The sequence below is a fragment of the Lipophrys pholis genome (genome assembly GCF_963383615.2).
Source record: "Lipophrys pholis genome assembly, chromosome: 10".
NCBI lineage: Eukaryota > Metazoa > Chordata > Actinopteri > Blenniiformes > Blenniidae > Lipophrys > Lipophrys pholis.
The window spans coordinates 4,712,470-4,856,648 of NC_137640.1; the positions used below are offsets into that span (position 1 = coordinate 4,712,470).

At 39.6% G+C, this 144,179-nt stretch overlaps 1 protein-coding gene across 1 annotated transcript; it reads right to left on the reverse strand.

Annotated features, from left to right (window-relative positions):
• Positions 1–39,803: 39,803 nt before the first annotated feature.
• LOC308116170 (BMP/retinoic acid-inducible neural-specific protein 3-like) lies at positions 39,804–112,630 on the reverse strand. Its single transcript, XM_080474194.1, has 8 exons — positions 112,020–112,630; positions 111,414–111,721; positions 85,133–85,323; positions 81,807–81,991; positions 55,024–55,129; positions 54,352–54,588; positions 48,833–49,055; positions 39,804–41,754 (listed from the first exon to the last, which is right to left on the reverse strand). The coding sequence occupies exons 2-8, from the start codon at positions 111,665–111,667 to the stop codon at positions 40,638–40,640; spliced, it is 2,313 nt and encodes a 770-aa protein (XP_080330320.1). The 5' UTR covers positions 111,668–111,721; positions 112,020–112,630; the 3' UTR covers positions 39,804–40,637.
• Positions 112,631–144,179: the final 31,549 nt, after the last annotated feature.

Here is a 144,179-nt window from a genome sequence, read left to right on the forward strand (position 1 = left end):
TTGATTGAAACATGGTCAGATTGCAGTGACTATGGAGTTCTACTATTGAAGTGGACACAAACATGACTCCAAGAGAATGGTAATATTATTCCATAATGAAACAAACATGTTTTTTCAACAAATTTGTTTCATTAACATGGAAAATGTACCTATTCTTTTGGGGTAAATCAGGTAAAAGATTGTACTTTCAAAGTCCATCAGAAATACTTAAGAAATATGCAATTGAGGTAATAAGGGTATGAGTAGAAGAAGTATGCATATCAACATTTCTGCATTTTACCCATTTCCTACTCAGCAGAGACTTAATTTGCTCAGGAACCCACCTTGTTAACTTATCACCTGTGGAATTCAAACCTTCAAAACTCCAATCACCAGCTTGTTTCTCTAATCTCCTGGTCGCCACTGAATCACAAGGCTACATCACTTTAAATCAACTGTTCTTTGTGATGACATTCGCACTTGGATATAGGGCTGAATAGTCGTAGAATTTCAATCGCATGCAGGATTATTCATACAGTACAGTGTCCGTTCCAATACAGCCATCGCCAGGAATTTTACATTCACATATAAAACTATGAAAAAAGCCCAAGATTTATACTTTTACAAGCACAAGCTGAAAGACGTTTCCACTCATTGTTTTGATTTGGTCAAAACAAGCCAGCAAATGGTAGCATTCAGGGTATTTGCAACTCGGCATGTTTATGACATTAACACAGAGACACATGTTTGGAAATTCTTACATACTTATGTTAATGTCTCCTGTCGCGTTATACAGTGTGCCCCATAAAGTGTGCATGGTTCTCTGTAAATTAAGAGAAATCATAAATATTCAGTGTCATCTTGTCGGAACAAATGCTAAACAAAAACACTTTAAGTCACCACAGCAGGATGTAAATCCTCCCTCCCTAAAGTATTCATTTAAAGACTCATAAATTGTGCATTTAGTCAGACGAAAGCAGCCAGCCAGTCGATCATGCTGTGAGTTGTGGTAGGGGGTGAAGGCAGCGCAGTGACAGCTTGTCGTTGTTTTTTTGTTCTTTTTTTTTTTCCCTCCCTAATTGTGGTTTACTAACTGATATGTAGAAAAGGCGTCTCATGCTCAGCCTTGCCTTTGTTTTTCAAAGAGGTAAAGCCGAGTCGTGACTGTAGCTCTATAAATCAATTCATGCCAGTGAAAAGCTGTTCAAAGTCTCGTAATGGGGGGAAAAAAAGACACAAGTGGTTTTAAAGCAACACAATGTTAAAAGCTGCGTGGAAAAAAAAAAGAAAAAGAAAAAAGTAAGGCTTTGCTAAAAGTAACCTTTGGGTTCTCAACTTTGCAATTAAACACTGAAAGGAATGAGCGTTAAGATGTGTGCTCTGGAGACATGATGCACATAACTCATGTGTTTACATACCCAAGTTTCCATCGTTCTTAACAACTAACAAGAAGGTTTTAAAAAGGTGGGTTGTTTCGGTGCTGAGAGGTTTTAGACCTGCGTGAGTCCCCCTCAGGCAAAATAGGGGGAAAAAAACGAAAGAAAGAAGAAAAAAAGCTTTCATATGATCATAGCTTTTTAAGAAACTGTCAAGTTTCTGATAAATAATCAGACAGATTTAACAGGTATTTGAATAAGAAGCAAAGCACTGCCGTGACAGACGCCTGTAACACCCCCCCCCCCGCACACTTAAATTGTTTACAATGAAAAATGGTAAGGGTTGATTCGTGGGTGTTTATATAGGAACACGTTCCCATTTTAATGAGGTTTATATTGAACCTTCATGTGAAGGAGGAACAGAGAAGGAAGCGGGGCTGAGCCATGGGCTTGATTTCTTTTTGTCATCTCCTCCTCTCTGATCTCTGATCTCTGATTTCAGTTTCTCTGTGCCTCTGCAGGTTTCCACCTTGCGTTTCTTCTCAGGGCTTTTGCAGCCACAGTAACAAGACTGAAGGGTGACGAGACAAATAAAATAATTGCAGCTTTTAACTTATTTGCTATAAAATAAAAAATAAAAAAAACCTTGAGACAACTCACTGGAGGTATGATTGGAATAGCTTGTTTCCAAAGACTCACACTTGAAGAACGTTTTTTTTCTTCGAATGTGAAGGTGAAAAAGGGGGGGGGGGGGGGGTATTCTTCAAATGCTGTTGCTGAATGTGTCAGTATTTGAAAGTCAGCACAGCAGTACTTGCTCGCGGAGAGAAATAATTGGCTGCATTGTGTGAAGGCATACATGTCAGTCTTCCTTGGTGCAGCTATGAATGTGACAACGCCGATGAATTGTGCATTTTTACAGTTCTGCCCGTTTCCATGTCGGCTCAGGTGTACGTCCAATAAATATCGCTAAATGAAAACCCACAATCAAAGACATACTGTGTTCTACATGGTTCCATGGTGCAGCTTAACAACTTTTAATCAGTGTTTCTCTTTGTTTCATTTTTTTTTCCGCACAACAACTAATGGCTGCTCGGTGTTGTGATTCGTACTTCTGCCAATAACATGTTAATTACCGTGATTTAATACCTCAGAGAGAGCATCAAAGGACAGTGCTAGATGAGTACCTAAGATGGAAAATGACAGGTTTCAGTATTTTCATCCCAGTTGGCAAATCAACTCGCTTCCTCTGAAGTTGCTTCATGCCTCCATTGTGAATCTCAGTTTAGGGGAGAAAAGAAGACGAATGGCTAAAATGATTCCTTAATGCAAAGCAGAACTGAGAGTGTAGGCGGGTATGTATGAAACCAAGTAAATTTAAGCATTATATATAACATTCTGGTTCTTTTTTCTTTTTTTCTTTTGTGCTTTAAAAGAGACAAAAGACAAATTCTTTGTGAAGCAGACATTAGATGTTATAAATCAGGCTTTTTTTTTTAACTTAAAGAATTATATATTATATATCAATTTATTCTACCATAAAAGAAATAAGTAAAATAAACCATTAATAAGCCTTCTCCTTCCTCCTTATAAATTATCAGTGGATACATTTTTTTTTTTCCCACCTTCACCTTAATAATACAAATTACAATAACAGGGGGTATTGAAGCATAAATGAAGATATGGCCCAATGCATTTTCACTGAAGGCAGAATATATTATTTCTCCAACATCGCTCTCATCGTTCCTCTGTGACACTTTTTCACCTAAAAGTGCCCGGTGGCTTTCCACAGCTTGTCATATTGTCATATATGGAAAGTACCCACAGCAGCAGCAGGACAGGAAGACACTAATAAGGTGACAAAATACAGAGCCAAGCATTTTCTAGGGGGAAAAATGCTGCCACCATGATTTCATATGGAAAAGAAAATTAATGTGCTGCGCTACTCCAATCCTGAATCTTATCTGTTCCCTCAGAATTTTTCAACAACTATTGCCACCAAAATTGTTGGATTCCTGCGAAGCTTTTAAGAAAAAAAAAACAAAAAAAAAAAAACTTGGTGTGATATGCTGTCTATTTGCAACTAGTGCAAAAATGATTGAGAAAAAACGCTGGTGCAATAATATTAATCTTTTCTTTAACCGATGAGAAGTTTCTTTCTAAAATGGAGAATTTAAAATGCTCGGCTAAACACAAAAGTAAACAGAAAACATAATGTGACATAAGTGTAAAAGCAAGCTTTAAAGTCGAATTTTTCTCAGCCGATGCTCAAGCTGAAGTCATAAATGGAATTTTTTAATTGCTGCATTGTGATGGTTGATGTCAATTAAGAATCCCGGAGGGAGTCAGTTGTTTTGAAACACGTAAATGACGGGAAGGGGATCGAAGTTTTGATCCTTTTTTTAAACGTGTGTGTGCGTGTGTGTTTGTTGTCATGATTTGCTGCATGGCGCTAATGAACCTGGTTTTGCTCACGGCTCTCGCCTTTGCAAGAGAGTCATTTCTAAGATCCAGTGGACATGATTCCGTTTTCAAGTGAAAATGCAAAACCGTCGCTGTGTTTTGGCCGTCTGTTTACAGGATTCCGGTGCTCGGGGTCACTGAAAATGCAACTTTTTGAAAATGCTCCGATACTGCGTATGTGCACAATGGCGAGCAGTTGGACAATAACAACAATGTTTGCCTCCAAAAGTGTCATGGCTGCCAGTCCATATTCTCCTGGGACTTGGTACTTTTAAAGGTTGAGAGTCACTGTAATAACAATCCAACTTCTGTCCATACAAATGCCTGCGCACTCCCATTGGTAATGTTTATAGCGTATTTGATGTATGGTTTACGAGAAAGACTTGTGGCCCTCCCTGAATGGTAAATGGTCTTCACTTATAGTGCTTTCCAACTGTGTGAGCAGACCCAAAGCACTTTACACTGTTAATCACATTTACCCATTCACACAAGAATGGAGGCGGTGTTCCAATGGGAGCAATTTGGGGTTCAGTGTCTTGCCCAACGGCACTTTGGCAGGTGGAGATGACAATTGAACCTGCAACCTTCCAATTGGGAGACGACCATTCTACCGACCAAGCCATGCCGCTCCGTCACCTTTGTGTGAGAACTACTTCGTTTTCAGCGTTTCTGCCGTTGCCACGTAAACGGACATTGTTTTCAAAAACCTGTGTAAATGCGTAACTTTTCTGACATGACAAAGTAAAAACTTTATATTTTCACAGGAGACATTTCTGTGTTAATGGGTCCTTAAACTGCACGACATCCTCAGTGCGTCACAGACTTCAACCTGCAACTGCGACTGTGATTCACAGCGGTCGCGGCCTGTCCACGGAGAACAAAGTGCTGCCGGTCACTGTGTGATTCAGAGGCGCCTGAATCCAGCGGTAGTTCTATACTTAGGAGAGGCTGAAGGGAGAAGTTCTGTGAAGGCGATCTGAAACACCTGCGCAGACTACTGCACTATCCATTAGATATAAACTAGTCTCAGATGGCCTATTCTCAATTGGACAAGATCATTAGTTTTGCTTGAGCCCCTAACACTACATAGACTTTACCGTTATCTCACAAGGGACTCCCACCTGCAGTCCTCCGCCTCACATGTTCCTCCCCGAGCCTCCTTTGCTATTCATATCCCTTATCCCGATGATCCTCCATCATCCTTTTACCTCCTGTACGGACCTCTTTATTTCCATTGTACACTCTGCCTCCTCTCTTCACAATGCCACTGATTTATCTTTTAATTCCCTAATTCTTAGTTTTGTTTCCCTTCCCCTCCGACCATCAATTTCTCCACCAACCCGATTTTTCTTCCTCTCATCCTGCATTCACTCTGTCCATTTGTTCCACGCTCTATCATCTCTACCTCCCCTGCTTGTTTCCCCCTTCTTCCTCCATGCTCCTTTTCTAACACATCCACTATTTTCTTCTGTCCTCTCCGCCTTGCTAAACAGAGTCCCACATTATCCCCCTCCTCGCTCCTATCAGGGGTAGCTAGCCTGTCAGCCCCAAGCCTTAGTTAATCACTCAGGCAGTCGGGCTGCTTGCCGCTCCCTCCCTGGACACTAATAGCAAGACAAGCAGGGAGGGAGAACAGGCAAGGGGGGTGGGGGTGATGGTGGACTCATTAGCAATACAGGTATTTAAGGAAATGGTCCATTTCAAATCAAAAGATAATTTGTCTCTTGTTCACACAAAACGTTTTTTTTTGTGTGTGTGTGTGTGTGTGTGTGAGACAAGCTGATGTTGTATTGGATAACTTACAAATGTGAAGTAGGGAGGTTGCGCTCCATGAGATGCTGAGGCTGGCTGTTGACATTATCAATTTGAGGCCTGATAAATACTTCCTGTGTTTGGATGGCATATTTTATCCCCAAAAGAGAGGCTGGCTTTGCAACCCGAAGGTGTTTTTTATGCTGACTTCATGTTGCTGCCGCGCCGATGGGGCAGAACTCGATAAAGTTGAAATATGACCTCCATTTGCACGATGACATTGCTTCAAAAAAAAAAAAAAAGAGGGGGGGGGAGGTTGCTGTGAGGTGATCAATGCTTATCAGAAAATTGCACCTTTTTTTTGTTGGTTTCCATAGCCAATCAATATGAGTGGAAATAAAAGAAAAAAGGAAATGTGCTGGAAAGAAAAAACTGTACCTAACAGAGGAATTTAACAAAGAGGTGAATGGCAGTGTGTTTAATTCTGTTAATATTTAAAGTTTGTCCCCATATAAATCCTGACAAAGAAATCACAAATGTTATTTTGGTAAAACAAGTGGAATTCAATGAAAATATCCACTTGTTTAATTTTAAATGTTCAAGATTTTTGTTTTTATTCTGCAAGTGACTTCTGCTGCCTTGCAAGGGAAACAAGGCTCCTGTATTTCATTGTATTTATTTTGATGGCTGAGCCAGGTGGAAAGCCATGTTTGAACTGCATGACTCTGGCCCATTTTCAATACAACAATGGTCAATAGAAATTGAGAATAAACCCTCAGTAGACTGACTTTATTCAGAATTAAGATTTGTAAAGTATTCACAAAAGTTCACTTAATTGTGTGTATTGACAAAGGGGTGATTACTTCAATAATCAGGGCACTAAAAGTTGGATTTTCTTGCATTTTCCAAATAAAAGATTTAATTTTGCAGCAGAATCCTGAAGCAAAAAAAAAAAGAAGAACATTTTGTAGAAAAGTGGTAGCTGTGGGCTTTTACTTCAACGCCCCCGCCTGCTAAGGGCACGCAGCGATTTCCCAGTTTTGCAGTTATAAAGACCGGAGTTGATTTGAAGTTTATCTACTGTTCTGTGTTTTACTGTCTAATAAGGCCTCAAGCTCATAGTGCATAGCTTTAGTTCATCTCTTGAAAAGAAAGGTTCTTTTGACGCAACACAAATATATTATGGGAGTGTGAAAAGTGAGCTTTTTTTTGTTTTTATAGCAGTTTTATGTCTGATTAGAAATAAATTGAATTATTGACTCATAGAATCATGTCTGTTGTTTGTGTGTAATACGTGTAGGGAGGCATTGTGCTCCAGAACAGAGGGCTTCCAATGTTCATGATCTGCAGTCCCCCAAAGCACTGGTGCCTGAAGAACTTCTTAAAGGAACAGGCTCAACGTGCAGCTGTCAGAAGATGGAGAGAGCGGGGTGTCAGCCCGGTGCACGGTGTTCTGTTTTAGCTCCTGTCTATGCAGCATCAGACTGGTGACCTTACGATGACGTTCGAAAAACAGCTGACTTGATAAAAAATCTTGGGAGACGGAGTGAATCTCGATGACATTGTAATGGACACTCTTAAGCACAAGTGATGCAGCAATAAGAATAGAGAAACATAGACTTCTTAGCTGTTGTTTAAGTTATTTTGTTGGGTTGAAAACTCAAAACCTTCGATACACTTTGGTTGTTCGTTCACACAACAACGGTGCTCGAAACTACTGAAAACTCTGTCTCTATTGTTATGGTATTGTTATGGTGTGGTCTCGTTTCAAAAATAAACACCGCCCACTAGTGGCCCCACTTGGTAACAACAATTTTTTCCACGTTTTTACTGTTTCTGTGTACATGGACATTGTTTTGTAATTGTTTGTGAAATGAAAATGTAAAATTGATGTACTTGGAACATTGTCGTGTAAATGAGGCCTTTGTGTATACAAATAATTAAATATAGAAAATAGTATCTCACCACTTTGTATCTCTAGTCAAAGGCACTGAGGAAATGTAATGCATTTTGGTCTTTTAACCATTATACTGTTTTTTCTATGCATGTTCTGACATATCTGTGTTATGGCTTTTGCATTAAAGTTGTAGGATTTACTTTCCCCTCATATTTGTTTTTGCATTTGTTTTATGGGCTTTTGTTTTAGTGTAATGCCTTTTGAAATCTGGTCAACGTCTATTATTAGGTCAATTATGTTCCTTATTACTTTAGTACATTTATAAGTATTTTCTTTTTTCTTTGGTCACTGTCAGAAATGTCATGAAACATGGTGACATTTCATACGAAGACGGGAGAATCCAGCCGAAACATGTCAAAGGTGTGTTGCAAAAGCCTACACACGGGAAGAGAAGAGAAGACTTCATACGTCTGTATAATTGCTGCAGGTTGGCATATTTTCCTGAGCCACCATTGATCTAAATGAGAGTCTCACAGACCGAGTACTAAAAATATATACGAGGTACTCCTTTAACTTTGCATCAATTGTACATACATATATGTAAAAGTACTGTTGTATTTAAGCAAATGAAAAAAGTTCTCTTCTTCACAACCTTTTACTTTAAAACAGGCATATCATGAAGATATCACTTTAATTGGTTATCCATGTATAATGTAGTATTTGGCTTGCCTCCTGACTTGTGGACGTTGACAATATGAAACAAAACAATTATTATATATAAGCTGCTTTATTAGAAATGCATGTTGCTTTTTACATAGTTGTAAAATAAACCTGCCCGCCTGTTACGTAAGAGTTGTGACACTTCAAATAGCAAACTACATTCCTGATGAGTATCTCTTGTCACAGGCCAGAAGAAAATGTTCCGTCTTTGTCATTTTCCTGCAAACAGCAAGTCCAGAGCAAATAAATAACTGCTGACAAGTAACTTCCAGCCTCCGAGAGAAAGTGTGTCACTCTTGTAGCACTAAAAGCAAAAACCTGTAAATGCATGTAGTACAGTTCTTATTGAAAGGTAATGATACAGTTTATGGAGGTGGACTTTAGCACAATTGCTAATGGTAACTGTCTCATAAGAAATATGTCATGAAAATGTCAATTAATAATCCATATAGGTTTAAAACTATTTCACATCCACAGTTTTTCCTCATCTTTTTGTGTAGTTTGTTCCTTAGCTACTAAATTAGATGTCTCATCCAGCTGCATGTTGTGTTTCAGCATGTGGTGAAAATAATTAGTATTTTCATTTGTAAATAGCATTTTGTGTATAACCGTCAAACATGTACATTTAAACTGTTGTCTGTTGGTCCAGCTGCCATTTTTAATAATGGATACAAATTGGTTGACATGAGAATCATGATTCTTTCCTTGCATTGAAAAGTGCTCAGAAGTAAGTAGAGTGCTATTTCACATGTGAGGAGAAATAAGCTGAAATGAGTTAAAAAAAAAAAAAAAAAAAAAAAAGAGGGTTTGTTTTGACAGGGTGAAATTATTCTCAGAGCATTTCTCTTTTTTCATGGTGACAACCAAACGCTTTGTTTATCAAACTGTGCTTCTTTCTGAAAATTTGTAATTGAAAATATCCTATGTGAATTTTTATTTAAAATTGTGTTTAATCAAATTTTCTTTTAATGATATTTTTGTGGTCGACAGAGACTTATTATACATTTAATCTTATTTTAGTTTATTAATTTGTTGTTACTTTATCTTTAAGTTTTTTTATTCATTAGTTTATTATTGTTTTTAGAAATAATCCCTTTTTTTATCTTATGTCATTTAATCATTTTTTCCATGTCTTATTTCTTCAACAATATTAGGTGTGCATACGTCCACACACGATTGGATGCATTTATAATATGTATCTGTGTGCCATGAAAATGTTCCATTTAACTGTCCAAAATCTGCCATTCAAATAAAGCTTCATTGACTGTTGCCATGTGTACTCTTCAAATTCATCCATTATCAATTAACAAGGGATGACTGGGGGAAGAAAAGAAAAAAAGAAGACAGTGCAGTAGGTGCGTAGGAAGTGGACCTGTCACAATGTTGACATTCCCGCTATTAGAGGAACATTCTCAGGTGCAGTGGCTGGCAGTCTCCAGTGTTTACCAGGGAGCATCATTAGCCTGGCATCTCACAGCCTTAAAATGTCATACATCCACAGTAATGAACTGTGAGAGCACGCACTATTCCCAAACTTCCCCACTGCAGCACCCACATTAATCCAGACGCTCAAACTCGGCAACACGAGTCCCTCCACTCATTAACAGTGGCAGATATCAAGATAGGAATAATGAGGAAGTGCCCGCAAGTCAGGACATATATTAAAGAAATGGAAAGTGCAGGAGAAAGAGAGCGAGCGAGATGGAAAGGGGGAGAGTAAATCCTGTCATAAATGGGAAAATACCCGGGAGAAACGGCCCCGGCGTGGATGACAAACAGCATGCATTCATATTGTTTGGAGAACGGTGACAGCCTCCTCTTCTGGTGCCGGAGCCAGAATCACAGGAATGTACGGCTCGCGTGTAGTAAAACAAAATGCACTCCGTACTGAGCCGCTGCTTGTGAGGAGTGTTCATAACATCCAAATCAACATGCTGCAGCATTTCATGCAGTTGTTTTACAGCAAGAAGGTGGAAAAAAAACATAAAACGATGTTTGGCTCAGCCTTGGCCACTGCTTATCAAAATTCAGTAGCACTGAATTTTCAGCGTTTTCTTACGGCAGTTATAGTTTTTTTCCGCTGCTAACAGTATATTGTGGTGCATGCTGTCACATAAAGCTCATTGCTGAGGACCACATGATAATCATAATGAAACTGGCATCAAGCTGCTTGTGCAATTTAATTGGCAATTTACTGGAAAATGTATAGCTTACATGTATAACTCTATTTTTACTATAAGAGATCAATCTGGCTGCCAATATGAATTCCGAGCTATAGAAAATTTATTGACTCCATAATTAACTCTAAACTTGAAAGTGTCATTTAGTTGCACGGATCAGTTCCAATTACATGTCCATGCATCCATCAATAAAATAAGATAATTTTAACAGGAAGTCTGGCATAAGCATGCTTTTTCACATACATTTTTTCCAATAGAGATCATTATCTTTGGTTATGCCTTTTTAGATTATATTTATTTGTTTATTTATCTATTTATTACAAATATGAAAGCCAGGGTCAATATGTCTTCCAAAGACTGCTTACTTAAGTTTTACAGTTTCAAGGACGTTTAAATCCCAGTTGGACCGAGGACAATGTGATTAAAGTTTCCTCCATGTCAGTGTCACCGAGTTAAAGCAACACAAATCGTATTCATATATTGTAAAACACGCATCTAGAAATGACAAAGTAAAGGTTTTTTGAGGGGTTTTTTGCACGACATTGGTACAGCATGATGTATTTAGTCAGTAGTGATATGGGTTTTCCTCTAAATAAATGATGTACTTTTATATGTGAGTTACTGTTATATTAATAATTAAAAGGGACATTTCTTTCATCAGAGCAACTGGATCCATATACAAGCCTCAGGTTTGGTCTCATCAACACTGAGTTTTTTTTTTTTCCCCTTTGCAGTTCCTGAATGTTTGCAGTTGGTATAAATAGGTCAGGGAAGGAAACTAGTTTTGTGACTAATTTAGTTTAGTGTAGCTTCATCAGTTCTTGCAATGTGCCTTTAAGAAATAACTGTCATTAGAAGGGCAGTTATAATAACCAAAGCAGGGGGCAGCTTTTTTACACTGAAGTCTATATTTTGTTCGATTTTCTTTCTTCTACTTTTCTGGAGTGATTTAATTGTTAAAACCATCAGCGTTCCAGACTGAGACATTCAGGGCAGCCAGCTACGGATATATTATCAGTCTTATATTTGTGGCTTATTTTTCCAACTCCAGTTGTTTTGCCAAGTTCTGCATCACAGCGGCACAGTTCTCAGACAGAAGGAGCATACCAGACTGACTAATCCGGTCAAAAGTCAGGTGGGCATAATGAATGGTGACTTTCTGATCATACCAGGGGGATGAAAATGGAGCTCCAGGTGTCGCTGATTTTGTTCACAAGCTGTTCAAAGGCCTCAGAAAAGTGCATTAGGAGGGCAGCAAGGACGAAGGTCTTCTGGGACGAGCAGGAGAAGTCGGAGGTGGTTCGTCTTATTTTCAGAATAATATGGAGGTTTTCAACGTGGGTATTGATTTTGAAAGTGTTCAGCAAACGTGATTATGACCAACTGACTGAAGAAGAAGATTACAATAAACAGAGCAGATATTTTAGAAAAGATTTTTAGCTTTTGCCTCTATTCAGGGGATATGTGTTGATGCACGTTTTAATTTCTTGTTTGAGTATGATCTCCAGCGCAATCTTACGTGACTCGTCAAATTTCAATGACGTGAAGAAATAAAACGAGACACTTTCAGACCTTTGGCAAAAAGTTTGTTCATTTGAAGAAGAAAAAAAAAAAAGAAAAAGTTAAAGAAATTCAAATTGAAACTGAATGTTCAAGGTTTCATCTTCAATTTTGAAATATTTTAAAACACTGTATTAAAAAATAAATAAATAAATAAGTGATTGAAAAGTTTTTTCAACTTCAGAATAATTTGAATTCACCTCTGGAATTTAAAAAAAAAAAAACTTTAGGTGGTTTTTTTAATGTTTTCAGATTTATGTTTTTCACTGTCAAATCCTGTTTTCGGGTTTTAAATTAATTAATTTATTTTTACCTTTAAAACTGTCTTTCACTTTCAGATTGTACTTTTTTTTTTCAGGTTCAAACTTTGGCCCCATTCCTGCATGGGGGGGGGGGGGGGGGGGGGGGGGGGGGTCAACTGAGAAGGGCTGGGATTGTGAGTGAAAACGAGGCAAAGAAGGCTGAGGACCTTCCCTAATTATGTTCCCTTCAGGAACAGGGGGTACTTTGAAAGATATATAACCAACACTCTCTACACACTGTATTCACCTGATAGCTGTAGATACAGTTATGCTGAGGACACAGTTCACTTTTACAAGCTATTTTTGGAAAATTCTTAGCAATTATCAATCTCTAAAAAATGTAGAGTATTCCAGATTATTACATTTAACACCCATACTTAGAGAAACCATGTTTCCCGTTTCCACATAAGACTTCGGAGGCAGGACAGTGTCACAACAGGTTCCAAAGGTGTCCTCCTCCTTGGAGCAACCTGCAGGCATGCAGGTAGGAAATCATCCTAATGTAAAGTAAAGTATCTTCAGTATCGTAATGCAACTAGAGCTACACCTAAAAATGTCCCCCTGAATGTTACCCTATTTTTTTTTTTACATACATTTATTTTTATTTTGAATAAAGTGTTTTAAATTTTTTAAAATTCCGTATCAAATCTTGAAGATTCAGTTTAAAAATAAATTTTTTCAGTCACTTTTTTTTTTTTTTTTAAATGAACAAACCCTTTTGGTCTGGATTTAGTTCCATATATTTTGACCATAATCTGTCTGACTTGAACAAATCTTTTATGTTACACAGGCTATCACAAAAAAATAAATACTTAGCAATGCATCACGTGAACTCAAAAAAGTTGGTTCGGGTACCTTGTTAGCTGAACTTAGTCTTTGATGATCTCCCTGCAGAATTCCTTTACAAGACTATCAGCGAGCTGACCAAGACAAATTGCCAGTGTTTTGGGTGGAAAGTTGATAAACACGAATCTCTTCTATTTTTTATTTATTTTATTTTTTTAAGAAGTTTTCCACCACTCTGCCACAGTGTTTTATGTACACAGATCAGCATTTGCAAAGCGTAATTTTGCTTCAGCAGCTCACATGTCTTTGTAAATCTGTGCTTCTGATGCATCCTCTAAATTACATTTTGTGCTCCCAGTAAGATTTATGGTTGCACGGTCAATAAAGACCGTTTCCACAAAAAAAAAAAAAAACGTTTCAGGGACTTCCTTTCGTGCATGATGCTGCTGTGGTGTGCAAAGACATTTTTATTTTTTTTTCCTGATTCTCTATATATCACAGCAAGTGAAGTGTAGGAAAGCTATTACTCAACAGGACCTGTGACAAAACGAAAGAGCTCCACTCAGGTATTTCAATGCATGAGTGAGCTCAGATGTGCACCGCAGCTGAGGATGATCATTCCCACCAAACAAAATTTATTTGGTAATAGGGGATGATTTACTGTGCGTTTTTAGTGTGACAGGATCTCTGAAACTGAGATGATATTTTATTCTGTGGATCAGCTGTGACCATTGGTATGAATGTGCACATGAATATGCGAATGTAAGTAACAGTTTAAAGTGCTTTGAGACTGTTGAACGAGGGATTTATATGCCACATTATGAAGTTACATTAAAAGTACAGTTCAAAACACGCACGGATAATGCACACAGATGAGAAGACAACATCATTTTTTTAAGTTTATTCATAATTATGTAATAAAAATGGGAGCAAAAAACAAGGTGTGTGTGAAATCTCTGCAATGGTTTTGCTGTAAGTATAATATGATGGATCGGGGGCGAGGGGGCAGTAGTAAATACTGGAAACGCAACAAATTTACAACATTGGCAAAAAGGCGAAGCAATAAATGGAAATCATTTCATAACCTCTGTGTTTGGAGCCATGTGCATGCCCTCCATTGACAAAAAATTACTGTTTCATAAACACCTTAAGATCCCTATTTGCTGTAAGTCTTGTGAGTTTGTGATTCACAGTAACTTTGTTTTTTATTAATGCTGATAACAGCAGAGGCAAGTAAAAAGCCAGCACTGGTAGAGATATTTGTTTATTGGCTTTTGTATTTTAATAGGATTTGTTGAGACCCAAACAAATATGCAAATAATCCATGATATTCTTTCAAGCACTGTGTGATTTGTTTACAATGAATCCGGTGCTTGATAAATGTTGTCGTATCAGAAATGGCCGCCAGTCTGAAAATCTTTGCGAATCGGTCTGTTGATGAGGAAACTGAGGATTACTGACAAAATGGTCATACAAGTGGATGCCTTTGTGATTTATGATCAAAAAACTGAAAATGTGCAAAGTTGGATTCTCATATGGAAAAAATAGTATTAATGCTTTTACTTCATCATTACAAAATAAGACCACTTTAGGTTTTTCAGAGCGGGATGTCATCCTTCAAAGTCTACAATAAAAAATAAAGAAAAGTAATTGGAAAGCATTCACGGGTGTTATGAGTGCTGCAGTGGGGGAAAAAAATGTATTTAATGCAATGCAGATTTGGCGTATTTTCCCATTTACAATACATGGTGATGTCTGTCATTTTTATCATAAGTACACATAATTCTAAATAATCCAGATAATCACAGTGTATGATTTTTAAATAATTGATCTGCATTTTATTGAATGAAATACATATAGCAGTCATGCGTTTTTGATATGTTGATGTCTTGTCCATTGTTGGCCACATAGAAGTCTTTAATGGTCATTACTCTCTCCGTTATGGTCAAGTCCATTGCTCCAAAAGGGCATTCAATTTCAAGCATTCGCCCAGTTGTTACATACTATGACATCTGTTGTTGCACCAAGAAACTCCAGCTTTATTGTAGCATCAGGTCATTATCACGTATTTACCGATCAGGATATTCCTCTTGATCGTGTTTTGGGATAGTATGTTGACTGTACAAACTGCTCTGTGACCTTCTGCCTTTTCATTATCATCCTAAAGTTGAAGGCTGTTAGTCTCCCCTCTCGCTCTTTATGCCATCTGTCACAGGCAGCCTGTGCCTTTTTTCTCAACCTGAAGCTTCCTGCCTTCCTCCAGGCTGAGGCCGTGGTTTCTTTGTAGTGTTGGTGCTGTGCGTATGTCTGGAGAGAGGCGCCTCAGAACAGGATCAAGGATGCTGGTTTGTTTAAAAGGGGAAGCTAAAGGAAGAGAGAATAAAGTCATGAGTAAAAATATGACAAAATATTTGTCAGCAATGACATAAGAGAGCGAGTGCTATATTAGGGTTTTTTGACTCTGGTGTGCTGCATCTTGTTTTTGGTCAAGTTCCAATGTCCCTTCATTTAAACCTAAATTTGTATTTGGTGTTGGAGAGACTGAAGGATACACCGGCTGGTAGGGATGCAGAAGTTGATGCATTGAGAAAAAATAGATTTCCAAATAGACTTGACACCAGAAATCATGCAACACGGCAAAATCAAAAACAATTTCCAGCATTGCACCGGATTTAGTTATGACCAATTTGACAACCTAAGCACTTTGTTTACAGTGCAAAGCATTGACATATTGCCACAGACTAGCATCCTAGTGATAAATCACTGGATGGACAGAAATATCAGTGAAATGCCACTGGCACCTATTCTTAGTAATAATTAAGTTGCTTCAAAACTTTCACCTGAAGGATCTGGCCTTCAGATTTCAGATAACTGAACACACTGTAAGCACTCTATTCAGCTCGTGGATTGACTTTTTGTTTGGTGAACTTGGGGAACTCCCTGCATGGCCACATAGAGATGTCATAATCTCTCAAATGCCAGATGAATACAAATGTCCTTAGAACTATGGCAATACTTGAATGCACCAAACTTAAGATTTAAACACAAACATTCTCAAATTACAAGTCAACCAATACATAAAAATCCCTGATTTCTTGTGAGCCACATGCTGCTATTCTGTTTACATCAACTCTGTTCACTGGATCCTTGTCTGGTAAAGAAATTGCGCAAAAAAACAACTTTCTTTGGTTGAAGGCACTGCTAGAACATGACTACCTGCGTAAGGGAGATGGTTTGATAGTTTGCAAGGAGGATCTATTTGAAAAAGGAGTTGGAGGAGATTGGCCTCAAAGTAAATATTGCCCTTTTTGCTCAGTCCAACAGATAAATGACAGCCGCAGATGTCACAACTGAAAATATAGCTGCTCACTGGGTTCAAGTGGAGAGGGCGGTCGCCAAAATAAAGAATTTCAAAACTGTATCTGGCAGAATTTCCAATGTCAGGTAAACAAACAATCAGATTTTGGCACGTCGTAAACATGCTGACCAATTTCCAGCCCAGTGTACTGTAGGGCGATCCTCTCTAGTGGAAAATATTTCACAGATGTGACATTTTATTTTTTAACTGCTGTTACCTTTATTTTGTAAATGTACATGAGAAATGTTTGTGCAGACGTAAAATAAAATGATCTCTACTTAAGTGTCATGGCCATTTCTATGCATCTTAAGAAATATGAGTACAGTGTTTTTGTTTTACATTATTTACCTGGTAGCGTAAACCACATCCAGTCAGATATTTTCCTTCACCATTACTATAGCAGCAGCCTGATTCACCAAGTAGTTTATTGGTGTCCCTGTCATGTTTTTTTTATTTTTATTACTTGATAGGTTTCTGCTCTCACACCTGACTCCGTCCTGAAGCAATAAGCAAAATTGAATGGTAATGTGTAATACATAACATGACTCCCAGCCAGAAATCAATGATTCAGTCACAATGCTTAGCTTACCTGTTAGGAGTATAGGAACAGATTACTTGCTTTCTTTTCCTATTGATTTTGGCTTTTTGTACAACAACAAAGGTGATTGGTTGGCTCTCTATCTGCTTGCCTCTTGGTCTGTGCTGCTGCTGGAGTGATCATGAGAAAGATAAGGAATCAACCCAGAACGAGGGCAGGGTTCACCCTGGACAGGTCGCCAGTCTGTCACAGGGCAAACACACATAGACAAACAACCACTCACATTCACACCTCAGGGCAATTTAGCATCACCAATTGACCTCACATGCTTGTTTCAGGAAGAAGCTGGAGGGCCCTAAGGCGAGAGCGCGAACCACTGTGACACCCTGTGGCCCTCATGCAACACAGTGCAAATTATTTAAAAATCAGTGTGATTTTCTGGATATTTATTTTTTTGGTGTCTCTACGTTCCTACGATAAAAAAAAATTATCGGTCTCTTTTTTTCTATATCCATTAACCTCAAATGCAAGTTTTGGACTATGGGTGGAAACCGGAGTGTAGGTTTACAAATAAAATAATGACGCCTTACCTGCTTCTGAAACCCCCACACTGTGCAACCTCTAGCCTGGTGGCCGCCCCTGCGTCAGTTGCTTCACAAATAACACCCTGGTTAAATTAATTTGCAAAGATAAATTGCTTGTTTGAAGTGGTGATGTGCCATGGGAGTACTCAGCTACTGGCCCATTGTCAGGTGGAATCACCTCCTGCTCCCTTTGACCCTAACTTTTAGAAAGCCTACGTAGAACAAGGAAGGTTGATGGACTGGTACCATTTGTTTTTGTACAAAGTATACTCGGGTCTCAGTTGATGCAGTCGAATTGATGGTGAATGGCACAAACTACTTATGCAGACCTTTTTTTTTTATCCAATCTAGACTCCAATCAGTTTATCACCAGTCTGCTCCTCACACTGACAACTTGTTTTCTTATCTCGCCAACACTCAATCTCCTGTGTCTCATGTGGCTGGGGCAAATAGACTAACACTAATTTGCATCCAGACAGCACTCGTCAGTTAGCTCATTTTGATCAACAAGGGGGATTATTGTGATTTGGAGAAGCAAGGCTTCAAGTAAAAAAATTAAACATTGTGCAAGGTGCTGTTTTTCTAGTAATTTCAGAAATACGTGCGCGACTTTGTCATGTCGTTTTTGTACTTTTGCTCCGACACTGAGCGAATCAGTTTATGTGAACTAAGTGCTCTTGTTGGGTGATTTTACCGAAAATGATGAGCAGACTTTTGGAGTATCACAGACTCTATTGCGCTCTCTTGTTTTCTTCCAATAAGATTGCTTGGTTGCCTTTAGTAGTGTGTTTTAGCTGTTGTGAGGTAAAAAAATAAATGACTAGACAGCGCATTGATTGAGAGAAAGCAGGAAACAGGTTTTCTCTTCTTTTCAGAAAGGTGATTACTGATTCAGTCTAGCTGTGAGAAGAAATTGTTTTTGCCACATTTTTTTACATTCTGGCGTTTGCAGACGGAAAGTACAAATTAAAAGAAAATTGAAAATGTTCAAAAGAAAACGTAATTTTTCACAAAGACATCTTTTAAAATGTCATCAAACACTTCACTGTAGACGACTCAAACATGAGAAGTTATTACTTATTTTTATTTGGGCGTTTTTTTGTTTTTTTTAAATGAATCCTTGTTGTTCTCTGGAGTTCCAGTGTGAAACCAGGGTGAAGATACCCTAATCACAAATATGATCCAAATGACCTTTGTGATTAATAATTTTTCCTGAATACCCCATAAGATTGAGGACATATTTAGCGTTTCGGCAGACTACATATTACTATGCATCTACAATAAGATAAATCACGTAGTCACCGTTGGAAAATGTCCCTTTTCGAGCTTTGGCTTTGCTAAGAATTCTGATTTTATGTCACTTTTTAAATTACTATATGTTGAAATGGTAGAGAGGACATATTCTGGAAATGCAATCTGGAAAAACCGTCCAACCATCTTCCAGGATAAAAGACAAAGCCTACTTGACCTGATTCAGTTTGATACCCTTTACCTGAATGGATGAGAACATGCATAGGCAATATCCGAGGTCACATTCAGTTTTATTATACATATCATTTGGTCTTTGTTTGGAAAAGTCAGGAAGGCCAATTTCCTTCACTCTCCTCCACCTTCTCTTTTTATAACACTTTCTAATAATAATTTTCTGACCCATTTAACTGCCCATTGCGCTAACCTTGAAGACCCTGCCTGTGAGGACTGTTCTGGGTCTTGAGCTTGACTGTGTGGAGGAGTGATTCATTCATCAATGCTTCTCTGCTGTTGATGGTTCTTTTGTCACTTGTGCTGAACATTTTACACCTCTGTTTCCTGTTTCATGCCTCCGAATTCTTTCTCCATCGATGCTGTTCACTCTGCAGGTATTTCTCCCTTCTTTCTGGATCTGCATTTATGTGCACCCGATGCGTTCACTGAATTGTTTGGGGTTTTTTTGCTGTTAGTGCATCATGAAATCTGATGTTGGATCTTTAAACTACAGCATATTGTATTTTGATTTGTCAGACACACAAATAGCAACATGGTCATCATTAGTATTAACATGCGCGTGAGATAATGTTGAAAAAGCACGATACTTTAAATAGTTGTCTACCTTTGAGTGTGACAAGTTTCTGAAATGGCCAGTGTTAAAAGGTAATTTTGACAATACTTTTCTATATTTATTCATGTGATTGTCTTGAGTTTTTATGCTTGACTATGATGATAGATTGCACAAAATATATTAAAAGAAGCAAGTGACATAACCGTTTCTGGTGTGATTTTGTTCATAAGGCCTTATTATCACATTCTATTGTAACCTGCACCCCATTGGCTTCCTTTTCTAGCAGACATGGTGAGGGTTGGGTTTTCCTTTCATTACATGCAATGGACATGTCATACTGGGAAAGTTCTTTGCAAGGACCAGAGACAGTGAAAATGAGAAATTATCAAATTAATTATTGGTTGGTCCTGGCTGATTTTTCAAGATGTGCTGCCTTTTTAGTAACGTGGAGTTTTATGATTCAGCTCTGCTTGGAGAAGGATGTAGGTGTAGGTGTAGGAAGTAACAATCACTGGGTGAAGTGAGGGTTTCATTAGTAGTTCTTAAGCTTACAATAATCAAACAAGAGACCCAAGACACAATAATACAACCAAGGATACGACAAAGGAGGGCCAAACAGGTAATGCCCAATACTAACTGTACAATACTAACTGTTTAATATAACAAAAAGGCAGCTTCTCCTCTAGAAGGCTGTTTACTAAAGGTTCTAATGACACAAATCGGCTCTACCCAAGTGGCATAATGGAAACAAACAAAAACACAATTAACTCAAAACAAAACAGCTGGTACCTTCACCAAACCGTTGGACTAAGGTTCAGTTTAAGTTCAAGTTTAACTAAAACTCACACACTCAAAGATCGGAGTGGAGCAGAGTTCAAAAGATCCCTTTAACTAGTCCAAACCCACACCAACGTTTTCTTGAGGCAGACTGAACAGACACCTCCTGCCTCAGCCGACATGAGGAGTCTGCTGGAGCTGTTTAAATAGTCTCAGCTGGTGGGCGGAGCTGAGCCAATCGACAGTCATCCTCCAATCAGAGTGCTCCACATCAGGACAGGAGGAGGAGGAAGTCGGTGAGGAGACCTCCTGTCAAACAGCACACACACAAAGAGGCGGACGCGAGGTCATACAGCCTGTGGGCTGTAACATGAGAAAAGAAAATCATCATCACTATTATGTGTCCGCCCCAGACCTCTCTGACTCCCGATGCGTCATCTATTTCACAGACTCTTTTTTTTCTCTTCCTGTTGACGCTGCTGCTATTTTGCGTTATATCCCGCACTGGACACTCTAATTGTGTCTGGTTGCTGTGCTGTTCTGGACAGATACACCGTCATAGTTATTTTCACTTAATGACCGATCGGCATCAGAGATAGGAAAATATTTCCATCCAGAGTACAAATTACCAAGTACCTCACAAAGTACACTCCGCACAGTGATAATAACCCATCTGCTTTTTCCTTTTCGCTGTATTTTGATCTCTTGAGTTTGTTTCACTGACTAGACTCGCTGACCCTACTACCCCTGGAACAGGAGGGATCTTTAAAGCTCGTTTTTCCTCACAAAATCAAAAATAAACACACCCACAATAGATATTCGTATCAATCTGCCATCTGCTGGTGGAAAGTGAGAAAAAGAGGCTCTTTTATTCAGCAATGTTACTTGTCGCAATTTTGTTGGTTTAGAGGAATAAGTGCGGACTGGACGGTGTGTTATATTTTTTATTTATTTATTTTTGCCAAATTTGTGATTTGTCTCGTTGTTTTCTTGTGATTTTCATCGACAGGTTGTTGAAGCGTAGCCAAGGTCAGGAGGTTAAACTGACGGCGGTGGCGGTGGGGCCGGGGGGAGAATTGGCAGATGATGTCCTTCTGGCACTGTCACGAGGGCCTCCAGCATGCAATGGAACAGTTCCAGGTTGTAAGTAGTCGGGAAGCAGATCAACATCTTGTAGTCCACGGTTCTCAGTTAAAAACAAAAGATAGCTTGAACTCTCAACAGCTGGAGAAGTTCTTGTGTCTTTAGGGTTTTTTATTTACGAGTGATGGTCAGCGGTAGTTGTACCAGCTTGTTGCCATGAAGAGGTGGGCTGAACTGCAAAGCAAAACCTTATATTCACGGCTTAGTCAACATCCCTAATCTCACCTATAATCATAAACCTTAGGTGGCAGGTCTTTTTCTTCGAGATATAGAGAGGAGCCCGTTTGTTCGAGAGAGTTGAGCTGCTATTCTTCTACATACAGATGAGCCAGTTCAGGAGGTGCTGGCATTTGATTTAAATGCCATTTTGTCACCAACTGGGAGAAAGCTGGAGAGATTACATCTTTCAGTCGGTCTGGGACCAGAAGTGGGTCTCCTCGGAAGAGCTGGAGAAAGTTGCAAGAATGTGGATTTCTGGGTCTTTTCGCTCTGCCACTGTGAGCCCATGTGGACAAAATGGTGAAGAAGATAGATGAATTAAACATCTGTTGTGGATTTGAATTTTTTTTTCATTTCACCTTTATTTAGTCATGAGAACCACATTGAGATTAATAATCTCTTTTACGAGTGTGTCCTGGCAGCAGTACATAAAACAAATTTACACTGTCAAAAAAATACTAAAACGTAAACGTTGAGGGTGACTAAATCAGAAATATTATTTTTAACACTGACAAAATAAAAATTTGTTTGGTATGAAAACTATATTGATTGTTTATTTGGGGTTTTCACTTTCAAACACACTTCCGATATTAGGGTACATCCACATGACAAAAAAACGATCTTTGTCCTCCCTGGCCTTCTCCCAAAAAACTTCCGTCCACACCTCACTATGAACACGGCTCAACACGAGGCTTCAGGGCATGTAGTACACAGGCCAGGCCTTTACGGGCGCTGTGATTCACCAAACAACAAAAACGCAGAAGAAGACAGACCACATAGAAATTTAGAAGTAGACCCCTGCACACAAACACATAAACCACTATAAAACACTCTAGTTTTATAGGTCTATGGCCCCGCTCCGCCCGCTTCTGCAGCTCGACCGGAGCTTGTAGTGTGTTTAGGTTAACCGGTGCCCTGGTGTGGACGGCCCCTTAGACACAAGGTTTTTGAACTTTTTGACTACAAAAATGTACCTGTACTACAATAACTAACAAAATAATAAATGGTTATAATTGTTAAATGTTTTCTTTTATTTGAAAATGTTGAGAATAAACTTGGTTTGAAGGGAATCCTTGCATGCATCTGAAGTAAATCATTATTTTACACTCGTCCACTGAGCAACAGGCAGTAACTTTATATTTTTAAAGCTACATTTTGAGCCTCTATTTAGGGTTTTAATTCTCTTTTAAAAATAAGTCGGACTGTTTATAAATACCGCAAACATATTTTAGAAACTACAGAATAAATTACTTCATTCTAACCATACAATATTTTTGATTGATTGTACTTTAATAGGCTTACACCGGCTGGCAGAAGGTCAGTCATGACACATTTTTGTTTGTTTGTAATAATAATAATAACCAAAACAACAATAATAATAATAATAATAATAATAATAATAATAATAATAATAATAATAATAATAATAATAATAATAATAAATAGTCATTATCTACTTTTAAATATATTTTGGAGAGAACATTTTTTGGTGTGTAAAACCTTACAGCCAAATGGACATCGAAACAGTTTTTGTGTGGCTTGTACAGCTTGCTGCAGAAAATTGCTGTAAATTGTATTGCGCTGCAATTCTATACCTATATTCCAAATTGTTCTGTTATTTATCTTCACATCTCTCTCTCAGGTATTCTGTTATCCAGGAGGTCAGGAACCGATTTACTCCCATCTCCTCTAACTTGTCTCTTAGGGGCTGGAGAGTGGATAGTATTGAACACACTGGAAGAGTCAAAAAAAGAGGCTCCTCACACAACCTGGCTCCTCCAGGAAGGTGGACAACCGATGCAGCATTTAATTTCCCGTCTCTTTGTTAGAAACAAGAACATTTCAATCCCTTCATAAACACACTTTGCCTGGTCATGTTTCTTCTTGTACTGTTGTGTTCTAGACTGAGGACGAACGAAAATTATTTTTTGTTTTCCTTTGAATAATCTGATCTATACTGAGTTGACCAGCTTTGATTGCTACTTGGCCTGTAGTTGCGTTTGCAGATCCACACACGGGGTGGCAGTGGGCAGGTGCAGGAAAAGGCCCCGGTAATTGGCTGGCGAGCGTGGCCAGGCCTCCAGTGGGGCTGGGCTGTGACTCCTGAGGAAGACACACAAAATGAGCTACTGCATCAAAAATTGAGGTTGGCAACCTCCATGCACGTCTGGGCGATTTTTCAAATGAGCATTTCTCGGCCCCCAGAGGAAACCGCGGTGCTCCTGCTATCATAAGCAATTGGAATAGAAATGGACACAAAATGCTTTTTTTTTTTCTTGGCATGCATAAGTAGGTTGGGCAAAAGGGCAAGCTGTGATGTTGAAAGAATAGTGGATAAAGAGAGTCGGAACAAAAAGAGACATGTGTTTTATTTCCTATGAAGAAATGAGGTTTACGTATTTTTGTGGGTGTAGCTTTCCTTTAAAGCCTCATATTTTCTTTTCTCATCTATAAAGAATGAAAACAGATCAGAGAAATGGGCTTTGAGTCCCAATAAAACTATAAGGGCTGTGTAGGGCATTCTCTGCCACCGACAGAGCTTTGAAAGCCCAGAGCAGAAATAGCTCAGTTTTTCAACATCAGTCGCTTTAAGCCTCTTTTAAAAGTTTGATCTGAAATGTTTCTTGGGAAATGTGTGTTATTGCTTTTCTTTAATTCAAAGTAGTGATAACAACACATGGGTCTGCAATGTTCTTCAGGTGATTATGTAAAGACTGATTGAAGTGGCAGTCTAACTTAACACAATGAAGATTAAAAAAAAAAAGAATATATTTCAGGTTGGATTTGGACTGGGATTTGATTTAATCCCTTAAGAGTGGGTTTGTTTTAGCAGCTAAGGAGCCTTGAGAGAACCAGACTGTCATCCAACACAAAATCCAAAACAGTCAGATGATGAAAGACAGTCAGGAGAGTGTTTGGGAATTAATAACAAAGTTCAAAGCAAATCAATACCAGCATCCGAGAAATGCTGTTTGTGGTCAGCCGAATTGCATCAGCAAAAGCAAGTTAAAGGAAAAATCTCTCATGCATGTCAAATCTGCTCACTGTGGGTGGACCAGTATTAATATTTTCTGTCAGCGGAAAAAAAATATTCCTACAAAGATTAAACCTCTCGCAGAGCTTTGTCTGCCTGGATTCCTCCATTGTCACCTCTATCCTTCCTCTAAACTCATTTTATCTAAATCAAGTCAGAGAAGCTGGCACCCAATCCAGCAAATGTTATGCAAAAAGGAGGGCAAACTTTGAGCAGGTCACCTTTCCGTCACAGGGCCAAATGCAGTCACACACCTAAGGACAGTTTCGAGTCACCACTTACTTCAACAAGTATATCTTTGAGTTGTAGGCAGAAATGGAAGTACCTGAAGAAAGTGTACATATATACGTCCTGAAAATATTCAAAGTGAACATGAAGAAGCCAAAGAAAAGAAATAGGCAAAACAAATTTTTATAGATTTTAGTTGTAAAGTTTACCGTCATCCCTTTAGCTGTCTGGAACGATAGAGCCGTATCAGTATTATAGTCCTGGCAGGGCAACTTAAGCCCCGTTTCCACAGTGCCCCTTGGTGCCGGTACGGGTCAGGTCGGAACCGGTTGTTGTGCGTTTCCACTGACTCAGAACCGTTACCAACCGGTACCATTGGTAAACATTTCTCGCTACCCCATCCACTTGGGGTACCAGGCACAATGTGCCGGATATGAGGGGGAGGAGCTTCAACACTGCCGTCTGCTCATTGGTCCATGACAACCGCTGTTCTCTCCCAGCAAGCAGCCATTTCCAATCAGTTGTCCGCAGCAATCAGGAAACTTTTTTGAAAATGTCCTCCCAGTATGGCGTCACATCCTGCATGATTACGCAACCGTTCATAACCCCGCCTGCATTTCAAACCGTTCCCCGTGTAATGGAAACGCGGCACTGATACGGGTCTGGTTACGTATAGTCAACCCCCACCTGACCGGCACCGGTACCAAGGGGCACTGTGGAAACGGGGCTTTATGCAAAACAGGTCAAAGGATAGGAACCAAAAGAAGAGTGATCCCCTCCAGGTTGGGGGTTGGGTGATGTGATGAAAACCTATTCCTTGTAAAACTCGAGTATTACAGAAACCAAAACTAGCATAGCCACTGTGCCCGACTGTGAGGAAGCACAGGTGCAAGGTATTAATTGGAATCAGAATAGAAAATAATTTATTAATCTCTGGAGGAAATCGTTACATGGCGTATCTTCTTACAAAGCGTATCTCGTAACATAGCTCCGTGTAGAATGAACTAATGAATAGGATAGAAGTTGAGGTAAGGTGATCAATATCCCAGAATAATTTGTTATCCAAGGACTTAACACAGGGATGTCAAACATAAAGCCCATTGGTCAAAACCAGCCCAAAAGCTGGTTTAATCTGGCTCGACAAACCACCAAGCAAATTGCTAAAATGTCAACGAAAACATAGACTTAAAAAAAAAAAGAATGTTAAGAGAGGTGGACACAACACAACACTGACACCCGTGAAAGTCATGAAACTACCTTGTTTCTAACAACGTAGCTGCAAAGCTATGCTGTCAGGGTAAGTTTCTAAAAACACATAATGCAACACCTATAGGAGTTTTTTTGTGTTTGTTTTGTTGGGGGGGGGGGGGGGGTCATTGTATATTGCTATAATGCACTAGGATGTTTAATTAAAATAAATTTTGTGTTGAGATTGTGGTAATATTTGGGAATAGTTTTTGGATTTGTCAAAAAATTGACATTTTCATCACATGTACTCTGTGCCAAAACAAAAGACAAATTTAAACGTTTAAATTTAAAGATTATTCCACGATTTTACCAGTCCGGCCAACCCAAGCTAAAGCATGGCTGTATGTGGCCCCTGAATTAAAATGTGTTTCACACCACTGATTTAACAGGACATGGACAGCTGAAACTGGGGCTCGAACAACCAAACTAAACACTGTTAGGCGACATCTCAGCCACAACAGGAAGTCTGTGTCATTTGATCATAACACTCTGCTAACTATAGTAACCTCACGAGGGAGTTATATCGTTGCCTCAAAGCAGTTTGCTCACGCTTGAATGTGCATCCTTGATATTTTAAGCGAACTCATCAATATTGTTGCCACAGTTTTCCAGAGGGAAATGAATTCATTGATTTTTATACATAATTGTCCAAGTCTATTGAAAACCACTGAACCTGAATATTTATTATTCAGCATATACACGAGGTGAAATGGGATTTTATATGTCCCAATTTATATTTGAGAATGTCACTTGAAGGGTGGAAGGTGTTGTCTCATTGCTATAGTGATTATGATGGGGACAATGTAGATCAGTTGATGAGACAGAGAGAGAGAAAATATTTCCTCAATGGTTACATGTCAGGAGGTTTGTTTTTCATATGACAGTGAACACAGGCAATGTAAGCAAAGGTGTAAAATGTTTTGAAGTAATGTACCTAACCCGGAGTACAATCAACTAATGATGACGTGGTAACTATTGTTGTAATGATGTAGTGATGTAGTTACCTGACTTACCTAGTTAGCATCGATGCGAGCTAAGTCAGTTCAGCAAACAAATACAGCGTTGGCGAAGGTCCTGCGCTCTACCGAGTGTAGTTCTAGTTTATAAATGTATTAATCGATATCATATTATCTTTGGGTGCCGTTTTGTTAAAACCGACAAAGTAACTCAAAAGAGGACTATGAAATCTAAAATTACGAAAGTGATTTAAGATGTGAGATTGCAACGCTTTCTGATGCAATAGTAGCGTGAACCCTCTGTTTTAGGGAAGCCTGGCATCCCTCAAACGTTCACATTATCTTCAGAAATGTATTTCCAGGGTGTAAGTGATGAGCTAGCTTTGGCTGATGTTTGTTAAAAGGGTCACAATGTCTTCAATCTCCTTTTCTCGATAGGCAAAGTGCACGTTCAATCGAGATTTAATCTGGTGACCGACTTGGCCGGCCCGAGACCTTCCTGTTTCTGTCACTGATAAAAGCTTTGGTTGCATGAACTATGTGCTTGTAGGTCATTGTATTGTTGCAGGAGGAAAGTCAGGCAAAGAGATTGGAGAAGTGGGCTTGTTTGTTTTGTGCTTTATTTTCACCCCTCTCTTTCTCTCTGATGAGGTATTTTTCAGGAGTAGGTTCTCAGGTTTTCATGTTTGTGTGTGCCTTCTGGGTCCAATCGCAATCTGAACAGATGAAAAGACTGAAATGAAGGCTAAACGCCCACTACCTTATTATGTGTTCAGTCATTAACTTCACACAGTTGAAAGCAGGGATAGACAAGACGGCTCAGTAATTTCTGTATAGTGATGAAGTGCCTGCACATCACACAACCATTATAGAAAGGTTATGATTGCGAGTAATGTGCTGGTATCCGATTACTTTTACAGAACCAATAACATCGTTACAATTACTGAAGTTCAAGTGTTCCAGTTACTTCTTTTGTCACAAGTGGAAACATAAAAAGAGCTTCGGCACTGCCCACTGTCAGCTCAAGCAGTAGTATTTTCCAAAACTGTTTTCTTAAGAGAAAAGCAGCCGTTAATATTTCAACAAACTTGAGTTTTCTGGGGTAGGAGTGCCTCATTAATCCTGAGCTGACTCTCTTGTGTTGACAGCAACAAGACAGATATCTCACTGTACCGCACATTAGCTAAATGTGTTTTTCAGCATTCACTTGACTGAACTACAGTTTAAATAAAACTTCTGTCGTTCAAGTAAATGTCACACCTTGGAAAAGGGTTATAATAAAGGTTATAATTTCAATTATATCCCTTTTCCAAGGTATGACATTTACTGGTTAAAGTTTAACCAATGTCTAGACTAACCGGGAGCCTATCCCCGCTGACTTTAGGTGATGGCTGTGTCCACTATGGACAGGTTACCAGTCAGTCTCAGTGTCGACACACAGAAACAGACATCCACCTACACTCACATTGACCACTAGGTTGCAGTAGCGAAGCAGGTCCGCTATCGTATCATCCGATCTTGTTGTTAAATTAGCCGCCATCACCTGCAGACGAGCAGCTACTAACAGTGCATCACCACGCACCTGCCCATGGGCCAATCAGTGAAGCTCATTTCAGTGACGACACCAAGACCAGCACTGGAAACTCCGCTTGCCCTTGGGCGTTCCGTCAATAACACATCAAAATTTGATTGGCTGATGATACTGTCACTCAACATTTTAACCCAATAGCAGCGTCCAGCTTCGATCAGAGGTGAGCAATGCAGTTACTGCTGGCCCGAGCAGAGGAAAGGAGCTGTGATGCGTTTAGAGGGCATTGGAGTTTTGAGCTCCATAAAATATAACCAGTCGTTTTCTGGATAAAGTTGCATGCTGAACAAGCAGCCTGATTGATTCCAGACACAGATTTCAGAATCACTTTTTAATTATAAAAAAAAAAAAGAAAAATCATTTTTGACAGGTCTAGCAGGGCGAGCCCTGCAGCCCCTGACTGCACACCACTGCGAGGTTGTTATTGGACAGTGTGAAGAAACTGGTATAGCCTGGGCAAACACACATGCACAGGGAGAATATTAAAACACAGACCCTCCCCCGATCAGTCTCAAACCACGGATATTCTCACTATTGCAGGTATAGGGTAAAACTAACCTGTCTCACGATGGCCGAGGGGGCCAATATATTTATAGGACCAGTGAAACTCGCACAACTAGGAGAAGGTGCTTTATTTCCATATGTGGACTGAAACTATGGAACAGTCCGAGTGTGGACCTCAAGAGATGTCCAAACATAAAACAGTTCAATAAAAGATAAAAAGAGAGGATTTTTTAATGATATAAAGATGGAGTGTGAGGATGCCTACATGCTGTGTATTTCAACACGTGTGGATACATTTCTATGCATATGCATTATATATATTTATCATTTATGTATGTATGATTTGATATGGTAAGACAACTTTATTATATTTATTCCATAAAACATATCTTTGATGATTTTTCTGTTTTAAATATGTAATTTATTGATACCTTTGCATCAGATAATTTGTGTTAATATAATAGTTCTAATATATTTGAATGATTTGAATATTAAATAAGTGTAAGCTATGGAAAATTATATATTATTTATGGAAAAGGGGTGAGACTTAATAAGTTATAGTTCTCCCCACTCATTTTCGGACATGCTATCTGCTGTAATTATCCACTGATTGTGAAGTGAAATATCTTTGGTTATCTGGTGCGCACTGTGGACCTGATATTGATTTTGAGCATGTCTGAAATAAAATATGAAATGAAATGAAATGAAATGAAAATACCACCATGTTGCCAATAACTTATATAAATAAAAACATTAGTTGTAGTTTATAATAATTCTCAGTAATAACAGAAAACGACTCAGTTACTTTAGTCACAATTCTTACAAATCTCACAATTTTACCTCCATAATAGAGCACACTGGAGAAATATGCTCTTCGCTTGCAATCCAGGCAAAGTGTCTGGGGACACAACCACTCAGTCTAAAAGGACACAAGACACTGTAAGATCATTGTGTAGATAGCTGATTAATACAAAAAGAAAACCGCACACACACACACACACACACACACACACACACACACACACACACACACACACACACACACACACACACACACACACACACACACACACACACACACACACACGCACACACACACACACGCACACAAAACAAACAAAATGCAACGCTAAGGTGTCTCACACTGGGTACAAGCGGCGAACAGATGAAAAGCTTAACCTTCCAAAGTTGCGAAAAGGCAAGTTGGGTGGTTCAGGCATCTGATTAGGATGCCCCCTGGTCGGAGGAGACCTTAAGGTCGGCTCAGACCTCGCTCGAGAGATTACACCCCTCAGTTGGTTTGAGATCGGCTGGGGGTCCCTCCCCAAAGAGCTGCAGGAAGCCACAGTGGACTCGTGAGCTTCTTTACCTTCCATATTGCCTCTGCAATCCCATCTGGACTAGGCTGGAAATAAGATATGTTTCTGATTGGACATAATTTACAGTGTAAACATTTCTTTTCACTATATAACAGAATATGACATATTTCATAGCTTCCGTCCTGTTTTACTATCACACAATTTCCCATTGAATTCTATTATACCTTATTTTGGTAGAATATAAACAGGTTAATATTAAGTGACTGTATAATTGGTTGGATTTACAGCATTAGTTGGCTGAATGCCACAACTTTCTAGATGTGGCGGTAATATATTCACTTTCAACCCAGTCTTGTATAACCTTATTGGATTTTGATAACCCACCTCAATCCGAGCCCACTGGAGTGGAGGTTCAGCTCCTGACACTGCAGGAGGTCATATGCTGAAGCTGAAGTTTAAATGTTTCTACTCCATTATCCCAGATTTTCTGGTCAATTCCAAGCTGTGCCCATATATCTGATGATTTGCGTGAAAAATGCTCACTTCAGATCCAGCTTGCATGTCACGCCTGAACAAAACTTGGCAGAGTTGATTGAGGAACACATTTGCATTTGGCCGACCAAATCACTATTTTTATAGACCTCTTTTGCAATTACATATTCTCAGTGTTAATGTTACTTTCAAATGGAATTAGTTCTTTATGTGCTCCGATGCTTGTAGTCCATTAATTTAGTTTTATTGCTGCTAAATTAGATTCACTTACTCCCTCTGGCAAGAAAGCATAATGTGCATAAAAATAACTTATACCGCTAAACATTTGTTCTCAAAATATTCGTATGGAGTGCTCTGTAGGAAGGCCGCATGAATGTCAATAACCTTCAGAAACTCCTTCATGGTTATCATGACATGAACTGAATTGCTCTTGGTCTGTCTTTAATTTGAGTTCCTCTAAAAGTCCCAGGCTGCCTCTGCCAGGCGGGGACATCAAGCCTCACCACTACTGCTTCAAGCTTCTGAGGGAGCGTTCTCTCTGAGGATGTGGCATTGAGTTAATGATAATATTGTCACCTTCACCCACCACACTCCGCGCAGGCTCTGCTCTTTCTCTTTTATGCTTTAACATTATGCTTTAGTGCCACTATTAAGGTGTTATGAGTTTGCTGGAGTGTTTTCTTTCTGCTGGGGAAGGAGCTGTGACTCCTAGGGTCACTTTGGGAATTGTGTCTGATTGCACTTTGGGTGGTGAACGATGAAGAACATTTTCAAAGACCCATACACATTGTTCCGCAACTGGTACTACGCAGAGGAGAAGTCACACCAAAGAAAAGTGGCACATACTGATTGTGGAGATATAGTTACTCTAAACTTGCAGATTATCTGTTTCCCGAGGAGAGAACGTTGCAAGACCATCATGCAAAAAAAAGAAGCATAAATTAACACACACGACAAAAGATCTTTAAAATCTCTAATTGATGCTTAATGTCAATAATAGTCTGACATTATTTATGCGGGCTATAGCTAACAGCCTTTTTTACCCCGAATATAACCAAACTGGCTTTGCTTTCTGCTGATAAGAACCAGACATCTCTGCATTTTATCCAAGTAAGAATCTCCCAGCTCACATCAGCCAGCAGGGGCACACCGCAGACACATTGCCAGTCCATTAAAGGGCGAACACAGAAGACAAATAATCACTCATGCACACATTCACGCCTTGGGGCAATTTAAAGAAAGCAATCAACCTAACGCACACATCTTTAGACTGTGGGAGGAAACCTGAGTATGAGTAGAAAATCGATAATGGTACACACACACACACGCACGCACGCACGCACGCACGCACGCACACACACACACACACACTCACACACAGAAATACACAAAACTGTTATTTATTGTGGTACAAGAACTTAATCAGTTTCATGTTTTTCTGTTAAGTGTAACAAACCAAACTGCTTATTTTGTTCTATCACACTTCCTGATTGACCTCCCTGTTCACCAGTGGTATGACAAACCAAATCTTTGTGACACTAATCAGGGTGACAAATAATCCATTTAAAGCTACATGTGTGTGTGTAAATATATAAAAAAAAACCTGTAGCTGTCCTGGCGAATGCTGTTTAACCGCATTTCCATTAAAGTTGAAAGTAAAGTTTGTTTGTCTTATTTTTAACTTCAGCTGCTGCAGATAGCTTGTGGCAGAAGTCACCAGTTAACAGGGGCACCAGTGAAACCGAAACACTGGACAGTGAAGCATGATCACAACAATCCGCATTTTGGAATATTATTGATAAATACTGAAATTATATTCTATTTAATTCATTATTTGAGCTCATTTCCAATGCATGTTCGCTCCCCATCATATCGGGGGTGATTACTTGTGCACTCCATTGACTTCGCCCACGCCGTGGTGGGACTATATTGTAATGGAAACGCCCGAGGCAAGTCGAGTAGGGCCGAGTAAGTACTAGTGGAAAAGCGTCTTAAGTGTAGGAGCACCTGGCATCCCGAGAGCATCAGAGCAGAGCATTGTGTTGCGTCCTGCACCCCCACTGCCGCTGTGTCTGTCTGCAGGTGGGCCGGCTGGTGGGTTTATCTTCCTGGGATTGTTCTGCGGCGGCCGATGAATCGATGAGCGTCCTCGCGCATTATCGAGTTTGCTTGGTTTTTATTCGTGCAAAGCTTTTGTAGCTCAAACCCTGAAAGTTCAAATGGAATTAGAAATGTGTTAGCTCTAACATTTTGTTCATAATAAAGTTCTCGAGTGCTCGCATACAGCTCCTTTGCTTGAGATATCACAAGTTTAATGTTTTCATTAACACCTGGATTAGTACCTGTGTTGCGAATTCGAAATATGTCACACTGCTTTTGCACTTTGACTTTGTTTTTCATTTGTCAATTTTCCAATTCACGATATTCAATTCCCGTTTGCTCTCTTGCTTCTACTCACACTGGTGTTTTTTTTTACCCCACACTGAAACTACATTTTGACGATGAGCCAAATAAAACTTTGCCGTCTTTCGGAAAGTGGAAAAGCTAAAAAAAAAAAAGCAAAAAAAAAAAAAGGAAAAACCCTATCAAACAGACATTACTTTTGATTGTTTTAATGCATGGATAACTTCAAGCGCCCAAAATTATGCAGAGGAATAATGACAAAAGCAAAATTCCAGACACTCTGGTGCATGAGGGGGCTTACAATATGTTCCATTAAATGTTGGAAGCTGGAAATCCCCTGCTGGTTTAGTGTAATTACAGTTTTACTATGTTAGAGAGGTTTAACATAGGGAAAGGCTGTGTGATTGACACATTTATAAGTAAGAGGATTGATTTAACTGGTAAAATTTTGGTTTTCTAGGCAGTCGTCACTGCACGTCAGCGATTGAGGAAGATCATAGTTTTACCACGTCCAGCCCATTACGTCAACTTTCAACCCAACTTTTTACTAATTTACTTTTCATCCTTTTTGGCAGTGTCAGTGATATTAGTTACAACTTTTTGCCATTTATTCTATAACACTCTGTCTTGCCTGTTTTTGTCTTAATTACTCACTCTGCTCTTTCATGTTGTTATTTAGTCTCACTATGTTACCGAATGGTTCTGATTGGCTTCCTGGGCTTTTGACTTTTTCTATTGGATATGATATCCTCTTGCTGGTGTATTTTACAATCCCTCCTGTAATTGAATTGCTGAGGCAATAAACAAAATAAAATCCTCAAGAAAAATCTGTAAAACTGCAGTAATATGTGCTGTTGGAAGACACAGAAATACAAGCTTTATTACAAGTTTCTGTCATGGATATTTCATTAGTGTAATTAGTGTAAAAGTGTAGTGAATACCCATAACAAAGACAACAATATAGATTATATTTCAATATAAGAACAAAATATTTGGTTGCATGAATACAATTTTGGTAACTGAAACAAACCAAAGAGTTCTAATGTTGAAAGTCAGTAGAAGCTCCAACCGTCATGTAATGAAGACACACAAACGCAGTGTGGATAACTAATTGGATAAAATGTGTTTACACTTGTCAAAGTTGAAATACATAAAAATGTCCCATCTTGTGTGTATAATTGCCATACAAGCTTCAGTTGAAAAAAAAAGGTTTGGAATTTTAGATTATTTTTTTTCATACGTCATATTGTCTGGGCCAAATGAGTTTTAATTGAGAAGTGAGAGATCTAAAGCCCCCTTTCTATATATAATTTCCACATACGTAGGTACCTATTGTATGTCTTTTAAAGCCCCGTTTAAAGAACTCTGTTTTCAAGTGAAAACGAGAAACTTTCTTTGCATTTGCGATGTCTGTTTACATGACAACGTTGCTCGAAGACAACGAAAATTGAACTTTGCGAAAATGCTCCAACTCCTTCTTCAAGTACACGGTGAAAAACGCAACTTTTTTAAAAACGTTACTACTATACTACTGGGCATGCGCACCATGGTTGTAGTAAATAGTTCCAGTCCGTAGCCTCCTTGGACTTGGTAATTTTATAGCTGAGAGTCGCCGTAATAAATCCAACTCGGTCGTCTGTCCATACGATTGTCCATGTACTCACCATTGTCAATGTTTTTAGTAGGTTTTTTTTTTTTTTTATTTGAAAGAAAACAAAAAAGCATTATCAGTGCTCTTGCTGTTTGCAAAGTGTTCTGACCACCCTTGTGTATTTATGATTGTCTATTTTGTTTACTATTTTGTAATCGACCCCGGTGTTTGTTGACGTCTGCCTGATTTTAAACAATTGGAATTTAATACATTTCTCATCTCTGTAAGGCGCTGGAGATTATCTCTGCACTGACATGCTGTGATACTCCAAAATCAAACTTTTTGATTTGATTAATTTGGATATTTTGAAAACCGAGGTTATTTTGTGACAGATCAAACAAGCTATAAATAATTCTGAGCATGTTATCTTTTTTTTCTTTAAGCTGTCTTGTACCTTCATGTGTGGTTAGTTACAACTTACTTGGACTACTTGTGAATCAGAAACCACACACTTGATCCATCCTATCGCTACTCTGCCAGGAGGGATCCATTTGCATTTCTCAAACATTTCTCTGGCGTCATAACTTTTGATGGGGAATACTCTGGGCGATTTGAGTCTGTGAACCCGCAATTTTCGCACTGACTGCTTTCATCATATGAAACGGTTAAAACATCAGAGAGGTGGAGGAGAATAGCTGTGTGTAGTGCAGACGGCGCGGCATACTACACCCAGCACAAAGCACCTCGAGGACTCGGGAGTGTGATGCTTTTATTTCATGGCTTGGAGTAAGACATAAACCCTTGCAAATTACAGCAGACTACAAAACCAGTGAGAGGAGCACCTGAAATAGTGGGCTTTGATGCCGTATCTTCCCCTGCGCCTAAAGCAACCATCCATCAGCACACATCTGAAGCTCAGAGGAGATCTGAAACCAAGAGATTTCCTTCCGATTACAATGGAGCTTTATATAGATTGGTGCATATCGTGAAAAATCTGAAAAACCAGAAAAACTTCATACACGCGGGTATGAAATCATACACAGATCTTTACATCATTTTAAAAAGAAATACTCACATTGGTTTAGCAAGTCCTCAAATAAATGGTTGAATTCATTCACAGTATATACCAATCATCCATAGCATAATGACCGCCAACACAATGTGTAAATCAACATTGCTTACCTGATAAGGCATGGCCTCCAGCAGTTTGACAACTTTCTTATCTTAAATCTCGTGAGTTGCAAAATAAGGCCTCAATGGGACCACATGCATCAATGAGCATTAGCTGCCCATGACAAACTCATCTAAATTAATCATACTTTATTATTCCCCTTGGGGAAAATCCCCTTTTTCCACATAGACAATCCTATTTCTAGGATGGTGCGGCTACATTACGGTGCTGCAGGGAACTGATGGGTGTTGAGGGTCTTGCTGATATGTCAGCTGTGGGATTTGAACCTGCAAGCTGCCGATACCAAGTCCGCATTTCTAACCTATTAAGATATTGAAACACCCGTAGTCTGGACAAACCTGACAAGAGCTGCAGTTGTGGAGATGGTCTGATTAAGTCCTCATGCCATCTCAATTCGGTGCTTGTCAAACTCACTTAAATCTTTCCGCTTGGCCTTTCTTAATGCTGCTCGCACGTCATCTTGGAGGACAGAATGTTCCCTTGCTGCATAATGTTTTCCACCCACAGACAGACGCAATAACAATAGCATAAGAAGTTATTCACTTGTACTGTCAGTGGTCATATTGTTCTGGGTTGTTGTTGTATATGAGCAACCTTTAGTCAAGCAGCATTATTGTACTTCAAGAGAAAATAGTTTATAGTTTCAACAGCCCTTTTCATTGGACATCTGTTCCATTTGCATTGACTTGCTCATATTTCTTTGCAGTATGTTGTGTTTTTGCTTGATTTATCTGTTTAGGTCATTAAGATCTGTATATTATAAACATCTAACAGCACAAATAACAGGTTGCAGAGCATGCGAAATTCACAGGCTGGAACGGTGATTCAGACATGAGCCGTTTCCTCAGCAACCCTGTCTTGTGTATAAATTATTTTTTTAAGTAATAATTCTTTTTGAGCAGCTATTCCGAGGGTTACTTTGCAGCTAGAATTATGTTGATCTGCAGTATTGTTTGAAGTAAAGTAAGCGCCATGTTCATTCAGGGCACAAAACTGAGTGAGGAGGTTGGTATGACCACATAAGATTTCTCGTGAAATCCAGATTTGAGCTTCATTTTGTGTATTTGCTGAATAAATGCCCTAAGGATAGTACTTGGTGATCTCTATACAGTTTACTTGGGTCAAGTTAAAGTCAGTAAAACTCCATATTAATGATACCAGCGTGGTTCATAAACTTCAGCATTTAAATTGGAACTGCATCGGGTGATAATGTTAATGATCCGGCTCCTCTGTTCAAGTGGCAAAAGCAATGGGGAAATTAAAAAAAGACATATTAACGATCATTACGGTATGTTCGAATGGAATGTATTTTTTTCTTCCATTTTCAGTCAGAAACATTTATTATTTGTTTAGATTAAATTTTTTTTTAACTACCACTGCGTCCTGTCTCTTCCTGAGGCAGATTTCCATATAGAACAGGGTTAGGGTTAATACCTAATAGTTACCATAAAGTACTATGACTAAAAAACAAAACAAACCTGAATAAACATTAAAATTTTTATTTTACCTAATATTACTACTGCCTCATTCCTATGCAGTTTTGATCACGGTATTGGTACAGCACATTTTCATGAATTAGGCTTAACAGCAAGCTGGAGCAGGTGTAAACGGCACTCAAGAAGCGCAGTCTTGCATCAGTCATACTTTAATCATGTTTAGCATGTAGCACCGCTGGTGTGTGAGCCCAGAAACTCCTTAGCATGTAGCATGTAGCTCAGAGTTACGTGCTCAGCGACATCGGGGCTAACTGCAAGTGCAAATGTCTTTGGTGATTAAGTTGCTGGTTTGTACGAACTATCTTGTCCTCCTCTTGATATTTTAGCAGAACCCTAATACTCGTCGGGTTGTATCGGGGATCTTTTACCAGTACGAGTACGAGTACCCCACGCAGTATCAAAGCTCATATCTAGTACTGGCATCGGCATGTCCCTAAATGATTTATTTTATTTATCTTGTACAATCTGTGACGTCTTATAACAAATTACTTCGTCAACCCCTTCCAAAACCAAGTGTGGATCCCTCCTTACAATCCTATTCTTTCTCTCTTTCCATCCCCACACCGGAACAACGGGAGCAGCAGATAAAATCTCCACCTCTGAGTCTGATTCTGCAGATTTCTTCCTAAAGGGAGTTTTTCTTTCCACCATCTCCTGCACTGGCTCGTGTGGAGTTGTTGGGTTTTTCTCCGTAAAAGTTCCTTGAAATGACTGTTGTGTTCGGCGTGATATAAATATATTTTTCATTGAACTTAAGATAGTTTTATTCAGGTGATGACATCACCATATTTTACCCAGTTGCTGACCTTTTGCTCTTTTTTTTTGGTTTTCAGGTTGTTAATGCTAAATTGTTAAAATTATTTTTTTCATTTTATTTTACTCCATTATGTATTTGCATAATTATTATTTTTAAATCTGTACTGTAAACAGTGTTGGGAGTAACCCTTTATGAAGGGAATCATTAGTATAACAACAGCTTTTTAAGCGTTAACAACTGATTCGTTGTCAGCTCTGAGTCAGGTAGAACCCGCCGTGGAGCTACGATCTCTCTGTCCAGCCTCCTGTGCTTGGCTGTTTACTGGATGAGGTACACTTCATTACTCCTGAACTAACTCACGTCACCTGACAGCACCATGAAAGATGCCCGGCTGTAAGGAGCATTAACATTCGCCTGTATGTAAAGTAGCTGTGATGTATTTGTGGCCCTAAATAAATGTTAGCTTACCTTTATAAGAGCTGTGTGCTGCTGTCTGCACAACGGTCGTTTATCTCACCTGCTTTATTGCCGCTTCTTCTTCTTGTCATTAGTTCATAAATCTGTTTACATTAAGACCAGGCTACTCCCCCCCCCTGCGTTTTAGAACTAGTGATTGACTGAAAGTAAGCCTGAATGGACTTCCAACAAACTAATGTGACTTTCAGTTTAAATTAACGAGTGAATCACTCATCAGAATGACGCCACACAGAACTGACAGCTCAGCTAATGCACAGCTACATTACAATAATACATCTCTGTGACCATTATTAATAAAGCCCTAATTGAAGAAAATGCAGAATTTAATGTTCCATGTCATTAGTTGCATTTTATTTTCAGAAGCCAGTGGAGCTGGCAAGTAACAGAGTAGATTTTTAAAGGTATGTGTATTTTAACTATATTTAGCATTTGCTTCATTGGTAACTTTTATATTTTAACAAAGTTATATGTGCTTTTTTGTAATTCCATTTAAAAAGTCATTTCTTTCTACATTGACAGGTGATGATTCAGTTCCAGTGAAAGGAAGGCTGTGATTGAACAGATCAAGTTCAAGAGTGATAAATGTTCTTTCAGAAGGAAAGTTTTAATTAAAATTTAGTGTTATGCATTTTAGGTTCTATTTCTATTTAATTAAAGAGCTTGAGTACCTTTGCTCACTTGGTAACTTGTTAGCAACGTTTTAGATAATCAAGTGGGAGCTAATGAAGTGCTGATTTTCAGTTAAATTACACTCTATGTGGTATTTTTACCTTTGAAACAAGTCTTTTCCATCATTTTCCCGATGGAAATGAAGGCATATCATACAAGTGAACCATCTATAGACCACACATAAAAATTTATTTTATTTAGTGTATTAACAAATTGTATTATACATTTTATAGACAGTGTTTTTGTAACTTCCGTTTCACAAACAACAGCATTATAAAAATAAAAGCACATGTAACATAAATTGTGACTCGGTACATTTTTTTTTTCCTCAGCAAATCTGGAGTAATACAGCATCTATTTAATCACTTTGTTCACACCTTTTACTGTTTTTATTACAAAATCTTATAGCAGAGCTTAAAAAATGAGTGTTTTTTAGAGCCGCATGGAAAAAGCTAAAAACTATGAGTTGCCTGACGTGCCCCAGGTTGGAAGGGAGAGCCATGATATCAAAGCAAATACTCGTGTTTATTTCTGCACCTGAAAATAAACGTGATGAGAAAACTACAAACAGAACAACATGCTGGTGTCGAAATGTTTCTGACATGAATATGTCGCTCGGGTAATACTGCTTCAGCGAAAGCTTTTGTTTATGCGTGTGGGTGATTCAGTTTTGTGCAATCTACAAACGTCAGCACATCGGCAACATATCGGTCACGGCAGAGTTATAAATTCGTATTCTTAACTTTGAAACATTATCGTTTTCATCGGGGGGGGGGGGGGGGGGGTAAAAGCAGTGAGGCAAGTATGGTGAAATCCTCCTTAAACCTATGATGTTGTACAAATTTATAGGAAAAGCTGACATGAGATTCTCAAATACACTCTGGAGGTCCATGACGACAATGAAAATGTCCCCCAAATGTCCCCTGTACGACTTCAGAATTGCTCTTAACTATCATCAGGCCCGTGTGATAACTGCTCCTCCATCTGTTCACCTGGCCACCTGCCCACTTATTAGCTACATAATTTGGTTGTTTCATATTCCATCGAGTTGGGCTGCTTGGCACTGAAAGTCTGCAGCGCTGCCTGGATCCTGGCAACGTCTGTGGTGGACAGCTTAAGCCTGTGCCGCAGCAGGCAGGAAAAGAGATCCAGAGGCTGAGCTCCGGGCGGCGAGAGCCTGTTGACCCGATCCCGGATCTCCAGCAGCTGGAGCAGCGCCGAGTCCTGCGATCCCTGAGTGTATGGGTAGTCCAGCTGCAAAATCAAGTCCTGGATCGCTTCCGGGTCAAAGTGCATACTATAGCCATACACCTGGATGCTGTTGATCTTCATGTAGCCCAGATTTCGCCCCGGTTCCAGGTACTCCAAGGGTTCGTAATATACAGTTCCATTTCCGGTACTCGAGGGGCCCCTGATCCGGCTCCGTAGGTAAAAGTGAACCGTCTCAAAAAAAGTTTTCCACTTGTTGCCCAAAGTCAAAGTCCAGTTGTAACAGTCATAAGGAAGGTCTAATTTAGTCCTTTCCCAGTCTGGGTAGTTGGTCTGGTCAATGGGCATGATCCAACTTTCTGAGTGACTTCCTCCAAATGGATTGATATAGACAGACAGCAAGGGGTCCAGAGTGCTGTTCTTAGTAAGGCAGATCTGTAGAGACATGCCCAGAAGCATGTGGACATGGTTTGACTTGTATTTATTACTTTTCAGCGTCAGCAGCATCCTCTTCCTCCATGACGGGTCGAACCAATTATTCAGCCGGACGTCGTTGCTGACGAAGATCCCGTGGATGCTGATGCGGTTGTCACGTTTCTGCAGGAGGTAGCGCAGCTCCATGTCCTGCAGGTCCGTCTCGAAGCCGATGTAGTGGTCAGTGGAGTCTGGCACTTCGTTGCGGCACACGCCCTGACTCAGCATGTAACCCTGGTTGCAGGTGGCGCAACGGGAGCGGTTCTCATAGGAGCAGGAGGCGCAGGAGGTACCCTCCCCCACTGCGCAGGGGATGACACCCTGGCAAGGGGGGTGCTCGTAGGGACAGGAGCAGCTCCGGGTCTCCTCCAGGTATGAGCCGATGTGGTTGTTTTCACTACAGTACATGATGGAGAGGATGTAATTCAACCAGTAGCTCAGGGGTCTGCAACAGAGAGAGAACAGTACGTACAATTTACTGCAGGTATATATAAAACTACAATTAAAAACAAAAAAAACATATGGAAATATCTGAAAAGAATTTAGGTTTGGTTGGGAGAGGAAGTGGTTTTCTTACAAGCTTAAGAGACACTTAAGTGAGCACTTGAAAACACAAAGCCCTTCTCTTTATTTTTCCATTGTTGTTCGTGTGAGTGTGTGTGTGTGTGTGGGGGGGGGGGGGGGGGGGGGGTTCTTAAAAAATTTGTCTATTTATCTTTTAATTATTTTTTAATGTGTGAAATATATATTATATTATTGTTTTATTAGCAACAACAACAACATAATTAATGTTATTATTAATAATTTCTGAGCTGCTTGAGTATCCCCTTTCAGGATGAATATATTCTATTCTAATTTATTAGTTCAGTATCATGTGACTCAACGTATTTAGGACAGCACATTTTTTAAAAGTATTTTTTTCAATTCAAATTTCTTTCTTACAATTTGTGGTTATCAACAGTTACACTTTGTTCTTTAGTTTTTGTTTGCTTCAAAGGGAAGCTGAAAAGAGAGCTAGCGAGAAAAAAAAAAAACCTGCCATGTTGATAAGGACTCTGCCTTCGGCGTGCACCACCAACATGGCATTACCATGATGCCCTTATAAAAATCTGTTTCCGTGTTAATATCCAAATCTATCTCACTTCTCCTCCTATAAAACACAAACATGTATTTGATGACACACCCTGTACTCAGGAGCTGGCACATAAATCCATCAAATTAAATGTGATTTAAGGAGACCAGCTGAACCCCCACATTGTATAAAACACGGGTTGCAAAAGTAATTTGCAGACTAATATCAGGGGGTTTGTGGTTCAATGGTAATCTAAGAAAATAAAACGTAAACAAAAGAAATAACATGGCTGAGTTGAAACGTCTGGTTGCTGATCTAATATTGCGTGGGAGGGAGGTATGGGTGAAACTCAACAGCCCTCCAACGCTATATCCGCATTTATACTCTCTACAGACTCGTGAAGCGAGGCCCACGTCTACGTTTCCCATCCGTGTTCAAATCCCTCCAGAAATCACATTTCACCCGCATGTTTGGTTTGCATCTAAAATACACCCGCAGACTCAGCCAGTTCTGTGAAAACCAGGTTTATTGCAACAAAGTCCAGGGACCAAGAGTCGCCGCCGAGCACCAAGAGGCGAGACATGTTGACGAGACGATCCGACAAGAACAACAGAGGGAGAGGAGTTTAAATACACGAGGAAGGGGTGGACACAAGTGGAAGATTGGTTAATTGGAAACACGAGGTGAGACACACAGAGCCCTGACACCCCCTAACAAAATGTAGAGCGGCTTCAGCTGCTGCCTCGGTGGGGGTATTGTACATAGCAGTACATTGGCCTTAAACTCTAAGGAAAAACAGGAACTTTTATATATCGGCTGAACAAACAAAAACACAAACACCCCCAATTTAAAATGGGGAAAAAGTACTATTGCTCCATTTTGCACATTTTATTTTTCACTCTTGCAAACCTGTTTCTCACACGCATGGATTTGTTTCTACGGGGAAGGCATTGGCGAATGGGGGGGATCACTCTTTTTTATTTCGTTTTTAACCTGTGCATATGCTGCATATTCTTGTACAAATGTGCTTTATAAATATTATAAAAAATTATTGACATTTTTTTCTTTTCTTTAGTAAAGTTGCTTTGGTCTATTTAAAGCATGCGTGACACTTTTTTTTTTTAAGCACAAGTAAATTTCGTATCACGAGAGCAGATTGCAGCTTGAAAAAAAATGAACGAGTGGTAAATTGATTTAAGTTATATAGCGCTTTTTCACCACTTGAGCAGTCCCCAAAGCGCTTTACATCGATAATCACATTCACCCATTCACACGCCAATGGAGGCGGCCGCCATGCAAGGCACTCAAGTCCATCCAGTGGGAGCAATTTGGGGTTCAGTGTCTTGCTCAAGGACAATTCAACATGCGGACAGATAGGGAATTGAATCAGAAATATTCCAATTGCAAACCACTCTACCAACCGAACCAAAGCCACTCCATGATAACAATAACAACAAAGAAATAATGAGGTTCAGAGCAAACACGCAGTAAGAGTGTGTCAGTGCAGATTTTCTTGACGGAAACAAAAAATACTTAAGACAGTGAGGAATTTATCTCACCAAACAAAATATACCAAACAGTAAGCATAGGCAATACTCTTTAGTGCCTATGTGTAAATGGGAGAAGATTAAAAAGTTCAACTACTTGAACAATGACACATTTTAGTCAGTTTAAATTTTTTTAAATAATTTTTACAATTTAGTTGGTGGTTTGGCCGGATTGGAACCTCCTGCTTGCCGGGTTTGGCCCAAAGGTCTTACGTTTAAAACCCCTGCTCTAGATTTAAAAATAAAGTTAGACAATTATGTATTTAGAAAGAACATCGAAAGACAAACATTAATAGTTTTTAAAGCTTGGGAGGATGAGCACCAACCCGCGAGGTAGCGTCAACAAGATGGCGCCCCCTATAAATCCTGTTACCCCCAAACTGTCACTCAAATGATCCGAAGTCATTGCTAACAGCTGAGTGGCGTACTGACAGAGAAGTGTTAATTCCATGTTCAGTTGATGCAACAGCTCAACTCTGCATAACACAATAAAATAGGATTCAGGATTATACACAATAGAAATTTGCAATAAAAAAGACACAGAGCGATATTACTGATATAATAAAAACAATCTGGAAAATCTTCACAGGGACAATGTACATATTCACAATATTTACAAAGGAAAACATGTACAGTGTTAACTTATGTTGGAGCAGCGGTGTTGAGCAGTTTTATAGCAGCAGGTGACCTGTGGTGGTGAATGACCCAGGGGGGCTTGGGGGGCTTTTCTGAGTGCAGTTTGCATGCTTGGGTTTTCTCTCGGTGCTGCGATTTCCTTCCACAGTTTGAAAACATGCTTCTGAGGTTAACTGGTCATCCTAAATAGCTTGTAGGTGTGAATGTGCGTGTGTGTGGTCTGTCTCTTACTGTTTGCCCAGCTGCCCTCATGCATTTGTAATAAATATCCTCTCGTGCGTTTTAGATGTTTTGAAATAAAACTTTTCAAATAGTTGCCATCTGTTACTTTTATGGCTTTGCACTAAAGTTGAATAAAAGTAAAAAAACAACAACAACACAACAGTGTTCATGTTGAGAGGTATAGAGGACAGTGAAATCTTTAATTTCATAATTAATGAAATTTAAGAAATCACAATTGTATGACATAATTGTTTGGTGACAGCAATCCACTTATTATTGTAACACGTAATGACCTCGACGCAAACATGGAGGATTATGGAAGTTCATGAAGCTTCATTTGGCAATCACTACCACTAAGGTCTCTGTAGTTTACTCCATCTCTCCATTAGGGTACATATTTTTAAGAACATTGAAAAGCAATAATCACGTGGCGCTTCTGACGTTCAAACGAGCTCCTTTCACTTCCAGGACAATGGAAAGACATTCTCTCCAATTGTCAACTTTAAAAAAGAACCGCAGACAGACATTTTGTCAAAAGGCCGTCGCCGGGAAGTGTTTTAGCAGCCTTTAAGGGCGGCTCCTGTGAAACTCATCAGAGCTGTGCATATCTCACCTCCGGAGTGGAGGCTGTGCACAGCGAGAGAGAGGAAGCTGTCTCGCCATCATGAGGCTCATTGTGTCAGCGGGATGGGTAAACTGTTGCGGAGACGCCGTGTGCAGTGAGGGCCAAAACAGAAACTGGGTGTTCACTCTGCAATCTGTTCATTGTCTGTCAGTTCATTTCGCAACAGATCAATGCCATACACCTACTTCCTCCCCCTGAGGCACATCAAATTTTCACCAGTGAGTAAAACTTCCCTTGTTTTTCTCGTCGACAGAGGATTCATCTCTCTTTTTTTTTTTATTTCCCCCATCACAAGCTGCATTTATTGACTTGACATTGTGGGGGGAAAAAAGCAAACCAAACCAAAAGAACATCACTTTTCCTGTGCCGTTCCATCATGGCTCCTCAAACACCTCTTGTTGGAAATACCGGGGGAAAAAAAAGAAAGAAAATACTCCACTTTTGTCAAAGACTTTATTAAAAGTTTTTAAAAAAAGAGTCTTTAAATTGGATTTGCGGGACACAAAGCCTGCATATTATTCTCTCTCTATGCTTTGTCAGATGATGACAAAGACCTTGACGCTTTTGTGAATGAATAAGTTTCATATTAATAGTTCTTCAACTGAAGTCTTGACTTTGAGTTTGAAGGATCCAGGTTTGAATCTCAGCTTCCGCAGCGGCGCTAAAAACTAACCAAGTCTACCGTGCCGCCCATTTTCAATGTGGCGACTTCTGTGAAAAGGGAGCAGCCGAATAGCTTTGAATAGAAATAATATGCATCTTCACGTCAGCTGAAGAGAAAATGTCGGTTTTAAAATGCACAGGTGTCAGTTTGAGGTGTTTTTCTTACAATCCGATTCGATGAAATATAACCGACAGTGAAAAAAACCTCCAATATAGAAGAAAATCTGAAGTGAGAAGAGAACTGCGGGGCTTTGAAAACTGTTAATAGGAGCCAAAACACTCTTCCACAGATCGCTTGAGAGCACCAGGTTATATCACAGCAGGGTCTAAAATATCCACTTAAAGTATTTACTTTCATCGGTCCCGCTCCGTCTCATTACTGCATTTACTGCTCTTTCAAAAATTCACCCCAGATAGGGTCCAGCTTAAACGCTGAGAAAACGCTGTGTATTCGATTCAGTGCGGACCTTGCATAGACCTACAAGACCCTCTATTATTTCATCATTGTAGTTTAGCTGTTTATGAGTTCTTATACACAGACGCGAACATTTTCAAGGATTCTCACTGTTTTCCAATACTTATGTTTTGGACTGCGACATCCTTTTTTATTTGTTTATGTTTTTAAATTAGCTGTGCTTTCATTAAGAATAGCAGCACGTGCATCTGGTCTAATTTACATGAAGTTAACTATCATTACAACACTATATTAGAGACAAATCTCAGTTAAATATAACTCTACCTGCTCCAACCATTTAAAAAACATGCAGACCCAATACAGAAAGGTAAAATTCCCATACAAAATAAGTTTGGTTGACAGTGCTGCACCTCTTTTTTCTTGTCTCAGGTGCTGATTTGAGAGTGCCTTTGTTTTACACACACACACACACACACACACACACACACACACACACTGGACCTTCAAATTATCAACCACGCTTTCCTCACTCTACAATTATAATAAAAAAAACACAAAGTTCCTTCATGTTTTTCATTTAATTTGACAAAAAATTTGGCCAAGGGCTTTAACATTGCTTCTTGGAGGAGGCTGAACTCTCAGTCATGAGCTGTAAGTCTTTGTTCACCTTGGTTAAAAAATGAAAATAAAAATAAAAGAAGAATGACTGTAAGTCCTTCATCAATATCCTTCAAAATTTACATGAGGTCACTGGCTATTGGACTTCCTGCTAAAGCATGCTACAACCAAATGACTCACTGATAACATTCCTCTGCTTCGAGGACATAGTGCATCTGTATGGTGGAGGAGTATTTTGAAAAGTAATGAATATACATAACGAGCCAAAGAAAAACAATCGCTCTGGTGTGTTCTGTTAATGTGTTTTGCTATTATCTTCCTCTTCGTTCCCCCAGTGAGGTCCTACCAAAGGTGAGTATTCACTAACACCAACACGAGTGGGAGTATAAAGACCACAGGAAAACAGTGAACATAGATATTGGACCGTTAAGACGACCATCAAAGTGCAGTGACACTGTTAGTGATGATGTCAGTGTGCATTTAGTTCTCGTTCCCTCTGAGCTGTTTGTTGTTTGAGTTATTTTTCGTTAATTGCTCTATTATCTCACTGCAATATATTCTTGAGTAAAATCAAATTAATGATCGTATCTTTTGTTGTTTTTGTCATTATTTTCATTCCAGTTTATCTTACACCTTACGTGTAATCATCCCATTGCCATCTGTGGGCTGTGACCTACCTCGGGTTTCAGATAAAACTGTACAAAAAGAGGGAAAAAATAAGTAATTGTTTTTAACACACGAGTTTAGGCGGTGACAGCTCTCCGTTTATATTAAATTTATTTATTTTACTTATCTGTGCTATTTTCATTATTGTGTGTTCTAGATTTTTATTTTTCTCCTACCATCCTAATAAAACTGTTGTTTTGGTGCAGAACATGCACTTAAAGCATTTCACTGCATTTTATACTATGTATAATTGTTGCATTTGATGATTAAAGGACTTGTTTCAGTCCTCTGGTGAGATAAAGACAAGTCAAGAGACCAAATACGAAGGATGGATCTGTGGATCAGAAGCCCAGAAATGAGGGGGAGGAGGGGTTACCTCTCCAGGAAATGGCACCCTGATAAGAACACATAGTAAATCTAAACTTAACTTGGCTGCACAGACATAATCAAATTTCTTTTCCCTTAAACGTGTTTTGCAGACTCCATGACTGAACATTTCTTAGAGTAATAAAAGTAGTGATTTTTTATTTTTTTTTTGTAACGATTTATGAGAAGCTTTTTTTTTTTTCTTTTTTTTTGGGGGGGATACAGTTTTATCACAGTCTACTTAACCAACAGGAAAATCTCTTAAACTTTGCATATCCCTTTAAAACACTGCAAACTTTAATTTCACAGGAGGATAGCTTTGATTCTCTGAACGTAAAGGAGACCTGCCGCTCGCTGGGAGTGCAGCCAAGTCATCAGCTGTGACACTATAGCTCACTTCGGCGGGACCTCGGTTGAATATCAAAGCGCTAATGTATTGTGTGTATTATTAGCATAATGCCGAGTTCAGGGGATAACAAAGCGAGTGGGGCTGAAGAAAATAAATGAGCACTGCCGTTCACAGCTCGCTTGAAAGGACCCGAGATGTGGCTGCAGGCTTTGGAATTTTTGCTTATTTTACACGCAGGCACAGCGACACACACACACGCACATGCACGCGCGCACACACACACACACACAGTATCACATCCGTGTCAACAGAAAGGTCAGCAGGAATACTTATCAGCTTCTCACCTCTCTCTCAGCATAATAATTTTAGGCTGAGTTTGACACCTCTTGCTGAGGGTGAAGAGCTTGTTGACGATGCGCCTGGCTTTGCTCAGGAGCTGCTGGGTGCTGAGCTCCAGCTGCTTGTAGCGTTGGTGGACGGCTGGCTCCGTCTTCCAGAAATACTGGATTGCAGACATGTTCAGGGCGTAGACGGTGGGGAGCCTTCGAACAAAGTTCTGAAATTCATCTGGAAGACAAGGAGACATGAAAGCAGACTGAGAGGCAGGAGCTAACTCTTTGTTTTTTCCCCGTCCAACTATATTTGGCTCACATGCTAAATTCGAATGCAGCTGCCGTGAGGGCTGAAGAACTGCAGGGCACACTGGAAGTGGTTTGACGCGTATGCTAATGGGGGAAGGCAGAGCTAAATACGAGGAGAGTGTAAAATTTTTCTTTGGCCCATTAATGAATAGCCAACAGCTTTTTATGGCTTATCGTCCTCTCCGGGAGAAAAACACGCTCGCCATGGAGCATTGAGATTCAGCTTGAGTTATGGAGGAGCAGCTCCCTACTGTAATGTGACAATAAAAACTGACACGTGAACTTGGATGATGCTTGCAGCAGGGATGCACTGATACCACTAATTTATATTCCATACACAAACCACACGCAAGGGCTATGCATGGCTGTGAACCACATCTGCACCGCATCAACGCTACGTGTCAGAGGGCTGTGGGTAGTGTCTTTCTACGCACTGCACGAAGCACAGACTGTAGACCGAGGGACCGAGAGACCGAGGGACCGAGCTCGCCGTGTGGATCACGTAGCAGGGATCAGAGTAAAATCCTCCTGAATCCACTGAGCAGTTAAACTAATGAGCGACTTCCGGCTAACTCTGCTGGTTCAATAGTCCCTGCTGATTAAGTTGCTGGTGTCCTCTTGATATTTTGGCAGAACTTAATTTACAGTCCGTCTTACTAAGGAATCCTCATTAAAATCAAATAATATCCAAGGTGCTGACGTTGCTCATCCTCTCTTGCGTACCTGCTGACGATGTCGCTGATGCACAATGTCACGTAATAGTTGCCGTGTTGTATCGGGGATCTGTTGCAAGTACGAGTATCAGTATATGATATCTATCTATATATATCTATAAACATGGATCAGATGTAGTAACTGACCATGACAGCAGAATTTGTGGTATATTGAGAAGCTGCATAAATCTCAATGTTTAACCAAATGTTTTAATCATGTGTTCAGTGACTATCATCAATTTGTTAGTTTCGAAAAATGCAGGAAGAGATGAACAGATTACTATTTTACTAATTATGGTCACCTTTCCAGGATAGGTTTAATCTGCTCAGGATTTGTGTTGAATAGTTTCCTGATTGTACAGAAGCTGCAGATGTTAAACCGAACAATGTAACCAACAGGGAACACGTCCAACCTCATATTAGTGTTGACAATGGACAACATAGCGGTCTTAAAGAGAAATTGGCTTACAAGAAGAAGAAGAAGAAGAAGAAGAAGAAGACGAAGACGAAGAAGAAGAAACACACAACGTGAACAATTAGAAGGTTTATTACATTAGTTTATTTTCATCTCGTTTATCTGGATGATCCCCGAACTTTAACTCGTGGCGCTCACTGTCACTCCGGTCCCCCCTTTAAAACTTCTCTGGGTTCGTCCCTGTGGAGGATCAGATCTGTTTGCCCTTCCTAAGCTCTTTCTGTTACTGTTCACTCAATGCACTGCAAACAGATTACATTTCCAGGGTATTCAATAACAATATCATCATTATTGTAATCATGATTGGTTATATGGGAAATCGAAGCATGTGGAAGACTGATTAGAAAATGACCGCGCTACTGTTTGTAATTAGTTATCTTGATAACCAAGTATCTGATTAGAAAACCAATTAAGTGTCAATGGCTTCCCTGGTGATTATGCAAGGTGTATTACATGTTCCTGTGAAATTATTAAGTTGATTAAACAGGTCATAATAAAATATATTAAGGGATATTCACGGGTGCTTTCCGTGGCCTACATTTCAAAAATGGGAGATTGCCCGAGGAGAAGAAAAATTACACGGGGGGTGCAGCTTCCACATTCTTTCACTTAATTACATATCTTCAATAGATTATTGCCTTTTGACATATTCATTTGTCTTACAAAATGAGTTTAAATGATATGTCTGTGTTAGCATCTCATCAAAGATGGAAAACTTTTTTTCCCCAAAACTTTGCACATTTATGTCTATTTTAACGGTCAACAGTGGGGATATCGATACAGTGGACATTCAGGCCGAAGAGGAAGACTATGTAAAAGGTTGATTTTAAAGCTTCTGATAAGTAAAAGAATGTATGTAGATTTATCAACACAAACAATGTTAACAGTAATAGATCTGGGTGGGCTTGACTGGTAAAATCGTGCCAAAATAGGCTTTTGCAATGAGAAAAGGGGGGTAGGAAGAAGTATTCTATTCTATTCTATTCTATACAACTTCTCCTATAGCTCTTGCATTAAATCCATTTTTACAAACAACCTGGCATCTATCTATCTATCTATCTATCTATCTATCTATCTATCTATCTATCTATCTATCTCATGTAAACTATATCAACAATCACAAATAGTTGTATCATAAAAAAGTTTTTAAAAAGTGCCTTATTTCAGCAGTAGCAATATTACAATTTTGAAAATATGCAAAACGCATGATATGTAATTGTACATCTTTTGTTAGAAGTACTTTGGGTCTTTCATCAGCAAATTCAGAAATCCTGAATAAGATATCGTTTGATCTTCTATCATTCTACTTGGTGTTTGACTAAGAAATCCAACCTGAACATATTCCTACAGGTCAAAGTAATGGAAATGAAAACTCTATAAAAAGAAATGTATAAAGTATAAACTCCCAAGTATCGGATGATCCAGACCATTATTTAATCACCAAATCTACCTCATCCCTTGAAACCCTTTGTCAAACTACCAGTATTATAAGAAGAAGAAGGAGAAGAAGAAGGAGAAGAAGAAGAAGAAGGAGGAGGAGGAGGAGGAGGAGGAGGAGGAGGAGGAGGAGGAGGAGGAGGAGGAGGAGGAGGAGGAGGAGGAGGAGGAGGAGGAGGAGGAGGAGGAGGAGGAGGAGGAGGAGGAGGAGAAGAAGAAGAAGAAGAAGAAGAAGAAGAAGAAGAAGAAGAAGAAGAAGAAGAAGAAGAAGAAGAAGAAGAAGAAGAAGAAGAAGAAGAAGAAGAAGAAGAAGAAGAAGAAGAAGAAGAAGAAGAAGAAGAAGAAGAAATTCCTAGATTATGAGGTTACGAATAATAAAACATGGGCTGGGTTCATTCTTAACTGAATGCTTAAAGCTTTGTAAGAAGCTGAACTATGTTTTGACCAAGACTTCTAGAATCTGTGATGCATATTCATTACTCCCCTGAGTCACTGACTTTTTTTTGCTTCGTTTTCTCCCCACGATACCAACACACTGTTACAAATATTGTTTGCGTCATTTGAAACAAAAGGCCAGCGGAAAAAAAAACAATCGATAAAAAAGTTAAAAGTTGGTCCATTTATATCGTTTATAATATTATAATTAAAGCATACTGCACATTCATTGGCAAGCGAAAGCGATTCCCTTCTGCCTTAATACGACTGTAAGAACATCATTTAATAATCAGAGTTATTATTATTAATCCCTCTGCTACCGGTGTTAGTTGTTCCCTATTAGGTGAACGATAAAAGCAGATCTCCGGGGGCAACGTGGGAACTTCTATTTCTTTATTCAATACTGCACTGTAACTGCAGTTCTCAGGGCACCTTGCTGCTTAAGTTATTGCCAACCGCGCGCTAATCAAGTTGCCCTTAGTGCAGAAGCGTGTAGGCAGTAATAACACATTGAGCCAGCGAGGTACACCGATAACAGCTCCAGGCAGAGCTGGAAATGACTGCAACAGCGCGATGCCCTTAGAGCGGGTGGATGCGGCTGAGTTTCAGTAATGATGGAGAGATATAAAAAAACAAAAGGGGGCAGATACGTAGGAATAAGTGGTACATAACTCAAATAGCTCAACAAACTCAAACATAACTCAATCCATTGTGTGGGTTAGTGCGTATCTATTCACTGATGCAAATCAAATAAAGATGTGTGTAGTTCTGTCACTTTTAGCGTGTACCCATTTAAAAAGCCAACGCTGAATGATGCTAAAGGTTGTTGACTATGTTTTCAGACCTTATACCACTCGTAAGTAGCACAGGCTCTACTTTTTAAAGCACGCTTAAAACTTTTATATTGGATAAACTCATAGTTTGGCCTGGCTCAAGACACCGTTGACCATTTTCTTAGTTAAACTGCTGCAGGGTTAGACGTCTGGGAGAGCTTCTTTAATGCTCCATACACTCATATGTCACTATTGCATGTCAGTACGTCACACGTCTCTCTACGTCTTTCCTGCTGGATCTTTGCTGGTGGCAGTGGAAGTTTGTAATCTGTGCTGCAACAACAACAACAATAACAATTAATAATATAAGAAAAGGGGAAATTATTATTATTATTTATTTTCTATTATTATTATTATTATTATTATTATTATTATTTTCTCCTTTCCTCTCCCCTCTTTTTTTCGCAAGACCTTATTTGAAAGTGCTGCGGCAAACATATGATATAAATGCTTAATTAAACATGGTTGAATCAAGTTGATTATTCTTTATTGTTTTTTTTTCAAAAGGTGCACTTTTATGTTCTGGACTTTGAAAGTTCGACTGTGCAATTTTTCTACACCCAAAACCTCACACGCAGCACAAATGAAAGGTAGCTGTTGAAATGTCAGGGATGGTCAGGGAGGGCCGGCTGGTTTGACAATCTACAATGTAGGCCGTCAGATTTGTCAAGTCCTAGTGATTTTGCGAGGCTGTTTTCGGCCAAGTCAGCTATCCCAGTCATATCTCTGGCTGTTAGGCCACTGAAGGGAACATTGTCAATCAATAAGAACTGCTGCTTTATGGCACTATTGGATTTACAGGGTCTTTACATTAGTTTGATAAAGTATAGTTTATAAAGCAATTCATTTAGCCAACGACTAATAGATAAGCCCATGGACATTTCTAGAGAGGATTATGCAGAAATTGAACAATTTTTCTATCAAAAAAAGATACATGCATTTCAGCGGTTGCATGATCGAACACTCTGCAACACCCATTGATGTACCGTATAAGCTACCAAATATCAAAGTTAAGTTTAGTTGTTTTCTCCTCTGGTGTCAGATTAGGTAGGTCATGTCTTCAAGCCATTTCAATGAAAAGCAATGGGTTGATTCTATCAATTGTTTTCATTATGTAAATGACATTTTGCATGACGGTCTCAAAATTGCTCCTCTGTGTTCTAATGAATCCCCATTACACGGAGTGCATGTCATTGTCCTTTTTTTTTTTTTTCATGGTCTGTCTATCTTACTTTTCTTTTCTCTTCAGCTCCTCCAACAACAGGGTGTAATTTGCTGTCAGCGGGTGGGTCACCGCCATTGAATGAGTGTGAGACTGAAAACACTGACCTGACTCCTCAAAGTCTTGGTTGGCTATATTCCAGGAATCTCGGATTTGGAGCAAACTGGCTTCCATAGCTCTCAGATCCACCTCAGGGCAATTACACTGTGGATAGTTGACGGCACACTGGCACCAGCAGTCATTGTCTCGGCACACAAACTGGCCCTCCTCATTACAGGCGATGTAGCTGAGAGCCGCCTGCACAAACCTGGCCCTCAGATACTCCGGCAGTATGGCCTGGAGGCCTGAGGCAAGGACAAAAACAGGACAAAAACATGGAAATGTCACACGGATGAATGACGAGGGAACTGTAAGTACTTTAGTTATTGCAGAAAATGTGTTTCAATGGCTGTTGTACACGAGATCTGTAAATCACTGAAGGCTGGCACTCATTTTCTGTTTCTGTGCCATGCTTGACATATGCTTGGCGTCACATACAATGTGCTGAGATTCACTTAAAGTTTTATTTTTACTGCACAGTTCTGCTACTTTTGTTCTGAATCATTACTGCCAGGGATTCACTTCAGAAATCTGCAAGCATGCATGGCGAAGAAAAGCAAGAGAGTGATTGAAGCGAAATTCGTTCTGACACTCTCGTGCTGCAGTTATATGCTTGCCAGGGAACAGACACTGTGACAATTCCATCAGAAATTGGGGGAGTTCAATTATGGATGGCCAACCTTGCAAATGAATCTTGTTTTCGGGGCTCTGAACCAAAACGGAGCTGACAGAGTCGAGGTTGTCATAGTTACTGCATCCAAGAGGGCCCGTCCTTGTTTCGGTCACCTAAAGGGAGGAAAACACAGGCACATAACAATAATCCATACTGAGAACGAAACCCACTAATGGCATTAAATATACAGGCCGGCACTCAGAGAGTGAGAGAGATAAGGAGGAAAAGAAAGGAAGACGAAAGAGGCAGCACATGACTAAATGTCATGCAAAATAAGATTACCATGCCTTCGCCTTGTGTTATCCCCTCTTCTGAGAAACACAAAATATATTACACATTATTAAGACCTCTCTGTTGTGTAAATTATATTTAGGATAATGACTTTGTGAGCTGGTGAGCTGGGTATCGAGTTGTTATACGGATCCCTGGCGTAAAGCATAATGAGTAAGTTGTGGTGTCATCTGTCAAATCCATCTCCACGTTGTGTTTACCCATTACAGTGCCCACTGACACACACAACATGCTAAAAGCCACTGAATGCCAGGGTAAGCATGTCCTCTTCAATTATATATGCACCTGAGGGTTCGTTTAATTGCTTCGGGGTAGATTTTTTACACAAAGGCACGCAATGTTGTTTAGAAGACTAGATGGGATGAAACGTGATGAGAGGATTGGCAACACACTTATCACAGTTAACTGTGTACCCAGAGTCCCAACGTGGCCCTACTGCTCCAGACTCCGATGGCAAAGATCATTTATATGCAAATTGAGGAATTTTAGCATAATAAAATAAAAAAAATAAAAAGACATATAGTATAGGATTAGCGGCTGTGTGGAGGGAGACTTTTCTTGAAAAACTGTTTTCTTGTTGTGATCAAACAATCATGCTTTGGTACTGTACTGAAAATGTTTGTGTGTCTACGTAGGTGCCAGATCCGGAATCCGGCCGGCCCAGATTGAAATTCCAAGTTGAGTTTAGAGTCAACAACACTAGTTCCTAAAAATATAAATCTATTAGATTAGAAAACACTTGATGAACAGGTTAATTATAAACAATAACATTATGTAACAAAGTAATAACGAATAAATGGAAAATCCTCTTAAAATAAATGACAAAGATGAGACAAGTGCTAAACCATTATATTATTTCAAAAAGTAGTAGTCAGGATAATTATGGGGAAGTAGTAGAAATAAATACGTTTTAATTCTACAGATACTTTTAAATAAAAAAGAGGAACACTGTTAATCGTGTTAATTAAGTAGAATTAACACGATAAATAAAACAAGGATATATGAGGTATAAGATACACAATGACCTAAAGTATTCTGATATGTAAAACAGGCATTTGGCATGAACAGTGGGCAGTAAAGTATATTTTATTATTTTATTCCATTTCACTGGCAAAGTGGGAAATTTCCATAAGTTTTCAAATTTCACTTGGTGTCAATAAGGTCAACATTATTTGTGCTTCGACATGAGAAATCGCATCTCTCTGCAATTAAGTGACTTTTTCAAAAGTGGACATTATGTGAAAGAATATAGTTTGATAGGACAAAAAAAAATCTGCTGTATTTTTATATCTTTCAATGTAAAGTGGACAAGGGAATATATCAACTTTATTGGCGTCACTGTACCCAGATGTTCGTTTATGTGTGGAATTACAATGTTGTTTGTCAGCTACCAGCATTTTTTGGTTTGTCCGAGTTGTTGGAGGTTTTTTATGGCCATCTGTACAACTTCAATTTGGGAATTTCCTACTTGTAACTTAAATAGCTCCCATTTTCATGTCAAACCGTCAAACTAAATGCAACTATGAATAACTGCGGTTTATTGAATGTACTTCATTTTGTTATAGGTATGGTTTTACTGTAATGTTAAGGTAACGATCAAGAATTAGAGTTACCAAATATGTTTTCGACTTCCTATGTTTTATTTTCTCATAATGTGTGAAGTCGCTGCTTCTTGTTGGTGTATTTTTGTTTGTGTGCCCAAAATATGACCACCAGGTTAACAAATGGAATGCATTTTGGTGTTTGGCAATTCATTTGGTGTATTTGGAACATGTAAAACAGCTTGTATTAAAAGTTTGCCTGATTAATTTGATAAATTTGTGCTATTTTACTGTTTTTTTTCATCCTGCGTATGGCAGATCTATCAGTCTGCCTCAATTTGAAAGGGTTAATGGATTTTATCTTCAGTTTAGAGAACTTATTTTCTCAATGTCAATATTAACTTAAGATAATAACTATTCAAAGTAATTAACCAAAGAGTGCGTGATTAAATGAATATTCTGTATGAATAGAAACGCCTACAGAGGCACAACAACAAACAAACAGCTTGATGCAATTTGTTCTGAACGTCACAACAGTAACAGCTAATTGCTCAGTGTAAAAGTACCAAAATGAATGTTGTTGCATTACAAAACATCTACTTTGTTCATTGAAAGGGCCACAATGTCTCAAGCATCACTATAGTAGTAATTGTTTATTCGGTCAACCAAATACACAATGCAACAACAAAGAAAAAAGAACAAAAAACGTATTTTGTCTAACCATGTAAATAATATCCGTAAAGCTTCTGCATTTGAAGTAACAGAAACAAAAACAACAATCTTTGCCATTCCTGAGAAAACAAACAAACTGTCCTCAAAGGAAACACAGTTACATTTAATCTCGTCCTTCCTGAGCCCGATATTTTGGTGAGCTTAAACCGCCTTTGAAATATTTTAAGCGTGGTATTCGATATCAGAGTTGTTGCAACCAACATGAGTTAAAAAATAACGTTTTATACCAAAATAACCAATAATGTACGAGGAATTGGCTGCAGATGACCTGGGGTCTGTTATTCTTTGTCAAATTTCAGAGTAAATGACGTGCTTCAACAGAAGAGAAAACATAATCATGGGTGTAATTGCTGACATGTAACGCTAGTATCCTTTTTTCACATGGCTTTAGTTTTGCGATCAGCGATGCATAAGAAGAAGCACCGTCAAAGGTGTGTAAAATGATCTCACACGACTGACTTTTTTGGGCCGTTTCTGGCACACCTGTGGAGGGTTTGGAAAACAGACGACAATAGCTTTACGATGTCCGTGCGCGATCGCTTCAGCTAATTCAAGCCGCATCATTTCCAGTGGAACGACGACGGTTTGCTCAGTTGCAGTCTGACAATTTGGTGAAGAAAGTGGGGCAGGTTTCACAATAAAAACTTTACCCGGGGGGACCTCGTCTGCCTGTGTGTGTGTGAAGTTATTTTTTATGACAGAATGAATTACAGCCTAAGTAGGCGACTGATTGTTTGAGGATAATAAATTACAGCAGCTTGAGTAAACACACTTGGTTTAGCACAAATTCATCGAGGTTCAAAGTGAAATGATACACAATTCAAAGAAACCGTTCAGAGACATTAACCGAGGTGCAAAAAAAAAAAAAAAAAAAAAAAGCAAGTTGTCTGTTAGACTCCTGATGAGGGTCATTTACCAGAAAATCTGCAGAGGATGAGTCTACCTCATTCAGTGACAAGCCGCGCATCATCGTGTATTTTTGTATTTTCAGACAATCTGTCGCTCAACAGCCACGTGTACATAATTAGCAACCAAACCTCCTCTTAGTTTAAAGGTTCAGAGAGACAGAATCACGAGAAACAAGATCTGCTCGGGAGAGATGTGTCGCGAGGAGGTGTTGAAAGCACCAGCTGGAGGCGGCGGGGGGGGGGGGATTTGGTTGAACACACCTGTTCCAAGTCAGGTTAATTGACTGAGAACAGGTTCAAACATGAAGGAGTAAGATCTGGGGGAAAACAAAAACTGCATTTAAGAACGAAATTCTGTCTTTTCCCATTGTAATCTGAAGAGTGGGTGTTTGTTTGGGCGTGGCTATGTACACACTGAGGCCTGTGGACAGTTGAGGGGCGCGCTGTGTGCGCAAGGATCGTGCAGATTCTCGGAAAGCCGGTGTTTGTCTGAACAAACAGTCTGTGTGGTAATCGTCGCTGCGTTCCTTTGTCTGGGATAGGGAGGCAAGTGAAATAACTTTGCAGTTTGCTGGGTAAATTCATGAAAACAGCACCTGTGATTTGTCGCCTGAGCTTTTCACCTCTCCTGTGACAGAGACACAAATCACCGTGTTTCATACCAACAGCACGGAACGAAAAAGTAAAAGTAATAGCGGAGCTGTTTGTGCATCAGATGTGGGATCTCTGGATACTGCCCAATGCTAATGTAACATTTTGGGGAAACAACTCCAAATGACAGCAAATCCAACAGAGTGGAGCAGATAAGATAATGTTTCTTGTGTAACATCTGCTGCTTGCTTGTATTATGAACAAGTAAATGGAACCTGTCCCTTTCCTGTTATTTCATTTATCCTCATTCTGAGCGCCAGGAAGCAATGAAGATACGGGATGAATCAGGCTTTCTGAAGCTTGATTTGCTAGAAATGTGTTTATTTACATTACCAGCCTGTTGTCACACAGCATATATTTATAGTTTAATTGCTTTAATTGTTGTTGCTTTGTTTATTTGATTTTTTTTGCATAATGAGCGTCTCAGAAGATTTAATAGTATTAAAGAAAGGAAAAATGGAGAAATTAACAGACGTCACTTCAACCAAACAAAGAACTTTGGGGAAGTAACACAAGCATTAGGCACATTGTGACCTGTGTGACATTAAAAAAAGCAACATCTATTTATTTAGAGGTGCTCAGTCGACAACTTAGCACTTTTAAGATTGACAGGATGACGTTTCACCCAAAACGTTTTTTTGTGTTTTCGTTTCAGAAAAGTTGCGCTGACACAGCAAGATTTAGAAAACAATGTTGGTTTTTAAGAAACCGCTGAAAACAATGTCGTTAGCGTGCCAGGCTATGAGATGGCGCTGTTGGTTGTTTTTGTTTTTGTAACAACACGCTATAGACATTAACAACGGGAGTACACAAACATCCGTATGGACATACGGCCATGTTGGATCACTATTACAGGTGACTCACAACTATAAAACTACCGAGTCCCGGGGGAATATGGACTGCGAGTCATGACATCGAAACAATGCCATTTTCATTTGAAAATGTTGTGTATTTCGAGTTAATAAACTATGAGTGTTTTCTTTTATTGGTCAGGTATCAGGTGTGAGGATCTGTCATTATCATATTGTCAATAAAAAATCTAGGCGATCCCACATGGGCATTTCAGGACGTGGAGCTCCAACTGAAGAAACCGAAGAAAACACATTTCTAGACTTAAGAAACCCTCTTAAAGGCAGTGCCTTGTGAAGCTGAAGGGTCATGTTACTTTGCAACACTGACGGAACTACAAAAACATATTGCTCAGCGTTCGCTGTTTGAAAATAGATAAATAGATGACAAACTTACTCCAATGTCACTGCTCCTGAATATAAAGCACTTTTTAAGTTTATGTCTAAGTTGACCAAATAAGCTGTGTGTTGCAAACATACGATTTTGCTTCTGATATTTTGAAAGGCACTAAAATGTAGGACTAAAGGAGGAGTGGAAGTAAAGTGAAGAGATGCACTTTAGTTCGGGCACGGGCAGGTTATGAGCAAAATCCATGTTTAATTTAATGAGCTCTGAAACGTCCACTCAGTTGGCTCATATTAAGCGTCTGCTCTATTTCAAGTCTATTTGACACTATAGGGGCATTATGGTGGTAGTGGATAATGTTCCTTCTTCAAAAGGTTTTTAAGGCAAAAATGAATTTGCATGTTCTCCCTATGCCTTTTCAGAGGTTTGGATGGATGGATGGATGGAAGGATGGATGGATGGAAGGATGGATGGATGGATGGTCTAAATGCCATATCGTACCCATTCAGGCTATTTCTTAAATACATTTGTTGCTACTGTCAAATTCAAGTGATCAATTATATGTTTCTCTCCAGCCAAGCTTTAAATGGCCGCTCCTGTATTAATTATACCTAAAAAAAAATTTAAACACCTAAATCTAACACAATTATTAATATTATTAGCAGTAGAATTAGTATTTATTATCATTAATAAATGTATTTGTAAGTCGCTGTTATATAAGGCAGGATAACTTTAAAATTCACATGGACTTTAAGGTAAATTGTAGTGTGATGCCAAACGTAGGTGGGTTGAATATAATACCACAAAGAAAACAAGGCAGAAAGCCAGCAGGTTTTTTTTTTTCTTTTTATGGAGACCGCTTCAATTTTTCAGGACCATTAGCACATTCTCTGCTGTCAAAATTAATCATAGTCTGATGCATTAGGGTAAAATGTAGACAAATGGGTTTGGAAACACACCGTACCTAAGTGCAAACATGTGCAGCAGGCTGATTACACTTATAGTATTCCTTTTGTACATTTAATGAGCTGACCTTTGAATCAAACTCGGGTCTGTCTTGTTTAGTCAAGCACGAATATGAATTGTTGGTTTTGATAAAGCGTTGCTCTATTTTCACCTAATGGCACTTGTGACAACATAGTGGCTTTGAAACTTTAAAGTTTGTATAAAGACAAGTTGGAAAGTGCTTTAAAATGTGTCCATGGTCTACGTCCTGCAACAGCCGATGAATAATCTCCCTCGATCAGTCTACCCCATTTCTTAATGTTGCTTTAGAGCAGGGGTGTCAAAACACACATTAGTTCAGGGGACACATAAAGCCCAATTTTGTCTTGAATGGACCAGTAAAATAGTGCCAGAATAACCTTGGAATTTAACATTAAATGTTTTTCTTTGTTGTGTTGTAGAGTATACGTGATGGAAATGTCTAGATTTTCACAAAACCAAAAATAACTACTGGAAACAACTCTACATAAAGTCAATTTTAATGGTACCTTCTGGTGCAAAATACAGTGGAATGTTCCAAAAACGTCTCCTTTGGCTGTTACATGATGCATGTTAATACAAACTCACCCTGACAGCATGGCTTTGATAGCAACGAGGTAAATAGCTTCCATGCCAGTATTACCGATGTCTCAGCTCGGGTCACAGTGTTGTGTTGTGTCTGCTACTCTTATGAAATTAATAAAAAAAAATAACTAAATAAAAATAAAGATTTCTTAGAAATTTTTACGATTTACTTGGTAATTTGGCCGCTTTTCGCCCGCGGGCCTCATGTTTGACACCCCTGCATAAAAGAAATAACACATTAGAGTGGCTGTCATGCAGGTAGCTCACCTCTGATACGGCATAAAAGGAACTAATCTCTTCATTAATTAATAAAAAATAATCGTGGTAGAACATGACGCTTAGTCTTCAACACTCTGGTGCCCTTGCATGACACTGCAAAAGAAAATAAATTAACAAAAAGGTACAAGCCAACACTCGCACTCGTAAAGCAAACTCACAAAAGAGGCGATTTCCTCAACAAAGCACAGACACTAATGACTGCTCTCGTATGGGAAATCGGCTAAATTAAGCAGAAAATCGACTGTCTAAAGAAGCTTAAAGGTCAGAGAGACTTTTAACATCTTGACTGAACACAATGAAAATGTAATCATTGCAGACGAATTTTGTGAAGCGCATTGCTGAAGACAAATCACAGGAGGAGATGGGTAAAAAAAAGAAAAGAAAAAAAAAGAGAAGTTCAGCTCAAAAAATAAGGATCCCACAACTTCTGCAATTCCTGAAAGATGCAACTCTATCCGAACCTCAGAGGCACAGAAGATTCCGAGACTGCCGACAAAAGCCGGCCGAGACGCAGTCGACCTCCTCTCCTCTCAGACGAGCTCGTCGTCAGGATTCTTCACAATCTGGGCTCAATCCTCCTTGACAAAAGTCTGACGTAGGGCACGCGTATACGCAGGCTCCACAGGCAGCGAAGACAAACTGCCAACCTGAAGGGAAATCCATCTCCTTCGCTGTCAGCTGCGAATTATTACCAAACACCATGACGGTGTCTTCTTTTAATATTTTCCCTAAGGTCCAATAAAAGTAACCACAACTCCTTGCTAGATTAATGGCAGCATCGGCGGTATCCCGCCAGGAGGGAAAGTGAAGACTTTTGCAGCTGTGGGCAGAAAAGTTGTCTTTCTCTTGACATCTGCAGTACTTTTGACAACTACAAGGTCAACGAGGAACAGACAGTACGGAGAGACGAGAGGAGGAATAACGACTGGGAGCGGTGTTACTGCGGCACGCTGTAGTTCCTATATAAGTCTCTAAAACTCCCCACACATAACAAATGTTTTCAATTTACAGTTATGGAAATATAGTCTGTTGAATACAGAGACATCATCAATTTACTTAAGGCAGGCAGACAGCTAGAATGAGAGAGGGAGAGGGGGTGAAACTCACTTCCATTCTTCTTCTTCTTTTTTTCATAATTGATGCGTTAACACAATTAATTAAAATCCGAGCAGCCTCCGTAGGGACCCGCAGATTAATTTCTAACGCAGACAGATGTCCAACTTAAAGGGGAAAATTGACCAAATGCAAATCTAAAGATGGCTTTTCTATGCATAGCAATGAGACCATCTGCAAAAAGAACCCAGCGGAGCAGAGCATGTGTGCACAGTCAGCCTTCTCCATTAGGAAAACCACCCCAAAAAAAAGGAAGGAGAGAGAAAAAAAAAATAAGAGTTTTGTATATTTCACCACTTTCATGACCTCATTGAGCATTTTTCGCTAAAAGCCAGAAAACATAGAAGTCATTGGAAAAGTGTGACGTGTATGACAAGGATCAGTTGGTATGGGAATTATTAATGTGCCATAATTAAGTACAAGATAATCGTGCTGACTATGTTGGAATAACTAACAGCTGCATTTAATGGAACATTTAATTGCACTTAAAGGCTTTTCTAGAATAAGCAGTTTGTGATGCTCATACATGCTGCCGACGTGACTTGTTTATCCTATGAACTCACCCTCCAGGCTTGCCTTTTGATGTCTTCTTCTTACCGTCTAAATACTCCTTTAGAATCTATTAAACCTTAAAACATTTCTTGTGTATGTCTTGAGGATAGACTAATATGCTGAAAGCTATGATCCCCAGAGTCAAACGAAAATTTATTTTTATCAGAACTTCCCCCCAAAAAAGCAAAATTAGTCTATAAGCAGTGAAAAACTGTAAATCTATTGCAAAGTGCATTTAAAAAATACAGTATCCATTATTTACGATGCTTGTACTCATCCAAAAACAATGATGGTTTTAATTAAGGTTGATTATATGTTGATTAATGCAAATTGCTTAAAGACTGCTGGAAAAATCCCCAATAACTGTTGGTACTGTATTAGTAAAATATGCAAATGACATCTTTACCAAAACAAAAGGACAAGTCCAATATTAAACAACACTAAATAAAAACAGAGGAGAAATACGCCCAAAACGAAGTGTGCAAAATTGTTGTGGTAATGGTCAAAACAATCACTGGACATGCCATCACTGATTCAAGTTTTGTTTGGATTCACCATACATCAATGATTTAATAACCCTTTACAAAAATCTTGTAAATACTCCAGAATACTACTGCGTCTACTTAGTCCCTCCACCCCTAGTTGTATGAGCCGGAAAGTAGTTCATCACCATAATACTAGGGGCATATTAAGGCCGGTCGTGAAACCGCAAGAAACTCATTGGTCATGTTAATTTTCAGGTCACGTATTTCCGGCCATAATGACAAATTTGGCACCAAGATTGGCAGTGACGCTTTGAATTTCAGCTTCCGGTGAAGGCCGGCAGACTGTTGAAGACAGCGACAAGTTAACTTCCTGCACGGCGTCGTCCAGCCCAGTTCCTCGGTGGTGTGTGTGTGTGTGTGTGTGTGATTTTCACTCTGGGATTTAACAGTGCTTCTCCAATACAGTGCAAATGAATGTGACATTGTTTTCAACTGCATGAGCAGCCCCAGAGCACTTCACGTTACCCATTCACAAAGCAATGGAGACTGGTTAGGGTTAGGGCTGGGGTTAGGGTTATGATTAGGGTTAGTTTTTCAACTTCCCCCATGACATAGTAGATAGAGTGGACCAATCATCACTTGCGTTTGGTGTATAAATCAGGACTTCACAACATACTACAGGTAAAACAACTGCATGTAATTATCAGACTTGTTTGGCTTGTCACGTGACTTCTTTTAAGAAGCAAGTATTGTTATTGTGAAAAACATGTCAAGTCAAAAATGAATGTTTTGCTGGAATCAAAACACAACAATACAAAAACCTCCACAGGAATTCATCATAAAAAAAAACCTCCAATATTTGAATGCAAAAGCCAAATGGAAGTGAGATATTTTGGTGTTTTTTTAAGGACTAAAAAATGCTTTGATATGCAACAACAGGGACGCTCACTTTCTTCTGGTGAGGTTTTGTATTGTGTTGCAGCATTATTGTGTTGTGGCTTTTGCTTTTGTGTGATGGTGACATTTCTGGCCGTCTCACACACAAATCCCAACAGTCTTCCTGACAATTTTGTTCTGTAAAAGGGTTGATTATATAATCTTGGTGTTTGGCTTCACTCTCGGGTTATTGAATGATGAGAAACAAAAGCAGAATTTTGAGGGCTGTCAAATAAGTACTCCATGTTGTTTTTTGTTTTCCATTGTTCAGGAAACCGCCTCACTATTGTAATGGAATGGAATAATTGGGAGAATGTGCATTACACACACCTCCCTCCAAAATATCTCGACCGCCTGCAGGCCACAGAGAGACTTCTTTCGCAGAGTCTGGTTCACTTTCAAACGCAAGGTTTTTCTTTAAACCTCTGCTTGCTCAAGTAGAATTGTTGTTCGTTCGCTGTAAAAATGCCTTGAAACGACTGTGTTGTACTCTGTGCTTTTTTAAATAAAATCCAATGGAATGGACATAACACGAGCTTAGGACTGAGTCATACTGAGAATCAGCATGTTGCGTATCTTTAGTGAGAAAGTAACTTTAGGATGTTCACGAACAATAACCTTCCTGTTGAATATATATCTGAAAAACATCCATTCATAAATGTCTGATCCCCGGGTAACCAACTTTATTAGCGAAAACGCATAGTTCAGTTGATAAGTAGTACAAAGGAAATTCAATATATATACTTAAAATATCTATATTCGGACAGTAACGTATGCAAACCTAAATGTCAGAGAAATTATCAATTAAATACAGCAGCATTTTTAATTAATTCTTAATTAATGGATCATCCACCCTCCTCCATCATATATATATCATATATATGATGGAGGAGGGTGGATGATCCATATGCCCAAATTAGAGAGAATGAATTAAAAATACTGCTGTATTTAATTAAACTCAACTTATACATGTAGTATAATATATATGTATACACACACACACACACACACACACACACACACACACACACACACACACACACACACACACACACACACACACACACACACACACACACACACACACACACACACACACACACACACACACACTATATATCTCCATAACTCAAATTCCCTTTCCGCTTCTGTTATCTCACACAGAAGATTGCCATAAAAATGCATATGGATCATGTTTGATTGCTTGCGCTATAAAGCTACGTATATTGTTGTATAAAACACAAACGATCACCTGGTAAATGCCACTACATGTATAAGTTGAGTTTTTAGGCTGTGTTTGCAAGTGTTGACATTTTTTTAATGTTCCTCTGCTTGTTTATTCATGCTCCTTCTCTAATTTAAATTTTTTTCTTTCCTGTATAGTCATGCAACCAAGCATTCCCAGGCGAGCCCCAGAGGCATCTCTCTCAGCCACCCAGTGAAAATGTTGCTCTGTCTGCTGCCACACAAATTAGTTCGGGGAAACACTGCGGCTTGTAAAGTTGACATAGTCCCCCTCCGAGATGGCCCAGTGGCCCAGCACACAAGTGCAGTGGCTCAGAATAAGTCATTTCAACTTTTTGGAGTAGGTGAGAGCCAGAGCCAGTGTTTGGCATCGTCGCCGGATTGAACGCCGCACACCTGCTAGTTTTACTCAGTTTCTACAGCGGAGGAGGATAATATAGCCGAGCTCAAGTTTTCCCACCAGAGAGCTAAAAGCTTGAGCAGGAAACAGGCGCCTTGATTCCTCCATCAAGTTCGAATGTGTTTTATTGGCTTCGGAAACCATAAATAAAGAGTGCTGCAGCAGGAAACAGAGAAAACAATGCGGCAATCGGAAAAGCTTGAAAAAAACGTGCATAAAAAAAAAAAAAAGCAGAATAACACGGTTTCTGTCTCAAACCTGACTTGGATCCACTACAACCATGTTGTTTCGCTTCAGTGGGAAGCTGCAACTGAATACACAGATCAAACTGAATGAAACTAAGTTGATATAAAGACTTGTTCGTACAACTCGCCCGATGAATGGTGGTCCATGTGTTATTGCTGTGGAGGATAAGGAGGACAACACAGCACTTAGCCTGTTAACATGTTACAGATGGCTCCGAGGCACATTCATCATTTAAAAAGGTACGGCTTTAATATTATTGTAGAAGCAGTTAGGCCACACCGTCTTCACTGATGAAGATTCACGGCTGTCGTGAATTCCTCATATGAATAATTCCACTAAAACAGCATAAAATGTCACTTAGTGAGCTTGTGTTGTCAGGTGTTTAAGCAACAATGGACTTTAAATGACTGCACTTTCTGCTTGCTGTGAGAAAAAAAAAAAAAGAAAACGTACAAGACCGCATTAAAGTTTCATGAAAATCATTGCTCATCTCAAAATTGCCTCATCCGCTGCACCTTCAAGAACTGTCGTCCGCTTAATCACCACAGCATAGTAAATGTGCAAATCCACATTTGCATCTGAGATACGTTTCTGCCTGTTTATTCATACTTTTGAGGATTTCAATGCATGCTTTAAGACCACTTTGTTGCACTGGCTTACACTCTAATGTCAAGCGGAGAGGGATAAGCTCATAAAGTACAAGCAAGAAAAAGGGGAAGAAGAAGAAAATGGCATCAGAACGAGATTATGGTGTGCCTTCAGCAGGAGAGGAAAAAATAAAAAAGCCACCGGGGAGCAGAGGGGGACCTCTGGTAGAAGAAAGCGCAATTTAATACAGTATGTGGTGTTATGTTCACAGCGGGAAGCCGGGCTATTTTATAGGAAGTACCAGTCAGTTGTAGAGGGGCCAAGGGAGCAAATTTGACTCTGTGTATTTTGTTTTTTTCTCTCCAGGCTTCTCTTCTTTTAACCAGCCGCAGATTAAAGAGAACGAGCTGGAAGAACTGGAATTCAGAAGAATCTTGACATCCGATGTTAGATATCGGACTCCAACCAAGAGCTGTCCTCCAGTTACTTACGCTACACTATTACCACGGGCTTCTTTATCTGCAGTGTATCAAGGAAGGGAACGTGTACAAATCTAAAGGGTTGGAGATACAGTGGTAAGAAAAGAATAAAACAAAACGACTTTATCTGTTTTTCTGAGCAATCACGATGCAAAAAAGAAAAGCATGCTTGTAATGAATTATTCATCCATTTTCATGATAACAGAAGAAAAATTATTTGTTTTGTTTATTCCACCATTTAAACTGCCAAAATCACAGAGAGTGGTCTTCTCTGCAACTGTTGCTCAGCAGCTGATTTCTGATGACAGAATTACTTACAAAAACAAAAATTATTAACCACAGTGTGAAAACGTGGAACTTATAAACATGCAATTAAAAAAACACAGTTATTATTAAGAACAATAACATAAATCTACAAAGAACCGGTAGAAAATGTTTCAAAAGGAAATTCAAAAGGTCCACAATGTGTACAGCACTTCAGTTTGCTGCAGTGAAGGCAGAAGCATCACGAAGGATTTAAATATTTATTTTGCCTTTGGTAATGTGTAATGTCTCCTTGAGGGCAACAGTAGATTGATTAATAATGGAGGGCACCAATAAAAACAGTGCACGATAACTTTAAATCAGTTATACAAATGTCTTACTTTTAGTGCATGTTCATGTTTATTGAGGTAAATTGTGCAAATCCCAAAAAACCCTGAAGTTTCTAGAGGAAGTCCTGTTCTGCAACAGTGTTTTTATTCAAACTAATGCAGCCACATGTTCGTCAATTAAAACCCTGTGTATACAACAACGTTTTCAAGGGAAAATGGAACACTTTTGTAGTGTTTTGGCTGTCGTTTTATACAAAAATGGCGGCTCGAGCCACTGAAAAAGCAACTTTTAGAAAATGGCTCCCAAAGGGAAACTTTTAGAAAAAGCTCAGACTCTCTGTGTAAATGTGGGAAATACCAAGTGTTTTAAAAAGCTGATACTCTATGTAAACAGGGAAATTCGGAACTTTTAGAAAGCGCTATAAATCAGTCTCCATGGAAACGGCGGTAAATGCAACATTTCGGAAACGCTGCTACAGCGCATGCGCACCACAGCCGTAGTAAATCGTTCTTCTGCACATGTGCAAATACATGAACAATAACAACAATGGTAACCTCCAGAGTGTCACGACTCCCAGTCCGTATACTCCTGCTACTTGGTAGTTTTATAGTTCTAAAATTAAAACGCAAAAAACAATGTCCTCTTACTTGAAATGTTGACGTGTAAATGAAGCCTTATTCAACCACAAAATCTGGAGACAGAGGACACTAAAACACTAAATCCAAGCATTTAACTCGATCACAATACTGTATTGACCAAGTTTAAGTTGGCATATTTTTTCTGTTATCTCGAAGCAGTTCCTTCAAAATATGGGGTAGTCTTATGTTCTGGATTTAATGCTGTTCCCCACCCCCTCTTTCCTGTGTGCAAGTTGTGTTGTCATCACATTCGAGACGTCAGCGTCAACAGAGAGGTAAACAAAGGTCACGTTGCCGTCTCATAACTTGCTGACAAATCCAAATCAAGCAGAGCTGCAAACTCATACAAATCACTATGGACTCTATGGTCACAGGCCACACATACATGATCTCATGCTCAGTGGCACATTTTGGTTGAAGTTAGACTTTCTAACAACGTTCACAGTTGAAGTTTTTGTTTTTCTTGTTAAGAGCGACAAGGATTGTCAGAAATATGCTCTCAACTTAGTCAGACATAGTTTTTAAGATGAAAGTCCAAAATAGAATTGTTTTCATGGCTTTACACTTTCACCTACCTACTACCTCACAACACGAAAAAACACATTTCATTTTTATGCTCCTCTATCCTTGGTACAATGAAATCCATATTTGATGTTGTACTTGTGTTTTTAACCATGCTTAGACAACACATAAAAACTATCTAATAGGGTTTTTTTTTCTGTGGTGTGACAGTATGGCTTTAAACTATAAACAATACAACCAATTATCAGCATGATACTATTTTCATTTTATCATCATTCATTCATTCATTCAGCTATTCATTTTGTGTCGTGACTTCTTGAAAAAAACCCGTGAAAAAACGGAAAACAAACTTTCGCACTCTAATTCTTTGAAAATTCCCCGTTCAAACCTAATTTTGTCAACATCAAGCTTGAACCAGACCACGAGCACGTTGAACCTTTACACCCTTTTTAACATCCTTGATGGAGAGCTGGTTAATTCAAACGGTGATTGGGACTTGGGTCAGGTGAGAACAAAGTAAACACCGCTTTCAGTAGTTTCAAATTCACATCGAAATTTGTCCAACCTACCAGACACTTCTTTCAACCCGGCAACATCAACTCACAGTGTCTGAGAAAGTCATTGCAACTTGCACTGTTGACTTGGACAGCTTTTATGCCAAATCCAGGCACGTTAGTCAAAGGTCAAGACTTAACCTGATGCACCAGCAGAGAACATTCATTTTTACTATTCGCTTGAAATACCAAACCAGTATATAACCTGCTATGGGTTGAATTACCATCCTGCAGGATAACAATGCAATGGGATTGCCACAATTTGTTATTTCAACAGAAGTACTGTCAAAAAACAAAGAAACGCAATGCTAAAATCTAAAGTTGCTTTCAAGCACTTTTTTTTCCCAGTGTACTTTCCTGTCCGACCAAACTGTTGATTTTGTTTATGGAGAAAAACACATGTTGTGTCTGGATTGAATTAGTCAAAATCTGTGTTTTTTTAATGGGCGTGACAGTTTTAGTGCACTTGTGATGTGACAATATAATAACTTAATAAAACACAGATTATTAATTATACACACACACAGAGAGAGAGAGAGAGAGAGAGAGAGAGAGAGAGAGAGAGAGAGAGAGAGATGGTCTCTAGTAGTTGAGAATATCCTCCTTTGCTTGTGACTTTGAAATACCAAACCACATGATCATCAAAAGACAGCACATTATTCCCTTGTATCAATTATTTGCAGAATGTTTTTGCCCACTCTCTCACTTGGGTTCAGTTCTGTTTGGACAAACGAGGTGGAATCACCCCATGACTAACCGCACACTCAAGGCTGGCACAGCAGATTGGGTCAAACATTCCTTATACCATCTCAATTTTAGTGAACATTCAATACAAAGTAGAAGGCTGTGCTGCAAAGTAAAAAGGTGTGCACATTGGTGATGCAGCTCATTCCGTGTACCTTCTGCATCTTGATCCCGAGCTGAAAGGCCTGCTAAATAAGGCCCTTCTGTCCTCGTCTCATCTCTCCTGTTCCATCTCGCATGACACCTTAACTCATACTACAAAATCTTTGACAAATGACACAGGCTCTCAAAGGAAATTACTGAAATGGAAGGGCTGATTCATCGCACTACGTAGCAGCAATGCCCCCCCCCCTTCCCACTGCACTCCTATCTCGTTCATCCCGCCTGTGATTATTTTCCGGTGCTGCAGTGTTCAGTCCTCCAGGTCATGAATTTGCACTATTTAAACATGTTATCTCTTAAAACCAGGGGGACCAATACTCCTCTTAAAGGCAACTGTTTTGGCATCCGTCTTCATTGGGGTGAGGTAAAGACCCATGTTTGGAATTAAACACTGCCGATGCTGTGAATATTTTACATCAGTCACCTGAAAATGCCTCACAAACAAATGTACCCCAGAGGGCTTTTTCTCAATTCATCTCAATCAGAGAGGTTTTTAGCAGCACTTTGGTTCAGTGGTGGCTGCCAAATCAGCTCCACGTACTCTTGCCAATTCACTTTGGAGAATGTACAGTTTTATCTCTGATGGACTGCATAGTAGGGCATCACTAAGGACAAGTCAGTGAAAAATGGGCTGAAGCTCCCCAAAAACAACAAAGGAAAAATGAAAAAAAGAAAAAAGAAAAAAAAAAGACAATTTAGTGTTTCAAACTGCAGCTCCACAGTTGGAACGAGGGAAATAGACAGTTGTGTTTCTGCCTTTCCAGCTGAGCGCTGTCTCAGAGCTCCTGCTGGCTCTGCGGTGGTCTGTGACAACCACTTCATGTTTGTTTACTACCCGGTATACGAAGTGACATCGCTTTCACAATACACCGTTCCAATAATGCACAAAATAGGTTGCAAAGATTAATAGAAAGTGTTGACCAAGCATTGCAGAATGTCTTCTCCTTTTTCTCTGTGTGCTTCTCAAACATTTATCCAGCGTTGCTTGAATCCCAAATGCAACCAGGAAGAAATTAATTTGTGATGTTTTTAAATCATGACTCAAGACATGCCTCTTAATGTTTTTATATATCATTTAAATAGTGAAAGTCTCAGCATTCAAAATTTAATTGAAATGAACCAATGCATTAGATTAGTGGTTCTTGAAGTGTGAAGGAGGCCTCACGTGAGGGTCACCAGTTTCAGAAAGGGTATGGCATCGGGAAAAAATATCTAATTTAAAGGGTAAATAATGGAATTGTCATCACAATTTAAAAAGAATTTGTTGTAACCGTAATGTAACTTATGTAAATGAAAGCTGTAGTGCGAAATTGTTAATTTCAACAGACATGCCTATTTCAGACTACACATAAAGACACATTCCAAATACAACTAACAAACATGACAAGAACTATTCCGCAAGAGCAACAAAGGATCTATTTTTTTCAACACATTTTACTGTTCTATGTAAGACACAGGTCAGGTCAACAATCCTTTCATCAGAACAACCCTCAAACATAAGCTGCATCTATTTTTGTCACCTAAATATGTTTGTGTTGGCGTTTATGTTTGAGTAAAACCAAACATTTTGTTTAGTTCCAAAGGTTTTGTGGTTTGTTGCCTCTCCTTATGTTTGTTTTAGATAAACTTAAGGAAGTACACAGAATAAACTAATAGATTGGCTGCAAAATAACCCTAATGTAAAAACTGGTGAGTTCAATTTAAATATCAGATTATAAAAATATCTTTTCTATTTCTCATCCATCCATGGATACATCCTTCATATAGCTTTGTTTAGCAAAGGGTCATGAAGTACTGGAGCCGATCTCAGCAGGCTCAATGTCAAATGTAAGTAAGTATGCCCTGAGCAGGTCACCATTCCATAACAGGGAAAACACAGAGAGACAGCCCACCAAATACTTTAACATTCAGACCCACCGGCACAAGTACTTTGGAGAGAGCTTGAGCCTTATATTTTTCATTTTTAGTCTGATTATAAAACAGAATCTCTCCAGGCTGTAGCCTTCCATCTATCGAGTGTCGAAAGGGATAGGCCCTAGTTGATTGTGACATTATCCAGAATTAGGTGGCTATAAAAGAAGACGCATGGTTTGATGGAGGATGCATGGATGGATGGAGTCATCGAAATAAATATGCACATGATGCTCATGTCCCCACACCCGACACAATAAAAAAGAAATTGTGGTTGGCATGGTGTGTTACTCAGAAGAAAGGATCACTGATATAAATGTTGTTAAATAGCAAAAGGCAAAAAAGCTTATATACAGTGTATATGTGCATCTAACAATTACGCTGACACTGTTTGCCATTTTCCCTTTGTTATAATTCATACCAGCGCACATTTAGCATCCCAGTGTACTCACTTATTTTTGGATATGTCAAGGCCCTGGTTTTGGCCCCACCAGCTTGACCTGTTAATGGGCTGCCCCTCAAGCTGACCCTTCAGTTCTCCCTGATTGTTGTCTGCTGTGTCTCATTTCACTCCACTTCCTATGTGTGTATGCCGCACTCTGTCTTGCTGAGTTTTCTGTTGATCCTAGCATGTGTTCCTCACCTGTGTTTTAGCTTGTGACCATAGTGTGTAGTTCTGCTGCTCCTATTCCTCCCTTGATCTTTTCCATTATTGGACTTTTGATTTGATTTTGGTTTAGATACTTTATTTTGTCAGAAGTCTTTGCGTTTTGATTTTGATCTACCTCCCTGAAAGTTGCCTTTTTGATAACGTTATCAAATAAAAGTTTGTTTTTAACTGACCAAGTGGACTCAGCAGATCTCATATGCCTACCTGAGGAGCTCAAGGAGATGAAGCTAGTGTCTGTTGCCTGCAGCAAATGATAAAAGAAACTGTGGATCAGGGCCAAATATGGGATAGAGTGAGTCATCAAGTGGTGGTTATCCTGCTTGCTTGCTTCCAGTCTACTAGCTTTAAACTTGTGGACTCCTGATTGGTGTGCAGAAGACAATGTCACGTAAGCCAGAGGTACTTTGGTATTGCTGCAGGGCTTGGCCTGGTTCTCAATGCTGCCCTACACGTCATCTCTGGGGGTTGAAAGTCGAAGCCATAAAGCCTGCACCAAGATTTGACCACCCTGGGATTGTCAATGCTGCCAATCCAGCAATCATGGTCCATCAAGAGCTGTCAATACAAGCCCACATTTCCATTGGAGGAGGGGGTGAGTCAGCCGAGGCTGCCAGCTGAGTAATCATCAAGAATTGTCACATCACTCCACCGCACATCTTTAAGGGAGCCCTGGGCGGCCCCCTCTATCAGTTCCTGTGTCTATCTTTCAGAAGCAGCATCATCATCGTTCCCAGGTTCGACATCTGAATGGGTTTTGTCACTGCCAATGTCCTTCTGTTCCTGAAGAGGTATGGTCACCGCCCCTCCTCTTCTGCTCATCTGACACAGGGACATGATTGCTGCCTTGCACCGGCTTGTCTTTGCTGTTCTTCTTCTTAGCCTCTTGAGAGGCTTTGTCTGTACTGCCCACCTGCTCAGCCCCTGGAGGGGTTTCATTGCCATGGCCTTGCTCCTGAGCCACCAGAGGGGCAATGTTGCCATCGTTTCTCTGCCCAGTCCTCGAAGGAGCGTCATCGCCCTTTACCAAGCAGCTTATATGCACAGCCATCCTGCTTGTCTCGTTCACAGGCCGTTCCCTCAAGCGGCCTTACCTGCTCACCCTGTTACCGGACTGCTCAACCGAGCAGTCCTGCTTGCTTGTTCTGGACATGGGCCGCCCCCCCGAGTGGCCACACCTGCTCGCCCTGGTCCTAGGCCACTTCCCAAACGACCCCACCTGCTTGTCTTATTCATGGGACGGCCCCTCCCCGAGTGGCCCATTACGCTCAACGTGTTCACGGGATGCCCCAGCTGCACGTCGTGGTAACAGACCTGGCCACCTTATACCCAAGTCCCTCCAACCTGTTCACTGGTTTCCCCTTCAATTGGCCCCACAGTCCTTTCTGCTGGGGTCACCCAACCTGCTAGCCTTATTCAGGAGCAGCCCGTTCTAGTGGCTCCTTTTGCATGCCCTGCTCACGGACCACCCCCGCCCCAAGGGGCCCTGCTTGCTTTTACCGTTCCCAGACCACACACCCAAGCGGTCACTTCCGCTCACCTTTTTTCAGGCTGCTCGCTTTGGCCACCCCATCTGCTCGCCCTTTTTCAGGCTGCTCGCTTTGGCCGCTCCATCTGCTCGCCCTGCTTCTGGGCTGGCCTCCTGAGTCGCCAAATTCGAATGCCTCATGACTGTGCAGTCCAATCAAATGGCCTTGTCTTCCTGCCTCGATCCCAGGATGCTTTTGTGTTTCCTAATTTTGCAAGAACACTTCTGTTTTTGCATTCAACTCTTTTTTCCCCTCACTCTTGCAAATTCGGTTCTTTCCACCCCAACAACATTTTCTTTGTTCTTTATTAATTTTATCATCTGAATAAGATTGTAAAACTGTAAATAATGTACCAGTGACACTGCAGGAAATCAGATCCACCCACAAAACTTTACGAGTAATATACGCCTTTTGCAGGATTTTTCTTGTAATAATTGGATGTTTACATTTTGAACACTGAAAGATTGTTGAAGAATAAGGCATACAGACAATAAATTGTCTGTATGCCTTGCACATACATGCATGCACAGATTTTGACAAAATTATCACCAGATAGATATTAGGCGATGGAAGATTGCCATTAAATTTAGCAGCTATTAAATATTTTGGTAATCAAGTATTCTATCAAACATTCCATCAATTAATTGAGTAATCGAATAAAACATACTTTTGCCTAATTAAAGCCTAACTATAAAGATACAATAGAAAATAAGATCACTTAATAATAACCAATGTGTTTCCTCTTTAACAAAAAAATTACATTTATTGCATGTATATTATGTAAATGAGCAAAGAGTTTCAGTCAGATTTTCCAATGAAAACATATACAATTGGTTCCCGCTGATTTTTTTTTCTTTGTATCAATAAAGAAAAATGCTGTTTTTTAAACACTCCCTTTAAACTGTGCAACTTCACATTTAGAATCAGAACCAATACTTTTCAACAGAAATGCTTGGCTGTGGACTGCTACTTGGAACAAGAGTCGTACACTGTGGATGCCCCCCCCAAAAAAAAGCAAAGCGAAATTAACTCTTAAATAAGATTAGAGATTTAAATTCAAATTAACAACGCTTCAAGGAAGGCAAAATTCCTCGAGGTACTCGAATAACTATGTAATCATATATTGCCTGTCGATTTTCCAATGTTGATTTGAAAGAATAAGGAAGAGATGTTGCAATTACCAAATATGTTTCATGTTCCTGATAAGAGTTTTGAACAATAGCTGCATTTCTATTAGTCGGGTGAAAAGCGTGCACTTCTGATGCCCCAGTCTCCAAGCCTCCACCTCAGAAACAAGTGTAATCACATGAGACACAGAATGAGGAAGCCCACAGTGTGTCAGAACTGTGTCTTTGCAGGTTGCCGCTATTACCTTCAGTCTGTGACGTTAATCTGTTGTTTACCACAAGCAGGTGTAAACACATCAAAGCCCCGTATGAGAAGAGATTCCTCCGAGAAAACAAAGTATTCTATGCAAAAGGGGGCAAACTCCGCCAGTTCAGTTCATCCAGCTTGATAGCAGCTGACAGAGTGATGAATGAACACACCCCGAAGGTATTGAGCAGCAGAAAGATGCGGGGTGAGATTTACATCATAAGCATATCTTGATATGCACAGCATGTTTTTCCCTTATACAAGCATGTGAGCATACACATGAAAGAGCAAAGGGGGGAAAGTAAACAATACTGCTCGCTTCATCTCCTCTCTTGGACCAACTTCTACTGAAATGTCACATCAAAGCGCCATCAGGTGCAAACATACCCTTTGGAAACTTGTTTGTTTTAATAACACAGCTCAAAAACAATAATAGATTATTCAGTACATGAGCTATAAACAGTGCTTTACGTAAATCCCCGTAAAAACTTGGACGTAACATTTAGCACGTGATCAATATTGCAGCCATGAAGAAGTTCCCTACAAAAATCTTGTTGTTTACTTTGTTGAAGCCAAAAGACAAAACAAATTTTACATTATCACATAAGAATATTGTTGAATATGTATAACAGTGAGTGTATTTTGTGTCCGAAGACGACTAATAAACACTGCCATCATGGTGACTGTAAGAAAACACATATGTGTCTTTCTGCAGGGCATGTACAAGCGACCTAGTTTGTCTTTTACTCTAAATTAGTTCTTGTGGAATTAATGCAACAATTGACGTAAACCTCTTTTAGGCTCACAAACTGAAAAAGGAACTGACATATGGAAAGGTAAATACTGAATTTTATTCAAACAAAAAACAAAAATCTACATTCACTGACTAATAAATAAAAAAACATTTCAACAAGTTTTAATTTTCTCATTTTAGGGTCATTTTCATCTTTGCCATATAATTGTAAAAAAATCTAAGTTCACCCAACCTATTAATGTTATTTAACCCATATTTAGTACAATTCGCTACAGAAAATATCAGTCAAAACCAGAGCATGCCTGCTCTACACTTATTATTACATTCAGGAACATAACTGTAATGCATCAAATTTTACTTGGATACCCGTTTCCTGTGGCTTTTATTTTGGCATGGAAAATATAAAACCCCTTATAGAAATGAAGCATATTCACATTAACAAAAGAAATGGGGTATAAAGGAAATAAGTAATCTAAGACAATCGGAATAACCACTGCTCTGGTACCCATTTTAATCAATTGTTCTATAAAGTAATTATTTTCTGTAGAAAATTGGTGCACTGGCTGAAGGTGTTTTCTATGTGGATCACTTTACTTTAAGGTACTGCCGAATTATTGAAATAGCTGCTAATGTTCTTTGCCAAGAACATTAGCAGAGGTCTTAAAGTGCATTTAATCTTAATGGTTCATTAATTAAAGATGGTATGAAAAATAGCCGTCGTTTATTATTCCATGTGGACGTTTTGGTCTTTAAATTGTTCAAATTCCCTCCACCAATGTGCTTTAAAATATGTTTTAATAAAGATATTCTGCATATGAAGCAGGCCAAAGTTGCCCATTGGGAGCCTGTTCGTGGGTTGTAAACTGCATACTGTAATTGGTATTAAGATGTAAGTACTTGGCAAGTGCTGACCATTGTGAAGCGTGATTTTCTTAAAGACTTATTCCCAGAAAGGGGAAAAAATGCAATTACTAAATCAGGAATATGCAAGACACAAACGGCTGTTAGCCAAGGGTCAATGACTCACAGTCTAATTGTGAAAAGTAAAATCTTTGCGAGAATCTGCAGTTTGGTGTGTGTATGTGTGTGAGAGTGAGTCGTCGACACGCCATACGATTGCTGCAGCTTTCAGAGGAACGAAGATTTCCATTTCCAACCCTCAATTATCAGTCAGTATGTCATCAGTACTCAAAAAGAAAAAAAAAGCCATTGCGGTTTTTTTATTCTCATCATGCAAAAGAGTCAATAAATGACATATTTTGCACTACGCACTGAAATAATTTCAACACCAGTGTGTATGGCCAATATTACATTATCATGCGTTCTGGGAACATTGTATTGATTTACATACATTTTCTGAATTGCTGCTTGTCTATCTCCAACTACCATCTTGATGAGAATTCAAACCCCAGCAGTTTCACACTTAAACATGCCTTTACTTGTTGGCGCTGCTTTTATTTGTAAAAAGAAAAGCAAAAAAAAAAAAATAATTTTGTTCAAATATCAGAACGTTATAAATATTATTTAAAAACTTTTGTCTTTTTCACATAAATCAGTGTGCTGACAGTTTGATTTCTGCATAGCCAGGCCTTGCAATGGAACATTGCGTTACCTTACACTGATTTCTTGCAGATTTCCTAAAAAATATAAGTGTATAAAGAGTGTCGTGGCCTCCGGAAGACATACATTGTGTTATCTTGACTTTTAATTTCCTCACTAAAACACCAAATATGATGCTATGTGTCAGACATTAACCCCCATCCTTACACTACCATTACCTAACTTCACCTCAACTGTTTTCACAGATTTCAATGTTGATAAAACAGATATGCACACACACACACACACACACACACACACACACACACACACACACACACACACACACACACACACACACACACACACACACGCTCACTCTACTAGTCTAAATGACCTGAATCTACTGGATATAAAACTCCTATTAAAATCCCCCCTCACCACTAATTCCTTTTGAATACTTTAGTGAAGAATCCAATTAACATGACTTGCTATGTTTTGAAGAATAGAATCATTGCCTCTTTTCACTGAAACAAAATTGTAGCACGACTATATGAAATCAGAGACAATTCGAAGGAGGATGTCATGAAAAGAGGAAATTTGAAAAGTTGAGCTGCTCTATTACGGCCAAAATGATTATCATGAATATTTTTTTTGATAAATACTGAATTCACCATCATCCGTTCGTTTCATGAAAACACCTTTTTATTGCACGTCAAGTGAATGCGTTAATGTATTCTGTTCCACTGTTGCTTCACCTTGTTGAAGTTGAATTTGAAATACAATTACTACTTATCTGTCAAGAGTATCTATTTTTTTCTGGAAACAATATATATGAGATTTACCCAAGATAAATTCTAAACTAAAAAACAAACAAAAAAACAAGACATTGAAGATTGCAAAAATAAAGAGCAGCCCCCAATATGTTTTTTTTAAGAAAATATTGAAAAGTAAGAGTTCTGCAAGTTAATTAAGTGAATTGTTATAGGCTTCCATTAATTAATGGGTGACAATACTTCTTTATCGGTACATCTATCTATGGGTAAAACACCAAAAATGTATTCAGGACTACAAATGAAGCACTGAACAGCGAAAGCCGTGACTTATTTGTAATCTGGACGTGGCGGGGTGAACATGTCGGGCTCTGAAAAGAACTGCTACGTGAGTAATCGGAGGACAGGACCACCGCGACACTCGCTGCTCGTTGAGAGGAATACCAAATGATGCGTGCTTTCACATCAAACCTCTAATAGTCTCGAAAAACACAAAGGGTCCGATTTACTAAGATCCTGCATGAAGTGTGCTAAACTACATGTAAATAGATTGCACTTGCATGCAAACATGAGTATTCAAATGAGGGCTCTGTGTGCTTTATAGCCCGCTCACACCAGAACACTCTGTTGGGAATTGCATCGTTTCTGTGTTAATTGGATGGATGGCTTGAGTTAGACATGCTAGTGGAAGATGTTAAGAAACTTTTTTGGACCATCACAGCAAATGAATTGGAATCTGGGGGGAGTGGGGGTGAGATATCAGTTACAAAGTCAAAGTTTGGTGTACACTTTTCTTTATATAATATAGTCTGGAGATGAAAGTCGAAATGATTCCAATCCCAATCAGCGTCTCTGCTGATGGCAGAGCCTGAGTTTACCACCTTTATAAATACGGTAAATACAGACACAGTCATCAAAAACACAAACGTTTTAAGACACACAACATTTTGCGCATCTATTAAGATAAATTACTCAAAATAGCTATGCAATCTGGAACTCCAGTATTCCATATTCATGATGGCAAACACACTAAAACAATTAAGTTAGATTACTTTCCAGATGACTGTGGGCGTGTTATTTACTCAAAACTTTAGCTGATTATAAAAAAAGTTGAGAGACGTCTGAACAGGTCATCTTTGAATGTAGCTCCAATGTCACCTTCTGCTCCAGACATTTTATTCATGTGTTATTAACATTTGTTCTGAACCAGGGGTGTCAAACATAAGGCTCCAATCCCACCAAACCACCAAACAAATTGTGAACATTTCAAAGAAAACAAACACATTTCTTGAGAGGAGCAAACACAATGCAACGCTGAGACCCAAGTTGAAATATGCTATGAAACTATAGCGACCTGGTTGCTATCAGACGAGCCTCAAAGCCATGCTCTCAGGTGAGTTCATAATGCAACAGCTATTTTTTGGAAGGTGCACCAGAAGGTCTAAAATGGGCTTTGTGTTGAGATTGTAGTCATTTTCTTTAGTAGCTTTTTGGCTTTGTGAAAATATAGACATTTTCATCACGTGTACTCGGCGCCACATCAAAGAAAAACGTTAAAGCTTAAATTCAAAGGTTATTATGGCGTTTTTTCGCCAGTCTGGCCCACTCCGCATGAAATTGAGTGTAGCACCTGAACTAAAATGTGTTTGACAAACCCTGCTCTAATCCGTCTCACAGCTCATTCGAGGCGATGTCCGTGAAGCAGCTCAATGCCGCACTAACCTCACGCTCGCCCCCTGGTGGTTGGCTTTAAAATGTTCGCTGATTTAATCGCGGTGGCCAAAGTTGCTAATGATCTAGCAGCCCCAGCAGCCCTTTACCTTGATGGCAGTGGAGGCGATCTGGATGTGGTGCAGCTTGTGCAGCGTGCTCTCTCTGTCAATGAAGTAGGAGGCAGCCAGCTGGTGCAGAGCTTCGAGCGTCACAGAAGTGCCATTGGTTTCACTCACTTCAGACGTCCGACTCAGCTTCCGTTTGTCCACGAAAATCATTAATGACTCTTCCCCTGTGAATAGATGCAAACACAAACGTCAGTATTGGTGGATAATCCAATATGAGTACACAGATAATCCCTTTGATTGGTGTAGTGGTAAATATTAACATGCTGAGAAGACGACCGCCCGATTTGATACTTAAGTCCGATTTGGTGATAAACCTCAGCTGTGATGAGCTGACTGAGATGCTTTTTTAAACACGGCCGTCTAAAAAACAAAAAAGGATATTAAACCTGTTGAAGTACAGTGTATTTACAGATGGTGAAAGGTACCAGATGATCGATTTTTTTCTATGTTTTGTTAAATGTGGCTTTCATTTTTGACATTAAAACACAAACTCTGCTCTCAATGAAAGTAGACAAAGATTAATGGTTTCCTTAATCACTCAAGACAACCCCCCCCCCCCCCCCCCCCCCCCCATGTAATCAACTTCTAAAATACGGGGATTTGTTTCTCATTCAAATCACATTGCAGCATAAATTAGGTTTACATTTCTTATTCTATTGTTAGTTTCTATCATTCACACATTTGAATACTCTATGTATGGACTTCTTCTGGCAAAGTGGTATACACAGCCAGTAGATTGCCAAGTATATTTATGTTAAAAACACATCCTAAAGTTCCTTAAAGCACATTGCTCAGATAAAAAACTTGCAATATCACTCTTAATGGCACCCTGTTGTGTGTTTTAGAGGTTCCGTGGATCTGGTTTATTTATGATTGGGTCACTCTTATGCTTGCTCAGTGCATTCAGAGGCGCACAGAGCTGATCCTCACAGTGGTTTGACATTATCACACTGACCCACAAGTGGAAATGGTGTGCAATTGAAGTTAATAATGCAGATTTTAAGATCACTTTTGTGTACTGAAAACACAGGGGTTGGGGGGGGGGGGGGGTCTATCTGGGACCACTCCCCCTCTACCTTACGTCACAACAACCACATTCAACAGTCGGGCTTCATGAGGTGGTGCTCGGGGCAGATGAGTGGACAAGATGGCACTAAATAGATTTCAACATTTAGTAATTGGTTGGTGAAGGAGTTGTGCTTAGAACATGCAAGAATTGCTTATTTGTGTTCTTGAAGATCTCGTTTATTTTTCTGTGCAACATCACTGTAATATTACATGATCAGCGCATTGTTTTAGACTGAGGCCAAACTTTCCATCTAAGACCACAGAAACTTGTTGTTATAGGAAATCACACATCATCCGACCTCCTGCATGAAAGTCATGCCTTACATCCTGCCAACTTCCACCCTCCATTCTCGCTTTTAAATTACTTTTACCTGGCTTATTCCTTTGCTCCCGTCAGCGATACCAAAAGGCACCTTGTGCATATCTTTGAGACACCGGAGGCTGTGTCAAAATGGCAATTTTGATGACCTGAGACGGAGGACTGACTAAAGAACTCCTATAGGCTACTTTTAAAACGAGGCTAGAGGTGATTCTGGATGTTATTGTAGGTTTAGCAACTGTAATGCTTTCTATTTTCTTGTTTTCAACAGACAATGTGCAAGACTGTCCTACAGTCTATTTAAATAATAATGGTATTCATAATTGCTTTAAGAGTTTATGCACAAGAGACAGGATGAAAGGAGCTGGCAGAGGAGATAGCCTGGGGAGCTTTACTGCACATTATAGTACTTAGGGTAAATTATTTTATTATGCAACTGGAATGTTTGCTGAGAGACTACAGAATCAGATTCTTTACGTCGACAGTATGAGCTTTGATAACCCCAAACAAGCCTAGATTCACAGGTCAGCAAATATTTCGTCCAATACTTAGGGAGACATGATGGGAAGCTTCATAACAGGAAATATGTCCACTCGAAAGAAAAGCAGTTGCTTCGATTCAGTACATGTATCAGTCATAACACTGTGAACACCTGCCTACTGTGGCCCCTTTGTTACAAACTACAATGTGCTGTGTATTGTGGCGGCGTTCTATCAGAACTCGTATTGAATTCCACAGCAGTCAGATCGGGCTTATCCACCAAAAAGAACCAGGAGCCAGTTCAGGGCCGGTGCTATTGGCAGTTCTTAAATGAGCACCCCCCAAAGAACCGGTTGTTTTTCCATTGTCAGGGGAGCCGAGTGAGAGCCACGTCATTGCGTAACTCCAAAACGTGGTACGTCACTGCATAAGTAGCCCCAAGAAGAAGCATACGTTGGCCGCCGAACGGAGGTCCACACAACACCAACAATGGCAGTGCTTATGGTGTTTCTGCGAGCGATGCTCTCCTCATTGTTCAGTTGTTATCTTTTCACGTCCATCTTGCTTTGGCGATGTTCCCTGTAGATTTCAAAATGCCGGTACAGCGTCTCTTCCACCTCGTGGGTCCCGATAACTCCGCCCCCAGCTGATAACGTTTCAGATCCCGCTCTGGCCTCGCTCTGGCCCAGCACGTTTAGACCCTGGTAGGCCGGGACTTTGGTGGTGGAAAGACTAAATCTGGTCCAAGCCCCAAACTAGCACCTGGTTCTTTTAGATGGAAAAGCTCCAAAGAGACAGAAGCTCATTTGGTCACTGGTTTAACACTTTTCTTTCCCTTTAGCCATTTTTTATAGAAACTGACCACTGCAGACCCCTCAACACCCTATACTGTTTTAGAAATGCCCCGACCAAGTCACAAGCCAATTGGTTCCTTCCTGCTACACATATCCTACTGACAAATGCTATAATAAAGAAATGATTGGTATTCAATTAACCTGTCAGTGTTTGCATTGATCGGATATATCGTTACGCCTCTATGAGTAGCTGACATATTTTCTGAAAACAAAACCAAAATACAACACCCTTTGCGAGACAGTTTTGGAAAAACTTCCTCCTCTCTTTTCAACTTCCTTTCATATTGCATGTTAATTGAAACTGGAGACATTATGGGATTAAGTCAAGTTCTAATGAGTGCTTGCCACTCAATCAACCCAGCAGTACACGAGCTGGTGTACTTATTGTCTTTAATGTATTCAGATTTTTTTGAGCAAAAATATGGGGAAAGTTTCAGGACATGAAACAGTTCTTGGAGGATTTCATGTAATTGAGAGGAGCTTGGTCGCTGTGCTAAATCTAGGTCACCTGGATTCCTCAAATCCCTTATTTTAACAACCTCTTGCGCGATGGTAAATAAAGACACCAAATGCACTTTATTTACCTCCCAGTGTAGCAGAGAGCAGGAAGTGGGTTCCGTATTTCCTGATGATGTTGTCCGTGATGGCGCTAAGACTGGGCCTCCTGCCCAGCTGCCTAATGGTCTGGAGGAACTCGGGGTCCAGCGGCAAGGAAAAGCCATTGTTCTCTTGTCTCTCCAGGGCCAAGCTGTTCACCTTCCAACGGCCAAACTCCCTGCAATGTCACACAAACACATGCTTGGCATGAGGAAAATGTCCACAACACATGAGTGCTGCATGCAGGCTCATTTACAAGATGGCTAACAGAAAGAAAAAAGTATATACATACTATATATGTATTCCCACACAATGATATCCTAATTTGTAGAGCTTTACATCATTGTCGATGCATGGGTGTGGAGGCTGTTTAGACTCATTTCCATGACAAAAAATGCAAACAGTGAAGCCACTACAAGCAATTTTCTGCTTCTTGAAAAGAAACAACATGGCGGATGAATTTTAAATGCATGAAAGACACAGCTGGCCCTTTATGATGAGGGTTATATTCTAAGATTTTCCTTCACGCACCTGACAAATAAACATGATTTCTGAATGACTCTTGTGTGCCACTCCTTAAAATACAGAAGGTGTCACGCTGTTTTTACCTCCGGCTCCAAGAATTGCTTTCCACCACAGTGAAAAAAATACAAACAAAAAATAAAACCTATGTTTCTCCACCAATAGTAGCACAATCTTTTCTCATCACAAGTCACTTTCTTGAAGCACTGTGGTTGGACAGGCTGTAATCATGGATAGAGTCTTGCTGTTTTCAGGGCCTCAGAGGAGGCTTCATCTGCAGTCGTTTGATATTCAGCCTGGCCTTAGAGCATGCCAGCCGCCTTTATCTACCAAGTGCAGACTGTGAGCTGCTGCTTGATGCATAGATTAGCACAAGTCATATATGGCTGGTAATGAACATGGTTCCTCCCCAACCAAGTGAAAGAGAAACTGAAGCTCTATCAGTTACTTTGTCTTTTGAGAAAGGGCTACATCTGAGCTCCATACATCTGAAAGTAGGCTTGCATTACCAGGGGATGTTTCATGTGGGAAACCTTATTATTCCCATATCAATGGGTGCTGTCTTCTCAAGATATTGTCGTGTAACTGTTTATCCTATAAATAAACTGATTTAAAAAAAAAAAAAAAAAAGAAGGTTAAGTTGCAGATAACAGATTGAAACCAAGAGACTGTGTTGGCTGACAAAGCATTAACACCATTTTTACCATTTTCACCATCATGCATCATTAAGAAAGAACATCTAAAGCAGTTTGAAACGACTATCTTCAAAAAGCTACATAATCACTTTGAATTTTCAAAGGAACATTGGAAGCTGGTATTCCTCTCTCCTCAAATGGAAATTTAACACAGATACTAATTAGGATCAAAACAGATAGACGCAATCTCTCAAATCCCACAAGTCAGGAGATTCAGATGACAAAAAAAAAAGATGCATTGCTTTGTTTTGATCTGCTGCTTAGAATAGAATGAAAATAATTTGTTTAGCAGTATTCCAGCATTGTATTCAAGTGGATAATAAAAACTGAAAGATGCTGGCACTCCATAGCCACATCAGGTAGACCTGGACCAATTCACAATCACAGTCAGAATCAGAAGTAATTGGCAGGCCCCATGTCCGGCCTTCCAATCTCTGTGGTGTCTCATTCAAAGATCCGTGTAAGTATCTTACATTCACCAAAAAGATATTGACAACATGCTGTCCACCTAATAACAACTGAGCTTCATTCCATCCTAAAGTTTCCATGTTCTCCTCGTGTGTGTGTGTTGATTTCCTCTCGTTCGTTTCCTCATACAGTTCCAAAAACATGCAATGCTCCGTGTGGCTGCTACTGACGGCTCAAGGGGATTAACACAGAACGATACAATTGCAGTTTCCCGGTAACCAAGCTGGCCAGTACGACACCGGGTGTGTCGCATTTCCACTAATTATTTGTGTCAGGGTTGTTCGCGGCAGGTAAAGAATGTAAAGAATGTAAATGGCGTGGCCGTTGTAATATCGACTTATTCCCACCTGCGACCGACTAGTTTTGCCTGTGGGGCACAAAACGTTGAATTATGGAGAGAAGTGAAACTGAAAAGTGAGAGTGATTTATGGAGTGGAATTTTTCAACGGAATGAAATACGGTTTCGATTTTATCTTCATGCACTTTTACATTCAGATTCAGATTTTAAAAGCAATTATTCAAACTGATGAATTCAGGTTGATTTCCTACAAGTACCAGATCTATCCCATATCATGACCCCTTATGGAGTAAGCAATAAAGAAGATGGATGGATGGATGGATGGATGGATGGATGGATGGATGGATGGATGGATGGATGGATGGATGGATGGATGGATGGATGGATATAAAATCTGTTTAACAGGATTCATAGTTAAGATTGAGTCTGGCCATTTTCTAAGGTAAGCTGCTTCAGGTTTAAAATACAACACAAGCAAAATATTGTACTATTTTTAGATGCATCATATCTAAAACACAGGTGCATTTCTAATAGTCAGTCGTTTATTGTATTTCTTCAGTTTTAATAGTGATAAACGCGACTAGTTAATAATCTCCCATATGGACATGCAGTATTTATAAATTTTTTTTAATAAGGGCATAACATCGTATGTGCTAAAACTATAACTAATAAAGCAAGTAAGACTTGACATCCTCAAGCTCATGTGTGACAAATGTGAACAATTGGGAAGTTTTGCTGTTTGAAGTAAATCTTTGGAAAATTAAGTCATCCATGGTATTGTTCTCTCTCTCTCTCTCTCTCTCTCTCTCTCTCTCTCTCTCTCTCTCTCTCTCTCTCTCTCTCTCTCTCTCTCTCTCTCTCTCTCTCTCTCTCTCTCTCTCTCTCTCTCTCTCTCTCTCTCTCTCTCTCTCTCTCTCTCTCTCTCTCTCTCTCTCTCTCTCTCTCTCTCTCTCTCTCTCTCTCTCTCTCTCTCTCTCTCTCTCTCTCTCTCGCCGTACTTTCATGCAGATGCATCTGGCTTTGAAGTTCGTGATCTGTAGTTACTGAACCATTCAGCCTGGTTTTTATTTCTTTTTTTTCTTTAATATCTCCTGAACTCAACAGCTCGCGGCGGATGGCCGCCACCTCTCAGTCAGTTTTCTTTGTGAATGTTTGATTTTATTAAAATGATTTTTTTCCACCCTCCTTTTTTTGCTCACGTTGAACAGTTTTTCTTTTTCTTTTTTTGAAATTGCAATGTTGAGCTACACAGAAAGTTGTATTTCATTTGGTGTTAGATAAATGAACTGAACTATATTGAATTGGATGAAATTGTATCTCCCGTTCCTCCGGAGGAGACTTTATACCATGTTACATGAATTACACTTCACCTTGAGTTGTACAGTTTCTGTTATCTAGTAACAGAATTGCTTTCGTTATTTCGTTATTTCGTTATTGTTTAACAACTTGGATGCAAGATGCCCAGGAAGACTCAAGCAGCTAATCCGTTTCCCCTTTCCGATTAATTGAAGTAGCATACATTAAAAACTATGAATAAGATAAATGGGACTAGTTAAATGGCATATTGCTCGTTTGTCTCGCACAATCTTTTCCTCTTCATAAAGTAAATTCAAGGAGAGTTCAGAGAACACAACGCAATATGTTAAAAGGACCAGAATGAAGCTTTTATTTCTAGTCTTTAAAACGCTCTCCTACAGTCCACAGACATACATCAACCGCATAATGCTGTGACACATGCACATGCATTCACACTCACACACCCTGCAGGTGGTACCATCTAAACAAAGCTGCCCTTGTTGCAACAGCATTGCGATCTCCCAGAATATCACAGAGCCCCCATGGGTGCAGGCCTGCTGCCAATCAATTTTGCTCCAATAACAATGACCCCCCGAGAAAAATACAAAACAGAAAACAGCTCATTAAGAACCTGTTTCATGTTGGTGTTTCGCTATAACGAGCGGCCATTAGTGTTTCTTTCCATCCGCTGGGGCCGGCTGAAAAAGGGAGCGGTGGGAAGAGAGAGGGAGAGGGAGAGCTTAACTGTGATCGACACACCGCCTCACCATAATGTTCACTGATGGACATTTATGAATGTTGTCACACACACGCACACGCACGCACACGCGCACGCACGCACGCACGCACGCACGCACGCACGCACGCACGCACACACGCTCATCTGTTGTTTCAGACTTCAATTCAGCCTAACCTTTTGCACACCACGACCGTAATTGCTCAAAAAGATCTCGCGTCTCACAGAAGACTGCCGGTTTATTTTACGCTGAACCCTCCTCAGTGAGACTGTGAGTGACTGAAATAGCCTTTGTCTCTCGCACGCACACACGCACGCACGCACGCACATGCACAGGCAGCAGGTTTATTTCACCCGCAGCTCTGTGCAGCAGGGGGCTCCCTGCTCATCTACCTGTCAGCCCCCCCTCTGAGCGCTCGCATGCACCAATCGTGAAGCGCTGGCGGAGTCACAGAAGCCACAAATGGAGCAGGGGGAGTCGTATCCCGCTACCTGTCCATCATAGCAAAGGTGCCTCAGATCCATCAGAGAGTACAGCCAGCCTGAGGGCGCTTCTCAGCGCCCAACATAACAAATCAGGAAATCAACCCAGCGAATAACCTACTGATGCAGTTGAAAAGTGCTACTGGGCACAGCAATGCAGACTTTAGTCATGTCACTTGAGCAAGCGAAGGAGTGTCTGCGCCCTCTAATCTTTTGTTGATGTAAGTTAAGGGAAGAATCACTTGAAATAAACAAGAGCAATCAGAGATTTCTGACCTCCGCCAAGGGAAGACATGGATACCTATTCCACATCCATCACATCAGCTTCCTTTGTTCATTTGTTTGATTTGGTGATCATTTTGAAATAGGGGGTAGTATGTAGCTTTTTGTTTATTAAATTTGAAAAAGTTTAAATAAAATCTTTAAAGAAAATGAAGAAAATTTTCTATTCTAACAAATATTCTGATGTGGATCGCCACCAAAATTGAATGAGTTCTCCCTTTGATCAAAATGCACATGTCGACCAATTTTTATGAAGATCACCTCATTAGTTTGTGAGATATCTTGTTAACAATCAGACAGACAGACAAATAAACACGGGTGATTTTATCATTTCCTTGTTGGAGGTAAGAAATGTGATACGACTTTCAATGAACGCAGAAGGGAGATGAAAAGTACTAATTAGAACTGCACAATATATCACAAAAATGTATCATCGTGATATTAGCACGCCAAATATGCACGTCGCAGAAGACTGTTATGCGATATGTTTCCATGCATTGTGTATTCATGCTCTGCAAATTCAAACTGATAGCAAGTTTTGATATAAACAAGATAGAACTGACCGTCAATCTACTTTTGTATTTGTATTCATATTTGGCACAGAGGACAGTCTCAGACATCACGTCCCGTGTTTAATGATTCATCACAAATCACAAATGATATCATTATTGCATATTCACCTCGAGCAGGTAGACTCTAAATGAGGATACAGCTCTGCTACTTAGATTTTCCGACACAATTATTTAACGTTTTTTCAGTCCAGTCTACTTGTGAAATTGCTTTAATCACTGTGCAGGAAATGGGCATTTTTCCCCTCTCCTGCTAGAGAAATTATTCAGCACCTGGGCGGATACCGAGTCCAAACCCACCCACCAACTAATGTCCTCAAAAGCAAGGGAACGTAAACATCTGCAGACAACACCGACGGCCATGAGGAAACATACGTGCTCATTGTATTTACTGTTATCTGCTATCTGCAGCATTCTTGAGTCTTTGGTCGTTTGTCAAGGGAGTCCATGTTGGACTGCGCATGTGACGCAGCTGTTTTCACACAGACTTTGATTTTCTCTATCCTCACGTGCTGTAACCCAGGACAGTCAGACAGAAGGTATGTTGGCCACAACCGGCCCTCAAGAAGCTCAAATCCAGCCCAGGAAATAACCAAGCAAATTGTAAAAATTTCAAAGAAAAGTTTTTTTTTTTTTTTTTTTTTTTTTTAAACCAAATTTCTTCAGAGTAGCGGACACAACAAAAAAAACTGAGATCTGGGCTTAGATATCAGTGACGCTGCCATGAAAACTAGCAAACCAGCATTAGATTGTACAAACATGCATAATGCAAGAGCTCCAGCAGAAGTGTTATGCAGACGGTATCAGTAAAATTGGCTTCATGTTAAGATTCTAGTCATTCTCTGTGGTAATTGATTGGTTTCACAGTGATGTAGACATTTTCACCACGTACAGTTTGTGACACAACAAAGAAAAACTGTAAAGTTGAAATTTAAAGGTTATTATGGCACCATGTTACCAGTCAGGCCCACTCAAGAAGGAATTGAGCCGTTTGTGACGTGATCTACACTAAATGATTCCACACAGTCGAAACCCACTCGACAAGAAAACTGGACGTGTCATGTCATACGGTACATATATACCCGAATACAACTAGTGCAAAAAACACAAGTTACTCATTGCCAACTTTTGTTCCAACTCGTAAAAATCTAGTTAATTCATTTATTTATTTTTTTACTTTAATTGCACAAAATAAGATTAGAATCCAGAATTACAACAAATAAAAGAAGAAAAGAAAGTTGTTTTAATGCAAGCACCATGTGAAATTGTATTTATTTTTAACATTGTACATAACATGTCAGCAGTTAAAGAGGCTTAATATTCACTATAGTATAAATTACTACAAAATAATTCCTTGTGAAATACACAGAGCTTCTACACTGAAAAAAAGGGGGAAATGGAGGCTGTTCACTTCACATACGCACATTTTACATCCATGACGACAACTGATTTATGTTTCCTCTCTGAACATCTCTGTCATGTAGAATTCTTATAATCTTGCGTGATGTCGAAGGTTTAAATCTTAATCTTGTTGAGCACAAAGGAAGTACACACCCACTGGGAGCAACTTTTCTGGAGGGAAAACTTTTCAGCAGAGGAGTTACGGTCCGCCATCTTTCAGGTCACCATTGATGACGCCACAGTGCGAATATACGTTGTGAAACGAGCTCCTACCGATTGGCCAGAAGACACTGGGATTATCCTGGAAGGCCAGATGGTACTGCAGGATCTGGACAACGCTGCATTCACTGCTGCCATGTTGTTTGGCCTAACGTACGCTTTGAGCCTTAATTACACTCCGGAGCTGAAGTACTTTTTCGAAGTGCTCCACAAAGTTGTGATGGAGCTGGATGGCAACACACTGCCAGAGAAAGAGCAAGTTCTCAAACAGACGCTGTTGCTTTGTTATGGCAGGACTGACAAGTCTCCCTTGTTTTGAATTGGGATTGTGGCTGCTTTTGACTTTTGACAAGCATTTATACAACTCACTTGCACTTTTTAATGTTGGTTTTTTTTTTAATAACAAGTGTGTCTTCTCTCTGCGTCACTTTACAGAAATGTACCTCTTGCATAAAAGTGTCAGATTTGCTGATTTGTGTATAACTAAAGGAGCTCCAACATTTTAAGATCCGTTTTATTTTTTTTGTTAGTCCAAGAAGTGGAACTTAACATATATACTGTGTCTGACATGCACGAACAATTCACGGTGCAACATCCCTGACTGGCGGGAGGGGGGTGGGATTACAGCCGGTGGGTGGAGGTTAATTAAAAGAAAAAGAAAAAGTTTCAATACAGATCATTTATCTTATCTTTGTTAATATAATACTATCTTGGTTTCACAGTACTTTTGTTTTATTGGATTACTTTTATCACCGTTATCAGTATGACCAATTGTTCTTAATGTAAATACTATTTCTGCATTTTTGTTTGTATTTCTCCTTTTTCTGACTTATTCTCTGTAACTTGTGAAATTAATGTCAATTTGTTTTAATGTATTTTAAGTTTCTATGTTATGAACTTATATGAGGAAAACAATAATGGAAAGGTAAGTATTAGCTATATGATGTACGAGTGTGACATTAACTTCAGCCTCTATTTTATATTAAAAAAAAAACTCACTTTATTTTAAAATGTGATAATTGAATATACTGAACAATATAGAAAAACTTCAAATTAACATAATAAAGTCATGTTCACTTCACAAAAACTTAATTCAGTACAGTAAATATAACTTTAATATGTGCAACCGACATGCGTACATACTTTTTTTCATGTAAATCCAACAGACTTTGTTTTTCCAGTGGATGAGGCAAAATGTATGACGTGACAGGATGACTTGCTGGTTCCTTCTTATTAAGAAACACACAAGCGTCACTATGCCGGTATCACAACTAGACATTCATGACATGTCATTAAAATCATCCGGTCTGTAAGTTCACTGATTTGTATAAGAATGTTCGACTGTTCGACTCAAGCTCGTTTCAAATTCTGTTAAGTTCAATATGCATTTCCGTTTCTACTCGTCCTAAGAAAATCCCTTTGTCAGTGAGCAAGAGAAAGAGGAATCGCAGTAAAAGTAATTCGCCTCGTCTTTGCAGGTGTTCCGACTCTCCGTCTTTAGCAGTAATCAGCTCTCTGTTGGAAGTGGCATATCGCTCATTTCTTCACTGTTGCACTGGAGACCGTGTAACGGCTTTACAGCCGTTAGGTCCAGATCTTTGCTTGACATATCAAAACACGGTTTTCAAACTGTGGTTCGCAAAGAAAATTGGCAATATTGACACAACGGAGAAGGAAAATAAAACAAAAAACTCTCCTATTCCCGAAACAGCCATTTTCTTTCGACTCTAATTAAAGCCCATTTTGAGTCCTGACAGTTCAATGAAGGGGAAGACATTAATTAAATGCTTCCCTTTATTTAATTGCCTCAGAAAGGTCTAATTCCACCTCTGACTTCTTGTAGTATTGAGCTTTTATTTAAATTACATATTTGCCTTTCATAGAGCATTACACCTCTGCTATGTTTTGGGCAATTGAAAAAGAAAACTATTTTGCCCCTCAAGATGAACCTGTGATTATCAACGTCAGCTCATTTATTTTGCTTTGTTTTTGTTAAATGGGAAATTTAATTGATGGCTGGAGTCCATTTATGGATACTGAGAGGATTTAAAGCCGTTCAGTTGTTATGTTCAAAGGCGATTTGGCGAAGTTTTGGAATATATTCCAGTATTGCATTAAACTCATTTTCATGTTATGCTAATCTTGGTAAACGCCGACGACAACTCAACATAATAACAACCATTAAAATCAATTACATAATGGACGTTTTGCAGCAACCGGAGGAGTTTCTTATCTTATCTTTTCTTAATCTATCACTGATTGGTGGCATTTTATAGCTCAAGTACTTAATATGTATGTACATATTCATATACATATACACCATTTAGAAATGAGATCACAGGTTTTCAGAGTGAAGTGTATAAATACATTTACCCCAAAGCTGTTTTGTGTTGGATGATATAATTGAAAGACACATAAACAGATCAATAAAATTTTAAATATACAAAAACAACAACAATGCAGAGCAATTGGTGCACGTTTTGAAATGAAGGCACAATAACAAATGCTATTCACATTAATAAAAAAAAAAAAAAAAAGAGATTGTTTGTAATGGCTTTTTGTATACATATACACTAAAAAGGATATATAGGTCCTGTTTATGTGACATTTAGAAGTGAGAACAGAAAACTTTTGTGGCTTTATGGAGGTCCATTCCCACGAATTCCGTGCTCCGAGCCTCTGAAAACGCAACTTTTTAAAAATGTCTCCCATTGTGGAACTTTTTGAAAATGGTACGATTCCATCTCCATGGAAAAGAGGGAAAAAGCCAACTTTTCTGAAACGCTGCTACTGCTTCTACGCCCCAGGGCTGCAGTAAATAGTTTTTATGCACACGCGTGAGTAGCAGGACAAAAACAACTTTTGCTTCCAGAGTGTCATGACTCCTTATATATACAGTATATATATATATTCTCCTGGGACGTGGTAGTTTCATAGTTGAGAATCACCTGCAATAGCAATCCAACTTAGTTATATGTCCGTATGAATATCTGTGTACTCGTCAAACAGCAGCACCACCCCCGTGGCCTGGTATGCGAACTACTACGCTTCCAGAGTTTCTGCCATTTGTTTGGAAACAGACATTGTTTTCAAAACTTTGCCATTTAAAATGTGTTTTCACCTGAAAGGTCATGCAAACGGGTTCATGGTCTGTAACTGCTGTAACTGATACATACAGCTTGTCTTTATTACATTTACCATAGAATCAAATCTAAAAATGTTTCATAAAAGATTTTATAGTTTTATCTGCTATGTACTTGTATATTTTTCAGATGAATTACTAAAAACAATTGACTTCGCTTATTCATACTTTGTTACTCTATAGCTTTATGTTTTGTATTAATTTATAATGTTTATCTCTTGTTTTTAGGCCATATAAAATGTTTGTGATTCCTGTTCGTTGGTTCACTTTTGTTGAATGTTTTTAACGAATAAAGCTGGATTGTTTGGTCTTACGCTGTTTTCTGCAAATAAGGCAAGTAAAAAAGATGAACGGAAGGACTTCTCTAAACATTAATTAAATTCAAAAAGGTTTATAAATACTATGTTGAATTCAAATAACTGTCAAACTAAAAAAATAATAATTAAAAATGCCTCTACTTGAAGCTGTTTGCATATTTTTTTATATTCAGAAATATATATATAAAAATGTACTCAAGGCAACAACAAAAAAAAACTGCATCATAAACGCTGCATGATAATCAATAAGAGCTAAGTGAGAGCACATTGTGTTTTATAGCTGGGTTACCCCAGATACCAAAATAACCCACTGTGCAAAACAGTTGGTTGATGTCGACTCAAAGTTATTCCAAGGACCTCCCCAAAGAGAATAGTGCAAAAAGAGAGAGAAGTCCTTCATGCTTCACGTAAGATAAACTAAATTACATTTATTTGGGAGTCCTTGCAAGCAAAACACAACTGTGATACCATTCAAAATGTAAAAGATTTGTATTTTCTCATTGCTGTTTTTTTCTTTTCTTTCTTTCTTTCTTTCCTAAGCTGATGTGACGTTGATCCTTCTCAATATGCACGCATCATCAGCAAGAGGGAAATGATTTGAAAATTAAGAATTACTAAGCTTTTCTTCTGAATGACATCAAAGGGGAGGAGGGAGAAAAATTTCTACGCATGGCAGTTGCACAGTGAGCAGTTTCCTGAAAGGCACCTTCATCATAGAGCACATCGGTTTTGTTAATTAAGCGACCGATGATCCCGTATTAACAAGAGAGTCGGAGAGTGAAATGAGAGTGGGAGTGAGGAAGACGCACACTCGCGCTGTGTCTTCTGTCGCCGACCCACCACTGAGAAAAACCAGGAAGGAAAAAAAAAAGCCAAAGCGAGAGCAAGACAGGGAAAAGGGTGTGTAATGATGTAGTTAATGGCTGCCGGTTGTGAACGCTAGACTGAATTGCCACCAACAGTTCATCCAACAACATCAAACAAACATCAGACCATTAATTTGTGAAAATCCTATTAAACCTGCTGAGAGGCCTTCTAAACAAGGCAGCACACTGCTTCCTGTTCTATTTCGAATTTCCATGCCTTTGATGATATGAAGCGTTACTCGAGTGTGCTCTGCAAACACTTGACTGCCACCTACGAGCACGACTATTGTCACCAACAATGGAAAAAACGAACAAAAAAAAAAAACAACCCGTGGAGGATTAGGAGGAATTTGATAAGATGTTTTTCTCCCTTTGTCTCAGATGCACACTTACAATGTATGTTTTTGAGACCTTATCTACACTAAACCGGATATAATACTAACACTTTTCTCTGTTTTATTGAATGTCCTCTGAAGAAAAAGTTTTGCACTTGGATATAGTTAAAAAACACCTTTGGATGATCTTCCTGTTTGGAGTTTGCTTGATCTCCCCGTGTGTTTCTCTCTATGTCAGGAGTGGCCACTGACTGGGATACAGCCCATCGAATCTTTTTATTTTATTTTTTTTTATAAAATTGCACAACGAAAAATGGCAGGGAAGAAACACGTGGTCAAGTGAAAGTGTGGAGCTGAACACAGGAGATTTCTCCCAGTGGGAGAGTGATTTGTGTGTGTGTGTGTGTGTGCATGCATGGGTGAAAGGGGGAAGTATAAGACAGAGAGAGACTCTATCCCTTTTCATGGGAAATAATTTGTGTAATAATTTGTGTGTGCACTAAAAAAATCTGGCTTAGAAAATATTTGTATTTTCATTTTATGTCTTTTCGTGTCCGTGTGAGAGAGGGAGTCTGTTTGTGAGTCTGCATGTGTGGCTCTTCGTCGTACCACAGTGTTTTTTGTGGCTCTTGGTGTCATCTGGTTGGATCAAGCAGATATAGGAAATTGATTGATGGAAAGCATCTGGGAGACTTTGACGTCACATCTGAATTTGTACAGGTTCATTATTTCTATCTTTTTTAATGAGCAACAACATGCATTTGACCATCCATATATTATTTCTTTTTCTATACGCTCTTGATCCAGACTTGGGTTACAGGGATTTGGAGCCAATCTCAGGGAGGAAGGCAGAAGGCCCCTCCAGAGGTCATCTCTGTATGTATACATTCTAATTTGTTTATGTCTGACTGCCAGCTTCAATATTGTACCACTTTGATGTCATGTGTAAGCTTTTGGTTTATTCAATATTACATGTTCCAAAGCATTTTTGGTTTAGAACACGTCGATAATTATCATTTTGTTTGTGAATTGGTGATTGTCAAACCGAACAGCTCAACGTAAAGTTCATTGTCACCAACTCAATTGAAAATGTTTGTTTATATTTATCAGTGTTTACTACCCTTTCCACTAATACACTACAATAGACCACAAAATGTAATTCCCTCTCCCAAATCGTCCAAATATATATATATTTTTTTTTACAGCGGAATGAAAATTACATCTACTATTAGACATAGATAAATAACTGAATGGTTAGATATTAATGCTGTTAAATCAAAATCCTGTATTTTACAATTTCACAACTTAAATGCGTTGAGTTGTATAATTTCTGAGGCATAATTGCAATTGGTATTTCTGTTCAGCCGCGAAGACGGCGGGCTGCGTGTGTCTACGCCAGGGAAATGCTGACCTCTAGCAAAATGTGCCATGCACCAAACAAAAGCAACATCTGTGATATGCCAAACTCATCTTAGTTTGTGATTCCCAAAGTGGAACGGTGCCAGGGGTCATAAGAGATTTGTGAAGGACTTTTTTAATGTTCCTGAGAGTGGGTATTTTTGCATGTGTTTGGCTTTATGGTGACGTTTCAGTGAATCACATATCGATAAGGAGGTCTCTAGCTTTTTAAAGCGGAGAAGCCTGGCAGCGGGTTAAGGAGATGGGTAGAAGGTTCAAAGCCACTGTGGTAATGATTCAGAAAAAACTCTCCAGCTTGTTTCCAACATGCTGTATTTTCTTGAATGCCTTCCTCCATCCCGTGCTCGGGAGCTATTCTTCATTTCAACACACATTGATGGGTAGCAAACAGCAAATTCATACACAGGAAACCACTTCGTAATGAGTGTGAATTAAGTTCCATTTAAACTACGACTCTTGAGAGAAATCAAATCTCTAGAAAAGAAATACCACTAAAGACTAAAATGACTTCAGGCCCCGTTTACACAACAACGTTTCAAGTGAAAACGCATCGTTTTGGCATTTTCATTTTGTAAAAGTTTCGCATTTATGTGGGGACATTTTGAAAACAATGCCCATTTCGACGATGTAGTTTTCATGTTGGGCCACCAGCGGGCGCTGTTGTTTGTTCATGTAATGAAACCCCACACACACCAGCAGAGAACAACACGTTAATCATTAACAATGGTGAGTACACAGACATTCGTACTGAGAGACGACCATGTTGAACTGTTGTTACTGTGACTGTCAACAATAAAACTACCCAGTCCCAGAAGAATACAGACTGGGAGTCATGACACTCTGGAGACCGCCATTGTTGTTATTGTATGTCTAATCGCACATGTGCAGAAGAACCATTCAGTACAGTTCAATTCTATTTATTTGTGTCTCTCTAGGGCAATTTGTGTTGCAGAAAAAAACCCAAAACAACATCAATAACACACCATCCATACATGGCATACAGAAAAATACCTTGCATGCAACAATTAAAAATCCCAGGGGTTGGACTTTGGTTTGGTGGGTAATATTGTGTGCTGAAACAACATCAGTATGAGGGACTGAGTAGAATGACAAAAATGAACTAAAAGCCTATCAGCCATAAAAATCAAGATCGTTAAAGTGCCATCAGTGCATATTATAAGTTCCTTCCTCCTGTGAGAAGCCACAAATCAAATTAGGGACGACTCCTCCTCCCCTGTCCTGAATTCAGAAGCGAAACGGCTTCAGGGACCACGGAGTGCCTCTACCTGTTGCCCTTCATACGAGGAAGTCTGAGCTGAAAGCCAGAAGGCCACAACTGGAACATTGTAAGAGAAAGCGCCTGTCGGAAAGGGTGGCATTGGCCTTATTGATCAGATCTGTTAGTGTGTTGAACGCCCACAATCGTACAGCTCGTCTTTGTGACACCGCTCAGTGCATTTTTGAACCTCGTGCTCAGGTCACCAAACCAAACAGATGAGAATAGAAAAGGGTCAGGGTTAGTGAACAGAAAGGTTTCAGAAAAGCTGCGTTTTCCTTGTTTCCACGGAGACGGAGCATTCTCCGAAAAAGTTCCACCTTGGGAGCTGATTTTCAAAATGGTGGATTTTCAGACCATCATAGAATTCTAGAAGCAACTTTAACCTGGCTCAGCTTGGTTATTCCTAATCTCTGTAGACCTCCACTCGAAGGTGTCATTTTCCATCATGTTACAGTGAAGCCAACCAACTCTCACCAATTTGTGTAATTATTTTTATTTTTATCTTGACAACCTCAGGCCCACCCTGTGGTCTCATCATGTTGGGAACCTTGGCCTTAACATATACTAGTACATACGGCAACTCAAAACATTTTCAACTTGTAGAATATACTTCATGCTACCATCTGTTTTATATATAGTGGCATGACACGTCAGATTATAAACAACTAGGCTATTTGATTACAGGAGAGGTTAGTTAGTCAGTCCTGGGCTTCAAAAGCAGAGAACTGATTTAGGGATTCATAATCATGCAAACAACGTCAACCTACTGTGAGAACATTAAGTAAATTCAAATTTAAATCTTACTGAGTTTGTAGCAGAGCTAACACAACGCAGGAAACACAAACATAAACTACATGGAATTAAACGGGCAATAAAAGTGTTTCATAACTTTTCGGTGCACAAATGTATGTGCGGGAAAGTCAGTGGAGTTCGCGGGAAGGGGAAAAAAGCAGCAACCATGTTTACGGAACACCAAAACTAAAATGCCATAAACAGCAAGAAGTATGCAGACCTGACAAACATCTCCAGAAATATAGCAGGCGTAACAATGGCAGCTGAGAGACGATTGAGACACAGGTGATGAGAACGAGGCGAGATGACCGCAAACGGGGAAGAATCTGGTGGCCATATGGAGATAGAGGTAAACTTTTGTTGTTTTTTTTTCCCCCTTCTCACTTTAGATAAAGTTTCAGTATTCCAGAAAAGTACCAAAATAGTAGACTTAAAAAACAAAAAGTCTCATTATTTTTTGTTTTTGTTTTGAGTGCCTGAAACCTTCATAGCCACCAGACTCAAAATACTGGTAGACCTGCGTGTGGCCAAGAATCGGTATACTGCGTAAAACCACAACTTGTCAAACGTTGATATGGATTCAACGTGTGCGGATGCGACGCGTTAATTAGCGAAGTGCAGGACTGCTGGCTATAGGGGTTTTTCTAAACCTTTGGACAGAGCCTGTGAAAGCCGTTCCTGCTTCTAGCCTTTATGCAAAGTTAAACTAATCATTTGCTCACTGGAGCCATACATATGAAGGAGAGCAGAAGCCGTCCTCTCAGCCAAGTCTTGGCAAGAAAGTGAATAAATATAATTCCCAACGTGTTCGACTATTTCTTTAAGGACTTAAGGTGTTCGGGGTTGACTGCAGAGGGCAATTTTATATATCCACCATTCCCTGCATCTGAAGACGAACTTTCTTTTCCAGACGACTGTCAGTAAAAACATACCAGCGCAGTCATGTCGTGAAACGTCTTCTGCAAACAACACATTTCGCCTATTTACTGTATCTTTCTTTCCTTTTTATTTATTTCAATGATTGTTTTTTTTTTTTTTCTCAGACTACATGAAGCTCATTCCACTGTGAACTTTCATAATTGAAAAGGAGCACAAAGAAGATAATACGTAAAGTGGGTGCCACTTTCTTCAACACACAATGGCAGGAAAGAATATATATACAGGATGGACTCATGTGCAATTTACAAAACATTTACTTCAGTCACACAGGCCAGAATCAAGAAATTTCAGCAGAATCAAATGAAGGTCATATGCAACTTATTTTTGCTCGTAGCTTACATGTTTCTCATGTTTCGATCTATTTTTATTGACTTTGTAAAAGTCAGTTTACATCTATGCATACCTGTGGTTTATGGCAATCAAGCATATTGCAGCAACATTTCCGGTAAAGGCGTTAAATCATCATCTCGTGGAACGCTTTTATGTAAGTCAGCTTGCTGTCCACAGCCAAGCCAGGTTTTTGTTGTGACCCTATAATGTGCTATAATGCACATGCTGAGAAAAACTGGCTGCAAATGCCAATTGGTGGCTCCGGCCGGCCCCGTCCACCACACCAAACTCTTTATGTATCATTAAGTAAGATGTATTGTCGATGTGTGCACGCGTGCATTTCGGCTAAAGAGAATCATTGTTCACACTTCGGTAAAAGCGGGGTCTGGTTTCACAGATATAAAACAATTTCAGTGATCATTTCCTTGACGTAAGTATCTGATTGAACTGATTATTTGATGTTATCTTCCAACCAAAACGGTTTTTACTACTTCACACATCTTAAATGGACCATTTGTATGAAACTGTCTCCTTTTCCTTTTTTGTCCTTTCTGTTCCCTTCTCGAATGTCTCTTTTTCCCAAATTATTTTTTATCTAGACAAGATTAACTTGCATTTGCTTATTGCTACTGTACTATACTATATTCTAATTATTGATAATCAAATCGATATTTCCAAAAAATACATTAATTTGGTGGAAAAAATGACAATACATGGGTGGAATGCCAGAAGAAAGCGTTCTTTTTTTTTGAGCAATGACTACTTTATTGATTCGTTGCTTCCATTTGCTCCATGTCACTACAACAGTGACAAAAGCAAAAAAAATTAATAAAGAAAAAAAGCAAAGGCGACAAAGGGACAGCCAGATCATGATTTGTAGGAGGTTTTGCTGACATGAATACTGCTTATCCCTTTTGTACTGCAATTTGTCACTACACTGGTGACAGGAGACCGCTCTTCACACACAAAACAAGGAATGCTCGGCATCGCATTGTCTCCGTAATGAGGCACGGGCACACTGCTAATACACGCTGTGGTATACGTCTCCCAGCTCACATGCACACAAAACGCTCAAACAAATGAAACACATCACAAAAGAGCTACCAGCTAAAGTAAATCCTGCTACTTGTGATAATTTTCTGTCAATACCATGCTTTCATAGGCTTTTAAAAAAAATGCACACTGTAAATTTGCACAATGGCGTCCTCGTAGCCACACATAAAACAAGGCAGATCAACATGCTAACTGAATGCAACAAGACCATTTCTGTTTTATGAGTCAGTCAATAAACACTGCTTGATTTTTGGATGTTTTTATAGTCGTGGGAATACGTCAATGCAGCCGGACCTGTTTAGAAAACTGTATTTGACAACATGACATTGTATCTTATGGTTTTGTATTATATTTTATAGTATCACATTGTATCATATCCATTGTACCATATGTATCATGTCACATCTTACTGTTTCACCCTGGATCGTATGAGAGCTCATGCTGTATTGTATCGCGTTGTATTAAGTCTGGCTGTATATTTGATCCTATCATATAAGCTTATCTATCCAAAAGTATGATATTACATCATATCTAGTGTCATCTTGCATTGTGACGTATTGCACAGTATCACATGATCGAATCACAATATTTCTCATTGTAGCTCATTCTATCATATATCCTTTCATTGTATACTATATTACTCTGCATCTTATATATATATATCTTATATATCTTATATTATAATATCTTATTATATTATTCTATAATATCTTATCATATCCAATAGTTATGCCATTATTGTATCTCAATACATCACATTGTAGTATATTCTACTGCTTTGCAGTATATTGCATCCTATCATACATATTGTAACTGTAGCATCACAACAAAATTCTCAGAAAAAAAAACAAACAAACAACAAAATTGCATTTATCTCTGCCCAAATATATTGCATGGTAACACCCAACGTTACCAGTTATTAAGCCTAGAGAATACATATGTTCTTTGGGCTTTTACCTGTATATTAAATGTTTTTAAATATATCGGTAAAAAGGGTGACAAAGGGGCATCTTGGTTTTGATTAATTAGGTGGAAAAAGATATGCACTTTTAATCCAAGGGAATGCTTGCAAATCCCGTTTTGAAAGCAGAGTGAATGATTGAATGGAGTTCACTCATACAGACCATTTTCATGGTTTCAGCATGCTCAAAGAGATTTGCACTTTTAGTAATGGCGACAGCTGCCATGCAAGGTCTCAAAACCAGGAGCAACTTTGAGTTCATTGTCTCGCTCAAGGAGACTTTGATACATTAACAGAACCCAACGATTATTGAACCACCAAATTCTGGATGCAAAGTTATGCCACAGCCGCAGTAAAACCTACACTGACCTTTAGGTTGACACAAAAAAAGATTTTTACCTCAACAAGACCAATATATTAATTCTGTTATTGTCACCATGAATATGAGAATTATGAAAGTCATCGCCTGCAACCTAGAAATTTTAATAGGAAACTTAGTTTTCATTCATCAACATGGACATTCAATGACAACGGTTTGCAGAAACATACAATCGAAACATTTTCTTTGGGGATTGGGTTGCTCAGAGAAGACAAATTAAAACACGGCCTTCCGAGGGCACCCTTTGTGTTTTTGTTTGTTTTGTTGCCCCGACTGCTTTTTGGAAGGTGAGGATATTCAGTTTGCTGTAGCCTGATTGCTGGATGCTCTTCGATCGTATGCGTTGCTCTCTGTGTAAAATCAATCAGTCAGCAAACTAGTTAAATTATCCCCAAGTTAACAGCCATCTTTATTCATTATACAGAAGGGTTGGAAAAATTAATCAACAATTACAGTTGATAAATACTTTACTGAGATCAAACGAATTGGTCTTCGGCCGCATCTACATGACGTTTCAAGCCAAAATACATACATATATATATATATATATATATATATATATATATATATATATATATATTTATTTATTTTTTAAAAGGTGTTTACGCAGCAAAGTTTTAAAACCAATGTCAGTTTACACCAAATAGACATTTGCATGGACAGACAACAAAGTTGGATTCCTATTAGGGTGATTCTCAACCATAAAACTACCAAGTCCCAGGAGAGTATGGACGAAGAGTCACTCTACTCCAGAGGAAATTTCGTTGGCATTGAGCTCGCCACACAAGAACTACTGTATTTACTACAGCCGTGGTGCACATGTGCAGCAGCAGCAGCATTTCAGATAAGTTGCATTTTCACCCATTTCTACAGTTGCACTTTGGGAGCCATTTTCATTAAAAAGTGGCATTTTCGGACGTCCAAAACACAACAAAGGTTTTGCTTTTTCACTTGGAAACGTAAACGATTTGCACCTAATCAATGAACCATGACACAGATAAAACCTGTGTGCTGCATATCGACTTTGACAAGAAGGTTCAATCTTCTTCTCTTTTATTTTATATGTCAATTACTTTGATGTTTAAATGTTTTTGTCTTGCCTCATCGGAACAATATCAATCATCTCTGAATTCACATGAAGTTGCTATATGACGCACACACACACACACACACACACACACACACACACACACACACACACACACACACACACACACACACACACACACACACACACACACACACACACACACACACACACACACACACACACACACACACACACACACACACACACACACACACACACACACACACACACACACACACACCGTATAACTCGTGTGATATTTCTGTGTCAGGTCACACCTTATTCAAGATAAACTTGACTGTGAAGATGCACTCCAGGGGTGAAATCTTCTTGACATTCGCAGGATGAGGCATAACAAGTTTACATTCCCCTATTTTATGAGCATAACTCCAACCATCAATGGTAAATTCACTCAAGCACAAACACTCCAGAGGAATAATTTCATAAGCGCTGCCTCCATAAACCTCTGGCCCTGGTAACTTCCCATCACACACTTGTCAGAAACCATAAGCTGCATGCTGGTTGAAGTCCTCGTCACTGCCATCGCCGCTGGTTATCAAGAAGACGGGACTGCTCGCTTTCTGTCCTCGAGACACGTTCAACCTCTGACTGAGCCCTATAAACAGACTGGTCTCCACCACGATTCTCACTGAAACGAGTTATTTAGGCGTTTCGTGCTGAAGAGAAAAGTGCAGCTTGGAAAGAAACTACATCTCACTCGTGTTCTCTTGTGCTCTTCCTGGAAATGTTTTGTAATGTGTTTGCAAAAAGCTTTACCACAAAAATTCTCTGACACTAATATATTGATTATAAACAAACAAGGCCACTGCCTTGAGGATCAACAAGAACTGCAGGCAAATGCATTCCACAATGTGTACCACAAGGTCAGATTTGATTTGGTTATGTAAGTCAGAAAAAGTGAAGAGGCAGAGAGGGGAAATGCTGGAATGTGTTCTGAATTTAAAGACACGGCATCAACAATAAATGAAGCGTGAAATGAACCAACTGGATCCAATCATCTATACTTTATTGTGGGTAAACCAATGAAGGAAAACAGAGGGTTTTTAATTTCCTTAAATTTCTTGACATGATTATGGTTTGTGTTTTTGTTTTTTTTCCCCCCAAGAAAACAGTATGTGATAGAAATTAAAATGCAATCCAACGGAAATGGCACGTATGTCAATTGTGGAAGTGTCAAACTTCCATATATGTTTGGGTTTTTGAATCCAAACCACATTTGCTATGAACGATTTGAGATATATTCATGATATGCCTTCCCACTGTCAGGAGACCATAGACTAGGTGCCATAGAGGGATTGTCAGATTCTCACAGACCGCTTAAGCAGGGCACCTGGGGGGAGGATGGAGGTCTACACCCGCCCCTGTAGTCTCCATATCCCTCCATCTGCCTAATTAGAAATATGTGCACATCTAGCAATTATGTATATCGAGAGATATCAGTGTACATTGGGTGTAGATTTGTTTCGTTATTGATTTAGTTTATACTGCATGCAGATGCATCAAACCGAGATTGATTTACAAGGTGTATATGTCTACATCTATCTATCTATCTTTCCCTCTGGGATTAATTAAATCTATATTTTTCTATTCAATTGTATTACTTTCTATTGATTTCTAATCTTCAGTTCACTCAATAAAGTCTAAAATTCACTTGACTCAAGTCAAGAAGTAAATTTGGGTTAGAACCTGGATTTAGCTTGCTTTATAAAAAAGATGTATATTCGACAGGGGCAGATCTATAGTTATACATCTATAGCAAGTCACTGCAAGTGACTCATTCACAGTGGTCTTCATATGTAAGTTGTCTCCGGGGCACCATTGCATTAAAGTCCAATAATGCTCAGTAAATGCTTCAGTTGTGAATTCAATTCAACTTTATTTATATAGCACCAGATACAGCAGTCATTTCTAGGTGCTTTTAACAGAGAAAAACCCAACAAAAGCTTTCACAGTTTATCTATTGCTCTATCATATGATATCCTTTAATTTCCCACGACAGAAGACTCTGACATGTATGCATTTTTTGTTTGAGGGTTGACTCACTGAGTTCCAAGTTATTAGTTGGACGGGCAAAAGTGATGCTCACTGCTCAGCAGACCTTCACACTATAGAACATAGAAACGGTGAATAGAGCGGCTACACCATTTTTCAAAAGAGGAATTTACTTTGATTTGACAAATATGCACATATTAATAATAGCTATACCGTATATTCACTACATACATCAAAAAGTTTTATACTTTATCCTTAACTATTAAATAATTCATGTGCACCCTCAGTATTTTTCTATGGCTCACAAAAGCATTGTGTTGCATTGCAGTGCATTATGTTATTACGTTACCGTGCTCTTTTCTATCCTGCTCTCCTCTCCTCGTTGCTTTTTCATTGCGGTTTTATGCCCATTTATTCCGTTCCATTTCGTAATCTCCCTTTAAATGTGCTTTCCCATCAAAAGCATTCAAAACACAAAAGGCAGCCATAAACACGAGGACGGAAAAGCACAAGACGATAGGTATTGTCACATCATACCTCTGCAGCCGCATCCATTCCACAAACATGTCTGCATATAATTGAAACACTAATCACTCCATAATTACAAGAGACGACTCCTTACATCAAATGAAGTCAATGTAATAGCCAGTGGGCTGACAGGAGAAAAGAGAGGCAAAAATACAGGAGATGAGGCGTGATATAAAAGTTATGGCCCATGAAGAAGAAGAAGGGAGGAGGTGACATTTTGACTAATACGCTACTGTCTGTGGCTGTGGCTCAACTACACCCAAGGAATCTCGAAGTAGCAGCTCCTCTCATTTGCAGCCAGAGTTTCACAAACACCACACGCTTCTAAATTATTCAATGAAACACGCCTTTGTTCATTTTTACACCCATTTCGACCCCCTCGTGCACATGTAAGCAGGAAGTGCACACACACACACAAAAAAAGCCTGATACCTCAAGACTGAATTTAATCCTATGTCATCAGTGTGAGCTGCTTTCAGAGTGAGATAAAAGCCACGAGGCTGTTCTAAGATTTGATTCTCGCCATGATGAGAGAAGGAGAAAAAAATAAAAAAGGGCCAGGTGTTTTAAAGTTGCCATTATAGCTGATATAACAGGTGCGGGTTATTTTGCAATCACAGTAGAAGTAATATCGCTAAGTGCCTCTCTGTCGCTTTCTTTTGAATTCGGTGAATTGATTTTTTTTTTTCCTCCAGTTATTTCATCAGACCTTGAAATGAAATGTATTTCACAAAGAAGATAGTCCTAAAAATAAAATGTCATATCTTCTTTTTTATATACTGTATATGCATTGTTGGAGAGTACACCACAAAGGTAGAAAGCTGTGAATCTCTACGCTTTTTAATCCGTCCATTTCAAGCGGTCCAGAGAGAATATTTGAAAAAGTCAAAGTTAAGTACTTTACAACTTCTATTCTGGATAATTCTCCAATAAAACTCGACATTTGCATTCAATTATTAAAATTGGAACTGATTAGAGGCTGATCCACTGTGGAAAGCCGCCAGTAGGGGGGGATAAAACAGTGGCACCTCTTACTGTCGCCACTCCAGTTCCCCCAGGTCTTCCCCTCGTCCCTGACTCCCTCTGCCCTGCCCCACTGACGGGAAAGGCCAACTGAGCTCTGGGGAATATTTATGAGCGAGGGAGAGCAATTGGTTTGAGATCATTCAACAGAGCAGGCAGGGGTGGAGGGTGGGAGGGAGACAGCAGAGAAAAGACTAAAACGTGAAATAGAGACATAGAGATAAAGGCAAGGAAGCTTTTAAGACTTTAATGTCTTCATTTACCCTTCTTTTGGCCTTGTAATTTTTCAAAGCTAATTGATATTTCCTTGTTGTCTGTGTTCATTATGCATGTTCTCAATCTCTGCAAGATCTGTGCGAGAGAAGCCATCATAAGTGAGAACATTTTGGCTCTGCTACGGTTCCACGCGATGCCAGTTTGTGCATCGTTATCCAACTCTAAACCTCAGTGGTGATGATTCAAGAGGCAATAACGGGACGTTTACTGACCCATAAAGGGTTGTTAAGTGTCTGCAAGAGGCTGTATGGTGCTGTTGATCAATACAAATGACTCAAAGAATACTTTGCCTGGATTTTTGGCTTTCACAATTAATGAGTTTGTTGTAGATCCTAGAAGAAGAAAAAAAGAAAAAGAAAAAAAAAGACACAACCCATAACAGTTTGGAGGCACTTCTGATCTCTTCAGTTCTCAGTATCCTTGGCTGATCAGAAATGCATGACAATGCTTGAAATCCACGTTATTCTAAAGCCTAATGGAACTTATTTTTTAAGCCAATCACAATGTTTGAACTTTATTTTCTGTTTCAACGTCACGCTTCACCTTTTTATTTGATTGTCTGTTGGGTTTTTTTCTTCTTCTCTAATTAGCCAACAGACTGTTATTTTTCAGTGGAAACTGAAAAGGCCACCGTAGCCCAAGGGGAGAGGATGGTTATAGACTTGTCAAGTGTGCATTTCCAGATATTTGCTGATAGAGGTCAGTAAAAGTCGTGGAGTAGGTTACACAATATACCATCTAAAGAGCGTGGAGCCAAAGTTTTGGAAACAAGAAGTGATGATAAAACATCTGCAAAGTGAAAGATTATTCCCATGCATGCAAATTATCCGTTCAATTTGCATGCTTTGGGTGGGGAGCAGAAGGTGGAGGAGGACAAAGAGACAAGAAGGAAGAAATATCGCTATGAAGACATCCTGAGAATTGGAAAAGAGACGCCAGCAGAGAGGCAGCGAAGGAGGAAATGATGGATGTGGGGGAGCCAACGGTGCTACATTCTCTATCTTTGCCTGGCATTGTCACCCCTGTCAGCTGCTAAATGCCAGTGTCAGTCAACCCTCTATTCAGCTGGCAACAGCTCCTCCACCGTGCGACTGTGGACACTCCGGCATCACTGTCATCACAGAGTATCAACACACTTACCTGGCACACTAACAATCAAGGACCCCCCCCCCCCCCCGGTCACTATCAGATATATTACAGCATTCTACTTCTGTCAAGTCGGCTTTTAACAAAATGCTTTGTAAAATCTGGTATTTCAGAACAAACATTCAACGTGGGGGTTTTAGGGTTCTTATATTACTAATATAGCACATTCCAACTGCTCGGGCAGTCCCAAAGTACTTTAAACACATTCACACACACGTTCACGCACAAATTGCAAGGAGCTCACTCAATCCAGCAGTAGGGGAACCGAACCGGCAACCTTCAGATTGAGAGACGACCGTTCAAAGTACCCCTTAAACTTCCTTGAATATTGAGGCACAAGACCAGAGAGGAAGGACATGCGAATAAAATCTAATTACTATGATGATTTGTAGAATAAGTGTAAAGCTATAATTTGATGCACACATGAATACAAAAGACTCTGTCTTCTCTTTCTCTTTCATGAAAAGGCTCAAAACTTGGGGAAACACTATCTCAAGCAGACATCCACACTTGCATATACACAGACTGCCAACAACAAGAGAGACTGCTACATAGAGTTAAGATTTATGGCTCCTGCTGCTGCGTTTCTTCTTTTTAATCCATCAACTTCACGTTAAATTTCATGTGCGATAAAATTGGCAATCTTTTATCCTGAGACGCAAGATTGAAAATTGTTGACAGATAGTGAAAATATTTCTTGGAAAGGAGATATTGTGTCGGATGCTGTGTAGGATTTTCTACCATCTCGTATTTATTCATGAAAGTTTACATCTTGAAATGCGTAGCTTTTTCTTTTACAGTTTTGTTTCGGGGGGAAAAAACTGCGAGGGAAAAGAAAAAAATTACATCATACATCATAGCACGCTTTCAAACAATACCCTGCTGCCTCTAAGCACACACCCACTATACTTCACACCACACACTTCTGAAGCCATCCTGTCTACCCACTGTCACACATCAACAGGCTCAGTCAGATATCTGTTATGTCCCGCTGCTTCGCCCAAACCCTCCTGCGGTATCTTCACTTTGAGTTTCCACTGATATGCAGCACTCTTGAGAGTTTGTATCATACTCCAACCATATGTCTCAGCTGCCCACAAAAAAAAAAAAAAAAAAAAAAAAAAGAGGAAGCAGGGAGAGAAGCTCAAATCCATACAGAATAAATGCAGAGATTTCATGCAACTGTGAAACTCCACGAAGTAATCTTCTCAATGTCTCATCCCACAATTTGCCAACTACTAAAGTTGCATTCTGTTTGTTTGTTTATAAACAAAGCCATTGTGACATCCCCTCTCTATAGTTTTCTGTACATCTTTTTAAAAGGCCACGAGAATCAAATCCAAAGTAGGTACACAGCTTGAATCAGAGCTATTCTGCAGAACTCCTGACGCGGCCACTGACGGTTTCTCACCTGTAAATCTTGTACTTGGTGGTGAATCCTTGCTGGTAGCGCTCTTTGAAATCTGCAAACTCCTGCGAGTTGTGAAAAGGACCCTTATCCGACAGGAGCCAGCCCAGGGGCCCAGTGGAGCCGCTGAAGCCAGCCCCGGCAGAGTCCGCCCCACCGGACCCGAGTGATAACCAGCTCTGGAGCAGGCTTAGTGTTAACCACTTCCATAGAAACATGAGGGCCGTCAGTCTAATGGAGATGCACAGGCCACTCATGCTGCTTCCCCCGACCCCGGTGACTCCTCATTCTCCTGGCACTCCTGATGGATCCTGTTTGGAGGAAGAGGGAGAATAGAGAGGAGTGTAAGCAAGGGACACACAATTAAAAAAATAATGCAATTATACTTTGGAAATATGGAGGGATGCATTTGTCAAACTCAGATGGTTTGAAATTAATGCAAAATTAACACTCCAATTTTTTTTTTTTGTAGACTATTTGATATAATAAAGCTGTTCAATTCAATTATTAAATACAATTGTGTGGGTTCTTTAAAATAAAGATACTGTAATACTGTGTAGCTGACTCATGAAATAAGTGAAATACTAGTTTGAACAGTGAGCTTTTTACCTTATTCGGTGAGTATTGTGATCCGTCACTGGCCGGAATTAAGTCTCCACAAAATCCCCCGAAGAGACCGTGAACTTGAGTTCGGATGAGCGCATAGACGGGGCGGGTTGGGATTATCGCAGCAACACACGCAAACAAAAACGCAATCAAAGGCAGCGCAACTTGAGGATAAAAACGGGGGGTGACATCCGACCTCTTTCACACTTGTATATTTCCAGCGGAGAGACTGAGACGACGCACAGTAGGCGCAGTAGGTCCACTTCAATGGGACGAGTCGCAGCGGGCTGCTCGGCGCTCCAAAGGGGGTCAAACCTTCCAGGTAGACAGATTATTTTTTTGAACACATTTTGCACAGTTTGGATTCGGCGAAAGCTGGCGGGGACCGCCCGCATGGGAGACGCGTGGTGAGCCGCCGTCCTCTAACTCATGTCTGCTGCTGATTGGAAAAACGCGCTCGGAGGCGCACGCAGAGCGCACGGAGAGCTGCCGCCGCTGCTGCCGCTGCTGCTTCTTCCGCTGCTGCTGCTGCTTCCGATGATGATGCTGACGGTGCCTGGACTCCCAGCGCACAGAATGTTTGAATGGCATTCCGGGCGCACTCTCCCTCCCTCCTGTACCATACCGCCGCAATTTAATTTATTCCAGCAGCGAGCGCACTCCCGGTTGGCTGAGACGTAACTGGAGGAAGTGAGAGTAGGAGGCGTTCAGAAGGGGGGAGGCAGGCTATATGAGGGAAGGGTCAGAGGATGTTGGCGTCTTGGAGCCAGTTGTTTCTTCTTTCCTTCTTTTTTTTTTTTCAGGGAGGGGAACCGAATAGAAGTCGCAGATTCAATACAAATTAAAGAGAAGACAGGCAGAAAAGAGGAAACCAGACTGAAATGTCACTTTTAATAAGTCGAGCGCCTTTGTGTTTACGTCTGATATGAGTTGCGTAATGCCGCTGATAAATGGCAAAAAATAATTTCCTAATAAAAAAAAAAAAAAAGGAGCACAATAAAGCCTCCCTATCAAGGAAATTGCTCTTCGAGTTAAAGGATATTTGGGAATGTTTAGGTAATAACAGTCAGAACGAGATAAGTGGCTTCAACAAGGGAATTCTGTTGAAAAAAAAATTAATATGCTGGAGTTTGATTACTAGTCACTACAGAAAATGTAGATTGTTAAAACGGATCTTATCTTGAGTGTAAGTTAATCCAGAAACTCTTTTAATTATTTAAATAATGTCTTTAATGATGATTGTGGTCGCGATGACGATCACCACAATGAGGAAGAAGAGGAGGACAAGATTCAGCACCCCTGCAGTTATTCTCGTTATCTTCTCCCCCCCCCCCCCCCCCCCCCCATCGTTTTTTTCTCCTGCAGAATAATCATCACTTTCACCATCAGCAAACTTAATTAGATCTGCCTCTATCCGCGCTCCATCCGCGCGCCTGTGCGTCGGACACTGAGCGCGGATCAGAGAGGCAGAGAGCAGCCGAAGGAAGGGAAGGGATATGTGCTGCCTTTCAGCTTTTTCAGTAGACGTTCAAAGGGAGGTTTTATACAGGGATTGGATTAGAGAAATGAACACCATTGAGTCGCGAGATTCACTGGCTCCCAAACTCAAAGGGAAGCTGAAATCCTGTGGCACAGCGACTTGCAGATTCTGAAGTGAGAGAATGAGTTGATTTGTCACGGTTTCATCATCACGTCTTGGGACTGGGTGTCTTTTCTTCTGACCCTGCCTCGCAGCTATATGCGGACTTTGTGAAGGACAACTACCTAATAGGAGCAGTGTTTGGTCTACAGAGTTGTCACAGGACTACTGGTGTCTCTGTTTTGTGTGTTTTATCATTGCAGCTTTGAGCTTAACATTTAAACTTTGCTTAGAAGGACAGATCAAACAGTTCTTGAAGTTTTAGATGAAGGTGGCCAAACGATTAATGCTCTTCCTTCACAGCGAGGAGGTCTGCAGGCTTGGAAGGTTTTCCGTGCGGAGTTTGCATATTCTACTTTTGTCTGGCTGACTTTTACACTAATTTCCTCTCACAGTTAAAAAAAGAAAAAAAAGAAGAAGTGTTTGAGGTTAACTGATGACCCAATATGGCCTTAAGGTGTGAGTGTTTGTGGTCGTCTGTGTGTTTGCCACGTGATAGACTTGTGACCTGACAAGGGTTGTAATCCGTCTTCCATCAGCTCCATCGCTCTGTAACCCTAAATTGGATAAAGCAGTGTAGAAGATGGATTGGTGTACCCCATCATCATGTTTCAGGACTGGATGTCTTTTTTTTTTTCTGACACCGCTTCACATCTTTTGGGACCGAATGACTTATTCTATGGCATTGCTTCAGGAGTCAGTGTTTATTTTATCGTATCGGCTTTGGCTCAGTTGGTAGAGTCTGTTGTTTCTCTAACGGAAAGTTGTAGGTTTGATTCCCCCATCTGTCCATATGTTGAAGCGTCCTTGGTCAAAATACTGAAGCGCAAATTGCTCCCACTGAATGTTACCTGCATGGCAATCCATTGATGTGTATGTGTGTGTGTGTGTGTGTGTGTGTGTGTGTGTGTGTGTGTGTGTGTGTGTGTGTGTGTGTGTGTGTGTGTGTGTGTGTGTGTGTGTGTGTGTGTGTGTGTGTGTGTGTGTGAATGGGTGTATGTGACTAACATTGTAAAGCAGTGATGCCCAACCTTTTTTCCAACACACTGTCTCGGGGGGTTTGGTGACCTGGTGCCACTTCAGCTTGCACGGTTTCAACATTTCATTTGCCAGTTTTTCACTGCATAAGATGCATTCAGCCCTAATTTTGTCTATTGCTTCTATAAAGCCATTTTCCAAATAACTCTCGGTACACTCCTTTTTTATGGGGGGGGGGGGGGGGGGGGGGGGGATTCACCTTTCCCTTTAGCCTGACACGCCGCCATTATTTTCTCCTGCTGGCTTACACTATTAATGTAAATGCTTAAACTCAGTTTTGTGACATGAATTGATTGAATATATAAGTGAAATCCATTTACCATGCAGACTCACCTATTTATACGACATAAAAAAAATATGTTATATAAAATCAAGAGGGCTTCGCAACCCCCCCCCCACATTGATCTTTAATAGACTTACTCTTGACAAAACATACAAATGTCGGTATGGAGGACGTGTCAACTGTGTGTTTAAATACATCAATAAAAGGCAAATTGCTTATTCAGTACAAAAAAAAGATGCCCATGAACTGTAGAATTCAATGCCAAGAACTCAACCTTATGCACTTTGAGGTCATAGCAAGTACAATTTGTAAGAAAAGAACATAACGACTGCCATGTGATAAAGTAAAAGAAATGTATTTTTGTGTTGTGTATTGCACAGTGTGTATCACAGTTATTGTCTTTATGAATTACTTTGTTTCAAGAGGTGTTGTTTATTTTTAAAGCCCCTTTTCATCTGGACTAAATCAGATGAAATACTAGCAAATACAACATTGTAATAAAAAGGCATTTAATTGTCCCAAAAGGTAACCCTAATAAACTGCATAGCAAATCCACCGCGTTTTGCTCTGCCTTCCCACTTGAAACGGCAAAAAGATGATTATTTCTAACAATAGATGAAATGACAGTGCATGATGAAAGAGGTTCGGGTTACTAATCCGCAAGGAATGAACGCAAACTCTCGCCCCTTTGACGGTAGTTTGAAGCCTTGCTGCTCAATGTTTCACTTTCACATTGTGCACTTTTATGGGGTTGATGCACATCACACCCTGCAAAGTGCAGTTTGGTCACACACTCCTCAGAAACTGGAGGATTAAGTAATATTTAAAAACACTTCAAACACGCCATCCATTTACTTCGACATATTTGCTTAGGACTTTAAACGCTGTCAGCAACAGAGATGACACTTTTAGCAGTAACTTATTACTCGGAGAGTACCTGGTGGTCTAGTAGTTAACTTTCTTGCCCCAATGTACAAATATCCTTTCAGTGCAAAATGTGCAATAAACATATTTGAAGTAAATTAGTGATTCTCAATTTCTGCTCAGTAAGTATATGATTGTGTTGTTGTCTCTCGCTCGGTGTTTGTCCTGTGTTGCCTGCTGGGGTGTCAAGGGTATAATCTGCATTCACCATAGTCATCTGGGATCAGCTCCATCCCCTGCGGTACCAAAGACGGATGAATGGATGATTACTCCTATGAAATTGGTAGCATAGTAAAAAAATTTAAATGTCCTATAGAACTACTGTCACTGCACCTTCTTTGACCATAAAAATATCAAACAATAGATGGATGGATGGATGGATGGACGGATGGCTGGATGGATGGATGGATGGATGGATGGATGGATGGAGTGGTTAATAGGTACATTATTCATTCCAGTGGGGAAATTCTGAGAAAACATGAAGATTAAGCTTAATATTAAAATACCGTACAACAGTAAATTAAAAAACAAATGGCACGGATTTCAGTGTATTAATTAAGAATTTAAATATGTATGAGTAGACACCTTTTTGATAACCTCCACAGCAGTCACTAATATTGACACAGGGACTCCTTACGCAACTAAAATCGTCGCATCTCGCTTCGACAAACGTCCGTGGCGGCAAATCCTTGCCAAACTCCATCAGCGCAATGAGATCTACATGCATTAATGTAAAGGGAGTCGCACGTACGACGTAATCAGCCATGCATCTGTGCACATCCATTTCATTTGCGGTTGCAGATTTTGGCCGGGGTTTGACACGATGGCGACTAATTTTGAACAATATGCATGCTGAGCGTTTACCAGAGTGCCAATGATTCCGCCGGGACGTGCCAACTGTGGCACCTGTGCCTGAAGTTGCCGACCCATGCTCTATTTCCCGCTCACATTGTTTATTGTTATCATTACAATCGGCCAAAGCCATTGTCCGTAGTGAAGACTGGCCCTTTGACTGTTGTAAAAGAATTCAAGTTTGTGAGAGGAGGACTTTTCATTGATTTTCATCCACAGTAAAATAAACATTAGCTTCCGTGTATTAAAGCTGCTGTCTGCATGTTTGTGGTTTCCTGTTGTCATTAGTCAACAAATCAGTTTCTTTTAAGTATAGCCCGAGCATTCGTATCATAGAGCGTGATACTCAGACAATGTAATGTCACATCAACTGAACTTAATGAATGAATCAATTATTAGACTCACCAAAATAGTGCTGACAGCTCAGTTAATGTGCCACGCCAACACCACAGTAATGCACAAGTTTTTTCTTTTTTCTTTTTAGAAGTGATTAGGAACTGTAATCAGTCATTAATTTTCATTCACAGCCAGGCCTATGACCCAAATTGTTAAAGAAAAGAAAGAAAATTGAAAACCTGAGTGGGAGACATCCATCCATTCATCTTTTCTAGCCGATTAAGAGCCTGATCGAATGAAGCTTTGCACGTATTAAGACAGGTGCAAAACAGGAAATTGCGCGCGCGCATTTGTAGAAGCTGATCTACAGTCAGGATGCATTGAGGAATGAGTCCGATGTGAAAAATCACAGTATTTATTTGCCGTATTTACCTTCATGAATATGGATCAGGTGTGTGTTCCAGGATGAGTTTAAGCCAATTGATTAATATACACAGCGCAATGTCATTCAGCACCTCCGAGAACACTTGTCTTGTTTCTTACTACATCTGTTGTTAACAAATTTGAAAAGGAGGTGGAAACTGGCTCGGCCCTTTGCAGAGATCCTGCTCTTATTGTAACAGAAGGCACTTCCTTAGCTGCCCCTCCATGAATTTTGTTTGCAGACTTTATTATTAGACATTTCTGACTTTGTGATTGATCATCTCCCGTATTATGTAATTTTTTTTTCTTTCTTTTATTGCCTATTACCATGTCCAACTCTTTTGGGATTGTTTTGGAACACAAACAGGGCCAAAAGCACACAAAGCATTCTTGTGTGTGATGTCGCTATTGAGTTATTCCTTCTAAATTGCAAAAAAAAAAAAAAGCATGCAAAGTGAAAGGACAATCTGTCTGCGTAAGTGTGCAATTTAGCATGCTTTATGCTGCATCTTAGGTCAGGTCTTTAGAGTTGATTATTCCCATCTTATGGGATATTATCTTTTGCTCATGGTCACGTAGTTTCAGTATAATTCATCGGTTAGCATTACTTGCTTTGTAATGACCCGTTGTATTCTTACTCTGATTGGCTCGTCAGTCCTCATGCTGCACGGTAAACATGGACAATAACCAATTAGATCAGTGAATGCAGGTCATTGCTTTATCATTCCAAGGGGGAAAAAAGGCAATCTGTTTCTGAGTGGTGCATCAGTGAGGATTTGGAAGTGGGTGCACGCGATGCTGACTGAAAAATAAGTGGGTATATGCCATGTACCTGTGTATACCGTGGACTACACCACTGGCTGGAACTGTAATTTCACCAGCAATAAAAATAAACATGCTATTTTTTTTTGCTTGATGGCTATCCATAAAGTACTCTACATAAGTGTAAGTTTGTATTCTGCATTTTTCATTGGTGCTCTCACGCTGTGCCATACTCTCATCAGAAATATATCCACACACAACACAGTGTTTCACAAAGTAGAACTTCTGAGTACATCGTTTCTGCTACGGGTTACCTAAACGTCAAAAGGTTCACTGTTAAACCTCCACAAATATCATTTTATTTTGGTGGAATATAACTTGTCTCAACATGTGGCGAGCCTACAGGCAAAAAAAACCCCAACAATAACAAAAAAACCCACGCTGCGCAGGTCATCAGTCCATCTCAGGGCAAACACAGATAAAGATACATTCACTTTCATATTCTCACATGCTGGCAGTTCAGATTCCTCCATCTACCTGACTTCATTTCTAAAAAAAAAAAAAAAAAAGCAAACAAAACTGGCATGCTACTCCAAGCAGACAGAGCAGAGGTCTAGATGCCAACAAGGCTTTCTCTTTGAGTTATGCAGTAACGTCTACCACTGTGCCACCGATGCTGTCCAGCAGTCATTGTACAGAACAAAACAATAACAGCCTGCAAATGGTCCGATGTCATTAAACAGCTGGGACAGACACCTCAGGACGAGGTCCCACTCTCTGCATGGGTCCGTGTAACCTCAGTGAGCGGCGGAAAGGACTGAGGCAGTTGCATTTACTCAGCACCGAGACAGATAGTCATTAGGGGAGGTAAACATTCACTTAAGCCTGAGTGTGCTCATTGATGCCACTCAAGGGTCTTTGTGAGGAGTGATCAGGGAACTGAGTGAAACTGAGGTTTTAATTAGCCTGAAAACCTGACAGCCTTTGTCAGTGCTTTGTCACAGCGCTGCTGGCTATACCTACCTTTTCATGACAAGCGGTATAGAAAAGGATAAATCATGCTTTGGCTTGACACCTCTGGATCCCACATCAAATAAACACCTCAATGTATGTGAATGAGTTTATGCTAAAATAATAAAAAAAAAATTATTATGAAAGATTTTACTTGGGATTTGATGGATGAGACACTGCATATCTGTTGTTCGTACAAGTATCAACAAGATGCCAGGTACCTGCTTGTGTGTCTCTATGAAGTATAATTTGCTGCCAGTCACTTGTGAAGAAAGATATTCACCCTTATTTAAGCATGTCCACGTACCTCAGTAAGGTCAGGAGCACACATAATGTGAAGAAAAGGCACAAGTACAGCTTGATAAGGTGCTAAGTAGATCTTGGATGAGTTATTTTTCACAAGACTCACCACTAATCCATTCATGAAAGCCCTTTTCTCTTCTCTTGTTTATCATCATCATCCTGTCCTTGAGTTCAGTAATTAACAAATTTCTATTTACAACCGCAGCTCTCAAACAGTCGGGACACAACAAAAAGCACATGAGATGTTAAAACGGACTTTTTATTTCTGTTTCATAGAAAATAATATCTCTTATCAAATTTACAAAACATAACTCCGAAAGTTGGTGCAGGGCCATACATGTTCAGCATTGAGTAACGTGTGTCTCTTCTTTGAATAACTGTCTGTTAAAGTGTGGAAGGTGAGGGAACCATTTGCTGCAGTTTTGGGAGAAGAATCTTTTCTATTGTTCTCTGTTGCAGAATTCTAGCTGATAAAGAGTCCTGTGTCTTTGCTGCAAGATATTTTGTTTCATGGTGCACCTAATGTTTTCCATTACTGAAAGGTCTGGACTACATGCGAGGAAAGTTCAGCGCCCGGGCTCTACTATTATTGAAGCAGTGCTGTGGTGATGCATGCAGTATGTTGTTCAGTCGTGTCCTGCTGAAATATGCAAAGCTTTCCCTGAAAGAGACATGCTCTAAAACCTCAATGCACTCTCCAGCATTCATAATGCCTAAACCATACACCATAATGCAATGCCATACCATCAGAGACACAGGCTTTTCAACTGTCCACTGATAACAAGCTGGATGTTCTTATTTAGTCAGCAAAACATTCTCCAAAAAGAATTTCTCATTTGATCCATCTGACCACAAAACAGTTTTCCTTTTTTTTTTTTTTTTTTTACTATTTCAAATGACCTTTTGGATCAGAGACGATGGCTGAACATCTGGAAGTGTTTAAATGCTGTGCAGTGTAAGGTCCTGAAGATCACCAGCAATCTTCAAAGACGATCCTGTGAATTGCAAGGTGTACCAAGACGTTTTCAGGAAAATATTTTTGGAAATGTCCCAGTTTTCAAATGCAGCTTGTAACAGATTGGTGAACCTCTGTCCGTCTGCATGACTGTGCCTCTCTCGGGCGTCATTTACACGACAACTTTTCGAGTCAAAAGGCATAGTTTCTGCATTTTTATGTAAGGAAATCTTTGCATTTACATCGCAACATTTTCAGAACTATGTCCGTTTACACAGACACAACAGAAACGCTGAATGCAGTGTAGTTAACATACATTTTCTCAGCGTGCACACACATGCAGGCTGAGAAAAATATACAATATGCATTAACAATGGTGAGTTCACAGACATTCTAGTGGACAGACGACCAAGTTGGATTGTTATTCCGGTGACTCTCAACTATAAAACTATCAAGTCCCAGGAGAATGTGGACTGGGAGTCATGACAGTCTGGAGCCCGCTTGTTGTTATTTTCCATCTACTGGCGCATGTGCAGAAAAACTATTTACAACTGCCGTGGTCCACATATGCTGTAGTTGCATTTTCCACGGAGATGGAGTCGGAGCATTTATGAAAATTTTCACTTTGGGAACCATTTTCAAAAAGTTGTGTTTTCAGTGGCTCTCAGCACCGTTTCTGTGTGATCGCAAAACTTTTCTGAAACCAAAATGCCACAATGCATTTTCTCCTGAAATGTCGTGTGAACGAGAGCAAATTGGTGGGGAAGTCAAGTATTTAAACTCTTTGGATGTGTCTTCCAAGGTTTCATACGGGAATACATCCCCCCATAAACGTCAGCTGAAATATCTGCTGATTCTGTCCTCCTTTGCCTCCAGCTCTGCGAGAAAACAACTGTTTAATGAAACATTCTAAGCTCACTGAACTCTAAATAAACAGTACAGGAGAATCAATTAATAGCTGCAATAATATATACACAAATCTTCCCCACCAGATTGTGTGAACTTGTGCAACATTATTCTTAAACGTGAAAACAAACCAGGGTACTCCTGTGAAAGGCCTGTGTCTTGTGTTAAAGTGAACCAGCTTAACAAAGTAGAAAACCATTTTGTACTACAGGATAATGTATGTTTAATGTCTAGACTGTAGAGTGACTGTATAATCAGTCACTTTATGACGTCTTATATTCTCAGTCCGAGAAATAGTTGCAAGTTGTAACGGTGTCTAAGATGATTTAGTGACTACTAACTTAAAAGCTGCAAAGCTCTGAGAGCTCGACCAACTACTGCAATCCAATGGGCAAAAATGACCTCAGTCTCTCATACTGCATATTTTACTTATGTACAATAATATCGTAACAACTGATACAAACACAATAAATTTTACTACATGTTTTGTAATATATGCTGTGATATTTTCTACCATGTTGCATCTTGCGCATATGAGTGTTATCGAAAGTGTGTATTTCCTTGCATTTAAGTGAAACCTTACACGCTAAGATGTAGATTTAGTGTGTAAGAATACTGTGTCCCTGGGCACCAGGAAAAATGCATCGGTATTGCACGGCCATTTCACATTAAGTTTCATTCGATTTTAAACTGCAAATTTGTTTTATTGTGTCATGTGCCACAGTAAATACATGGATATTTTGTTAAGTCATCTATCTACATTATGTTTTATTATGTCATGTGCATTCTTTACAGCTGACATGACAACATCCATGCAAAAGGAGAACATTTGTAGCGAGAGAGAGAGAGAGAGAGAGAGAGAGAGAGAGAGAGAGAGAGAGAGAGAGAGAGAGAGAGAGAGAGGGAGAAAAGAAAGAATAAATGAAGTCTGTCAATCTATCTGGGGGATGAGAAACTCGGACTCCAATATGACTTCCCTAGACGCTCACCCTCTCACGGTTGTTCCCTCTCACATTGAATGATTCTGACACTCGCACGTTCAGTCATGAATGCTCTGACAGCCAGTGTGTTTATGTGTGCTGGTACATACATGTGTATATATGATATGATCAAGAGCCTGTGTGAATTCGCTCCCCGCTGTCAAGGCTGGTAGCCTTTTCACTTCATCAGGGAGTTGAGTTCATTTGCAGTAGCAAAATTGTTATTTGCAAATGTGGCCACTTCAGTTCAAAAACCATTAACTCCAGAAATTGAAATATATACCGTGTTGCATAGTAAAGAGTAAACATTATTGCTTTTTTATTGAGTGGGAAAACACAGGCCTAACAAGCAGATGGTAAACTTCAGTATGTCTACCTTTCGAGAGCTTTTGCTTTCAGAAATTAAATTATATTGCAGCATTCTTGACAGTGTTTTGGGGTGTACTGGAGACACAAGTATTCATGCAGTCAACCAAATTGTTTAAATCAGGTTGCATCACCCTCGAGCAATGTGCATAAGTGTAAAGAATGGAGAGTGCAAATATTTGTCATGTTGTTATGTGTCAACTGAGGCCATGTCACAAGGAAAAATATGTACAGCAGAAATATAGAAATATATATTCAGAAAAAGACCCACAGCAAATATTCCAGGGATCCAAAGTTGAAGTGATCATTAGTAGCATATGGTCAATGAAATATGCTGTGTGTACGTGTGGTATGAACAGTTATTTCTGTGTCTGCAGAGGCACTTGTTTTGTATTTGTGTTTTTTTTTTGTGGCGGTGTCTTGTGCTGTGGTATTACCTGAGCTACTATTGTGTTTAATAGCCGACTGGATGGATGGTAATAATATGTGTGCTACTATGTTGTGTTCCATTGTAATATCTCAGATTCCACAGAAGTGATTACCATGGCAGTATTGGTTTCACTATGACAAGTGATATCTGGCGTACTATTATAACTACTCAGGTTATTTCTGATGTACCAGAGTAATATCAGGGCAGTTTTGATATATTCCACAGTAGTATTTATTATCTAATGTGTAATATTGTGTACCCTCGGAAAATCTGTGTACTGCAATGTTATCTAAGACACCAGGCTGTTCACCACAGTATTATCTACTGTAAAATACAGATTAACATGGTGACATATTTTGTATTATGTATTACAATGATAAAATTGAATGTTACATGGTGAGTACCATAGGAATATCTGGTTTACCATGAGCCAGTTTGACAAGGCCCACATTCTATTGGCGAAAACAACTGTGTCCGAGCATCTTCAAACCTGTTAAAGCTCCTGTGTTGTGTTGCCAGTCTGCCGTGGTGAATTTCTATCAAATGCGTTCCACAGAAAGAAATATAGTGAAGCAGTGACAAGGTCATGAGAGTGGGGGCAAGGTTCATTGACTTTAATGAACAGTTACTAACGTCTCTGTGCAAGATACCACGGCACACCTTGAAAGCCCTTGGGCAGGTTTATTTTACTTATAGGTTCTTTTTTACGTTTTAATGTAAATGTGATATTAGATATTGTCTTTATGTATTTCTTTGACATCCCTGTCAGTCAGATACTCTTTAATTTGAGGTACAGGCTAGGTTTTGAAAAAGAGTCTCAACTTTGTCATTACAATCTTTGTAGTTGACTTCCGTTGAGGATTTAAAGGGAAAACATTTGTTTTAGGAGTATGGTTGTTGTTGTTTTTTCACACAAGTACTTATAATAAAATGTTTTTGCCAGAAAAACAAAATACAATAACATATGCATCAGTCAGCAAAAGAGAGAAAACAACAATAAAATAGCTGTGATGATCTAACGCAGACTTTCTATTCACTCAGTGCTGATTCAGATTTGTCTCCGGGTTGTTTAATGGCTGTATGATGCCCGGAAAGTGGTGCACATGTAAACAAAACACAGGCGCAAATGGCTACTTTTGTCATAGATTCACACAATGGCTCACTTTTTAATGCTAAGCACCCAGTTTCATTTTTGTCCAGCTGGGCAGAATGTGGTTAAGTGTCTCATAAAACATGTTGCGAATTGCTTATCTGACCAGACAGATTGCTTGGCTGGCACAAGCCATTGTATAAACCTTGTTAGCATTATGTTTCCCTCCTCTTTCTGTTTTCACTCCTTCAGAGTTATTTCTCCTTGATGCTGGTCTGAATTTCCACCGGGGGCCAAGGACGATTCATTCCCTCCTCAGAGAAAGAAAAACAAACAATTCACCAGTGATAGAAGGCATTTTTTTGTTTTGTTTTTTAGAATAAAACCCAGTGTTAGCAGGACATTTTCTCGGTTTATGGAGAACGTAGGTCAGAGCTAGAACGCGTCCATGCGTCTGCCTGTGGTGACTGGCTACTGATAAACGACCTCAGGCCACAGTGACCAGCCGAAATACCCAGGAGCTTTGTTATAATCATCTATGTGCTTTACACGACCACGGGTTCTCACCCGCTGTGAGTTTAATTGCCATCAGAGTATGCAAAATACCCCAATGGCTCGTTACTGCCACTCCGTTTTGAATTGCACTGGAAGATGAATGTCATCCCCATCCTGAACATTTATTTGTTAAAGGAATTGAAAGCAAAATGGTCTTTTTGCATGTTTACATGACCACCATCGGCTTCCTGGAGCGCTGTAATGTGGTTGCACCTCTGCACCCTAGAAATGTGTCACTCCAGTCCATTCTTCCACCTATTATCAATATCACTTTATCCCATTTAAGGACCCAAGGCACTGCAGTCACTCCAAATCAAAGGGCAAACATTGAGACAGGCAACCGCTCACTCGCATTCGTATCGACGTAGTGTCACCAATTAACCTCACATGCGTGTTTTTGGACTGTGGGAGGAAACGTAAGTACGTGACGAAAACCCACTCATGCATCCAAACTCCACACCGATAGACCTGGTCTGTGTTTGAATTAAAAACAAAAACAAACGTATCACTATGAGTTGAGAGCATTAACCACTGCACCACTGTGTGGCCCAGTTATTCACATACTGGCAGCATCAGACAGCAGCAAACAGCAGGATCTAGATGTGCATGTTCACAGCAAAACAATGCATTTGGCAAAACATTATCCACCCATCCACATTCGATACCACTCCATCATGTCCGTTTGAGGCAATCCCAGTTGGCTAGTTTTACAATATTTACTGAAATTATCTCACGGAGGAAAGGATCCAACCACTGGGGATAGTGTGGGTTTTATTTCAACACTTTAGACAGGTAGGTTTGACCCCTCTTATTGTTTTTCTCATGAGCCCCTCGCAATCCTTTGTATCTCAGGGAGGACAGAAACCGCCCATAGAGAAGAATGTCAAAACTTTGCTTAATGTTGATTTTCAGTATGAAAATAAAAGCATGGTCTCATGATCATAATCTGAGTGGTGGGAGGAAGTAGGCCACATCGTTCTTTGAAACAAGCTTGGAGATCCCCGGTGCTAGAAGGGTTCTGTCATAAAATTATAGATGGTTGCCTTGCACCATAGGCTCCTCAGTTAAGCACATGCACCAAACATCTTAAACTCTGATTACTCTTGTACTGAACAGAATTACTATTGCAACAACACATCATCAGTGAGGTAAAACTAACCATTGTCTGTTCTGCAGTCTATTGAGCTCAGCCATTAACCATCTTCCACATGAGATTTATTTTTGGGTAAATATGCTTTCATGTTTGGAATATGACTCTGCAATGTGATAGTAATGTGTACTTACTGGCTTTTTTGACACCCAAAACTAGGAGCAGATTTGGGGGGATATTTCGGGATTTTCCCAGAAAATGAACTAAATCACAAATCGTATCCCACAGCGTGTATTATTTAGTGTTTGTTGCATTGTTGTCATATAGTTGCGGTACTAGGATTTTCAGTGAGCGTATGATGATATTGCAGCATTCTTAGTCGTTTATGGCCACAATAAATTGAAAAACAACCAGGCCAGCGGGAGATGTCCTGATGCTCTTGATGGCTAGTCTGCCCCTGCCCAAGAAGCCTCTTATTAATTACAAGGCTATGTACAACCCGCTTTAAGAAGGTTTTCACTTTTTGCTCAGATTATTAGAAAAAAGAGGAAGAAAAGTCACAAGAATTAATGTAGACTCTCCTAGAAACCCTCCAGCTCGAGCTACTGAAAAGAGGATCTTAGCCTGTTTTTCTAACCCAGTCCATCAATATTTTTTTTATTTTGTTGTGCTTTTTTAATTTATCCAAAAACTAATATCAAACAAGTCATAAAATTTTGGAGCGTTTAGCTTCAAGATGTTTTTGGATAAAAGATGACGAACACAATGTCCATCTTATTTCACCATTACAGCGTAATGTACCCTTGTCTGGTAGTGAGTATAATGTACCACAGTAGCTGCTCAGGAGCTGCTTTTTTTATCAAGGCTCTTTATTTCCTCACTAACGAGTGTGTTTTATTTATAGGTTGAAAATTTGGAGCAATGTACTTTTGAAAAAAGGGCACGAAGACAGCAGTGGTACTTCTCCATGTGCTGCAGGGCCACAAGAGCACAGTGAGAGGAGGAAATCTAGAAATATAATGAGGTAAATATTGGACTTTTGAATAGTTGGATTGTGCTGCACAAGATGTTTGCAGTAATTTTATGGTCATTGTTTGCTCACATTAGATCTCAAATAACCTTGTTAGGGGTCACAACTGTTTTCAGGAAGAAGTTGTGCCTGCTATGCTGTAATGACATGCAAACTTCATCATTGTTGAACAGATTTTCATTTTTGGATAATCTAATAATTTGATTGGATAAACGAATAATTTGATTGCCTTGAATCTTCTCTTCCTGCACACGAGCTCTGCACTGTAGTCAGCCCAGACAAATGTCATATTGATTTAAATATCCTCAGCCTATTACTGTCACACAAATGATTGAATACAAATGGAAATGCAGGGACAAACTTCAGTTTTACTGAGTTTATTCCATAAACTCCAAAAACACGAAAGACACGAATGTAGGATGTCTTGATACGAGGAATCCAAGGCAATCTGACAACAGACAGTTGAGGAAGAGAGGTCGATATAAACGCAGGGTGGGGAAGATACGGGTTACAAACATTGACACAATCACATGCACAGAAGGAGAACCGACAAGGGAGTACCAAAATAAAACAGGAAGGGACGAAACAGTTTTTATGGTATATCTAGACTATCGACAGGAGCTTGGCCACCTGAAGTCAGTGTTGCAGGTTCCAGAAACATCGAGGGTACTGGTGGAATACTCTGCAGATCCCCGTAAGGAATCTTTACACACCCATTCTCTCTCCTGCTCATGCTACCTTCTGTTGACCCTGGAAGCTCCGGAGATCAGGTCATCACGCTGGTCCGGGAGGTCCAGGGAAGCCAACTGGTGCTTTACAGGACCCGAGAGTCCATAAAGAAAAACGCAGATGAGGGCCTCATTGTTCCAGCCGCTCTCTGCTGCCAGTGTCTGAAATGCTAAAATGTAATCCACAACTGGCTTGATACAAGGTACAAAGGTGATCTGGCAACAGACCTGAAGGACAAGGACGCATATACTCAGGGCAGGGGAAGCCACAGGTGAAACACATTGACACAATCAGACGCACAGAGGGAAAGTCGACAGGAAGGGCAAGTGTGCAATAATGCGGCCAAGACAGATGAGTACCAAAACAAAACGGGAAGGGACGAAACCATTTATGAAATGCGGACTTTACACAGACCTGGCTATTACCTTTACAAATGTGTGTATTGCTCAGTAATTTGCTGCAGGTTATATATGGGATAATATGGTGACTAAGATTGGGGATGTATCTGAATCGTAACAGAACACAAATATCGACTTCAATGTTGTGCAGCCTGTATCCTACTTTAACTAATATCATCTTCATCATAGACAATGTTGTCAATTTGACTGTTTTTGTGTTGTGTGTATCTATTTAGAGAGACAAATTCTTGACCGAGTGATATTTATGGTTTGACTCAAATGCTGTCTTTCGTATGGCACGAGATAACAACGTTTCATCAGTGACCATATGTCGCTTTCAATACTGAAATTACACAGCACTGAGATTTTTAACAACAGACAACAGACTGCGCCGGGATTGAATGAAAGGACTGCAGATGGACAAATAGTTAGAGCTAATGCAGCAATGAGACGGACAGAAGTGGTTAAATATAGTATACAGCATGTGTGTGTTGCTTTGTGGCAGTTTGTTTGACAGACCGTGTGTGTGTGTGTGTGTTTGTGTGTGTGTGCGTGTGCGTGTGTTTGGCTGTGAGGCAGAGCCAGATGCTGTTTTGGGACATGATCTCAGGAGAATAAAAGGCTTGGCTCTCTAAGACCTCATCAGCTGCCATAAACACTGGGACAGTGCAGAGAAAACCAAATTACATGTGATCACAAACACTTACCGAATAAATGGAATGTTGTGATCCGAGGGTGTTGCTGAAAAGTGAGTGACACAGGGGAGGCTGCAGGGACCTGAGCTGTCACAACCCAGGTCCAAAAGATGTGGCGCGGGGGAAAGAGAGGGAATCACAAGCAGCATAAGAAGCGGTTAGAAAATGTTTTACTGGGCCACACACACACTGTAATAAAGGGACCATTTTAAATAGGCCTGTAGTCATTCTGTGAATCCAGATCTAATTTAAGGTTAATTTAAAGTATTCATCATTTTCAGTAGTATCTAATAGTGGATATGCACTGAGCATCTTAAGAGGGGAAGGAATGCTTTTTTTTTTCCTTTTCTTGGGGGGGGGGGGGGGGGGGTTGTTTTGTTTTATTTTGTTTTACGTGGTGGTGGTTGTTTACCTTGGGATATTCAATGACTGAAGGTCATATTTTTCATACCTCCTTATTTTATGCTGCATCATTACCCACACAGCAAATGCTGGCCGTACCCCTGCAGAGGGTTATTAGCTGTGTTTAAAAATGCATTAAACAAACTGCACTTTGAAGACTTTAGTTTTAAACACCCTCACCTTCCCAGCATTCAGCCTCATTTTCTGTGCCTTGTGGACCTTGTAGGAAGGATAAGAAAGAAATGTTATTGCTGAAAACTAAAAGGTTCACAATCTTTAGTTTTTTTTCTTATTGCATATTTAAATAATTTACTTTTACATTTATTGGGGAGATCTGAGAGTCCTCATTCAATCTCTTGTCCTAATCCAGAAAGAGCAATTCAGGCAAGCGTAACAAATTAAGATTTTGCTCCTAATTATGCAGCTCAAGGAGTGAAAGTGTTTTGGTCGGACGTATTCTCAAACAAACCCATGAAATACAAAAGCAGTACGAAACGAAACATCTCAACAAGCTGCATCTTTTTTTTTTTTTTTTTTTTTCCTTTGGACACAGCACTGCAGTGTGACCAGCAGACGTTTTGACACCCTTCCAGCTTTGTTCCGTACCTATATTCTCACAAGGGTCCTCTCCCGGTTTTTATTTTTAACTGTCATGAATAAATTAATTACTTGCGAAGGAGCAACAAATGAAACTTCTCTGCAAAAATAATGGCATCACACACTACTGCACTACTTTGTCCCAGTGCAGCACTTTCAAGATCACACACACAAACGCAGACACAATCACCTGCTCATAAATCTCTCTCCCAGGAGGATATACCGCTTCTAATTGCGGTCATGTAACTTGTGTGTCGCCATGTTGTTCGGCCTGAAAACGATCCGTGCATAGCGTATACAGCAAAGTCGTTGGCATTGCGTTCCCATTTATATCCAAAGGCATCAGCGTCTTTTAAATTTACAAGTTAGTTCAAGGGTCAGCGCATTTGATATATTAGCCGCGGTTTTAGCTGTGAGCTAAAACTCAGGTGCGCAGTAAGATCGTCCTCGTTGGTCTGAATTCAGGAATTTAAGTCCATGAATGTCAAAATAAAATGTAATTGTTTTATTTTTTTTGTCTTTCTGAAGAAAAACTATCAGAGGCTTTATTATTAGCAAATAAAAAAAAAACACCTTGAAAGTGTTTCGTGGTTGTTTCAAGAAGCCAAAGTCAATTTCCTTCTGTAGTCAATTACAGTTTTTGGGGGGGAAAAAAAACCCAACATCTACTTGTTTTTTTTCCATTCATATGATCAGTTTTCACTCAAAGATCATGATTTCAAAATTAAAACGAATCATTTAAATATTTCTAGTTCTAATTCACAGTTTCCACATATTTAATCATAACACGGTTTAATAACATGTCGACAACTTCATAAATACAGATGCAAATGAAAAAAAACCCAACAATATTAGTTGCTCTCTATATTTTCAAATTGTGTTTTCCTGACCGTTGATTGTGATCAGTTTTCTATTTCTTTTTCACTTCTCTTCTCGAGAATGTTTTTTGGTGTGTGACCGTGCCATGAGGGGACAGTGAACACAACTCTTCCTTTCTTTAAAAACTTAAAATGAATAAATAAATTGTTAAGCCAAAAAAAGCCAAATAATTTGTATCGAAAATTGCAAACAATTTCACCCTAAAGACAATTAAACTATTTTCTAGTGCAAAATACAGTGAAATGTCAGAAAACATTCTCTTTCATGGCAGCATCATGTGACATATGATATCAGTTCCAGTGTCAATGCTGTGTTTTGTCCACTTCTTGGAAAAACTGGGTGAAAAAGTCGATGTTATTTTTTAATGTCTTTTTTTTACAATTTGCTTGGTTGTTTCCGGGGCTGGATTAGAGCCTCCCGAGGGCCGGTTTCTGCACATGGGCCTTATGTTTGACAAACCTAGTCGCTGGTTCTGCTCTCGCTGTCGCTGCCTTCGTGCTCCAGTTCGACCGCTCCTCCCATGGTGCATCATCCTCCCTACAATCCAAATCACATGAGACGCATGTTATATAAAACATCTTGTATTGCACACACCTGACGAGTGACCGACTCAGTCATGTCTCGCACATCCAGCATGCTGAAGATGAGGTGACTCCACTTTTTCAAATCTGTTTCCAGAAAACAAAATATCGGGACCAATGTTGCTCATACATACTTGTATGAACAAACATTTGTACAAAAGAAGATTTTCAACCTTAAATCTTGAACAAACTGCACCAGGTGACCGCTATGCTCAGGATCATTGTCACGTTGAAAGATCCGCATTTGTAAAATAGAATTTTTTTTGGGGGGAGAGGATTTATTTAAGTTGGCATCCAATATTTTGCTTCACACTTCAGGGTTTGTGATTCCATCAAAAGATACAAGTCCACCTGTACTATTTTCAGAAAACCGTAAACCCCCACCACCTTGCAGCGGGGCGGGACTGCGGCAACCTTCTTAAAATTCTTCCTTTCGTTTGCTTCGTCCACGATACCTCTCCCACTGTGGGATCCATGGAAGTTGAATTAAAAGACTAAAAGGAAACAACAACCAAAAAACAATGGTGGCTTTCTTTATCTTTGGTTTTCTGTGTCTGGATTTGTACTTTAAATGATGTTTTATGAATGTTGAGGTTTCATTCTTTGTTATCTGAACTTATAAAAGCTTTTTTTTTTTTGGGGGGGGGGTAATTTTATTCTCCCTCTACTTAAACACACTTGCTTTTTGGTGAACCGAGATATATCTTGAAGTTTCATTGATGTTTGGAATAACAGGAGCTTTACTCAATTTTGGATGGATTTTTACAAACAAAATAACAAAAATGTAATCTGGTCTTTCTTAATATTTCTTTTTCTTGACAAAGAACAACTAAAGCAAACGTTTTATTTAACAAAACAAGGATTTTAAAATCACATCCTATTTATATGTATTTACATCTATTCCCTTTTTGCGGAAATAAATATTGTGCAGGTGCTGCCGGAATGATATTTTGTGTGTGAGGAAGAAGGCAAGCTGACATTTTACACCTAAAATGTGTTGAGAATGAAGACACATCCTAGTTCCTGCAAATCTGTTTGATTTTTAATGTAATTACATTTTTTTGCCTCTCTCAAGAGAACTAGAATTAGAACGGGGACTTTAAAAAAAAAATGCTTAATTGGAATCAGACAAGAAGCTTTAAAAAAAAAAAAAAAAAAGTGCCCTTTTGATTAATTCTTTTAATTTTTGTGTTTGTGTCACTTGGATCAAACTGGAAATAATAAGGTGTGAAGGCAACCTCTGGGCTGAATTGGAGCCAGTTTAATTCCCTAAGTTATGGCTGATGGTCTGTGACATGTTCTCTATTTGGCTTTTAAAACTCAGGAAGTAATCACTTGTAAAAACAGGAAAGGTAAAAAAAAGAATTCCCCTTTGAGTCAATTGGAGCGAAATATTTCAGTGCCTGTGTCATTGGAGGCTATTCGAGGATATAAATACCTGTAATCAATCTGCTATTGTTACCTTCATAGTGTAACAGACATTTACTGGTATTTCAATACTTTTAAAAATAACTGAAAAAACTCTGTTACCATATTTATGATCTGCTCAAAGAGGATGTATGTACTTCATTGTTTAGTAAAAACTAGTCTGAGCAACTCAGTGGGACATTTTCTGGACCAAGTCTATTTTAATTAAACATTTAAAATTTGAAAAAGAATAAGTTTATATGTTGAGTTGTGAAAGCAAATTCGGAGGTAAAAAAAAAAAAAAAGAAGAAAGATCCTCATGCACTTCGAGAAAGAAGTCAAACCTGAAAGTTTAGTTTTTTGTTTTTTTTCCATTATGCACTTTGAAAGAAAGCGCATGTGAATGCTTCTGCTAAATGCATCGCAGGCAGTTTAATAAACTATGATTCAGAATGGGCTTTAGCTCCTAAACACAGTGCCGTTATCACCAGTATCAGGACTTTGAAGAGACAACTCTCCGTCTCTCTCCACACTGACTTCTCACGGAGAACGAGGGACGTGGGCTCTGATCCCTGTGGGGTGCTATTTATTCTATTTATATAATGTATTATTATTTAACAAGGAAATCCAGTGTAAAATCTGATGTTTTGAAGCAGTAAGCGACCATGTACAGTCAGATTGATGTGATTTAATGCGATTATCATCCACAGACAAATGATGAGCGATGGACCAGAGGAGATGGACGTTTCAAGTTTGTATAAAAAAAAAAAAAAAGAAATCTCAAAAATTAATTTGACTTTTTTTTGAGAGATTTATTTTTTTTTTTTCCAATGTCCCTAATACTCCGTAGTTGTTATGGCAGGCTTTCATCATTCATGTTCTTCAGGTGTGATTTGCCTGAGAAATATTCACCCCAGTGGTGCATCGGACCAGAACAACAATGTTAACTGGTCGTATTTTAAAGTCTAAGCAAAGCAGAGTCCTCTGTTTTTGTCCTGTCCACTAAACTTCAGCTTGTAATACTGATGTCCTCTCATGCTCCCGCACAATAAATCTACCTAAGGGTAGAAACAGAGTCACCTTGAACCTTGAGCTGTCAGCTCTCAGGCACTGAGAGTGGAGCGTGATTAACTCTGAATTCACACTCACGCTGCAGTCTCCTCATCCCGGGTAGCACGTTTTGGATAAATCCTGAATTTCTTGCATAAAATCAGGACAATATCAACAGCAGATTGATGTGCAACACATGAAAGTAGAAGCTACAGTAAACCTACCTGTAGATGTGTGTCGTGTTTTTTACATCATTAAATATATTCATGTTAATCTTATGAGTTGAAGTTTTATAAGCTATGTGATTTAAGAGTATTGAGATCAGTTTTGCACGCTGTTTATTGCTCCTTTATCCGATGTCCTCAACTTTTCCTGCTTTTATCACAAGTACCACTCTCCATTAAACTCACCTTTCCTGTTTGGATCCGTTGTTATGGCAGCGCTTCTATCGAGGGCGGTATCGAGGGTTTAATAATTCACCCAGCATTTCTTGAGAAAGTCATTTTAATCTCAAACTCACTTTGAGAAATGAAAAGAAAAACGTAGGCTAGGAAGTGTACGACAGGATTTTCTGTCATTTTGACCCATTTTATCAGAAGTTATTGGAAAGTTTGAAAATGATAAAGTCGGCGTTGAGTGGCTTAGACATTTTTTCTTTTTTCTTTTTTTTTAAAGAAAGCGAGACATTGCCCCTCATCGTTATTGCCTATCCTCTGACGCGAGATAAGATATGCCTCTGTCAGCACGAACTTTGCCATCTTTTACACTGCATAAACACTTTTAAGGCAGATTTGATTGAATCTGTGTTTCATTATTAAGGAGTGCATTATGAATTCATCCACTACCACTCGCAGGCACTTAGTCACCCTTGACATAAAAAAATCTTCTAAGACACAGTCCATTCACTGAAGGATTGTTCAGTAAATTAACCAAATCCCCCACTGCAGAAGTGTCAGGTAATGATTTCCCTAATTACACTTTAATTCAATTTTGTACTATATTGACACCCTTCAGTGCATCTCTGACTCTTAGCCTGTCTCCTGACATTACTCTCTCCCCCCTAAAGACGCAGGAAGTAGCTCAGCACTGATGTCTTCCCTTCATGGTCGGCTTGTGGCTGCTGCAGTGAGCTTATGTTTTGAATAAGGATTCCCTTAAAGGAAATGAACAGGGGTTTTTGGAGCAGCGTTTGATTGTAAATGTGCGAGCGTCAGAGAACCTGATGCGTCTTCTTTTCGCTCATATTCATATCATAAAATCTTTCATTACCTTGCTTTACACCTTTGACTCATACTCTTGGCTGCTTTATATATATATATATATATATATATATTTTGTATCCTTTATTTGGCAAGTGACCATATTTGGAACAGAACTCCCTTATTTCTTCATGTTTCAAACTAACAATGAATTAAAGACAATATCAGAAGGAAAAACACTTCACAAACATAATGTGTGGGATTCTTAAAATGTGTGTCCATAACGACAAACCAAGTGAAAATGGAGAATGCTCACAGAATTTTGGGAGTCCGTTGACACGGCAACGAGGCTCAGAGGGTCTGAAAACGCAACTTTTTGAAAAGGGCTCCCAAGGTGGAACTTGATATGGAACTCAACACAACATTTTGACAACGCTTTGAGCGGCTTTTCGAAAATGCTGCCACTGCGCATGTGCACCATGGCCGTAGTAAATACTTCTTCTGCACATGTGTGAGCAGATGAACAATAAGAAGGATTATGACTCCCAGTCCATAATCTCTTGGTGCTTGGTCATTTCAGAGTTGAGAACTCCATCATCTGTCCATATGAATATCTGCGTACTCCCTTTGTTAATGTTAACAGCATATTGTTCTCTGTGTGCATGTGTGTGTGTGTGGTTTCGTTAGAAAAACAAACAGCAGCACACACTAGTGGGCCGACAGGCTCACTACATTGTTTTCTGCCTTGTCTCGTTTGAGTGTAAACAGACATTGATTTCAAAATACTTCCGAACCTTTTCTGAAATGAAAATGCAAAAATATATTTTCACTTGAAATGTTGTCACATAAACAGAACTTAATATTGAGGAAGTTCAGGCTGAAACTGATCAATACCCAGCAGCTACTTTAAAGTTACTCTTCCAGGAAAAATCGTTAAAATATACTTTCCATAAACGGATCACTTCTGCACAGAGAATAAACCAAAACAAGATCATCACCACTCATTTCCACAAATTTCCAAACCGCAGTTGCCCAAATCGATCACATCATAGTCGATATGTTTACAAACAAACCGGAATTCGTAGCCATCAAACTGTGTTTATGTTTCGCTGACTGACGCCATCTTTAGAAACCTGCCGCAAGGGTTTCTGGGATATCAAAGATGGCGTCGCCGCAGCTCAAGCCAAAATATCAACATTTGACCAATCCTGCTCGAAAAAAAGCCTGACTTTCTCAAGAAAGTATTCAAACTACAAATGTTTTTTATCGTGAATCGTTTTTTCCAGTAGGGATCAAGATCTCGCGAGATCAAGTACAAAAAACGGGATCTTGTCTGCACAATGCTTCAGGAATCTTTGAGCATTTCCGTGACGCTAAGATATCAACAAACCCAGTCATGTTCTAACAAAATTTACATGCTGGAAATACGTGTTTTTATGAGTGTAATGACAAATTTCCTTCAGAAAGGTAGTGACAACGTATTAGAGACCTACATCAACAAGTAAAACCAGCTTCCATTCTAATGCTAATCACTAATTATGAGGCACTATTTGTTTGTGCTGAGCATTAATGCCATCCGCTGCTCAGTTCTGAGGCTCACTGTTTTGTGATGACGTGTGCTCTCATCGAAAACCGGGAACACTTATTGGAAAAATTGTGATCAGTCATCCTTCAGGCTGAATTGAACACCCTTTGAGCCAGTACCATGCTAAAATTATTTTGAGCGCTTTGATAGCCTTTGCACTTTTATGAGACTCTTACAGGATGTTCCCTCTCTTTTAATTATATAAAACTTGAATATTTGACTTCTATATTTATTTATTGAAGCCGGCCTTCCCATCTTCCTCTCTGCAAGCGTATCTTCAGACTTGCCCTCTGAAGTCGGTCCAAGGTTTTCATCCTCGCAAATCTGTGAAAAAAGCCTGCTGAGATCACCACGTCTGGCACTGCCGGCGCTATCGCCTTCCACTAATGCCGCATCACACAAGCTCAAATAAACCAGAGTTAGTTAGTTAAAGTTGGAGTCGCATTCAGAAAATACAATTTACGTACGGGATGGGAAGTAGAGGAACACATTCCAACGCACGCTTGCCCACGCACGCTCGCCGCTGTGTACATGCACGCTCCCTCCATAACAAGCAATATGTTTCCCTCACCCACACAATTGTCAGGGAAATTAGCATATCTCCCACAGGAAGTTTCCAGTGGATTTTCCTGAGACACGGCGAGGCAGAAAGAAGAAACAAAAAAAGAAAAAAAAAAGAAAAGCAGCATGCTGGGCGGAGAGACGGATGGAACAGGTGCAAATATTGCACACAAAGAGGCCAAACAGAGAAGCCAGTGTCAAGCACATGGAGGCGTTTGTGCGAGAGCAGAAATATTTAGAAGGCTAAAAACAGTGGTGGCACTTAGACTCCACATCTATCACAGAGGAGACTGCTGTGTTTGTCCAAAGGAGAGGGCTGTGCGGGTGTGAGCAGACTGCAGAGTTAGCTGGCGAGGTGGATAGCCAGGAGAAAATCTTGTGGATAACGGGCACACACACACACACACACACACACACACACACACACACACACACACACACACACACACACACACACACACACACACACACACACACACACACACACACACACACACACACACACACACACACACACACACACACACACACAGAAAGCGCATGAGATTTCTCCAGCATGGTGAGTAAAACTGTTCAACAGTCAGAAAGTGAGAAACAACACAATCCACCACCTGGGACTATTTGAATCATTATGGCAAAAAATATTTTTCAGGTTCAAACTCCCACATCCTGGAATACTGACTGTCTGAAACTATAAATGCTCATCATCAATATGGATGTTTTCAAACCTATTATAGTCAGGAGCACATTTGGAGTGGACCAAGATGTAAACGCACTGTACTTGGTTTGGACCACGTTCCCACCTACTTTTGCTGCCGGGTTGAAAAGGCCACACCAAGTGGTGAAGCATCATGTTTACGCGGCGAAGACCGATGTTCCCCTAATTAGTCTGTGCCGCTCATTGAACCACTTTTGCTTCCCATTTAACTGAGTGCACTGTGACACATTGTGCACCAAAATCTGTCCCTCTTCTCGGGAACTGTTGCCTACGGACCTTTTCTATGAGGAGTTTATCGAACACAGCATGGTCTTATGATTTATTTCTAGTTGTGTGTTATATCAATATCAATGAGCCGTATAATCTCGGCTGACGTCAAGTTCTCCACAGCAACTGTTATTTTCCTTCACGAGCTCTGATAATTCCTGACATGTTCATGGAACTACTCACAATGCATTGCGCCATGGGTATGCAAGGTAATTGGTGAGCACCCTGGAGTGGTTTGCTTTCACACCACTTCTCCCAGCATTGGCGTCCTCTTTGGGTCAATCTGGTTTGCCAGAGCATGTAGAATAGTGACACCTTCATTGTTGCTCCACACTCGCCAGATGTGAAAGCACACTACGTTGAGATTCTCATAATACACCAGACCTGAGTATTGGAGTGATTATATGAAATTAATCAAAATTAGTGCTTGATATGCTTTTTATTTTGTAGGTTACCATATATTATAATTTATTCTGTTTACATCTATCTATTGGCCTTCTTTATCCACCTCAGGGTCGTTGGAGCTGATCCCAGCTGACAAAGCTGCAGGTGAAATGAAGAAACTGATTTAGGGGCCGTCCACACGAGAACGCCGGTTCACGTAAACAAGCCATTTTCGGCCGATCATCCACACGTTTTTTTTTTTTTTTTTTTTTTTTTTTAACACGGGGCCCAGAGTGGGGAAATTCTAAAACACCGGCTCGGCTGTGAGGTGTGGACGGCAAATATGATCATCTGTGAAAAAACAATGATGTCAACACCCCCCCCCCCCCCCCCCACCCCCCCACCCCCCATCCCCCACGGCAGTCAGCAATGTCACCTTAAGCCTCGTGTTGAGCCGTGTTCATTGTGATGTGTGGACAGAATTTTTTTTGAGAACTCCGGGGAGAAAAAAAGATCGTTTTGGCTGGTGTGAATGTGGCCCGAGATGGGAAATCACCGTGGGCTGAAACCAGACAACGTGCTGCTTTTTGATTTTTCTTTTTTCTATTAAAAGATGTATTAGTATTGGGCAGATGTAAGGTCAACTTATGGCTTGGCCCTTCACGGTGGTTGTTTACGTTGTCCCACTGCAAAGGTTTAGCAAATATAGATTTATGAGACTCTTTGAGATGCAAATGTTTTGATATCGCCGCCTTTCAGATTTGTTTTTCCTTTTGCAATCAGTTTTGTAAGTTCACGTATTCCCAAATGTGGATTCTTTTACAGTGAAATGATCTACAACCTTTCTATTTCTAAAATGTAAATATATGGTTTTGTTGTGTTTTCAGCCATGTCTCCATCCATTTATACTCAAGGTGAAATACATTACAAGGCCACCCCAGGATTTTACATATTTTGACAGCTTTTTATTTGCACTTCTATCTGTATTGCACTACGATTCATGGAAAAGTCTATGGGCGTGGTATCATCTGGGACAGTCCAGTAATTGGCATATAATAGGAGTCTGTGATTGCAAAATGTACACGATCGGAAACCTCTGCGATGCAAAGCGTTGCATTGCCTTGTGGCTGACGAATGCATTTTGTTTGACATCCACGCTCAAGCCGGTGCTTCACTTTCCAGAAGGTCTCTGAAATGTCATTCCCTTCTGTGCCGAGCGTCTGAGCTCTGACTGGTGCCATTATGAGATTGTTTGTTAAGCCACAACAGCTCAGTGTGCCTGTACAGGGTTTCTGCACTGCTGGATCTGTTACAGAGCTGCTCCTGCTAACATACAAAGTCAAAAGGTTTTCCAGTCTGCAGATTCACACCCATGCGGAAGTCCCCTCCAGCAGGGACGGCAGAATCAGCAAGACATTGCAATTATTTTCTTTGGCCAATGACTTAGTTTTTTCTTTTTTTGCACCGGCTTGGGATTTCTTAGTTTTATAGATCAGAAATAATGACTTTGTTTTATTAGATGAATCAAATATTTTCACAAAATTCATTAAGACACTGCTGGTGATTGAATTAATTGTGCTTGAAATCTTTATTTATTTATTTTTTTGGTTGTCATTCATTAAAACTGGATGTTGTGTAAAAACTGAAAAAAATAAAATAAAATTGTGAACCTTTTGCCAGCAGAGTTTTGGGCCTTAATTCTTTAACAGTCATGATCAGGCTCTTTCCCGGATCGGGGTGATTGATGTGCCTTTGTTGAAACAATGAGGGCACAAAGTGAGATTAAATTATGACTCTAGGCACTGAAGGCAACTGAGGAAAGCTCAATTCTAACTTCCAGTGCCGTGCATTCATCAACCACGAAACAGGCATTTGGGTAATAACAGGGAAATACACAACGTTAGAAGCTATTGGTTTTCAAGGCGTGGGCTACACTGGGGGCAGCAGATGGCCTCAGGTCGGGGTCATCTAGGGGTCAGGGGAATGTCTTTTCCAAATGTTGTTTCCTCTGAGCTTTCAAGAAAAAATGCCTCCTTGATATGAGACAAAACAAGTGTGGTGTGTGACTAATGGAGTGGAGGAATCCGATGTTGTTCAAGTTCTTTGAAGTGGGCTCCCTCTCATACACTTTGAGAGCCCTCGTCATAGGCGACATTTAATACTACAAGCGATGACATGTAAATTATGCAATATAATCAAAATATTATTCAAATTTTCAGCCTTTTCAAATCCTAAGTGCTGCGTTTAAATGCTCAAGACAGGATAATAAAAAACCCTGATATGATGGAAGAGGTTCTAGGGTACTAAAATGTGTAGTTTCATGGTCTTTTGGCATGCACACCTATTATACGAGCAGATATGGATTCAAATCAGCAATTTTCAGTCAGCAGCCTTTGCAGTGCATCTTGACACGACTCCACGAGCTCTTTATGATCATACTCCTGTGAATCAGGTTTTCCAATTATCTCGGCTACAAAACAATGGGAGAGAAAGGAACGGGAAACATCTTCCAAAGGCTTTTATTTATTTTTTTTTTCCCCAAGCTGGGACAAAAATGTATTACAAAACAAATTAGTTACGAAAGATTGGCTGCTTGTCCAGGGCGTACCATGCCTCTTTCTTGGGTGTTGTTGGCTTGGATAGGCTCTGGCGCCCCGTGACATTACTCTTGATAGAATAGGCAAAGAAAATGGATGGATGGTTTAATTATGAAACTTGAAAAAGGTGCACTCGTCTTCCATCCATCTTCTGCATGCTTCATCCACAATGCAGGGCGCTGGATTCTTTCCCAGCTGATGTTGGGCCACGTCCAATTCATCATCTGCAGGTCATCAATCCATCACAGAGCTTGTATTGTAGGAGGATGCCAGCATATTTGACAGAAACCTTTGCACGCGCACAAAGAACATGCAATGCCCACAAGGATTAAAAAAAAAAAAAAAAACGCATCATCATCCTACAATATCTAACCAATATTCATCCGGGGAAAAGCCAGGAGGTACAACAATAGAAATGTATAAAGTATAGAACAAATATGATCATTTATAATATGGATATCAGACAGCAATACAATATTTTAGTATTCTTATTATCAACCCATATTTACAAAATATATCCTCCATCAGCTGACTGGTCAAGCGAAGGGAGGTGTGATTAAAAAAAGAAAAAAAAAGTGAGGTGACGTGTTTGCAAATAAATTGAATGATGGATCATTGGATCAACCATGTATGTTATTTGCATCGTCACAATAAAACCAAAACTCTAAACATCCAAAAGAATGAAGATCCCGCTGAGCAAAGAGCGGTCCAGATGACATCTTTAAGACATACGTCTTTAAGACGTCTTCAGGGATACCAGAATGAACATTTTTTGTACGTCTTTCCTGGACACCGCACGGACGTCATATGAACGTCCAAACCAGACCTCTGGACGGACACGGACATGGACACACACACACACACACACACTGTATGCTGTTGGGGAGTTTTAATAAAAGTGACAAATAATTCCTTTTTTTTTGCACTTTGACATTTTAAAGAATTTAATTATCCTTTATTCAAACAAATGCTTTTATTTGCAAGTATTCCAATGATCGCCCTATAAAGCGGGACAGTGTTACATTGGAGCGGCTACTTATTTGGCGGTTCTTCAGTTGGCTGAGCGGATTTTGCGATGATTAATCCACCGTTCGCAGTTTTGTGTGAAACACAATGAACTTTTAAGCATATACCGTGTTTTATGGACAAAAGTTACACCTGGTTTGAAGTCACATTGATCAAATTCTGCATCAAGAAGAGGAATCATAAATCTCATGGATGAATAACAATATTTATTATCAATGCGGTGATATAACTGGGCCGTCATGCTTTTAGCCCACGATTTGCTCTCTTTGTTTTCTTTATCAGAGTTGAACAGTTTCTCTGCTTTTCTACAATCCCTCACCAGTTTCCAACACACTCTAAATTCTTTCTCATGCTCTTCTTCGGATTTCTGTTACTTATTTTGTAATTTTCAGTTTAATATCTGTTGTGTAGTACAATTCTTCTTGCTTTGTCAGTCAAATGCAGTCGAAATGGAGGTTTTTCTGTGGTACTATAGCAGCTTTCTGTTGTCAGACAGAGACATCTGTAGTGTTCCCAGATGCTATGCATATTTCGATTCAGTCATATGACCAGCCAAACAAGTTAAATATAAGTCAGTCTTATAGATAGCTTAGTTTGCTTTGCTGTTTCAAGAACAGCAATTTGGCAGAAAATATCTGACCAGTGCAAATTTACAACATATCTTACATGTTGCTGCACTATGTTCTCCTGTTTTGGGTATCGCATGGGTACTTACCTAAATTGTTGGCTGACCTTTCAGAACAGGAATGGTTGTGGTTTAAATGGATTGCAGATCACCTGAGAACAGCTCTCACATTTCTGTGCTCCCTCTCATACTTCTCCCTCTTGCAATACATCTCAATGGGCAGCCTTAGCGTTTATTTTGGTTTGCGACCAAAATTACAAAGAAGTCATCTTACAATCCCAATTTTTGCGGTCCAATCAGACCCGGTCCATGCATCACAATCTCCTTGGGAAAGATACTGAACTGCAAAGTTACTTCCAATGCTTGCATGGCATCACCATTGTATGCGTGGGGGGGGGGGGGTAATTGTGATGGATAATGTAAAGCGTGTTGTGACTGCTGAAGAACAAGTAAAGTCTGTTTACCATTTACCTTGCGCCGATAGGTTTCCGGTGGAGCTGTGTCATAAGAGGAGACATGTCTAAGCACAAAAATACAGAATTTGCTGTGACTCTGAATCATTGGATTATATTTATTGCATTTAGCCCTGACCACAGAGTTTTGACACAACATAATATTGATGGATGGTGTGTTACGCATTATTGTAGCATTTTGAATGGAAACGTTTCTTTTAAATCCTTCTCATCACCTTATGTCTGCACCGCTAATTCATCTTTAATCCAGCTTTGCCTGCATGAGGAAATTTGCATTGGACTGTAATGTCATTACCTTAAAGTGTTATTTTGCCAAAATCCATGAGAGGGACAATGCGTCGTTGTCAGTGAGCTTTTCAGGATCCCTTAAGAAAAAGCGGGGAGACAATATCCCTTCTTGACATTCGGTGAATAATCTACTCTCTCCTGAACAGGGCGTCCTTGCTGGATAACAAAATGCCACGCATGTCAAATTGGTAAGAAAATGACTGTCCAGCAGAGCACAACGGGCTAATAGCCAACAACACCACAAGGTTTCTATCAGGATCTCATCAAAAGACACCTCCCCGCCTGGCGGAAGAGACGTGTGCCAACACTTCTGTCGCCTTAGAAGCTTCTTGGAGAGCAGGGTAAGAAAGAGAAGCTGTGCTCCTCTCATAATGACGAACGGGGTTATATCCCTGCACAATATCAAAGTCATTGTTTCAACGTATGTTGCAGAAAAGCAGCCTGATGGTTTGGAGTAGTTCAATATGACAAACCGGAATGGTGAATGCATGCATGTGTGTTGCCATTCATTTATTAAGTCTAATTAAAATCTTAGTTTTTTTTTATATGTGCATGAAACCGCTTCGTGTGATGTACTGATAAGAGTTCATTTCTATCTCTATAGAAAGTGTTAAAAATTCAGGGCAAATGTATCTTAACAAAAAGCACATTAAATGTAAAAAAACAAACTTTTTTCTGTGACAATAAATAAATAGGTTCTTGTTCTCGCCGTTCCCTGTCACCTTGATA

What these genes read in the sequence shown, in the direction of transcription:
- LOC308116170 (XM_080474194.1), bottom strand. Translation starts at nt 111,667, where the DNA reads ATGAGTGGCCTGTGCATCTCCATTAGACTGACGGCCCTCATGTTTCTA. An exon ending in CCAAGACTTTGAGGAGTCAG is followed by an intron (nt 49,056 to 54,351) that starts GTCAGTGTTTTC and finishes CTTGTCTTCCAG; the next exon opens with ATGAATTTCAGAACTTTGTT. An exon ending in ATTATTATGCTGAGAGAGAG is followed by an intron (nt 41,755 to 48,832) that starts GTGAGAAGCTGA and finishes TCTCTGTTGCAG; the next exon opens with ACCCCTGAGCTACTGGTTGA.